This window comes from Malaclemys terrapin, chromosome 5 (genome assembly GCF_027887155.1).
Source record: "Malaclemys terrapin pileata isolate rMalTer1 chromosome 5, rMalTer1.hap1, whole genome shotgun sequence".
Lineage (NCBI taxonomy): Eukaryota > Metazoa > Chordata > Testudines > Emydidae > Malaclemys > Malaclemys terrapin.
Window position 1 is genome coordinate 27,211,943 of NC_071509.1, and position 144,179 is coordinate 27,356,121.

Genomic DNA, 144,179 nt, shown 5'->3' on the forward strand with positions numbered 1-144,179 from the left:
GAACAGGTTTTATAATTGCTGATAGCGCATAGGGCAAGAGTTTTCTGACTGCATACAGAGTATGTATAAACAAATAAACCAGGCTTAATTACTGAATTGGAGCCATGAGATCGGTCATGCAGTCATCCTGAAGCAAGACACAAAAATATAATTCACTTCTGTTAAATAAGGCTTTTATTGCCACCTGGTGGACAATTGCCAGTAACTGATTTGAAAAAAAACACACATGACAATGAGTAAAGATGCATAGACTTGTAAACACAGGGCCAAGTTCATTCTGTGCGAATCTGTGATTTCATTACTGTTACATAAGGGATGAGTTTAGCCCACAATCCATGGAAGAAATTTGCTTGACAATCTAAACCCACAAGGCACAAAGCTATTGATTACATAATGCATTATTGCAAACCCCAAGAACTCAAATCATGAGACTAAAAATATTTTTGGGGGTTCACTTTATTTGCCTTTTAGTTTGAGTATTTAGTATACATTTGGTTCATGATTTCAGGCTTTCCTCTGCAATCATGAGGGCCAAAAGTCCCCCCGGCCCCATAAAAACTCCAGTTCTCACAAGTGCATATCTCCAGGAGCTGGAGCTTTAAGAATAACCTCCAAATATTATGAGACTTGCAATTAAACTCATGAAAGTTGGCAACACTGATGATGGGTGCCTAGGTCTCTTATTCAAAACAGTCCAACATGTTAATTCGTCTATGAATCTACAGCAGTGATTCTCAACCTATTTACTATTGTGGGCTGCATATGTGTTATGTGGGCCGCATCCACACAATATATATACTGCCTGTATGGCCCTGAGGATGTCACATGGGCCGCAGCTGTGTGCTGATTGGGCCACAAACGGCCTGCGAGCCACCGGTTGAGAACCACTGTTCTACAGTAACCAAATCTACTGCAGCAGCCATAGTTTAACATAAACAGGGCCAGTCCTAGATTTTCAAGGTACCCCATCCAGATTCCACTCCCGCTACCCCCATGGCTGCACTCCTCACCTTTACTAAACACAGTGCTTAATTTGTGTTGGACCTGAGCACCTCTCCCAGCACCTCTAAGCATGGCAGTTCATAGCCCCAGCACCTCTGGGTTGCTGCATCAGTTTTGAATGTAAAACATTGCTTGAGCCCTGGCACCTCGTTCATTACAAATTAAGCACTGACTAAACAGCACAACCCTACCCACATCTGCCTCCGGTTTAATTGTTCCGTAGCCCTCCCCTGTCCATTCTGTGAGGATTCTTAGGCCAAAGGGGTGCAGGAGGGTGAGAAAGAGTGAATGCATGCACAAGAAATTTGACTTCTCAGATCATGTTTAAAATCAGGCACAGTTGGAGACAGGAAGAGGAGTTAAGTTCGTAAATTAGCGGCCTGATTCTGCTAAATTTATGCTGAGTGGTATTTATTCACTCAGTCAGATTAATAGATTATAAAGCCAGAAGGAACCATTATGACCATCTAGTCTGACCTCCTGCATAACACAGGCCAAAGAACCTCACCTCGCCTAAATTTCTCCATCAAGCCTGTCGCTTCTGTTTGAGCTAGACCATATCTTTCAGAAAGAGATCAAGTCTGGATTTAAAGACTGAGTGATAGGGAATTCACCACATCCTTAGATAACTTGTTCTGATGGGTTAATTGCCATTGCTGTTTCAAAATGTGAACCTTATTTCTAGTCTGGATTTGTCTAGCTTCAGCTTCCAGATGTTGTATCTTCTCATAACAGAGGCAGGAAGATGGGGAGTTCAGAGGTGCCATTAGAATCTTTGGCCATGCAGTAGTCTGTCTTCAGCTTCTTAATTCACGCTCTGCATTGTTCTCAGTCAATTCTCAGTGCCGCCAGCCACTTGGATATAGCTTTGTAGTTATTTCCACTACATGCATCTGAAGAAGTGGGTATTCACCCACGAAAGCTCATGCTCCTATACGTCTGTTAGTCTATAAGGTGCCACGGGACTCTTTGCTGCCTTTGTAGACTTGTTAATTTCTTGGGTTCTTACTGAAGACGAAAATCTTGCTCGCCTTATATCAGAGGTTAACGAGAATCCAGCTGTGTTCCTCTGGCCTCTTGGCAATGCACTTGATGCAGGACTTCTTAGTGATGGCCACACTAGTACACAAGAGGTTTAGCTGTGTTTCCAGTTGAGCAGTCTGCGTGGTAATGAAGAGTTAAACGCCAAGTAGCTGAATTTGAACCAGGAAGTTGCTTCCAGTTCCTGGAAAGTGAGTGGGAAGTTTTGGGATGGAAGAGCTGGCAAACTCAGCCCCAGAAGATTGTGGGATAGCATTGGCAGACTCTCCAGACCCAAGTCTGGTGACCCGGGCTTCAGCTGCATCCATACTGCAAAATATCCGCATCACAGGACTCAGGCTCTGACCCTCCCTCTAGCAGGGTCCACAGGCCTGAGTCCAGAAGGATTCCTGGCCCAATTCTAATTTCTGTGTGGATGGAAGTGGGGCTTGGTCTTAAAATGGAGTCAGAGATCGGGTCTAGTGTGTTGTGTAGACATACCCTATATCTCTAACAGCATGAGAATTTTTGCCATCATCTACTTAAAAAAACAAAAACAAAAAATCCTGAATGTTACAGAAATAGAAAACTGTCAATCATCATGATCACTTCAGCATTTCCAAGCTGTAAAACAACTTTGGAGGAAACCTGGACAAACTCATGGGTTTGTGTCAATCCTTATAGTTTTCAGATAACAGTAAGAATGAGCTTTGCTTTGTGGATTTTTGGTTTCATTCAGATTATAAATACAAAGTGAATATTAGGATGTGGAGTGTTTTGGCTTACAGAGAATGACCTGATGAAGTTAAATTTACAAGTTTTGCACAAATGGAGACTACTTACCTGTAACTCGAGGTTCTTCAAGATGTGTTGTCCCTATCTGTATTCCAAACATGGTATGCATGCGCTCCATGGTCCTGAGACTGGAGATTTGTAGCAAGTAGTGTCTGTTGGACTGCACCTGCAGCAGGTGCCCTTCTTGTGCTTTGGAATGACGGCATAAAGGATGGCATGGACCTATGTCTCTCCAGTTCCCTCTCTTACCAGGAATCAGAGAAGATCCAAAGCAGAGGGGAAGGAGGGCAGGATAGTCAAATACAAGATGTGTGGTCCATATCTGAAGAACCCCAGGTAACCTCCATTTCTTTTTTGAGTGCTGGTCCCTATGTGTACTCCACAGGTGGGTGATTGGTAAACAGTATTTAAACAAAAGAAGGGTGCAAGATTGCAGCTAGTATAGAGGTCTGTAGTACTGCTGTCCCCATAGCTGCATCTGCAGAAGGGGCCTAAACTTGGGTGTAACTCTTCATAATGGTGGCTGGAACTCCAGGTAGCTGCCTTACAAATGACCTAGGTACCTCTCAAAAAAGATACTGTTGAGGTTGCTTGTGCTCTCAAAAAGAGTGAGCCCCCGCCTTGTCTGGTGGACAAATACATGCCAACTGATTACACAGAATGATGCATCCAGAGATCCACTTAGAGAGTCTCTGGGCAGATGTTTGTCCTTGCAATCGGTCTGCTATAGCAACAAATAGCCTCAATGTTTTCCTAATCAGTTTTGTTCTTTGCAGATAAAAAGCTTAGGCCTGTCTGACGTTGAGGGAATGCAGTCTCTTTTCTTCACTGGAAGCATGAGGTTTTGGGAAGAATATCGGTATGTGAATAGGTTGGTTCATGTGAAACTCAAAAATTACCTTGGGAGGAATGTTTGGGTGAAAATGAAGGGAGGCTTTTTCCCTATGAAATATGGTATACAGCAGGTGAGCCATGAGTGCTCCCAGCTTGCTCACCCGTCTGTCTGATATGATGGCAACAAAGGAGGCAATGTTCATGGAAAGGTATGACATGGAACAACGTGGTCCTCGGTCCAAAGGGTGGTGTGATAAGAACAGAGTACCAGGTTGAGGTACCACTGCAGGGTGGACTACCCGTGGAAAGGTCCTAATGAAACCTTTCAGGAACTGAATCATAGTCAGGTGAGTAAGATAGAATGGGCTTCCATCAGGGGATTAAGGCACTGATTGCTGCCAGATGGACTCACAACAAACTAATAGAAAGTCCTGAGGTCTGGTGATTCTGGTGATAACTGATTATATTGTGTCCAGGTAGAGAAATGCCTCCATTTTGCTAGAGAGCAGAAGAGTTTCCACCAGAAAGTGTTAGCATTGAGGACAGCTTGGACAGCCTCTGAACATGAATGTTCTAGGTCTGATGCCCATCCAAATACCAGGTTGAGATGAAGAGGATCTAGGTTGGGATGTTTGATCCTGCTGTTCTGCTGAGTTAACAAATCTGGAAAGAGAGAGATACTGACAGGAGAATGGGATAACATTTGTAAGAGATCAGAAACCAAAACTGTCTGGGCCAATTTGGTGTAACGAGGATGACCCTGACGTAGTGAATTTTCCACAGAACCTGAGGTAGGAGGAGGATGGGAGAAAAAGTGTACCTCAGATGGTCTGTCTAGGATAACAGAAGGGCATCACACCTAGAGCCTCTGTCTGATGCTGCTCTGGAGCAGGAGAGATTGAATTTCTTGTTTGTTTGGGAAGTGAACAGGTCCCAACATGGTGTTTCCCACTGGGTAAAAATTTTGTTGAAGACAGAATTGTGTATTTCCCATTTGTGGTCTGTGGACAAGTGCCTGCTGATATCGTCTACCAGAGTTCTGAACACTGGTAGGTATGTTGCCAAGAGTGTGATGTGGTTTCTGATGTATCCTGTTCCATAAACTCACTGCCTCTATGCACAGAGGAAGAGATTTTGCTCCGCTCTGTTTTGTCATCATGTCTGATATTATCTGGATGCGATGGAACCAAATAAGGGGGAGGAATGTGTTGCAGACTAGACGACCTGTCATAGAATATCAGGGTTGGAAGAGACATCAGGAGGTCATCTAGTCCAACCCCCTGCTCAAAGGGGGACCAATCCCCAGATAGATTTTTACCCCAGTTCCCTAAATGGCCCCCTCAAGGATTGAACTCACAACCCTGGGTTTAGCAGGCCAATGCTCAAACCACTGAGCTATCCCTTACCTCCTTACCTCCTAGACACTGGTATGCATTTTGGCTTCCCGGGGGACCACGTGATTGTTCATGTGGGCTCCCCACCCTATGAGGGATGCATCCATAATTAGAGTTGCTTCAGAGGTGGGTGGAAGGAAAGGGACTCCTGATCACACCTGTTTCGGTTTTGCCCACTAGAGAGGTTCTGACCTTTTGGGGAATGGTTACCTTGGTATTTATGTTCTCTCTGTCTGGTGAGTAAACAGACCGAAACCAGGTTTGCAGATAATGGAGATAAAGCCTGATGAATGGTGTTATGTATATACGTGAAGCCACATGGACTAGTAGGAAAAGAGATACAAATTGTGATTGTGATACAAAGTCTGAGGGTGAATTGAGTTATCAGGCTGTTCATGGCCTGAAACTTGGCTATAGCAAAGTAGGCTTTCGCTGAGAATGAGTCTAGGGTTGCTCCTATAAAATCTATAGTTTTTGTGGAAGTCAGAATGGACTTTACTTTGTTTACACAAATCTCCAATGATATCAGACGGTGAAGTAAGAATACAGTCACCAACTGGGTCTACTGGCTCAATCTGCCTGTTAGTAGTCAGTCGTCCAGATATGGGAAGACGGTATAGCCATTGCATCTCATCTGGGCCACTACCTCTAAGAAAATCTTTGTGAAGAACCTAGGTGCTGTTGCCAGCCCAAATGGGAATACTCTGAACTGGTAGTGCTCTAGTACTACTACAAATTTGAGAAAATTTGTGTGGGACTGGTGACAATCCACATGAAAGTAAGCATCTTTTACACTGAGAGCCATGAACTACGTGTTCTCTTCTAGGGAAGGAATTATTGCATTATTGCAGGTATCACCCTGCAAAATTTTGCTTTGTGAATAAAGACATTTAGTTGGCGTAGATCCAGAATAGGTCTCCAACCTCCATTTTTCTTGGGAACTATGAAAAATCGGGAGTATAATTAGTTTCCTGGATGTTGGGATGTCACTTGTTCTATGAGCCCTCACTGAAGGAGGGAGTCTACCTCTTGATGAAGGATTTTCTCATAAGAGTGGAACTGGAGGCTGGTTGAGGAAAATATGTTCCTCCCCAGAAAATCAAGGCATTTAATGCCCTTGTCAGTTGAAGTCAACTTGGGATGCTGTCCTAGACCTCTCTGTAGCCTCTTGCACCACTAAGGAGTTGGGGGATGGGTGTGTAAATAAAAACCTTACCCCTTTGGTTGGAACAAAAAAGCATTTTTACAGAGTAGGCGCACAGGAGGAATGGGCATGCCCCACCATCCTGATGGGTTCCAAAATGTCCTAGTTAACTGGGATGGCCACCCTACTAAGGCCAGAGGGTTGCAGGATGTCCAAGAGACTGTGTTGAGTGTCATGGACCTCCTTATGACGGATCTGAAGCTCAGCTGCCACCTTCTGCAAAAGCTCCTGGTACTGCCTGTGGTCATCAGGAGAGAAGGGGATGATGGAGCAATTGCCTCATCTGGTGAGGAGGATGACACACACATTGGGACCAGCAGATCGGGCTCAACTTCCTCCTCTGCAGACTCCGATGGAGGCAGTGTGATTCCTCCATGCATCACAGGTGTCTAGTATATGGAGTCCATGGAGCCCACTAGGGCCAGTTGGAAGGATTGGACAAGGGCGGGGATGTGTGGCCAAGGCTTTGGGTACCAACGGTCCCCTGGGTAGTTGTAACCAGGAGGATGGCAGCTCCAAGACCTCCAGTGTGTTCTGTCTGGACTTGTTTCCCTCAGGGGGAAAGGTTTGTCTGGAACAACAGATTCATCCAGTGAGAAGGTAGATTCCTGTTCTACCGGCAGTGCCACCAGCCCCAGTGGAAGAACGCTCCAGCTTGTGGACATGGTGGGAAAGCATCCTCTCCTCATAGTGGTTTATTCTGGTATTGAAACATCTCTGAGGAGGACTGGCCCAACAGGAGAGGAGACTGATGATAAGGTAAGGCAAAAATGTCCTCTGGTGAGGTAAAGGTTTCAGTCCTTCCCAGAGTTCAGCATTCCCAGAGTCAGGATCAGCTGATTTGGTGCATCCAATGACTTGGTACTCGGAGGATCCTATCTGGAATGTACCAGAACTGTTGAATGGGGGGTCCAACATAGAACTCCCAGTCAGAACCAGCTGATGCTGATCTTTCGGCCTCTGAGATCAAGATGAAGCCAGTACCAGCAGATCCTCTTCCCTTTGCAACTTCCCTTCCTGGACAGAAGATTTATGTGGACTTAATTCCTTAGGATCCATGCGCGAGGACTCACCTGACTTGGACCGACATGGGGAGAGATCATTTTTCTTAGAGGCACATCTGGACAGGGACCTGTCCTTCTGCCTATGATCATGTCCCCCTCCTCTCGTGAGAGGGGTTTCTTATGCATAACTAATATACCTCTGTTCTCGAGCTCGTGCCTCAGCCTGGATCCAATTGGGGTCTCGTGGCCTTCTCTGTGAGATGTTTTCCCAGACACAGCTCTCATTCCTCACAGGTTCAGGGAGGGAAGGAGAAGCAGATGCTGCACTTAGCAGCCATGTGAGCCTCCCCAAGGTAGTGCTGGTGTTTGTTGCTGATTGAGAAGGAACAGGGGCAAGACATATTGTTCTTAAATCGTGGGACTCTGCATATTCCTTCTGCACAAGGAGAAGCTCCACAAGGGTGGGAGGAACTAAACAAACTATACTAGCCATTAAAACACTAAGTCTAAGCTGACTAAAAACTATTTACAATATACATTTACAGATTCTAACACAACAGAGGATTCCGACTTAGGCTATGTGATATTAAGAAGGAACTGGAGAGGCACCAGTGCATGCCACCCTTTATTCCCTTGGTCCAGAGCATGAGGGGAGCAACTGTGCAGGTGCAGACCAACCGACACTACTTGCTACAAGTGTCTAGTCTCAGGCACATGGAGTAAATACGTACTCACGTGTGGAATACGCACGTAGGGGACCAGCATTTGAAGAGCTACTAACTCTTCTGCCACTCAGGCAGAAGTTCTGTGTTTTACATGTGAACCTGATGTAACATTAGGATACAACTTTTTGTATCTTGGCATATTTTCCTGTAACTTATTCCCCTGTGCCCTAGCTTCTAAAAATCAAAATTTAAAAAGGTGGTGGGTTTGAGGGGGAGGGGGAAAGGAAAGAGTGGTGTTGTAAACAGTGTAGACTGTTTGCTTAATAGCACTGTCTTTTAAAGCACATTAGAAGTGTTAAAATATGCTTAAGATGACAGGAGTGATTCGTGACTAGACAGCTGCTGAGAGAGGCATCAATGACCGGGGAGAGAAATTTGAAATGTAAATTACTCAGAGAAAAAAAACTAAATGCCTTTCTTCCTGGGGTTCAGAATTTAAGAATTATTTTAATGACTCCTGAAATGAAATTCAGTTGTTGTGTCCCATGAAGCTGTCAGAATTTCAACCCTCAGACTTGTTTCATAGGGTTTCTCCTTAATAACTTGCCTGATGCGACCACTGTCTCTACTCCTTCTCCCCGGGTAGGAAGAGGTGATTCTAACTGAGAGCTAGTGTTCATCTGTCCATTTGCTGTTTTGTTATCTTAGGAAGTTGTGAGCTGAACTCTGAACCAGGACTTAGTGTTTCATCATGTTTGAGCACAAGCGAGTGCTGTCCTTCATATCAGACTTTAACTGAGGTCCTTCCTGTCTGAGTGGAAGTTAAGATTTGCTCAACAAGAGTAGGGGATAAACCTAGTACCTTAGATTATTAAAATCAGTTCTAATGGTGACTGGCATCCAAACCTTAAAACAATTATCTGACTCTTTTAATGTCAGTTTGAACCTTCTAAGGTCCCAGACAGGTCCTAGCTATTCTGGGGCCCTACGCAGCCCCCTCACAGGATGGGGGGCGCCCAGGCCTCCGGGGGGAGGGCTGGCTTGGAAGGCAGAGGGGAACCACTCCCCAGCACTCACCGGTGGCACGGCTGGGATCCGGTCGCTGCACTTCACACCACCAGTGAGTGCAGGCCCGGCCCTGCTGCAGTCCTCGGGGGCAGGAAGAGGCGGGGCTGGGGTGGAGCAGGGGCGGGGGCTTTGGGGAAGGGGTGGAGTGGGGGCGGGGCTGGGGCAGAGCAGGGGCAGGGGCTTTGGGGAAGGGGTGGAGTGGGGGCAGGGCTGGGGCAGAGCAAGAGTGGGAAGAGGCGGGGCTTGGGCCGAGCAGGGGCGGGGGCCATGGGGAAAGAGGCAAGGCAGGGCAGGAGCTGGAGCAGCACGCAGCTGCGCAGGGCACCAGGAAATTTGGTGCCCCACACAGCTACATACTTTGCGTATGGGTAGGGGCGGCCCTGGTCCCAGATGTGCATCTCTGCCACTAGTAATCCCCTGTTGATAGAATACGGTGGTAAGAAGACTGGCACCTAGTCTACACCAGTACTCCTGTTGCCGGCCCAGAGGGCCCGAGGGGGGGAAACAGGGTTCGTTGCCCGGTGTGTGTCGCACCAATAGACACACCAGGGTGGAGAAGCAAACCAAATTTATTCAAGAGCTCTGAATAGGCACTAGGAAACCAGCATGTCTCAAATCAAGCGCAGCAAATACAAGCAAGTTTCCCATTTTATATTCCAAGCTGTTTGTGTACAAGCCTTTGTTCTGTTCTCCCAACAGCAGTTACAGCAGGCATTACATTGTGGCGTGTTAGAAAAGTTTTCATCCGCATGTTTATCTTTGGCCTTGCAAGCTCTACGTAGTAGGCCTCTCCCTCCCCCTTTCCCCCTCGTTATCACTACTGCTTCTGCTAGTGTGAGCGAAACTTCAGCTGTCTGCTAAAAAAAGCTGACCGTTACATATTCTGCTTCAACATTTAAACATGTAAATGAGGCCCAAATGAGTGAGTTATTAACCTTCGGACTACGGTCCCTCATCTACAATAGAGCTAGTACAGTGTTATCTGAACCAGTTTTAAACATGGTTTAAGAACTCTATTTAGCCTGCCAGAGTTGACATGGCCTAATTCAGGGGCCGGCAACCTTTCAGAAGTGGTGTGCCAAGTCTTCATTTATTCACTCTAATTTAAGGTTTTGCATGCCAGTAATACATTTTAACTTTTTTAGAAGGTCTCTTTCTAAGAGTCTATAATATATAACTCAACTATTGTTGTATGTAAAGTAAATAAGATTTTTAAAATGTTTAAGAAGCTTCATTTAAAATTAAATTAAAATGCAGAGTCTCCAGGACTCGGGCAGTGTGAGTGCCACTGAAAATCAGCTTGTGTGCCGCCTTTGGCACGCGTGCCATAGGTTGCCTACCCTTGGCCTAAATACTAATATAAACAACTAAGCACCCTTTAGAAAGGTTCTGATAACATAGTTTAGACTGCATAAACAGAGGTTTAGTGTAGCAGCCCAATACTAGGACAGGAATCCTTGTAGCTTCCCCAATTTGGTGTTGCAAACTTTACATGCAATGGTATGTAAACATCTTCTAGAATATGCTAGATAGCTGCACGCTGATAGCTCAAAAGCGAGAGTCTTCACCCTGAATTTTTGACTATAATTCACTCTTTTTAACTTTCCCTGACTCTGTTTACAGTATTTCCTTGCTGATTAACACTTAGGGCAGCTCCGCACCCAGACCCAGATATAATAAGAAGGGTGAGTTAAAATAATCACCAAAGAAAGTGGGTTTTTAAATCACCCCTCTTGTTATTCCAGTGCAAATCTTGATGTGGAAAACACTTATTTTGGAATTGAAGTGACTAAAGTTTATTTGTTATTGAGTTTTAGATATAGCAAAATTGACTTTAGCCACTTCTATTCCAAAGTAAGTATCTCCCACCCCAACATACCAAAATCACTAAATTGATTTAGGTAATCAATTTGGTTACATGAGTGCAGATTTGTGTGTAGCCTATCCCTTAGTTGCAATGAGGGTGAGTTATACTTATTGTCTACTTGAAATACATTAACTGAATAGACTTCCACTGAGGTTGGTTTATTCTAGTTTTGTGATTGAAAGGTTATGAAAGGATGTCTGAGCACAAGCTGACCTCCCTTTGATCCCTCTATACTTGCAGGATACATTTTCACATTTAAGATCATTCCCTTCTATCTCAAAGGCATAGAGCTACTTACAAATATTAACTGCAATCACGCTGACTTATCTCTCTGGTTCCAGTCATCTGTTTAATATAGAGTAGAGAAGGTCAGATCTACATTAAAAGAGCCTGAAATAATTTATATCACTATACTGACCCCTGCAGAGCTTAACAAAAAGCAGGCAGATGTGTAGCTCATGAATGCAGATCCTCAGCACTTCATTGTGTGCTTGCATTAACAGGGGCTTTGTAACCTTCAAGGAAAAATTCCCTCACCCCAAGAGAACAAAACTGTCGGCAAATCACAAAACCCCTGTGAATATCAAATACAACACCCTTTCCCCTGTATTTAAACAACATTATGGATGTCTTTTAAAAAAATTAAATACTGAGATGTGATACCATTTAAAGATAGTATTTTTATGCAATAGGTAAAATAATTTTTATCTCCATTCGCTAGGATAGAGATTTAATAAGGAGAGATGGAAATTGACTATTTAGAGACACCAAATTCAATATTAGGTGTCAGTAAGGATTAATGAGTCAGGCTATGGGTCAGAAAACATGAGTCAACGTGTATTAACACACACAAAAATCTATTTGCAGTAGAGTGGAACACAGGTCATTCTAAAATCATTAGTGAATTACATTAAAAGACAGCTACGCTTAAGGCACTTGTACTCTGTTGGCAATTTATTTTCCAAGTGACTCCATTCTCATATTTCAAATCATCCTGTAAAACTCACTTGGTTTGGCTGGCTTTCCAACGCTAACTTTCTCTTCAGCTAACATCATCTACATGTATTCTTGTACTTGACCTTTTGCATTCTAAGCACAACTCCCCAAACAAATCCTGAAGCAAGAAGATATAAAAAATACAAATTATCATTACTCTTCACTGTTGAATTCCTCGGCTCCCTTCCCCTCCTCCTTGTCTATTTTCACTCTGATGTGACTGGGTCTGGCCAGAAAACCAGAATTCCATTTAGCAAGAAATCAGGGTTTTGACATTTGCTTTCATTCTGCATCAGGACACCTAGACTTTTTGAACTTTTTCTCTCTCACGTACCAACCCCCATCCCTAAACAATCTCTCTGTCTCTCTCTATCTCACTAACTCACACCCACACCCATCCACGGTGGTTAACACATTTGCCTAGGATGTGGAAGACCTAGGTTCAAGTCCCTGCCCAACCTGAATTGAGGTGGAAACCACAAAATGAATAGGCAGGTTAGTGCCCTATCAGACTCAATCTAGCCCATTCTGGAAGTGGTCTCTTATTTTGACCAGAAATTCTACCCTGGACCTGAGAAATCTTCCCAATGAAATTTGTGTCAAAACCAAAATGTTGCCATGAAAAGTTTTGGTTTTGACAAATTACTGTTTTCCAGTGAAAAACGCCCAACTAGTTTTCAGGAAATTAGATTGTAAACTTCACAGGACAGGGAGCTGTTCTTTCAAGGGCCAGGCAGACCTATTAGTAACAACAGTGCATACAGTTCCCCATATGCACACACAAAGGGTTGTAATCATAGAACTTTACCCTTGGTTCTTACATAATTAAATCCAGATATTATCCAAAAGACACACTAACATCATTAGAAGTCTAAGCACTACCACTATCTAAAGTTCTCTTAATTATTGTGCAGAAATTAAAGAAAACGGGTAACTAAATCATGGGCAATTAGTAACACATATCAGAAACAACAAGTGATTCAAGTACACAACATAGACTGAATGGCAATGCCAAACTGCAGGATACTGTTTATAATAAATAATTAGTAGGTACTTTCTTTACACCACATTAGGTCATATCATTCCAAGAAATATTGGTTTAAAAAACCTAGCCAAAGTACTTACACTGATAATAGCATAGCAGCAGTGCCTGATGCTTATGCGCGTGGCTAGGCATGTGAGCAGCAGTTATATGAATTTTCTGCTTGTAGAAACACTGTCCCCACAAAGCTAGCAGAATAATTATTTTATAGTTTCCACCTCAAAGTGAAGATGCAGCTGCTGCTCTCTGATTTGGCTTTTTTCTCCTCAGAGGCAGGATCATTTTAGTAGCACCACCTTTCCTATTCAGAAATGCTCCTTTCATGCGGATTGCGTAATTTGTCTCATAGGATTCTTTCCATATTTTAAGGAAACACTATCCCTTTCAAAGCATTCTTCCAGCGAGAGACCCTGCTGTAAAAGACACTGAATAGCACTTGTTATGGCACATTTAGGGTGACAAGATTTTTTAAATGCAAAACCAGAATGCATCACCATAGCGGGGGTGGGGAAGCATACACACACCAATGAGGAAAAGGAAGCATGCAGGATGCTCCCCTTCCTCCACCAGCTTGTCCCTCTCCATTGCTCAACCCCTTTCTCAAAGTCCCTTGAAACCAGAAGTATAGCTATTGGGCCTCAGTGCTGCTACAGTAATTCCTGCTGCCACTGTGACTCTTCCTCCATCTTCTGTTACTGCGAGGCCCAACTGTGTCTGTGTTGAGAGTGTGCTGTTTTTCTCTACTTCCTTACTGAAAATGCTATGCTACTATGTAGTGGGTTATGAGGAGCCTCAAACAGCACTCCATAATTCATAGCCTGACAGCAAGTCTGAATTGAGTCTTTGTGCATTTGGGCAGGGACAGGGTCGCAGAGGGGACTGCAGAAAAGGGGGAAGAGTGTGTCTTCAGCTTGCCCTTTGTGCAATGTGGTGCTCACTCTATGCGCATGCAGCAGTGCTCAAGGCTGTTGTTTCCTCTAAGACAGTGGTTCTCAGCCAGGGGTCCAGGGCCCCTTGGGGATCTGCGAGTAGGTTTCAGGGGGTCTGTCAAAATAAACCAGAGAGCAGGATTGGTGTTGGACTTGGTGGGGCCCAGGAAAGAAAGCCGAAGCCCAACTCTGCCAGGTGGGGCTGAAGCCACAGCCTGAACAACAAAGCTTCGGCAGGGGAACAGCAATGTCATCATTTACTGATGAGAAGATACAGATCTCCTTCACTGCCATAGAACACTGGCAGCAATTCCTCGGATTACTAACGAGGCCTTTTGGTCTTAACTTTCATGCAATCAGTTGTTTTAGGAGTTTTTTTCTGGTTTGACACGTGGCGCTGTGTCAAAATGATGCAGTCTTAAATGGAAATATCTAAATATTTTCCACACAAGCGTGGTACCAAAGCCTAACAAGAAGCAAGGTTATCACATTGGCTAGGGGACATCAGTGCTGAGAGCTATCGTCCCATGCACAAATCCAGAAGCTCCTTATAAAGAATCAACAGTATGCCCTCTAGTTTATAAGATTCTCCAGACACCGAAAAAACTTCAAAAGAAACAAGATTAGTGGAAGTCATTTAAATTTCAAAGGCTTTAATATCTGTAAAGACGTTTTGGCACAAAGCCTGAAAACACACTTAAATGGTTTGTAAACTTGCTTGGCCTGTAACACTTGTTTGACTGCAGCAACCCAGTCTGTGAGGCAGAACCAAAGAGATACAGAAAATGAAAACCACCAGCCAAACACTAATGCCTTTGGACAACCTCCTTCGAGTATATTAATCCCAATAATTTGCCAACATTTTCCATTAATTTACCAACAAACATGACAGTCTGTTGGTGGACTGACCACGTACCATAGTGCAGCTCTGCTTGTCTTAATAGTACCTTTAGCAACAATGCAAGAGCCATCTAGAATAAATGGAATTATACTGTTGAAATAGCTACCAACAATTTTCATTGCACTTTTCTGAATTAGTAAAGATGCCACACACTGAACAATTAAGATGTTACGTAAAATAACTTCCCTTTATTCAAATTAAATTAGCATTTCTTTACTTTGATCTACATTCTACAGATAAAACTTCTGTGCAAAATATTTTATAAAATACTAGAAAAGGCTTTTATTGTAAAAATAAAGTTTCTAGATATACAATTACTTTGCACTACTGACAAATATTGTACAGTATTTGACAATCAGTTTTAATATGTCACATTAAATATAAGAAGTTATATAAACCAATGATCTTACTGATAAGCATTCCATTATTGGTACGTCAGCCTCTTGTGATTGGAACACTATTCTCTTCCTACACCTTACCCTAACAAACCTCAGTACTGGTTTTGCTTACACGCTCTATTCACCTTTGTGCACTTTAATAATGAAACTGGGCCTTGGAACAACTCAAGTTCCATTGCAGGATAGAGCATGCACAGTTAAATGAGAGGTAGTGAGCACTAGCTGGAATACGTGGTCTTAGTCTGGTAAATTAAAACAATTTCCCTAAAAGGTTGTGAATCGGTAACATGAACCCTCATTGATCCAACTCGCTTTCATTCTGCAAGGTCTTCATAGCTAAGCCCCACAGGGTCATACTGGAAAAGAATGGTCCTTCATTACTCCTATATGCAGCAGAAGATGCACGATTGCCCAGGGGGTCACCACAATGACCATCCAAGGTTGTCATTGATGAACGAATCATAGAAATATTATCAGATTGTAGGGGTTCTTCTGCAGGTGATACATCTACCTCTGTGTAAGTGAAAGATGGCTGAGGAGTTTGTTGTGTCTGAGGTTTTGGGAGTTCAGCGGAATCCAGACTCAATTTCTGTTGGATTGTAGACTCATGGTGTTGAATCATTGACCGCAACTTGCAATAAGATCCTGCAGAACTATCAAATTCATTAGCTGAATTTCCAGCTGGACGAACAGGAAATTTAACAGATACTGGTAACAAAGTAACAGACATTTCTTGGGCAAACGAGTCGGAACCCTGAGATTTCTCAAGATCAGAAGTTTCAATTGCCTGAGTAAATTCCTCTAGTGTATTTGGTCCCTCATCACTGGACTTACAGTGCATTTTCTTGTGCCGCCGCAGAACAGCAGAACGAGTGAAGCATTTGTTACAAGTCTCGCAGGTATAGGGCTTTTCTCCTGTATGAGTCCGTACATGTCTGCGTAGGTCACCAGATCCTGCAAAACATTTTCCTGAGAGACAGAAGTAATACTTTTAGATTTTGTTCCTCTCAATATGAGTGTCATGAACATGTTTGATTAGAGGGAATATCAACAGCTAAAACTACAGATCAACTCCTAATGTGTCACATTCTCTGTCTAGAACAGTCTTAGATTTGTTCCTTCTATTTTTAAAACTCAATTATTTGTACTTTTCTTCTTCTTGACCCGACTTGCTCGCCTGTATTTCCATATCCTTCCGTTTTCAGTCTATAGTATCAGAAATACCCACTAGCACTGGAATGCTGTGACAAGCATTAGTAGCAACCACTTTTTTCAGTTTGTCTCTGTCTTTGCTGAACTGAATCCCTTTGATCCCTACAGTAACAGTCTGAGGAACATGGCATGTTGATGACATTTCAAAATGCATTTTTCATAAAAGAACTGCACCACCTCAAATACACCTTACAATAATTCCCTTAGTACAGAGGTACTATTCTCAGATACTACAGGGATAGGTACGGTTATAAAAACTTAGCTGCATGGATAATGTAAACGTAAAACACATTTTGGCTATAGAATAATTTTCAGTGTTGCAATTTTATTATTGCTAGGAGCATTCAGGTACCATGAAAAACTATCAACTTCTTAAGATGCAGTATTTATATATTTTCCGAATAAACAGAAGCCAGAGGTAAAATAACTCTTATAAAACTATAGACAGCAATATAGTAAATGACTTAATTAGGACAAAGATACCAATGTCATAGTGCACCAGGAAAAAAGGGTGTTTCTAATTTCTAAAATTGCTATTTTAATTGTACATAGCGATTCTGAGATTTTCCATTCTTCAAAATAGTACAATTTGATTTTACACGGTTTTTCCATATTAATGATTGTTTTAATGCTGTATTTTATGTGGACCGGTACTATGAAAATAAAATATGTTATTTGAAAGCTTAGGAAATTGCAATTGATCTACTAGACATTCAGTTGACTATATTCTTTTTTTTTGGCATTACACTTTTAAATACAACTGTTTAGATTAATCTCTACTTTTACAAAGCTCAGACTTTTCTGCATAGCCAATAATGCTACACTATCATTGAGTCAGCGGGTGTTGAATTTTTGCATATGGTGGGCCATTTTTGCTCTCAGTCTAGATTTCACACCATCTCTGTGGAAACCAGATGAACTCGCTATCAGAAAAAACTAATCAGAACAATATCAAAAAGGGACAAGTTTAAAGTAAGCCTATTTTAATGTGATGGGAGAAACTGCTTGTTTACACTTTCTCTAATTTGTATCTTCTGTTTCTTTCCTCTGACTGGGTGAAAGGCTTTACAGTAGTTAAGACTCACCTTGTTTCCTCAAGACCCCCATGCCAAGACATACTGCAGTAAGGTGTTTTTATCCTATGTGTTTGCTATCCCTCTGTAATGTTGGTGTTCTTTGAACATTTGAACATGACTGAACTTACACCAAAAGCAACAATAGTCACAGGCAGATAATTAAATACCATTGTAGGATGCTGAGAGGTGCTTGGGGTGTGAGAAATTAGATGATCAATAAAACCTCTGTAAACTCACAAGCAAAGATAAATCGCCATCAAAGACAGCAGCTTTGCAGACTACCTGGAAGTGGGATCCATCCGATAAAATTTGAGAACTAATATTTTCAGCTATGAGATGTTGACCCAGTTATGCTTTATAATTCAAAAGAGCTTCCCTTTACAAATGAAAGTGAAGGACTAAAGGTTGCTTCCAGCTTTCACTAGGATTCAGTGAGATCTCATTTGAATGTTGCAACCAAATGTTTAGGACAAAAGCACTAAGGCTGCTATTTCAACATACTTCTTTTGGAGGGAGCATGTCCTGGTGATAACCAGAAAGTCAATCAAACTTATGAAACAGCTATGATCAATATTGCTGTTGAAAACCAGCCTATAGGGTCTAGAAACAGATTCACCACTTTAAACAACATTCATTCTTCCAGATTCCTTTCTGTATTCTCCATTCAAAATTCACTTGTGATCTCATTTGTGCTCAGCCTAGCACTGTTTTAGGCTTAAAGAAAAAATAACTACTGCATAGGTGATAATACCAGGGCACTTTGTTGAAAAAGTTAACATTTATGCCATCAATAAAGTTAAAGTCCTATGTCTGAGATGGTGTAAATGAGTAATAAACCAAGCTGAAAATTATTTTAACCATCAGCTATGCCAAATAGAAGAGATCCAGGAAAGGATATTTCAATCCAGTTTTACTTTGTCTATTTCCAAGTCATTCAGTGAATAAGGTGAATTTCCACTAGTTTTCAAAAATAAATATGTATGTATTGTAAGCCTTACTTACCACATGCTGAACAGCTGTATGGTCTCTCTCCTGTGTGCCTAATTCTGTGCTTTACTAACTTCCGTTGCATGTTAAATGACTTTCCACACTCATCGCAGGTGAATACTTTATCTGCTGTATGGGTCTTTTTGTGTTCCTTTAAGTTACTAAAGTTACTAAACCCTGGAAGAATGTAACAGACACTAAGATTAAGAAGACTACTCACATTTCAATCATAAACCCTACAGACAGAAAAAATTAATTCTAGCATACCTCTACCACAGATATCACACAAATGAGGTTTTTCTCCAGAGTGAATAATAATGTGACGCTGTACATCACCAGAAGCAGCAAACCTGGAACAGAATTTGGAAACTCAGTTAAAGTGCTTCTACATACCTACTACTCTCCATAGCTGTATATCATATAGGGAGCAGCTGTTATGAATGCTTCATCAACCTAGCAAGTTCTAGAACGGTTAGAAGACTGTAGTTTGAAATATTAAAAACTCCTAACACTAGATGCTATTAAGGGGACATTGTCAGGTTCAAAATATTTTTTAAACAAACATAATGCCTTAAATTTCAAACATCTATTTTTAACAATCAAATTTGCCTTTAATACTATTTCTTTAATTTTTGTATTTTGCTCAGCTTGAACAAAAATAGACAAGCCAGTTACAAGTTTGTGTATTTTCTGTCATGTGCTGAATGCAGCAATATTTGTATTGTAAAGACGTCAATGAAATATTTAAAAAACTCAAATAAAAATAATAAAGACCTATCTATTGATCATAGTTTTTGTACAATTTAACAAAACCCTAATCATTCTGGGTCTAAATCATGACGATGTATAGCTTTAAAGGAAAAAGAACAGAACTGTGCATACTTTATGAGTCAAAGTTTCCAAAAGTTGTGTTAAGTTAAATAGTTTAATTTGACATTGGATATTTTTAATTAATTAAAAAGTTGCCAGTGAACAGAAATCCAAATAAGACCATAAAGACTCACTATTAATTTATGGGCTTATTTGGATTTCTATTAATTGGCAACTTATATATTTATGTATATATATGGCACTAAAAATAAATTTGCATAAAGTAATTTAACCCATCATTCTGCACTTGCTTTTAATAAGCAATTCCTAATGTTAATATCTTGTCATTTACCAATATCCAATAAAGGCAGAAGTACACAAAGAGTGATGGGCAATAAAAGACAATAAAAGCCTATGGTGGTGTAAATCAACACAGTCTACTCATGTTTCTAAACCTTCGCCTGTGGGTTGTTATTAGGGTTAAGAAAGTTTTATTAATACAATCTTAAAGCACTGACATATAACTGTATAGGAGATTAACAATTGTACTAACCTTTTCCCACAGATTTCACAAATATATGGTTTTTCACCAGAGTGCCGACGTAAATGAGTCTGTAGGTTACCTGCCTGAAAAGATGGGAATAAAAGGTTTAAAGAGGCCAGCACTAGCTAGTTGGTGTCTGTAGATGAAGAGGTGTAAAGAACAGAATCCAGAAACTGGCTTTCAGTTCCTAATTTTAAAATGGTTAAGGTTATGCACCATTTGGAGAATGAAGTATTATGCTGATAAAATATTGTTGTCTACACTAATAGCCACCTATCTATCTATGCACCTATAAATTGACAACAGCAAATTGTGAAACAGAAAAAAGAGCAAATTAAAAAAAAAGAAAACAGAAGCCCAGATTCAAACAATCTGGAAACAAGCTACATCTGAAAGACTGATCCTATTAAGTGTAAAAACCTAGAACAACATCCAGGATTACAGTCATGGGGAGATGATTACTTACCAGTAATTAGATTTGTCTTAGTCTCCTTCTCTTCCCTATCCTATAAATAAAACACCACTACATCATGATGTATGACTTCACCTACCAGGAGGCAAAGAAAAATGGTCAGTCATCATCTACATATAATGTACTCAAGTCTGAGTACTTCAAAAGCCACAAATATTTACCCCCCAACAAAAGGAGAAAGTAGGATAAGGAAGAGGAGAAGACTATGAACAAAATGAATTACTGGTAAGTAATTTTTCCTTGTACATCTTCCCTCTCCCCTGTCCTGCAAAAGTAATGCTGGCATATCAAGCAAGACAGATAAGAAGCCCAGAAGCATGAAGCACACTTCTTCCTAATAATTCTTTGGCCTAGGCTTAACCTAAAACTTAGGTCGACCTAACTACATCAGCCAGGGGTGGAAAAAATTCATACCCCTGAGCAACACAGTTAAGCTGACCTAACTCCTGGCATAGAACCATTAGGTCAAGAGAAGACTTTTTGGAGGGATGGATTAACTACAGCAATGGAAAAACCCCTTATATGCTGGAGTGAGTGTCTGCACTGCAATGCTACAGCACCAAACCTGCAGGGCCATAGCTGTGCCGCTGTAGCTGTAGTGTAGACATAGCCTTAGTAGCGAAGATCAGTGATGGCTCTGAATAGGTAATCAACTGAGACTCCAACTGTATATGCAAGACATAGACATGTTGGAGGGAGGAGTCCCAAACATTGTCCAGGAACGTTTTACCTGATCCCACGCTCACATGTTAACACTTGGCAGCCTTTTTGCAATTCTAGAACCGTTAAGGAAAGCAACTGCTTTGGCTTTATTTAAATACAGCTTGAGTAGGAAATGTAAGATACATCTCTCTTATTAAGTGTACAGAGATTCTGGATAATGACCTTTATTCAGTGACCTCCCTTGATAAGGAAAGATCAGAGAAACAGACCACAAGGGACACACTTCTGACTCTCTCCTTGAAATCCTCATAGGCAATGATAGCAACCCTTGACAACCAAAGTTTATGGATATAACGAAAGGTGGTGAAAGGAACTATCAGGGGATGAAACAACAAAGAAAAGAATGAGAGATGAAACTGATTGCAAAGAATCCAGACAGATGAAAAATGACCCTGGACTGCACCCTGAAACAGCTTGCTTTTAACCATTTCAAAGTCTTTCAGAAATAAATCAGATTGACCCTTATACTCTCGGACAAAGAGTCAGAAGGCTGAAATCTATAACAGGAAAGGGAACTAGGACAGGTGTTCTGGAGACTCACAGAGCCTATGAGCAGATCTCTGGAGGTCTGAGAACAATGGGCCAGCTCAACTAAGATAACCTCTCCTTTGTATAACCTGACCGTGTAGAACAGGGGTTTGGGAGGAGGGAGATTCTCCATGCAGAGGCACAACCTAGGAAGCTTGAAGTACACACATCACAGAAAGGGCAGAACCTCTGTCTCTGTTGTACCACAGAGAAAACAGGAATATAGGGATTATCTGCACTTGAAAGTCATTTCAGATTAAGGTAGAGTGTGAATTTAAAGCGCAATAGCTATTCTGGAATAGTTTCCCATTTGGACATTCTTATTCTAGAATAACAGTTTCCACGGGGAGCTATTGCAGAATAGCTATTCTGGTTAATTTCCCTATGCAAATAAATCCATAATCCTTGATCCCGTCCCCTAAGGATGCCAGGACAATGAACTTATTATTAGCAGTTCTGATACCTTTCTTACAGTGTTAACTTGAAGCCTGGAAGAGGAGGATAGAAGTACAGTAGAACACCAGAGTTATGAACAGACCGGTCAACCACACACTTCATTTGGAACCGAAAGTACACAATCAGGCAGCAGCAGAGACCAAAAAAAAAAAAAAGAAAAGAAAAGCAAATACAGTACAGTACTGTATTAAATGTAAACTACTAAAAAAGTAAAGGGAAAGTTTAAAAAAAATTTGACAAGGTAAGGAAACTGTTTCTGTGTTTGTTTCATTTAAATTAAGATGGTTTAAAGCAGCATTTTCTTTCTGCATACCAAAGTTTCAGAGCTGTATTAAGTGAATGTTCAGTTGTAAACTTTTGAAAGAACCATAACGTTTTGTTCAGAGTTACGAACAACCTCCATTTCCGAGGTGTCCATAACTCTGAGGTTCTACTGTATATCATTGTCCTATTACCTTTGGCCTGATCCCTGGGCTCTGCAAAGGAATCATATTGACTGGCTAGGAAGATGATGGATAGGCTGAGGCTGTGCATTTCAGTGAAAGGAAGAGATATTAAAGATAGTGGGATTGGATTTCTAAGCCTGACTGATCCTGGTTGGATTTCACACATTAACTTAGAAGAAGAAAAGGACCATTGATTTGATCCTTTTACAAATCTTTGTGACCAAAACAATCTCAGGCTCAAGTGGCATGTCTTAAGGAGCAGGCACTCACACAAAACGTCCTGAAAGAGACGCTGCCGAAAAAGGTACACAAGAGACCTGCAACGTTATCCTTGATTGCAGAGAAGAGGTGTGGCAAAAAATCATGCAGGAAAACAGCTGGTATACTGGTAGTGAGGGGAAGACACATGCTGAGAGGCAAAGGGGCCCTTTCTTCTCTCCAAAAGTCAAGGTTAGTGTAAAGTAGGTTCCTTTTGCTCATCTTCTTCCTATATCCAATCTCAATTTTTACTACTTTAATCTTCCATTTATTTCTAAGTACAAAAAACAATACTAATCCAGCATCCGCTATGCACTTGGAACTGCCATCGACATCAATGGGAGTCCTGGACAGATGCAAGACTAGGCCAAAAGCACAGCAGATGAAGGCTAGAGAGAACAGTGCTGTAGTCTCCCATGCTTATAGGCTGTGACAGCAAAGAAAACAGAGGAAAGTGGGAGGAACTAGTCATTATAAAGGAAGAAGTCAATTTTCTTTACGCCTTACTTCTTGGTAGGTGGAGTCTTACAACATGTGGTTGTGGTATTCTATTTGCAGAATGGAGAGAGGAGAGAGATATGATAAGAGAACTGATACTTGGAATTTCACTATTTCACCCTTCATTTGCCAATATTCATCAGTACATTAAGCCAAGAACAACAGAATTTTAAACGCTGCTTTTGTAAGTCACAACACTAACATAAGGAAAGAATAGGGAGGGAGGTAAATTCCACTTTATAAACAAGAAACTAGTTGTAGCAATTGGATTGCATTGTGGACTTTATATTTTGCAAACATGCATACCCTGTATTATAATTCGTCTATCAGCACCTTCAGGAGATTAAGATAGGGGAGAAAAACTGTTTAAGAGTCGTTAAAAAGAGAAATTACAGTTTGCAGTACCTTTTATTAACAGATAGAAAATTAAAATAATTCATTAAAAACAAAGTCTGTTACATGAAAAAGTCTTAAGTTTGTCATAGCTGTGATACATACTTTACTGTTTCCTCTCCCCTCCCACAAATCCCCCTTCAATAACTTAAATCAGCCTTGCAAAATGCTACTCCACTTGCCCGAAGCAAGAAATGTTTTATGGTCAAATAAACCAACCTTTTCTTATTCTCATCCACAGGAAGGGCAGCAATACGTTCTTGCACCTAGGCTATACCTAGCTGCTTTTAATGGTTATACCCATTGTGATACTTAGAATTTCAGTCTTCAACAAAAAACAACAACGTTTTCTCTATGGCTAATATGAACTCAAAGCTGTCCAAAATGACTGGACAAGCACAATTGAACACTGAATATAGGGCCGAACCTCACACTTCAATTATTAAATCTATCCCAGTATAAAACATGCACTTGACTGTTTCTCTCTCTTTCCCCCCTCCCGCTCACCCCTCTCTTGTAAAGTATAAGTATTCTGATAAAAATACAGGTCATCTTATGACCAAATAAAAGATGGAATACAGTAAGACTGTGAGTACAGATAATAAATTACAATGAAAAGGTGGAGTCCTAAATTTTCAGAAGTGGTCTCCAATATTGCTGATGCAGTTTTAGGGACAAAACGAACTGCATCCTTTTAACAGCCTACCTGATTGTACCTGTAAGTCAAGTAGTTAGGTGCCTGATGTGTGCAAATGCAAGTGAATTTAACAGTACCTGCAACTTTGCAATTTAAATATTGGAGGTCAAGTTGAGGCGCAGCTAAAATTCAGGGTCGGAGGATCAGGAAAAAAAATCTGACTTATTTCCTAAGTAAATTTAAACTGGATTATTGTGTCAGGCTTTGGAACCATCTGAATTTCAGTTAAAAAGAAATTAAACTGATTGTATTTATGCAATTATCAGCTAATCAATGTTTCGTATTTGGACCTCTGGAGAGGTCTGCATTGCTACGTTTTGGAAGCATGTATAGGAAGACTACAGGGTATGCAACAAATTACATATCTGACCAAGAGGTATTTGCTTTAGAGCAGTGGTTCTCAACCTGTGGCCTAATCAACACAGAGCTGAAGCCTGTGTGACATCCTCAGGCCCAAACAGGTAGCACTGGATGCAGCCCACATAACATATTGTGGGCCACATGTGCGGCCCATGATGGTAAATAGGTTGAGAACCACTGCTTTAGAGTATGTAAAAATAATAATATACAAGACTGACTCCGCTGTTCCTCCACTCAAATTGTATTCCTAGATGAGATACATATATATTTTAGGCCCCACATTGTTATAATTTGGTAGTGAATGTACACTAGATTTTAAATATGCGGAGGACTTTTTTTTTAAAAATCTGCATAACTCAGAACCCAATTGCTGAGAAAAAAAGGATGAAAATTAAAGACAGATTGAGGGAGAGGTGATAGAACTGCTACATAAAAGTAAAAGAAAAAAGACAGAAAACATCTTTAAGAAATCTAAAAAACTGTAATTTGTATTTTCAAAAGCCACCACAGGTGGCTAAATCCTAAATTTAGGATTATAACATTGGACAAGGCCATGTCATTTATATCACCGCAAACAGAACTAAGTTTACTTTTAGAATCAAAACACGGATGCATTTAGTTTAACTGTAAGTATCATAAAATAAAATATTCCCACCTGTGAGAAGTGTTTCCCACAAATGTTACATTCAAAAGGTTTCTCACCTAAAAGGAGAAAAGACAGAACATAGCATATCTAATAGTTTCAACAGAATACAGATGTTCTAAATTGGTATACTTCCCTCTAAAAGATATAATTTAGATACAACTTAAAGCCAAAATTACTTACCAAAGTAATTTAAAGAGAAAATTAAATAGGTATTGTGTTTCTGTCATTTACCTCTTAAAGGAGAATCTCTTTGAAATATAATTTATATTTCACAAACAAATACTAGCAAAAAAAATGGACAGGAATAGAAACATTCTTAACAGTTACACTTTCTTCCTTGCAGGATAGGGGTGAGAATGAGAATTATAAATGCTTGAAGGAAATGTGGTAACTCTGTCAAATTAAGACAAAATTAAAAAGAGCACATCAGTTTTACACTTTTACACACACACACACACACACACACACACACACTCACAAAACCACCCTGACCTATAGACTGAAGCTAATAATTCACAGAGATATTGAATGTGAGGTCTTGTACTCTCCCTTTACAAGATTCTGTTCACTTGACGTATCAGCTCTGATTGGTCAGAGACCCTGGAAGCAATCTACAGCTAGTGACTTCTCACTAAAAATAAACTGTATTTAACTGCCTTTACTTTTGCCATCTAACCCTTCATACTTAGTTATCCTTTATAATAGGATCTGACAACTGACTTGAGCATTTTGGTCAATAAAGAGTTTAGTTATTTCTCAACCAGGTATAAACTGGTATTTCAGTCTTTCTCGATATTTTTTTGTGTAAGAAACTTGACAAATAGGGAAATTTGCCCAATACACTATACTTTTTGATATTATACTGATATTTAGCCACATTCTTCTGTTTTCTAGTCCAGAATCCTCGTTATCAGTTTGAATCAATGTATACTCTTTTCCACCTATTCCCTAAGGACATTTAGCCACTAAACAGTTCTTGCACAGCACAGTTCTCCCTTTTAATGGGTTTCCTAATTTTAGATTATGGGTAATTTTCAAGACTGCATCCATCATTTAGGAGCCTAAATCCCATTTTCAAAGTGACATGGGCCAGATTATTAAAGATATTTAGCTGCCTAAGGATGGACATAAGCATTTAGGGTTACACTTTTAGGTGCCTAGAAAATCACTGTGATTCACAAAGCCTGGGTTAGGTGACTAGGCTCTCTATACAATGAATGGAGATCAGTGCCTCAGAATGGGATTCACAATAGGCAGCATGCTAGGCAGCTCCTCCCCCAAGCTAGCCAATGGGAGATGGCAAGAGGAGGAGTGTGTGCTAAACCCTGCCAGTCTCACAGAAATAGGCACCTAAGACTGGGCTGCTGGGAATAGGGTGACCAGATATCCCAATTTTATAGGGACAGTCCCGATTTTTGGGTCTTTTTCTTATATAGGCTCCTATTACCCCCCACCCCCGTCCCGATTTTTCACATTTGCTGTCTGGTCACCCTAGCTGGGAAGCTCTTCCCTTTGCTTGGGATTCTCAGATGCAAACCCTCTCTTGGGATTAGGTGCTTATAATGTTTTAGCAAGAAGCTCAGAGAGGGGAGGACCACATCCCTCATTATTTTTAGCTCAGTGGACAGAGTACTCACCTGGGATGTAGGAGAGCCTGCTTCAAGTCCCCTCCTCCACCTGAGGAAGAGAAGGGATTTGAACAGAGTTCTGCCACCTTTCAGGTCAGTGCCGTAACCACTGGGCTACAGGATATTCTGATATACAGCCCCCTCAGTCTCAACTGTTGAACCTCTTCCATTGTGGATAAATAATAAAAGCATCATTGAGGGAAAATAGGGGAAAGAGAGAATGAATATGACTATGTATCTTAGTGGTTACAGCATTCACCTGTGAGACCCAGGAACCAGTCCCCCTGTGCCAATGACTTTTTAAAATTATTTTACACAGTTTCAGCAGGAGAACTTGAGGCAGCCACATATCAGAATATCCCATAGACCTGAGAAGTAATAGATCCCCATTTAAATTCCTTCTTCCCCTCAGGTGGGGGGGGGGTCCTCACACCCCAGTGAATACCCTAATCACTGGGCTAAAATTATGAGGGAGGTCCTCCCTCTACCCCACGGCTGTTTTGTGTAAGCTCACCTATAGAGTCCCGATCTAGTAGGTGAGTTCTGAGCACATTTAGCAGATTGGACTCTGCAGGCAAATCCGGGGGATGAATGCCTATCTTCCATTGGTTTGAGACTAGCCATGGGGCTCAGGCATCCAAATGCCTGGAGTGAGGCAATAGCACACATGCTCAAAAGCATAAACACAGGTGTCTATGAAACTCTTAACAGACAAAATTAGACACTGAGCAAGTTTAGGCGCCTCAGGTTTAGATGGCAACTGGGCAGGGGTTTGAAAGTTCCAGTGAGGCCTGATTCTGGGATTCAAGCAACTAAAATGGCAGTCACCCAAGTCCTTTTGTGAATCTCACCCTTTCTGGGATTTTCAGAAGTGCCCAGGAACCTAACTTCCACTGATTTCAATGGGAGTTAGTCATCTTGTCACTTTTGAAAATCCCGCTAAGCACCTAAACATCTTTAAAGGTCCAGCCCTTCAGTACCAGGGAACCGAAGACTCATTGAAAGTCAGAGTACTAAGGCACTTTTGAAACTTTTACCCTATACCTGGTTTCTGAATCATTACTAAAGTGGAAAAATAGTCTGTTAACCTTGTCTATCACTTCCCTAATTTTGCAGAACATCAATCATATTGTCTGTGACCCTGAGAACCCCTCAGTGGCAACTGGCAAAGGGTTCACTGTTCTGTAGCAATAGCCCAGGACAGGCCTGACAAACTCACTACACCCAACAAATTGATTTCATAGTATTTATCCAAAGAGGGTCAAGTGAGGTATCTAATTAAAGTTTATGCCATACTGATCTTCCTAATTGTTGAGAGACGTATGTATGGAGGACACACACACAAGAAAATATATTTTAAAGTTTGAGTCACAGCAGGGTTGACAAGCAGATTTTGATCAGACAAAGGATGTATGTTCACTCATCTGCCTTGGCTCACATGTAAAATAAGCACTGTATGCCAACACAATGGAAGCCAATTTGCATACCACATCAACATGAGGATGTGAATGCAACATGGAGCCAGTGCATCAGGAATGAACCACAGGGGTCATCCTGACTCTGGGGACAAAATAATGCATATTGGGGATATAGAAGGCAAAAGGACCCTTTTTGTCCTTCACAGAGGAAGTTAAAAGGACAGCATGTTTTGCATTTATTAAAGGGAAATCCTAACTATGTTGGTTGGAGATTGTGTGAGCTTGCTTAGAGTGAGATTAACTATGTTAGACAAGAGTATTAGCCTGTTGAAAGTTTAGACTCTAGGAAGCAAAAAAGTTATACTTTTTGTTTTATATGTAACCATTCTGTTTCCATTTGTTATCCTTACTCACTAGCTCTTAATTCTTACCCTTTGATAATAAACTTATTATTTTCATTATAACTATATCTCAGTGTTGTGATGTTATATTTGAGCTGATCTGCAGTTGAAGCAAACAAGCTGATATGTGCACTGTTCCTTAGGGGGTAGCTTACCTGGTAATTTCCGTGAGTGTCAAATGGTTAAGAGCTGGACACTGCAGGGGAATGCTTCAAGTGGATTTGGGGATTGGGGTGCACCTACCGTAAACCTACAAGGCAAAGTAAGGGCTGGGAGAGCCCTGAAGAGATTGTTTGGGTGGCTCACGACTGGTAGTTTCAAGGGAATTGATGTCCAGTTAAGTACAAGCAAATCTTCCGATCACTTTGAATACCCTGCTTCTAACACCCAAAAAAGCTACACTGATTGTTAGCAGAGCTGCTGTATCTGACCTTGGTTGTCAGAAGGGCACTAAGAAACTACCTTTCTCCCTAGATACCCAGACTATAGAGGGATTTGTAGATTAATGTACCAAAACCTAATGCCCTGAGTTGTACACACAAACAAATAGGAAGCAACCCATTACATGGAGCACAGGTGTAGTACGTTCAACAGAATTCACACCACTAAGTAGATTGAGTCATAGAATACACATGACATAGGAATATACTTAATAGGGCAAGCAAACAGAAACTATCAAATTCTCTTCTCTCCACACCCTGGTGAGTGCCCTCTTCCTTTGCCTTCTGTTTAGTATCCTCCTACTGCTTTGGCTACCCACATGTCCTTGCTTTGTCTGTCTCAATTTCCTATTCCTATATCCCATACCCAGCACCCCATTCCACTCCATTAACAGTTAAATGGGACAGAGCATTGAAGAATTACATGATGTACTTCCCACCTCCTCTCCCTCTTTTTAAAATTACATAACAGGAGAATGCTGCACAAGTCGGATGATGCCATCCCACCCAGTAGCTATTTGAATTGACTATGAAAATACAACAGTCTCCAGAAGAATATTACATGGAAGCATAAGCACAATTCTGCTATCTGCTGTTGTATTAGTTTCTTGGGTTATTTTTAAAAACAAGAATTGGAGCAAGGTTTCTGAAAACAACATGGAATTCCTGTGCACAACTTCAAGTCCCACTCATGAATTAGCAGTGTGCAGGACAGCAACACAAGAACAGACAGTCTAATGGGATTGGTCTTGTTACATTTTATATAGTCAAGCTGAAGATGTGTGCAGCTCAAACCTTGTAGTTCAAAATAGTATAGACTAGCCTGACTGGAGTTGGATTGTGTGTGAATACATGGATTTCAAACAGGAGTAGGCCAGTAGCACCATACAGATTGCATATAATGAATCTAAATAACTATGTAAACTTATTATTGCAACCCTGTCCTCCTTGGATCTCCCCCTGTTCAGTGTTCCTCCCTGCAATGTGTCTAAAATGGAAGTGTAAGATGTCAACCAGAGACCATGTTTTATTTGCTCTATAAAGAGCATAGGTCTCGCTGAATAAATAATAGTACACCTCTACCCCGATATAACGCTGTCCTCGGGAGCCAAAAAAATCTTACCGCGTAATAGGTGAGACTGCGTATATCAAACTTGCTTTGATCCACCGGACTGCGCAGCCCCGCCCGCCCAGAGCGCTGCTTTACTGCGTTATATCCAAATTCATGTTATATTGGGTCGCGTTATATTGGGGTAGAGGCGTATATGATATGGAGTGCTGAATTTACAATATACATTTTTCCACAAACAATTTAAAGTGGTTTAGTAGATTGGTATGCAATGTATTTTTTCTGCCCAGAGAAACCTATAAAGAATTAAAATCTAGTCCTTGGGCAACATCATTTTAAAAAAATACTGATGTGCAAGTTGTAACATGAACATCCAGAAAACCTCACAAATACTGAATGAGACCTTTTGGAGGAGACCCTATGATGGAGAAAGTTCAAATTTCTTGCTTCTGGAAAGGCTGCTCACTAACAATTTATGGAAATCTAAATTCCCATTACTAAAGACCATGATTTAGAAAAGAAATGAATGCATGTTAAAACAAGGGCCACATTCTCTTTGACTTTTGTGCAGAAAATGCATATTCACTTGTCAGATGATATTTTATTTGGTGAGATAAACCCTTATGCATTTGTATATTATGTCATTGGCTATTGGAATATAAAGGAAAAGGAGGGCAGAAAACATCCATTAGGTTAGTCCCCACGAAAGACACCATGGTAAATGATGGAAATTAATGGTATTGCCTGAATAGCTAAGCCAGTGGTCACCAACCCGTCGATAGCGATCGACTGGTCGATCCATGCCCCTGCAGCGGGGGGGTGGAGGGAGCAGGGGTCTCCACACACTGCTCCTGCCTGCAAGCACCAGCCCCGCAGCTCCAATTGGCCGGAAATGGGGAACTGCGGGGGCAGTGCATGCAGAGCGGGGCAGCCCGCAGAGCCACGTGCCTTCCCCATGGGCCACAGAGGTGCATTGGCCCCTTCTGGTGTGTGGGGGTGTGGATGTGGGAGGGTGTCTTGGCTCGTGATGGGGAGGAGGTGCCGATGTGCCTAAGTAGGGCTGGGGCAGGCAGGGAGCCTGCCTTAGTCCTGCTGTGCCACTGACTGGGAGCTGCCCAAGATAAGTGCCCCCCCTCCCAGAGCCAGCACCCCAGCCCTGAGCCCCCTCCCAGAGCCAGCACACCATACTGCCTCCTGCACCCCAACCCCCTGCCCTAGGCCTGACCCCCCTCCCTGAGCCAGCACCCCATACCCCCTCCAGGACCACAACACTCTGCCCCAGCCCAGAGCCCCCTCCTGCACCCATACTCCCCCCTCAAGCACACACCCTGCACCATCTCCTGCACCCCAACACTCTGCCCCAGCCTGGCGCTCACTCCTGCATCCAAACTCCCTCCCAGAGCTTGCACCCCTGACCCCTTCCTGCACCCCAACCCCCTGCCCCAGGCTCAGCCTGGAGCCCCCTCCCACACTGCAAACCCCTTGGTCCCTCCCGGACCCCAACCCCCTGCCCTAGCCTGGTGAAAGTGAGTGAGGGTGGGGGTGAGCGAGCAACAGGAGAGAGGGGGATGGAGTGAGAGGGCCGGGGCTTCAGAGAAGGGGAGAGGCAGATCCTGGGTTGCTCTAAAATTCAAGAAGTGATCTTGGGCATAAAAAGGTTGGAGACCACTGAGCTAAGCTATAGTTTTATAAAAGATTTTTTGAATGAATTTACTGTCGTTCTACAACTTTATTTGTTGGGGACATTAAACATTTAGAGTGATGAGTTAAAAAGTTAGAGTGGATTTATTTTTCACTGTGACAAATAGTAAGCTGTGTTTTCTGTTTTTAGAAATCACTCTGCTCGATTTTAAAATGAAATTATCTGAATGAATTTTAGAAGTGTACAGTCAAATTATTCAAACTCTCTCATTTTCTTTACAAAGTACATATGTCTACTAGGACCACAGTATCCACTAGAAATCTTGATAAACACTATAACTATCTACCACAGTGCCTTTGGCACGGTGCAAAGCAGAGGAAAATTTCTTACCTCATATGATTTACAATGGTCTCAATTCAGAGTGAAATACTACAGAAAAAGGTAAGTCTGTTGGAAATTACAGATTCTTTAACTACAAGTTTTCCCTCACCCACATCCATTTGTACTGACTTTTCTCCATACATCTATGCTTTGGTGGGGGTTATACACTTTGGTATTGAGCGCAAAAGGTGTCTCCTTTAAAAGTGAGAAAAAATATGACATTTACATTAAAATATTACAAAGTGTGCTTTTGAAGAAAACCTTAGAAAATTTAGTTGAGAGAAAGGAGAATAAATTAAACCTAAAAGCTTTTCTCTATTCACTTAAAATATTCCTGTAACTGTCCTTTTCCCTACATCGCTTGCCACAGAAAGTACATTTTTGAAAGTGAATCCCTATGTAACAACTGTCTTTGAACCAGGAGGAGGCCTGGATGTCCTTTTTATCTCGTTATTAAATATTTGGTCTGCAAGCAGTAAATAATTGTACCTGTATGAGACCTTTTATGGAGCTCCAAATTGCTTGGATGTTTAAAAGCCTTTCCACATAATTCACAAGTATATTGCCTCTGTGACTGAAGAATCTGTGATTGCTCATCTTGTTCTGAAGGACCTTGAGATCTTTCCATTTCAACAGTTTGTTCAAAACTCTCTGAACTCACAAGATCTTCAGTTTCTTTTCCTTCAACAGCATTAATATTTGTCATCTCCATGGTACTTTCATTTACAGATTCAATTACCCTTGTTATACTGTTGTCATCTCTCTTAGGTTCAGACAATTGTTCTGCAGACTTCTGTGATCTCAGAAAATTCAGTTTTTTAAGGTGTATTGCCTTTTTCAACCGCATCTGTTTGGTAGGCTGCAAGGATGTGCTTTCCAAATCTTGGTCTGGAGCAGAATCATTCAAGGATTGAACCAGAAAGTTCGAGGGTAAGTGGTCAGAGGATTCCAAAATACATTCAGATTGATTGACAGTACAAGAATTGCTCTCTACCGTACTTAGTTCAGTAGATGTATTGAAAGCAAAGGACTGTTCTGTTATTCTCTCATGGTTGGAACATGCATTCTGCTTGTAGAACTGCTTGCTATAAAAGTTGCGCAGTTTATAATAGTAATTTGGCTGTTTAAATGGGAGCTCTGTGCAATTACCATCTAAGGAGTCTTGTGTCTGTTTCTGTACATCACCTGAGGAAGTATGAAGATTAATAGATTGTGATCCGTGGGAATGGTGGTCATCCAACACTTTACTCGCTTGTGCATCTGATGAGCATTCATGCAGTAAGTTAGTACCGTAACTTTCATTCACACAGTTAGTCTCTGTAGCCAAAGTACTTTGCAAGGAGAACACACTATTGCAAGGCATGCTGGCAGGAGACTCTACAGCTGTGGAGGATTTTAAAAAAGTGTGGCAAATGTTCAGCACATTTTGCACTTGCAGACATTGTGCAATATCCAACATAGCTTGTACATTGTCCTGGCTAAGATCAAGGTGTGAAGTGTACATGAAGTCCAAGATCTGGCCTATGCCACCTACATTTTTAATGTCCAAGTGAAAGACATCATTCTTCTGGCCTGGAGAATTCTGAAACAGGGTCCTGATGAAATAAAGCATAACCCTTTATTATATACAAGCACATACACTGCTAGTCTGAAGAGCTTTTTTATAAAATATCTATCAAACACAATATCCTAACCCAATGTGAATCAATAACTCAATATGCAGTATGCAGCTGAGAGACAGTTGCTCTGGTACTTACTGATAAGACTTTTGAAACTGCTCATAATTAGCCTAACTCTGCTTCCTTTGAAGCAAATGGCAGTTTTACTGTTGACATCAACAGGAGCAGCTATGCCACCGCTAAGTGCTTTTGAAAATCTCACCCTACACTTGTAATTTCCTATCTTACGTGCTGTAAATATCAACCTTAATGTTGTGTTAGTGGACTGTTTGTGCAGAAGCGGATAGATTGAGAAGGGGGCTACCCCTTCCCTCCTGGCAAAGGGAATGGGGACCAAGAGAGGAAGCTCTACATTTAATTAATCAAAATGAAAATAAAGATGGGACCCCACAGTTTGGAAAAATCAAGGTGCTCCCCCTTCCAGCAACTAAGCCTTTCCTTCAGGCTCTGCCAGTGAACCTGACTGGGGCTCATCCTTCTTAGAGCTCTGCCTAACAAGTAGGTTTAAGTGGCTGGTAAAATTTTCAAGCTGTGGCCATATCCATAAAATAAAAACACTTTATATGCATACTACCGAAGCCTACTGTAATTCTGTTTTTATTTTATTTGGGCTAGGATGTTGAAAGGATCCTAAAGCAATTGGGCACCTAACTCCCTTAAATTCAAACTTGATGGCCAAAAATCTTTGGGCATGAGTCCAAAATACAGTTTATTATTGACAGTGCTTAAGATACTATAACAGGCGGAGAAGCATTTGAATGTCAATTTTCCTTCCCCTCATAAAGTAACTATAAACTACCTTCTCCCCTCATAAAGTCACTATAAACTATCTTATATATATATTATTGGTAGCACAAGCTTTAGAGATGGTGCGAGAAGAAACAGAGTTAAAAAAAAACAAAAAAAGAACTATTCACTGACAGGCAAGGACAATTTTGTTGCCCAGCATCCCAAGACAAGTGAATAGTAGATGCTGCTTGCTGCAAGGGCTACTGATACACTTTACAAAGTTTCAGATGCACTGACTAGCACATCAAGAGATTTCAGTGTGTGACTCTGTTCCAGATACAGATTCAGAAAAGCTAAAAGAAGAAAACTGTCCTCCTGCTCAGTTTCCTTTTAAGCACCAAGCAGCAAAAGGGGATGATCTGGTTGTCTGACTCATTAAATCTCTCACCTGGCTCTGCTCACCATATTGCAAACCCATACTGCACTTTGGAAGGTGTAAATTAGCTGTTACCACTCAAGAAAGAGATCTTCGAGTCACTGTGGATAGTTCTCTGAAAACATCCATTCAATGTGCAGCGGCAGTCAAAAAAAGCAAACAGAATGTTGGGAATCATTAAGAAAGGGACAGATAATAAGACAGAAAATATATTGCCTCTATATAAATCCATGGTATGCCCACATCTTGAATACTGTGTGCAGATGTGGTCGCCCCATCTCAGAAAAAGATACATTGGAATTGGAAAAGGGCAACAAAAATTATTAGAGGTATGGAACGGCTTCCATATGAGGAGAGATTAATAAGACTGGGACTTTTCAGCTTGGTAAAGAGATGACTAAGGAGGGATATGATTGAGGTCTATAAAATCATGATTGGTGTGGAGAAAGTAAATAAGGAAGCGTTATTTACGCCTTCTCCTAACACAAGAACTAGGGGTCACCAAATGAAATTAATAGACAGCAGGTTTAAAACAAACAAAAGGAAGTATTTCTTCACACAACGCACAATCAACCTGTGGAAATCTTTGCCAGAGGATATTGTGAAGGCCAAAACTATAACAGGGTTCAAAGAAGAACTAGATAAATTCATGAAGGATAGGTTCATGAGTGGCTATTTGCCAGGATGGGCAGGGACGTGTCCCTAGCCTCTGTTTGCCAGAAGCTGGGAATGAGCGACAGGGAATGGATCACTTGATGATTACCTGTTCATTCCCTCCGGGGCACCTGGCATTGGCCACTGTCGGAAGACAGGATAGTGGGCTAGATGGACTTTTGGTCTGACCCAGTATGACTGTTCTTATGAAGGAGCGTGCATTACTATTACTATTTATTTGTACTGCAGTATTGGCAACAGCTCTAACCAGAGACTGGGGGCCCCACTGTGCTAGGCACTGTAAGTATGTAATGAAGAGAGGATCTCAAAACGCTTACCGGCTAAATATGTACAATTACAACATAAATTAGGCAGACCATATTTTCTAATTAGACCAAATGTGAGATATAGATTATCTCTGGACAAATGATCCAAGGACCCCATAATTTTTAATTCCAGCCTGTGATTAGGCATTACTACTTTGTAACTAGCATAAAAATTCTCTCCTCAGAGATTAAGACATCAGTTATATAGTATCCTGTTTATTCAATAAAAATATTTTCCCAACCACATACCTGAAATACTGACTGAAAGCAGCTAATACATTTTTATGTGCTTTGAAGCAGACGCCTTTTACTACCAACATGCAATCACAGAGAAGGCCTTGAATGCGCTGTTCATGTAGCTGCTGGAGAAGATGACAACTATGGCTAGCAACAGTGTCCATGCTAGAATACCAGTTGATTATCTACAATACAATAAGATAAAAATACTCTTGGAATTAAGTTTTAAATTAAATATTGTATTTGCAGAACAAATTTAAAATATTAAAAATTAATGTATTGCTACTATTTTCCCTACCTCGCAAGGGAAACAGAGCTAATGTAGATGTCTAATATATTTGGGCCATTTAAAGATAAATGAAAAAACCTTTGGTGATTAATGGCTTTAGCAGTACAGACACAGAAAGTTTTATTAAAGTCAATATTTTCTATTACAATGAGATTTTGCACAAACATCTAGTAATGGAGATGCCGCAAATAAACTGAACTTTGTAACCATACATTTTCCTTATTCACTTAAATATGTATTAGGCTTTAGCAAGCAGAACACAGAACATCCACAAACTTAACAGCAAGTTGGCATTTTGTATTGGAAAAGCTCAGTTTCTTAATTCTCTAAACACAGAATAGAAAATCCTGGAAAGACCAAACATATTTATATCATGCTCATTGCTAGAGCATTGAGCACATTTCACTTATAGTTCTCAGAGAAGTAAAATATAACAGTATTAGAGAAATTCAGGACTCTCATTTGTACTGGGAGAAAAGTTTACATCATATTTAAAGTCTCTTCAAGCTGTTCACAAGAGTGACCTGGAACAGAAAACATCTAACATTTGTTCCCAAATGAACAACTGTATATAATCTATGCTTTAACTTAATTTTTGCCCACGGGAAAGGAGAGGGAATCTCCCCCTTTCACATCCTTTAAAAGTAGGAGAGGAGAAAGAATCCAATCTTTTAGGGGCTTCTCTTCACTACTGGATCTAGCAGTGAAAATTAATTGGGTCACCCACCAAAAGAAATTTGCATATGCACCACATCCTACAATTAAATTAGTTATCCATCACATTATCAGGACTACTACAGGGCACTATCCTGGGACCATTTTGACACGTCTCCTTTTAATGCATCCTAATTACATGCAGCTTCTTATCTGCTATTACAAGGATGGCCAAACTTACTGACCCTCCAAGCCACATACAATAATCTTCAGAAGTTTGAGAGATGTGCATGCCTGCTGGGGCTCAGGGCTACAGCCCTGCAGCGGAGTGGTGGGACTAGGGTCTTCTGCCCTGCGGGTGGGTGGGGGCGGGGTATGTGTTGGAGCTTCAGCCCCATGGGAAGCACCTCCCAGGGCTCAGGGCTTCAGTCCCACTTCTTCTGAAGCCTCCAGCCCCAGCAGGTGTGCTCCAGGGGGCTGAAGCCTTCAGCCTTGGCAGGCGCCTCCCACAGGACTGAAGCCCCTAAACCCCCCTCCGTGTTGGGCAAAAGCCCCTAGCCCCACCAAAGGGCAGAAACCCAGAGCTCCCCTTCTCCCCCAGTTTGGTAGGCAGAGAAAGGGGGACGGCATGAGGGGCTACGCAAGCAGCATTTTAACTGTAAAAGAGATGCAGTTTGGCCACCCCTGTGATATTAAGAGGTATTATTTCATTGCACCTTTTGTTAAAATTCCTATCAGAGATTCACCAAGTCACTAAAACTTACAAATGGTTCACTGAAAACCCCTTAAGCCTATAATAGTTCTTAAAACCTCTTCCTGCTCCAAAGGATTTTATAGTTTATTAAAGCAATCTGTGACCTTGGTGTGTGTGTGTTTCAAGGACAGTAAGCGCAAGTGCCTCACTCCCCTGGGGGAAGGGAACCCAAAGGTGCTGCAAGCCACTGCCTTATCAGGAATAATTTCAGCAGCACACTAGGCTCTTTATTTTTCTTTTAAATGTTCATTAAAAGTCTCCATGAAGTCTGAACGTGGAAGGAAACAACCTCAGGTGTAACACAGGGGAAGGCAGACAGGGAAAGGGTTTGCTCCAATGTTAGCAGATAAGGAATGTAAGTGGGTCACTATCATCATGTGAATTCCCACTTTAGCACTAGCTATAGGGTTAACATGAGTGTGTAGAAGTGAGGACGGGTCTTGTCTAATGTTAGTGAGTGTGGGGAGGAGGATATACAAGGTTTATGCTAACCCCAACATTACCCCTAGCTACAAGTATACTATAAGGGGAAAGATGTCAGTTGTCTAATGTTAGTGAGTGAGTTAGTAGAGAGATATGCAGTGCTGGTTGTGCTAACCCCCAGGTTAACCCTACTTACTGGGCTAACATGAGTATGGTGGGTGTGGTCTAATGTTGAAGGGTGGAAGAGGGGGGCACGCAGGGGTTATACCAGGGGTAGACAATCTATGGCACGCGAGCTGATTTTCAGTGGCACTCACACTGCCCGGGTCCTGGCCACCAGTCCGGGGGGCTCTGCATTTTAATTAAATTTTAAATGAAGCTTCTTAAACATTTTTAAAATGTTATTTACTTTACATACAACAATAGTTTAGTTATATATTATAGACTTAGAGAAAGAGACCTTCTAAAAACATTAAAATGTATTACTGGCACATGAAACCTTAAATTAGAGTGAATAAATGAAGACTCGGCACACCACTTCTGCAAGGTTGCCGACCCCTGGGTTATACTAAGCTCCACATTAGCCCTCACCACACGTATAACGTGGAGGACGTTTGCCCACCAACATAGACTGAGAACAATATATACACATGCTACATACCCCCAAGTCAGCCCTAGTTACGGATATAACGTGAGGGACAAGTGTAATGTTAGGGACGGAGGAGGGAACATACAGGGGTTATACTAATCCCCAGGTCAGCCCCCTAGTTACAGATATGTGGGGCTGGTTTAATATTGGGGAGTGAGAAAAGGAATACATAGGGGTCATAATACCTCCCCCCCCCCCCAAGTCAGCCCCATTTACAGATATAACGTCGGGGGCTGGCGCAATATTGGAGGGTGCGGGACGGGTTATACTGACCCCAATATTGCCCCCAGCTACAGGTATAACACAGGGGCAGGGGGGACGCTACTCCAGCGTTGACGGGTACGGGCAGAGGCAGACTCCAGACGCTAACTGCCGAATCACTGACCCTGAAGAGTGAGGCCGGCGGGGCCTGGCCCCGGTACCGGAGCAGGGCTCCCAGCACTGGAGGGGGAATCTGCTCCTTTCCCTAGGGGGCCGCTCTAAGGCCTCCTCCCTCCCAACCTTCCTACCGGCTCCGGCGCCTTCTCTCCTCCATCACCGCGGCCACCCCATGCCGGCTTGATCCCGAACGAGCCACTACCCGTCCCGTCCCGGCACTTCCGGTGAAAGCACTTCCGCTTCCCTGCAGAGGGACAGAGGAGAGGACTCGCGGTGGTACGCGAACCGGGGGGGAAGACGGTAGTGAGAACACCGAGGCGCATGTGCAGCAGGGGAAGGGGAACATGGTGACACCATCCGGAGCGCAGGCGCAGTTGGGGCCGAGCCGTACCGCTTGCTCCGCGGCGGCCGGGTGGAGGGAGGCGAGGTGGCAGCGGCAGCACGTGCCGGGTGCGGGATTGGCCGTTGGAGGCTGTGGCGCAGCATTTAAAGTGAGTGGAGGGGGATTTTTCAGGCCTGCGCGGTTCGGAGTGCCGCAGGCTCCTAGGCCGCGGTCTGAGGGGCGCTTCCCGGGCTGGGAAGTAGCTGCGAGCACCGCGTCAGGCCGGGGCCTCTCCCGCATGGAGGCCGGGTGGGGCAGGCCGAGCCCCGCCTGTGAGGGTGTGGAGGGGTCGGTGGCGCCGCGGGAGAGCCCAGGGGAGAGCGGGCAATAATGGCAGGGACTGGGAGACGCGCCTGTTGTCAGCTCGCGGCGCGCTCCGCCGGGGGACCTGCCCCGCGTTCCCGCCGCCGGGCTACATCTGCCGTGACCCATTCCCCCTTCCCCTGCCTGCGCTATGCGATGGATACTGGACGGGCGGTTTATACAGGGCCCCCCCCCCCCCAACCCGTCCTGCCCCAGAGAGCCCCCAAGCCTGAACGAGGGAAACACAGGGGCTAACCCGGCCAGCAGGGAGCAGAGTTACAGTGGCTGATAGACGCTAGCCAGCCGTGGGAGCGCTGCTGGAGCTGCGAGTTGAGCGCAGATAGCATGCGGCGAGGAGGAGATGGGCGGGCGGTAATGTTCAAGAGCAAGGCCTGGCGTAGGCTTGAAACGGGTTGGCCTAACTACCTCGGGGCAAGTCTACACTACAGCGTTACGTAGGCGCAGCAGCGCGTCTGGTGAAGACGCGCTATACCGATGCGGGAGAGGTCTTCCCTCAGCATCATTACGCCTCCATCTCCGCAAGAAGCGGAAGGTACATAGATGGGAAAGTGTCTCCTGCCAAAGTAGCACCGGAGTGGACAGTGTGAAAGTTGCACCGCTGGAGGGGTGGGGTGGAGCTCTTCACACTGCTGAATGATGTAACTTGTATCAATTCAGGCTGTAGTGTAGACCTGCTCTCAAGGTGTGAAAAATTTTGTGCCTGAACGCTGCAGTAGGTCAACCTAACCCCCAGTGTAGAGGCAGCTAGGTCAACAGGCTTCTTCCTTTGATCTAGCTACCACCTGTAAGAGAGGTGAAATAACTACATTGACAAACCCTTTGTGTTGATGTAGGAAGCATCAGTGCCTCAGCACTGTAGCTGTGCTGCTGTGGCATAGACATGGCCTAAGTGAAAGAAATGGGTTCTACAAGGGGATCTGAAGAAGACCAAGGATGACTGGCATGAGATACCCCTTAATAAGAGCCAAATATGGGAGCAGGTTTTAAAAAAGGCGTGAAGGCAAGACTGGGAGGAGAAACAAAAGGAGAACTAAAATGAGAAAAGCGAGATGGAGAGCAAGAGATGGTTATTTAGGCAGAGGGATAAAGCTTTAAATTTTGAGTGAAAAGAGTTTGATCTTTATGCAAAATGTGACCAGGAATCCCTGATAACATCAGGAAGTCAAAAGTGCTAGGAGAAGATTGTTTTTATCAGTACAAAGTTGCATAGAATAGACTCCGTGACGCTCCGCTGTTCAGATTGGAGGAGGTTAAATTAATCCAGGTGAGAGATAATACCATGGTGTCTGAACTAGGATTTTGGCAGCAGAGACAAAAAGGAAGGGCATATTTCAGAAATGTTACAAAGAGAGAACAGCAAGATTTGGCAAGCATTTTAATGTGAGGAGAGAAGGAAAGGCAGGAATCAAAGGTAATCCACGTTTGTGACGTGCAGTTTTCTATTTAAAAACATCAGAATAATTGTTTGAGTTGTATATACAGAGAGATAAGTTTGCAATTAAAAATGAATGTTACATAGAAGCGCAATTAACTTGTGAATCTTGTTCACATTTAAGTCTGTTAGATCCACGTGCACTTAATAATTCACGTTTTTTTAGTTATAACATGAATTGCATAATTTTTTTTGTAGAGTTCGATTTGAAAAAGAAGCAGATGTAAGCACCTTTTGAGAAGAAACTATTTCAATCACTTCACCAAAATGGTAGTTTTTACCTGCAGTGCATGTGGAGAATCTGTGAAGAAAGGGCAAGTTGAAAAACATGTAAACATTTGCAGAAACTGCCAGTGCCTTTCTTGCATGGATTGTGGCAAAGATTTCTGGTACGTCAATGATGTTTGTGTAGTAGAGCTTGACAGATAAACTTGCACACTTAGTAGTGACCATAGAAAAGCTTCCTAGGATATGTTGGAGTTACATTATTTTGTGAGGTATTCAGTTTTTCATTTAAAACCAAAAAAACCCAAACCAACAACTCTAGCTGTAAGGTTGCGCAAATACCCTTTCAAGTGTGAACCAATGTGCTGTCCTGAGTTGGCAGTTGGTAGACCAGTGATTTTCAAACGGCAGGTTGCAACCCAGTACTGAGTCACGGAATGTAAAGCACTGGGTTATGGCAGCTCTGGTCAGCACCACCGACCGGGCCGTTAAAAGTCCCATTGGTGGTGCTGCCCAGCTAAGGCAGACTAGTCCATACCTCTTCTGACACCACGCTGCGCCCGGAAGCGGCCAGCAGCAGGTCCAGCTCCTAGGCGGAGGGGCTCCAAGCACTGCCCCTGCCCTGAGCACAGGCGCTGCACTGGGAGAGGGCGGTGCCTGCAGACAGCCGTGCGGTGCCGCTTGCACGCCTCCACCTAGGAGCTGGACCTGCTGCTGGCCGCTTCCAGGGCGCAGTACAGTCTGCGGTGCCAGGACAGGCAGGAAGCCTGCCTTAGCACCCTGCTGCGCTGCTGACCAGTAGCTGCCCAAGGTAAACCTGAGCCCCCCTTGCCGCAACCCAGATCCCTGTCCTGCACTCCAAACCCCTCATTCCTGGCCCCATCCCGGAGCCAACATCCCCAGCCCTGACCCCCCTCCTGCACACCAAACCCCTCATCCTTGGCTCCAGCCTGCACCCCAATCCTCTACCCCAGCCCTGAGCCCCTCCCACACTCCAAACCCCTCATCCCCAGCTCCGTTGGGTTGCGGGCATCAGCAGTTTTCTTCAACTGGGTTGCCAGAAAAAAAGTTTGAAAACCACTGTGGTAGGCCATTCCAGTGGTTCTACTGTATAGCTTCTCCAAAGTAGTAGCAGAGTGAGAAGATTAATTTCACAGTTGCTCTTCAGAGCCTTAGGTGCTTAGATGCTTCAGAGCATCCATGAAACCGACAAGAAATCATGCTAAAAACATATAAGCAGCAACAGGTTCTAATTGTGAGGTAAGAGGGCCTAAAAATGAAGAGGGCCTAACTTCTCTGCAGGTTGAAGTGGGTTACTTATCATACTATTGCTCCCTCATCTTTGGTATTGTTTATTTGCTTTCCTTTTGTTAGTAACTTAAGTGTTATGGCATGTAGGTGCCTGCCAAAACTTTTCAATCCCTGTTAAATGGTGTAAACATCAAAGTTACCATTGTTACTCTTTGCAGCTATGAATTATAGTACTTTGAGCTTTTGATTATGGCAAAAATGTTGCTGATTGCTGCAGAATCAGTGTGACTGTGGAATACTTTTTGCCAAAATTGTAGCAGCTCTGCCTGTAACTACCCAAATTCTTCAAAAAAGCCCCACTCTACAGTCTACCTTCCCAAATGTAAAAGTAGAAATTAGTTTTATCTAAATTAACAGGCAATAAAATATTGTAGGTACAGACCAGTAGGTTCTCTTAGTGGTGGAATTTGCTTTTCCATTATCCGTTCTATTTTTCAGTTATAAATAACTTGATCCGAAACATGTCCCTAGACAGAACTTGGTAAACAATCTCTAAATCCAGGAACAAGTTTCTTTTAGAAGCGTATCTGGCTTTTCCATTTTAGCACTAGTATCTGCTACAAAATTCAGGCCCCATTCAACTTTGCTGAAGGGGAAGAATGGTCCAGTGGTTAGGGCATTAACCTAGGACTTGAACTGAAGCCAGGTCTCCCTTGCTCCTCCAGACTTCCTATGACAGGTTTCAGAGTATCAGCCGTGTTAGTCTGTATCCGCAAAAAGAACAGGAGTACTTGTGGCACCTTAGCGACTTCGGATGCATCCGAAGAAGTGGGCTGTAGCCCACGAAAGCTTATGCTCTAATAAATTTGTTAGTTGCTAAGGTGCCACAAGTACTCCTGTTCTTTTTGCAGAATTCCTATGTAAACTTGGCCAAGTCACTTAGCCTGTCTCTGTTCGCAGTCTGTAAAACAAGGATAAATAGTACGTCACACCCTCACAAGAGTGTTGTGAGGATTAATACATTAAACATTGTGAGGCACTCAGATACTATGGTAATGGGAGCCATATAGCTACTTTAGATTTGAGCAATGAGTGGTGCTCTATAAATGGCTTTTAAACTGTGCCGAAGAGCTTTTCCACATATGAGCATAGGTAAATGTTACGTATAACAATGTATATATGTAATTATAGATGTATACTACTTTACTTTATATTTATTAAAGACCTAATTCTGCATTCTTTGCAAATCTTAACATCCATTGAAGTCAAGTGATCTTTATCAGGCCCTAGACTGGCAGGAATTCAAGCAGTCCTCAAATATGCATGTACTGTACTTTACTCATGTGAATAGTTCCACTGACTTCAATGGGGCCACTAACACAAGCAGAAGTTTACACATTTGTAAAAGTTCATAGGATTGGAAGATAAATTTGTATTGTACAATTATAACTCAAGTTTCCCTGCTTATGAAGGTTGCCTTGTTTGAGAGACTGACTGTGACCTGTTAATAGTTTTGTTAATTGAAATGGAACATGGTTTACAGATTTTAAGTGTGGCTTGTTCATATTTAAGGGGTGATGATTATAAGAGCCATGTGAAATGTATAAGTGAAGATCAGAAATATGGTGGCAAGGGTTATGAAGCCAAAACTAACAAAGGAGATGTTAAACAACAGGAGTGGATCCAGGTAACACTTTTAAAAATATATATTTAATGTTCTTTCTGATAACTCAACTTTATTTCAGAAAAGCTTGTATTCTAAAAACATAAATATGAATTCATATTGGGAAAATAAATGTACAGATGTTTTATTTTAAATAGCAATACATGTTCTGAAAAATGGCCTGAAGTGAAGAGAAGAGCAGACAAGCCTGACACTCTAACATTAATGCACCTCACCAGCTGAGGCATCAGAAATTCAGGTTCTGTCCTTGCTCCTGTGCTGGATATTGTAAATGTTAACATGCTCTTCTCCTGCAGGGAGTATGTCCATCTATTGTGACCCTGCTTACCTTTTAGGGGGTTGAATTTGATTATTTATCTAGTGGGGTGGTTGCTGTAAGTTGTGGAAAAGGAGAAAAAAGTGACAACCAAAAATTGGTGAGAGGATTCTTGAGGTTTCTAAGAGGGGGTTTTAGAGATCTCTTTATCTCAGCCTTGAGAATGAATGCATGAAGTAGAGAATTGTAAGTATGTATTTATTTATATAAATAATCCCACTGACTCTTTCTTATAAAAAATGTGACAGTATTGTAATCAGTAATACAGGTATTGAACTGGATTTGTAACCTTGTTTCTTCCACCTATATAGCAACATCATTGACAATTGTCACTTGAATTGCTTCAAAAATTATCATCAACAGTAAACTAAGGGCTTGTCTATGCAAACATTTAATTCGCAGCAATGTGAAGTGTGAATCTACTCAACAGTAACCTGCTGTGCACTAAGGGTACGTCTACATTGCACCTGGGAGTATGCTTCCCAGCAGGGGCAGATGAACCTGTGCACTAACTCTACTTGAGCTAGCGTGCTAAAAATAGCAGCATGGCTGCAGCAGCTCAGGCTAGCTACCCAAGTACAGTATCAGGGGGGTAGCCGTGTTAGTCTGAATCTGTAAAAAGCAACAGAGGGTCCTTTGGCACCTTTAAGACTAACAGAAGTATTGGGAGCATAAGCTTTCGTGGGTAAAAACCTCACTTCTTCAGATGCAAGTCTGAAGGTTCTTACCCATGAAAGCTTATGCTCCCAATACTTCTGTTAGTCTTAAAGGTGCCACAGGACCCTCTGTTGCTTTTTACCCAAGTACAGTCACACCTGACCTGCTAGCTATATACTCAGGCGGCTAGCCTGAGCTGCTTCCCTTCCCAGAGTGGCCACACTGCTGTTTTTGTGCTCTGAGGAAGCACACAGCCCTCTACAATGTAGACATCACATAGCCTAAGTATTTGTGTGGACCCTGCTGACATGTACTAACAGTTCCTTAGTATGCTCTGATCTCCCCTGCTTTGCAATAGGAGTAGATCAAAGCACACTAAGAAACTGTGAGCAGGCTCCACACAGGCACTTAGTGTGTGGCAGGCTAGTGCAGGGTACATTCACACCCCAGCTTGTTGCAAACTGTTTGTGTAGACAAGCCTTAAAGCCACTATCCTACAGAGCACTGAAACCAGTATGTAACTTTAAGTATTTAAATAATCCCATTGACTTGAATGGGATTACAGATATCATTGAAGTTATTCGTGTATTTGAGTGAATAGCTAGAACAGGGCCTGAATTTGTATGGATGGTGGTGTGAAGATGGGCACTAGATTATAAAAAGTACGTACTTTTTTTAAGTTACCAAAAAGCAGCATAGTTTCATAGTGCCTCCCCATTTATCTGGTGGTCCTGAGAGATGCACAAAACCTTTGGGGGGGAAAAACCCTTGAGCTGTCCAGTGTCTATTGGTTATGCTTTTTAATTTGGAAACCCACTGTGCAAGTTTGTCAAAGACAACTGCTCCCCTTCTTTTAAAAGACTGTGAAATTCTGGAGTGATTTATGAAGAGACAACCAGCTGGCATTCTCTTCTAGTACAACTCACAGGGTATAACCAAACTTTAGTGTAACAAAGTTCTCCGGTGTTATGCTACTTGTCCTACTTTTAGATATTTTAAATTCGAGATCATCGCTGAGCTGATTTCCCCCACGCCCCCCTTTACCAGTGCATGATCTGAAAACGAAGATAAACTATATAGTGTGTAGATTTAGTATATAAGTAGTGGAATAGCTTACCTTGGCCAGGCTATTTCTGAATTTCATTTTTCAAACTCCGTGCATCAGTTGTGTTTCAGCTTAGCTGTAAAGTGTGTAAATGATTCATATAATCACTTTCTATGATTTTTTTTCCCAGTGAATTTTAAACAAAAACTCAAGAATTGGTGTTTCTCATGCACTTTTTGTAATACTATCGCACTTTCAGAATTCCCTGTATAATCTGTCTAAATATAAAGCTGGCAAATACTAGACTGTACGCTAAATGGTTTGCAGATGTTATGTATTCAAGGTACTCTGTATTTCTGATCTCATCTTGCATCTGACTTCGCTAGTTAACTCTGCTCCTTTGAGAAGTTATTCGGTTTCTTTCTTACAGAAGATTCATGAAGTAATAAAGAAGCCAAACATTAGCCCCAAAGTGAGAAACATCTTGGAGCAAATGCACACCTATGACAATATTCCAAGAAAAAAGGTCAAATTTCAGGTATGATTTTCGAGACAAGTACTGGATTTGAAATTAGGACTAAGGGATTATACGCTCATATGTGCCACTAACTTGTGTTACCTGAGACAAGTTGCTTAACCTGTCTGTACATCTGTATAATTGGCAGGTGGGGGAGAATAACTGTCTGCCTGAGACTTGCTTAATATTTGTAGAGCATTGATCTTTGGATGAAAAGCCTTCTGTTTATGTAGTTTTTTATCTAAATTATTATAAGTCAGACATGTTGGAGAATTTGTTGGGTTTGGAGCCCTGCAAGTGCAAATTCCCCCTCTGTAAGTCTCTCCCCTCAAACTACACACTTTAATATTTCTCCATTTGCTGTTTCTGCCAACTTACACATCCCCAAACACACCTCAAAACATTGAGTGATCTTTCTGCTAGACATTGCTCCTTCCAGAAACCTTCATTGCTGTTCAGGGCTCTAACTTGTATTCCTCCAAATAACACCTTATTGAGCTGCCACTAGACAACTATGCCAGGTTCCACATATTTTATATAGCATCCATAAAGAATAACAGACATGTCTGGGATAAGTGAGCATGTTTTTCCTACTCCATACCTCAGTTTGTGTGGCTGATAATGGACAATACATATATTTGTATAGTGGACCACAAGCTAAATATGAGTCAACAGTGTGATGCCATTGCAAAATAAGCAAACGTGATTCTGGGATGCATTAACAGGTGTGTTGTTAGACTTCTCGTGTCTTGCTTTCTTCCACTCTACTCTGCGCTGGTTAGGCCTCAGCTGGAGTATTGTGTCCAGTTCTGGGCACTGCATTTCAAGAAAGATGTGGAGAAATTGGAGAGGGTCCAGAGAAGAGCAACAAGAATGCTTAAAGGTCTTGAGAACATGACCTATGAAGGAAGGCTGAAAGAATTGGGTTTGTTTAGTTTGGAAAAGAGAAGACTGAGAGGGGACATGATAGCAGTTTTCAGGTATCTAAAACGGTGTCATAAGGAGGTGGGAGAAGACTTGTTCATCTTAGCCTCTAAGGATAGAACAAGAAGCAATGGGCTTAAACTGCAGCAAGGGAGGTTTAGGTTGGACATTAGGAAAAAGTTCCTAACTGTCAGGGTGGTTAAACACTGGAATAAATTGCCTAGGGAGGTTGTGGAATCTCCATCTCTGGAGATATTTAAGAGCAGGTTAGATAAATGTCTATCAGGGATGGTCTAGACAGTATTTGGTCCTGCCATGAGGGCAGGGGACTGGACTCGATGACCTCTCAAGGCCACTCTCGAGGTCCCTTCCAGTGCTAGAGTCTATGAATTCAGGTTCAGGAAACAGAAGCTGTGGTGAAACTACTTGAGCTACCACAGCAGAAGTGAACATTCAAGTAGCTTTCTGAGGAATCAGTGATTTCAGGTGAAGTGAATGGTATTGCCTGGGAACTTGCAACGTAATATACCAAAGCTATAGAGATCAAAAACTTGAACAGTGCGATGTCACTTCAGTAGTCCTTTCCTGGAACAAATGAAATAGTACATTGCAATGAGGAAACCTTTATGGCCACACCATTAAAGCCTTTTTTAAAATCTGCTTCTGCTGATTTTTCAGAATATAAAAGAAATTTGCTGCTGCACTTTCCTCTTCCTGAGACAGCTCCAACAGTTTTCTAAACAGATACATGTGAAACTTATTTGCATTTTAATAATCTGTGACAAACTAAGGAAATGACCTTGGAGTGTGCTCACTTGTCCAATATTTTATATGTCTTCAGTGAGCCTGAATGTTATCCCTCACTTAATAAACAATTACAGGGTTTAAAGGGATGTTAGCACAATTGGCAGTCTCTACTCAGAAGAAGCCTGGAACTAATTCATGACCTGGACAAGAATTTTGTGCAGCTATTGATGTGCTCAGTTAGAGGCATGGATGGCATGTGGCATATTATAATAGATACAAGTAATATGCAAAATAAATTAGAGCAGTAGCACAAAGGGGAGAATGAACCTTTAGCCTGCCGACCACTGTATCAGCTGACTGACTCCTAGATTTCATCAGTACATGGCCATATGGTGTTGGAATTATTAAATAATTTGAAATTATTAATATGGGAAATCACCAAACACCAATTTAACCATAAATTATTTTATTAAATCCAAAGGCCAAATAGTACTTTATGCAGTTGCTCCAAATACGCCTAAAAAGCCTAAGTAACGGGCAGTTTGCTTCATCCAAATAGTAACAAAACATTTATAAGTATTTGATCCAGATACTTACAAATGGGCTAAACCCAGGGGTGCTCAAACCCCATATTGGTTGGCTCCAGCATAGTCAGGCAGGTATTAGCAATGAACCCTTAGTGTTGACTTTTTTTTATACCCTTTAACAAATGTCATTGCCATTTACTGACTTCAGCTAAAAACCAATTGGAGACAATTTACCCATATTTCTAGTTTTAATCCAGATAAGATTTACAACTTTCTTCCCCTCCTTGCTGTCCAACAGTTTTCTCATTGCACCTGGGTTCACACTGGTGTGTGGGTTGGGGAAGGGCCGTGTTGGCTCATTTTAAGATAGATTCTTCGTTTGTTTTGTTTTTAATGATCTGCAGTCACCCCTATCAGTCAGAGGCCGCCTTTTCACTTATCCCATTAGTTATTCTTTAAACCATACGTTCTCCCTACTTTAAGGCCAAAAGGAATATAACTCATTATTTTGAAAGCCTTTCTTCTAACTTGCTAGTCATGGCCTTTCTTTACAACACACACACATTTCCTTAACCAAACTTCAGTTAATTTTAATTCTTTAATTTTATACTTATCCTACATATGGTTAAAAAGTTAAAATTGAATGCCTGTCACTTCTCATTTCTACTATTCTTTTTCTGCACAGAATTGGATGGTGAACAGCTTTAATGTTGACAATAGTGCTCTGCAGGACCAGGTGTGGGATATCTTTTCTGAAGCAACCAGCAACGTAAGTCAAATGAAAGCCACAAAATCTTTCAGTAAGAATACAACAATAGGGCAACAGGGTGGAGAACCTTCAAGACCCCTATTGGAGACACTAAGTACTGTATATTAGGGAAGAGTCATTTCTGGTGTCCAAAGAAAAGATGGAGAGTACGAGACCAAATTTTTTCTAATCTATGGTGCAATGTATTGCTGATACAGCATAGATGGGGTATGCGCAACAACCTCTGAAGATAAGCTATAGGCAGTGATCGCATCATGGTAGTAGGAAGGTATGCGTAACTTCTTATCCCAGATTGCTTTTTCTAATAAGGAACAGAAATTCCACTTTCTGATCATTACTACCCCAATCTGACATCTGTGTCCGATAATATTTTTGCACATCTTTTTTCCATTGTAATGGTAAGTATGTATATTGTTTCATTTACCCACCCACTGGAGTGTTTTATTAACTCATTTTATAAGTGCAACTTTAAAATTGGATTTTTCTATTGAAAAAGAATAGTTTCTATTAAATATAAATGTTATCTAATGCATTTTAAGATTGATTAATTCTGTTCCCAGAGGCACAGCTTCATTAAGATGAATTTAAGGTTAAGAATATCAATAATTTAAGGGTAAAACATCATAGGTATGTTTCAACTGTTCCCCAGTCAAGTGTTCCAAACCTAGGAAATTCAGAGTTAAGGTTACACTTAAGAGATCCAAACATATTAAGAAATGCACCGTTAAGACAACCAAGCAACTCTAACTCTGACCTGTAGTGATGTCATGCAATTACTGTCAGAGTACGATTAAGACATTTTTACTGTTCCCAGTTATTCATATAATTTTTTTTCCCTTTGTGGCCTCACTGCAGGGCAGTAGTAAGTTTGTTACTCAAAGTGTAAATGCTGTAAGTTTGGATAGTATGTGCTCGTGTTTTCATACAAAACGCAATGGTGAATCCATGCTTTAAGTCAGGGGTCAGCAACCTTTCAGATGTGGTGTGCCGAGTCTTCATTTATTCACTCTAATTTAAGGTTTCGTGTGCCAGTAATACATTTTAACGTTTTTATAGGGTCTCTTTCTAGAATATATAACTAAACTATTGTTGCATGTAAAGTAAATAAGGTTTTTAAAATGTTTAAGAAGCTTCACTTAAAATTTAAATTAGAATGCAGAGCCCCCCGGACCGGTGGCCAGGACCCGGGCAATGTGAGTTCCACTGAAAATCCGCTTGTGTGCCGCCTTTGGCACGCGTGCCATAGGTTGCCTACCCCTGCTTTAAGTACAAAATGGAACTCAGTCTTGCTTATGGAGTTGTAACCAGCAACTCTCAACAATTTTTTAAAAGACTTTTATCTCTTTCTTCTCTGATGTTCCCTACTGCTGCTTGCCTGAGCTTCACAGCACTCCCTGGAAATTTTGCTGTTGCGATGAAAAAATTAAGTTTATCATGTTGGAACGTCTAAAATAATGAATAAACTAATATATATTGCAAATGGCCACTTCATTCTTCTAAAAACAAAATTAAGTGAATAACAAATGACCAGCATGCATGTGTTGTAAATTTTATCATTTCAGATGGGGCAGTTAGAGTAAGGCATGTCTTTTAGTCTTCAACTAAGATGCATGATCTCCACCAAGTAATGCTATCCTCAATAATTGATTGTGTGTGTGTGTGTGTTTTTTATTCAGAGCATAACATTTCTCTTCCTCCCCCCCATGAATAATGCAGTAGATCTGGGTGGCATTACCAAATGAAGTATGTGAAAGACATTTTTATTACAATATTATTTTCTTTTAACAAAAGGGGCCAAGCAAAAAAGAACTAGAGAAACCATTGCAGAAAATAGGAAGCCAGCCTGTAAAAAGTGAAGTAAACCCATTGTCTACAGAAAAAAACGAAATGACTGCTGATAAACTTGAGAGGAAAAAGAGTAAAAGAGAGCGAAAAGAAGAAAGACAAAAGAACAAAAAGACAGAGAAAAAAGAAGTGAAATTAGAAAGCAAACGAGAGAACTCAGAAAATAAAAAAGGCAAAAAGCCTAAGAAAGAAAAGGAAGGTACTGAGGATGAAAATGAGGAAACTTCCAAAAGCAATAATGCAGAAAGGAAGAAGAAGAAAAAGCATGAGAGGAATAATACAGCTCAGGTGGAAATAAATGGAAATGGTAATCATAATGAAGAAGAAAAACAAACACATATAAAGAAACAAAAACGTAAACATGCAGAAGGTATATATCTAGCTCACATTCCATGCAGATTTTAGTGAAGACTGTTTTCTTTTTGGCATCATGGAAACTCAGTAACCTGCTTTGGTAGAATCTTTACCACACCTATAATTCATAAGTTTGGGGGGGGGGGGGGTGTTTTGTTTCTTGTTTTGTTTTAATTTCAAAATCAGGAAAAATCTTACAGCAAACTCCAATGCCAAGAATAGAAACTTTTTAGTTATGGGTTTTGTTTTGTTTTGTGTGTGTTAAATTTTTTTTAATATTTCCTCCTCATTTATCTCTTATTTCACACACTCCCCTTCTCTAGAAGAACCTTACACCAGAACAAAAAGAATGAAATATATAAAAACATCTGCAGCCACAGAAACTGAAAAAAGTGAGGATGCAGCCATGGAAACTGAAGAAATTGGGGATGTAGATAAAGGTATCTTCAAACTTAAAATGGAAGTTTAGATGTGTATATTTTAGTAAGATAGTTATTTGCTTATGAAATCAGTCATTAAGTGCTGCTATTCATTTGGGGCAAAACTCTGAGCAAAGGGCTGCCCCAGGAGAAGACTGTGAACCAGATTGTGACTAAGGGCTTGTCTTCACAGTGTTGCATAGCTGGGAGATGCTGTCTGGTCAACTTAGCTTACCCTTCTGGGGGAGCACCATAGTCAACCGGATAGCACTCCGCCATCGATTTAGCGGGTCTTCACTAGACCTGCTAAATCGACACCCGCTGCATCGATTGCAACCGCATCAATCTCCCCGTTGTTGAAGACAAGCCCTCAGTCTGTTTCATACCTTGCTCCATGGGAAGTAATCTCTGCAAACCTGATACCTGGTGCAGACTATTTCCCCGGGTTGGTTTGTTCAGCTTTGCTGGCTACTATCCACAGCACCCACTTCCACCCACCTTCTAGGAATGGGCAACAGCCCCACAGAGGCTGCTCTCTCTTGTGTTCCTACATACTATATGGGTAGCCAGTGCAGGGAAGTAAGAGGGGGTGGCATGTCTTGCACCCGCTTAGTCCTTTGCATGACATGATAGCTGGTCACAAATTGGCCTTATTTCTATTTTTAGCTAGTTGTATTTGGCATCCGGGATATGTATAATTAAGCTTTTATTGAGCCCATGTAATTTTGGGGATATAGTTTTCACATTTAGAAGCAATACTAATTAACTTAGGAAGCCGTTAGTATTATGTGTTAAATTTGCCACCTGTGTTTTTAAAAAAAGGAAGGGGGGGGGGAACCCACCTCAATTTCCTATTTGTGTGTCACATAGGAGCTGAGATAAACTAGATAAAAGTGCTTTGAGAGCTACTGGTGAAAAGCAGGATATAATATTTATTTTAAGGGCTCAGCTTCTCCCTTTCCCAGGATGGTGTATTGTCATTTGTTCTTCCTTCATGCAAAGGTAGCTGAGCTGGTGTGCTAATGCAACAGCACCCACTTTGGTCAGACGGAGCATTGCACAGAATCTGCTTCGTCTGGCAGGGCAGTCAGTTAGCATCTCTTGCTTAAGGCCTGGTTGGCTCTAGAAAATTAAATGGGTTTAACTGTTGCTCAGGGGTGTGAAAAATCCACATCCCTGAGAGAGAGAGAGCTAAGCCAACCTAACCTCCAGTATAGACATCACTAGATCAATGGAAGAATTCTTCTGTCAATCTAGCTGTTGCCTTTTGGGGAGGTGGATTACCTATGCTGATGGGAGAACCCCTCCCATTGGCATAAGTAATGGCTATACTGAAGTGCTGCAGCTGTGCCGCTGTAGCATTTCAAGTGTAGACATGGCCTGAGTTTGTATGGCTAGCCCATTCTGAACTATGAAGGGTGTTAGTTTCAGTCCTGCTTGGGTTTATGGGTTTCCTTCTTTATCCTTGGCAGAGTTTGCTGGTCCCTGTCCTCAGCAGATCTGGAAACTCCTTTTGGCTCTTAAGTCTGAGGGACTGGTAAGGGAACCCAGCCCCACCCACTCTACTGGGTTCCAGCTCAGGCTCCTTAAACCAGGCATGAGGAATCAGGCCTCAGCAACTCCTCCTGCTGTGCTGAACTTCCTACCTCCCTAGGTTCTGTAGGCTTCTACAGCCTGTATATCCGGCCATCCGTTCTCTGGGTGGCTTCACACCAGCTTTCCAGCAGGACTTTCCTTCTCCAGCTTGCTTGCCCCTCTGCTTTCCAGCTCTTTTTTTTTATTCTCACAGCTGCTGTGAGGCTGCCAACCAGCACTGGCTGGTGATTGCTGCATTAGCTTCTTAGTTGCCAGGCCAGCATGGGGTCTGTACACCCCATTACAGTAACTAACCTGAGGAACAACTTGCTTGATCCTTGTGCCAGGGTGGTGATGCTGCTGTGGGTGCAATAATAAGGCAAGGATAAAGGAACTGGACAATGGTTCTGTGATTAGTTTTAGCTAGAACATGTGATGAAAAGATGACTTAGAAATATAGAAGATATGTAATACCATTATGTTTTTAACAATATTATAGGTAAATTCAATTGGAAGGGAACTATCAAAGCTGTTCTGAAGCAAGCCCCAAACAATGAAATTTCAATAAAAAAACTAAGAAAAAAGGTACAGTAGAGTCTTCATTTTTAAAACCCCTTTTAGTTTGTGAAATAGGTAATTTAAAAGAAAACTATCCTACATAGACAGACTTTTATATAGTCATATGCAGTTGAATGTGAACTAGTTAATTAGTAAATTGTATAAAGATTCAAAAATGCGTGATTAAGGAGTTTATCCTGTGACTTTTTTTTAAATTGGAGATTCCCCCAATCCAGCAAAACACCACCTAAGGACATACTTAAGTTTACAGTTTCAGCTTTGAGTTGTAAGTATTAATAGATTTCTTGCTGGATTTTAATTATTCAATATTATTGAATTGAGACATAATGTGTGTGCATTTTAGTGTGGAATGTTTAAGTAAAGAAGTGGAAATAATTCCTGTTAACTTGAACTATTTATTTTTTGTTTGTGTAGGTTTTAGCCCAGTATCATGCAGTAGTTGGTGAACATCATCATAAATCACAAGAGGATCTTCTAGTCCTATTTAATAAGAAAGTGAACAATAATCCCAAATTCAAGGTTTTAAAGGACAAAGTTAAACTCATGAAATAGAAAATGAGTGTTTTCTTAATGATCAAGTTTTACAGTTGCAGACTGTCCAAATTCTCCTATCACGTATGCAAACACAGCTTTCACTGATTCAGTAGACGTTGAGTATGTATCACAGCATAATTTAGCTGTAATTCTATTCCTGGATTCCCTACTCCTTTTCTTCCCTACACTTATATGTACAACTGAAATTTGGGAATGGTTGCATATGTTTTCAGAAATTTTGATTTTTACAGAAAATATATTTTTGGTAGAACTTTTAACAAACAATGGAAAATTTGTTGCCCATTCTATTAAAATCCTTTTCATGTTACTGAATTTATGCAGGTGTGAATTTGCTTATTAAGACCCAGGTTGTATTGCACCTTTGCAGGAAGCAGTACAGCTGCAAACTTGATGATGTATTAATACAACACATACTGAAAATATTTTATGTGCGAAACAAAAATGTTTTGGTCCAAAGCTAATGGTATATGCTGCAGATCATACATGCTAATATTTTAGCATCCTGTTTTGTCATAAAAGGAATAATTGAGATTTGTCTGTGTCAACGTTTAATTTCCTAATGCACACTAAATGAAAATACATACCTTTATACACACAGAGTTAAATCTGTTCAGATTTCATTACCATAAATATTTGGTTAGAAGCCAAGTAAAGCGTGGGTGTTCGTTTTGTTTTTTTTGTTTTGTGAGGGCTATTGCCTCAATTGGAAATTTGACAATAAAATACTGATTTTGCTCACCTCCGTGCCCGCCCACTTGGCTCATCCACTCCCCCCCACATCCCTCCCCGGCTCTCCTACTCACCCCCCGCCGCTCGCTCGCCTCCTCAGCCCCTCCCCCCCCCGCCACTGCCAGCTCACCTGCCTGTCCACCGCCAGCTCGCCTGCTCCCCCGCCTTCAGCTCACCTACCTGCCCACCGCTGGCCTTCTGCCGCTGCCCCCTGCCGCTGGCTCACCCTCACTCCCCAGCCTGCCCGCCCACCAGCCAGCCATTGGCTAGCCCCACCCCGTTGCTTGCCTACTCTAGAGGAATGTGTTCTATTGCTCCCCGAGGAGCAAGGAGTTCATCTGGTAGGTGAGGATACTGTTGAGAGTGGTCCCTGAAGGCAGACGGGGGGAGTGGGGGAGAGGTTTGGAGGAGGTAGCATGACAAACTTGATTGTATAGCTGTGGTGGATGATGATCAGCACCCATTTGTCTGTCTGTTATTGTACTTGGTGCTAAGCGACCAAAGGGAGTGTAGGGGTCGCGAGGTCTTAGGCTCTGTGGTTGGTGGTTCTCAAGCTTGTGCGAACAATACCTCTTGGTCTCAGGCTGGGCTTGACGTGAGGAAGACAGTGAGGGGAGACAAGGGAAGTGAGATCTTCAATTTTTTTTTTTGGTGTTTTCATGAGGTTCATAAGGTGATTGAATTGAGGAGTTCTGTATCTGTGGATGGATGATGGGCAGTGGAATTTGTTTCAGGGCAGGAGTCTCTATGCCCAGTGAGCGGAGGGGAGCTCTAGAGTCTTTTGCTTGAAAAGATGGGATTCATCAAAGAGGAGGTCCTTGATGGTGTTCTGGATCTGGACCTCCCTAGGAAAACCAAAAGCATGAAGTCAGGATTCCCTATGCATCATGATAGCTATGGCCATGGCCCTGGAGGAAGTATCAGCTGTATCTACCACCGACTGTAGGACAGTTCTGGTTATAAGGTTCCCTTCCTCAACGAGTGCCTGGAAGCGGGCACAATCTTCTGGTAGGGCATCAGTGACTTTCTTGAACTTAGTGTAATTCAGGAGGTCATATTTAGCCAATAGGGCTGGATAATTCGCTATCCTGAATTGTAAGTGGAGGAAAAGAAGGCTTTCCTTCCTAAGAGATTGAAGCGTTTCCCATCCTTGTCCTCAGGAGTGGATGGAGGGTGTTGCTGCTTGGTCCACTCTGCAGCAGCCTGAACCACCAGCAAGTTCAGAGCAGGATGGGAGAAGAGGAATTCTGATCCCTTGGTCGGGACATAGTATTGTTTCTCTGCTTCGTTGGTAATTGCAGAACACGTGGCAGGGATATGTCACAGCTCTGGCTGGCTCCAATATGACATTAATTGGAGTGCTACTCTTGCCGATGCCAAGGTGTGTAAGAAATACAGGAGATTATGCTGCGAGTCTTGAATCTATTTCAATGTAATCTGGAGTTCTCCTACAACTCTTCCTAGCAGCTCCTGGAACAGTCTGAAGTCACCTGGTGGGGAGGGGGATGATGTAGTTACCACTCTGGTGAGGAAGAGGGGAGGAAGATGGGAAGGTCGGGACTGGGGTGTGTCTTCATCTGCTATTAGATCCGTGAACCTGCTCGATGGATCCCTTGGAGGGGAAGCAGATGGTGATTCTCTTGTGGATCGGGTGGATTCTGTGTCCAGGGACCCCAATATGGCCAGTAAACTAGATCTGCCAGTTCTAGAAGTGGTACTATCAGAGCTGATGGAACAGAGTCTAGTACCTGCAAAGAGGTCAAGAGACCCCGTACCATAGGCAAATTCCATGGAGGGGCTATGATCTCCCTGGAAGTGGAGGAGCCAGATAGCGGGAAGGGACTCTTGGTTTGGTAAGGCAAAGACCTCTTGAGATTCAGCCACGGATCTGGATCTTCCTGCTGTGAGGGGCACTCTTTCCTCCATCGGCACCGTGCTGAGAACTTCCCCGGTATGGGCAGTTCTTGTGCCTTGTGGGGTGCCAGTGAAGGTGGTACCAGTGGTTCAGTACCCGAGACAGTTGGATCCCATAGTTTCTGGGTCTTCTTCTCATGTCTGTTGTACTTGGAATGTGCTCTGTCCCTGTAGGCTGAGCTAATGCAGGGAGTGTCCATTTTCTTGGATTTAGAGGAAGAATTAGCCTCGTGCTTATTCGCCCCAAACTTCCCAAGTAGGCCCCACCATGAGGTCAGTGGGGTGGTTGCACCGGAATTAGACATAGTAGTGGGAGGTATGTTCCTTGCTGAATCAGACTGAGGTACAGGAGGGGGTACCCTGGCCTGGGTCTGAGTTTGGTCTCATGGCCATCTCCACAAGATACTTGCAGAGATGAAGAACTCTTCCCTTCTTGGATTTGTCTGGGAAATACAGCACCTAGCTGAAGTGTGAGCTTCTCCCAGGCAGTAGAGACGGTATTGATGGTCATCACTGACTGAGAAGGATCGCAAGCATGACGCACAGAGTTTGAAACGCGGGGTCCTTGGCATAGTTCTGGGCATTTTTACCAAGTGATATTACATCTTAGATTACTAAATATTTATTTTTAAATGTATTTTTCACCATATATGCTATGATTATTTATACGTGGCTTGAAACAGTTAAAATAGACTAGTTTGTCTTCATTCAATTTCCCTTTGTTGTTCTCTGGCATTTGCTCAATGTTGAAACTTACCAGAAAGAATTCTTGAAACTTGTTTCTATTGTGACATGAGGCCACAATAGGGAAAAGTTTGAGAATCACTGCAGGGGAGTGTTTATAAAAACATTTTGCTCCCTTGTCTTTTTAAACCAACACAGTCATGAGGTTTCTTGTAACCTTTGATTTTCTTTTTCAAAAAATCTAAATATTGGGCTGCCAGCTTCTCTTTATAACAAGCTAACATGGAGCACTAAGGTAACAGGAAACTACTGTAGTGAGAAGCTCAAATGTCTCCTTATGCTATATCAGTAAGGCTATGTTTTAGTCACGGGAATTTTTAGTAAAAGTCATCAGCAGGTCATGGGCCGTAAACAAAAATTCACGGCCTATGACCTGTCCATGACTTGTACTAAATACCCCTGACTAAATCTTGGGAGGGGGTGCGGTCCAGGGGTGCCACGCGTGCTAGGGAGGGCAGTCCAGGGGACACCGCAGGTACAAGGAGGAGGTGGGGGCATGCAGCCTAGGACCTCCACTGATGCTGGGGGATAACGGGGAGTGATGTGTGGCCTGGAATCCCGGCTGGTGCTGGGCAGGGCTGGCAGGCTCCCTTCCTGGCTCCACATGTCCCCGGAAGCAGCAACATCCCCCTCCCTCAGCTTCTAGGAGGAGGCGCAGTCAGGCAGCTCTGCACTCTCTCTACCCGAGCTCCCATTGGCTGGGAACCACAGCCAATGGAGCTGCAGAGGCAGCGCCTTCAGGGTGAGGCAGCATGCAGAGCTTCCTGGCCACACCTTTGCCTAGGAGCTGGGGGGTGGGGAGGGGAGAGGTCACCGCTTCCAGAGAGCCCCCCCTGAAGTAAGCGCCCTCCAGAGCCCTCACTCCCTCCTGCACCCCCAAGCCCTGAGCCCCCTCCCACACCCAATCTCCTGCTGCTGCTGAGGGAGGGGGCCACAGTGGCCCAAGACTGCCCCAGCAGTGGCCAGTGCAGCTGGCCCAGGGGCTGCCTGAGCTGTTCAGGTGGCCCCCAGACCAGCCACACCGGCTGCTGCAGAAGTAACGGAGATCCCAGAAAGTCATGGAATCTGTGACTTCCATGATAAACTTGCAGCCTTATATATCATATATTGAACAGCACAATCTGTCTTCATTATTAAAGATTATTTTAATTATTACTGTTAGTTTTTGGAAAGGAAAATAATACTATTGAAATTCTAATCTCAAATCCTAGGTATTTCTTTGCAAACAGTTTTTGTTTTGTGTTTTTCCTTTAAATCAAGCAGGGGGAGGGAGTTTGTAAATGAAATATACAGGCATTTAGGTAGGCAGTTTAATTATTGAAAGGAAAAAGCTTCAAAGGATGCACATATATTTCTTCTCAGCACTGAGTTATACTGCAATATTAGTGTAGTTCATTTTTTCCTTCCCCCATTGAAAAATGATCCTCCTACCTGGTCCTGTAATCTGATTGCTTCAGTCTAATATATTCAGACCCTAACATGACGAGTGATTATACCTGATAACCACTGAATACAGAGTCTCAATGCATCATTTCATTCAGACACTTGTTAAGCTGCAACACTCTCCCTTATGAAGGAAATCAGAGAGCAAATATTAACTTAGTGTAAGATAAGCAAAAAAAGGCATATTCTATATATTGAGCTTTACTCACAGGTTACCAGATCTCACAATGTATTCATCATTTATCCCTTTCTTCTCCCAATTAAGCTTTCAAGAAAAACAAGAACAAGTCCTCTAACTTTCTTTTCTGCTCTGTCAGCCAAGGAAAGCATATTATGTTTCTTATTAGTACTTTTACAGGAAGCGTTACTTTATATTGAATTCTAAATTTCACTTGGGCTAGAAGAAGTCTTAGTAGCTTCTTTCTGTGCAATTGAGAAAGTATCTTACTGCTTTTATATGCTGATAGAGTTGAATTGAAGCATCTCAAAAGTGTTTGCTTAAATTAGGTCATTTTAAAATATATTTTTTTCAAGACTAGGTCATGGAGCTTAATAGCTTTTCCAGCAAACATACATTCTCATTTTATTTTACTTTTTGTGTAAAGGTAATGTTATAAATTAAAACAAAACAAAAAACCCTGCAGCATTTGTGCTATAAACGTGCTGTTAGATTATGAACAGAATTATTTTTCCTGTGGTTTCTTTTTATTTAAGTAGACTTTTAACTGATTTGTCCTCAAATATATATTTGTGCTTTCACCCCTCTTTGTCTTATTGACTTTTTTGGTACTAAACCCCTCTATTACTGATCAGCTGATTTCTAAAGGCAGAGGGTTCTCCTCCTAAATTAGAGCTGGTATATAGCTAAACCATTGAATTGCTATGAGCTAAATTCTGCTCATTTGAGCATATGAAACATCACTGATTTCCTGGAGGAGTCCTTGTGGTAGTTTTTAAACTAACTTGGAGACTTTAGATGTGGCTATATTTAAGCCCATATGCCAGTCTTGCTTCAGTGTAGACTTCAAGAAATATAGACGATCATGAAAAATCATATACCTATATACCAGCCAGTTCAAATACATTAGTCTTCTCATACATTTGGGAAAAATATATTATCATTGAAAGTACACCACCACAAGTCCCATATGAGATCTAAATAAATTAGAAGTTTCAATTTAAACCCAACTAAATTTTGAAATAGTTAGGCAACTTGAAAAAGCGAAGTCTTAAACTTACATATCTGTTAAATGCCTTTGATAACCTCAAATGTTCAAAAAATAGCCTATTCTGCCTTGCAAAGCAAATAAAATGAAAGGACATCTGACAAAGACAAAAGGGATAAAAATAATACTTTAAAATACATCCTGCCTTAACTATGAAATTTACATGTTTTCTCATGAGTTACTAAATCGCTAAAATCACTGGATGAAATTCAGCTCTGATGCGGTTTGCCTACACTGGAAAAATGAATTGTGTGTTAAAACATGTTAACGGACATATTGTAATTAACGCACTTTTAAATACACTACTTAGTCATAGTGTAGATAAAGACAGTCCTGCTATGGCTAACCATGACCAGCTAATAAGTTCCAAGCCTTTTATAGCAAACACATTTTTACCGTGTTTCTTTAAAATAACTATACCACTCATTTTTCATAGGTAGACAAGACCTTGGTTGTAACTGATACATGTATCTCGCTCCCAGTGCTGGACCTAAATAGCTAGACATGGCATTCAGGAGATGCGTAGAAGGAAGGCTAAGAGGACCCCTCAGCAGAGGCTATGCAGCCCATTGGCTTCTGGTAAACTTAAGTGGGTTCTTGTAAATTTAAATCTATATAGCCAAAGTTCCCCATAGCCAATGGCTCATTGTGCTGACAGAGTTAAGGTATATCAGTTTCATAGCCAACAATACAAAAGGGAGTGGTGTAGCCAGCTTCACATCCAACTGCCTTTGACTGCCCTAACAAAGGATCAGGTACCCATTTTGAAGCTGGGTGAACTGGAGACTGCAGAAATTAGACTAGACTGTCAACCTAATCAGTGACTGATGCACTGTGGGATGGTAGTGGCAAAACTACTTGCATCATTAGGGTTATTACACCAGTAATCTCCCTTCACATAGATACTGCACCAGTGGAATTGGGTATGGTGAAAGACCAATGGTGGTGAGCTTTGTTTACAGCAAGTCTACTCCAAACAGAGATTTGAATACTCACAAACCAGTGGGAGCAATTTTGTGTGGAAGGGGTGAGGTATGTTAAAGGAGTGCAGAGCTGTCTCTAGGGTACGAGGAATCAGGGTGACCGCACCAGACCCTACTCTTTGGGGGGCCCCATACTTCATGAGAAGGTGGGTGGGGAGGTGAAGCGGGAGGCAGATGGGCAAGCAGGGTGAGGAGGTGAATGGGGAGGCAAGCAGAAGATGGGCAAGGAGCCCCCCCATCAACCTCCCCCTAGCGCCTCCTGCCCGCCAGTGGGCCCCACCGATCAGCACCTCCCCCTCTTTCGCAGCACATACCGCTTGCTGTGGCTCCACTGTTTCGCAGTGTCAGGAGGCACTGAGGGGAAAGGGGAAGGGCGAGGTGGGGAAGGGAAGAGGCAGGGTGGAGGCAGAGCAGGGGTGGGAAGAAGCAGGGTGGGGGTGGGGCCTTTGGGGAAGGGGTGGGAAGAGGTGGGGCAGGGGTATAGTGGGGGTGGGGCCTGGGCAGAGCCAGGGAGAGCACCTCCTGGCAGATTAGAAACTTGGTACCTATGTACCGGGCCCCACCCCACACAGGGACAGCCCTGCAAGAGTGCTATGGGTACCAACCTATGGTCAGTACACGAATTTTCTCTAGCGTACCCCATGGAAAGAAGACATTTGTTTTACATTTGGAGGGGTTTTATGCAACCTGGAGGACAAGTAATGTAACCTTTTCTTAAAAGGATCTGTGTTTCTGCCAAATTTGAATTTGCAGGGTCTGATCTTCAACTATTTTGCACCTTATCATTTACACCTGTGCAAACCATTTTAATTTGAAAGCCGCATTTAACACTCATTTTGTGCTTTCTTTGCAGAGATGTAAACATAAGGTGCAAAGCACTGGAGAATCAGGCCTTGCAAGTTTCTTCAGTGGAAAATGAGAGAGACAATCTCCTATTTGCTAGGGAAAGTTTGCTCCTTGCCACTGGCAAGTAGACTTGTCAACTAGTCTATAAGATAATTCTACTATAGGCCTCTTCAGAGTGCTGGAGATAAATAAACATGGGAACATAACCCTTAAAAATAGACAACATCCCCTCCATAAAGCTATTAAGGGTCTAGTCCTGATGGTTGCTTCTGGCACCTTGCAGTAGTCCTAAGGGTGCTCCTAACACACTACAAACTTGATGAACAGTCTGCCTGAACTTTCTAAACACAGCTCACTCCTATCTTGAATTTTCTGAGGGTTATCAAACTATCTGACCTGATTTTATGTGCTTTGTCTCTCTTTCATCTCAAATATATCATGTTGAGGTAGAACACTTCCCTTGATCCATTTTCTCACAAGTTTCCTGGAAAGAATTGATGTGAGTTTAAAAACAGAAATCCTACCACTTTAGGGATTAGTATGCTTTTATTTTTGGTAAACCAATACTTTGATTACACGCATTCCTAAGCATACTTCTGACTTCACTTGCATAGCAACCAATTTTTCTTACCTTTGGCTAGAGGCAAAAACAACTGAAATATTTTGTCCAGTGGTTAGGGTGACAGCCTGAGGCTCCAGAGACACAAGTTCAGTTCTCTGCTCTACCACAGACTTATTCTGTGATGGGAAAGTCACTTAGGGCTAGATTCACAAAAGTAGTTAAATCTGGGATGTAGGCACCTAATCCCAGTTTTGGGCTCCAGTGCAAGCCACAAAACTTCTCCCAAACTCTTAGGTGCCCACACTCACTGTGCACCTAATTTTAGGGTAAAAGTTCCCTAGGCACCTATTTTTCTTCCTCTGCGCATACATCACTGTAGGTGTCCAGATTCCTATTTTCAACCTAAGCCCCAGAGCAATTCATGAACTAGGATTGTTCCTGTGATTTTCTAGGAGCCTAAAAGTTAGGCATTGCAACGCTCAGCTTCACACCACCTAAATCCCTTTGTGAATCTAGCCCTTAGTCTCTCTGTACCTCAGTTCCCCATCTGTAAAAAATGGGGGGGGGGGGGAATAGAACTTCCTACCACAGAGGGATGCTGTGAAGATAAATTCATTAAAAGTTACTATAATGAGGGTCATATAAGAACGTGAGATGGGTGGAAACACTGTTTAGGGAGGAAGTGGCTTTAACTTAGTCTTTTGTAAAACTGGGAACATAAAATATCATGTGTCATTTGATACAGAAGAGTTGCTATTGTATACAGCTATGCTAGCATAATCCATCATATGTATTGCAAATATAAGGTGGCAGGTTCCTAGCCATTTATTTACTATCACCTTCATCCTTACTGGTGATTTAATGCTGTGCCCGTGAGTGCAGACAATCTATTTAGGATGTTGGGGGGAGAAAAAGTCTAGGCTGTGATTTTATACTATGTCAGAGATGAACTGTGCACTAAGCAGACAAATTTATTGGTGGCTTCAAAAAATGCCTGCCTTATTTCTGCTAAGAACAGAAGCATATTTGGGCCATGTCTACACTACCAATTTGTGTCAACAAAAGTGATGTCCACACACAAAAGTGATGTCAACACCCAAAAGTTGACATAATAAAAATCTCTATTTCATATTCGCACTTGCTCCCTCTGTCAGCAGATCTTATCCACAGTGTGGGCACCATCATCAAACTGTGTGAGCAGTGCACTGTGGGTACCTATCCCACAGTCCTTCTGTTGGTAGGTGTGGTGGGATGACAGAGTGGATAGTGGCACATCTTGGGACAGTGCTAAATGTCTCATGATGCATTACTTTGTGTCCCAGCGCTCCATTGGTTTCCAGCTTTCTTTCACGACATTTTTGCAATGGCCCTTCTTTGCTGTGCACCCCGGCATCTTTATGAGAGAGGATGGATTCTACACTGCTTTCCTATGCTCTGTTAACTGTCATGAAGACATCGCAGTTAATTGTGAAGTTCCTAACTGAAAACTTGTAGGCACCCGACATTCTGTGTGATTTGGATAGGAGCAACTTTAGATTGCTTTTGGCATTCACAAAGCAGGTGCATAGGGTAGACCGTCACTTTTGGGCTTGTGAAACAAGCACTGAATGGTGGGATTGTATCGTCGTGCAGGTGTAGGATGACGAGCAGTGGCTACAGAACTTTTGGATGTGGAAAGCCGCCTTCCTGGAACTGTGTGTGAAGCTTGCCCCAGCACTGCGGCACAAGGACACCAGATTGAGAGCTGCCCTCTTGGTAGAAAAGCGTGTGGCAATTGCGGTGTGGAAGCTGGCAACTCCAGACTGCTACCATTCGGTCACAAATCAATTTGCAGTGAGGAAGTCGACCATTGGAGCTGCGTTAATGCAAGTGTGCAGGGCAATAAATCGCATCCTGCTATGAAGGACCCATGACTCTGGGAAATGTGTGTGAAATAGTGGACAGCTTTGCAGAAATGGGTTTCCCTAACTGGAGGTGTGATAGATGGCACAAATATTCCAATTTTGGCACCAGACCACCTTCTGACGGAGTACATCAATAGGAAGGGGTACTTCTCCATGGTGTTGCGGGTGCTTGTGGATCACCGTGGGCATTTCACTGAGAAGTTGCATAACACACCATCTTCAGGAACACTGGCCTGTACAGAAAGCTGAAAGCAGGGACTTCCTTTCCTAACCAGAAGATTAGAGTGGAGGGGTGTTGAAATGCCCATAGTGATCCCGGGCGGCCCTGCGTACCACTTACAGCCGTGGCTCATGAAACCTTACACGGGACACCTGGACAGCTGTAAGGAGTGGTTCAACAACAGGCTCAGTAGGTGCTGGATGACAGTTGAATGTGCCTTTGGCAGTATAAAGGCATGCTTGCAATGCATTTATGGCAGGTTGGACCTCACTGAGGATAATATTCCTATGGTCATAGCTGCATGCTGTATGTTGCATAATCTCTGTGAAGCTGAGGGTGAAAGGTTTGCTCAGGGGTGGAGTGCTGAGGCAGACCGGTTGGCAGATACCAGGGCTGTCAAAGGAGCCCAGAGGGGGTTATTTGAATCAGGGAGGCTTTGAGGCAGCACGTTGACAATGATCACTAGTAATATATCTCTGTCGGAGTTGCTTCAATGTTACATTACATGTAGCTTTCCTAGGGGGCAATGGTGACACTTGGGGCCTTATATTCCTGTAATAAAGTGATTAAAATGCCTGTGCATGTATTTGCAGTGCCTGCAATCTCTCCTTGTAGAAAAAAAATAAAGATATTTACCATTATAAAAATTTGCTTTTATTGCACAAGAAATAGCACACACAAACACACACATGCTTGGCGGGAAAGGAAGAACCAGGGAAGGGCAGACTTTCACAGCTGGTGTAGGTCCAGCTATCATTGTGAAAGTTGTCAGAGGAGATGGAGTGAAGAGGAAACTGAGAAATCTGGAAGGTGGGAAGGAATGTGTGGGCGGAGTTTGGGGGGAGGGCATGGAAAAGAGTTCTGAATGTGCTGTAGTGGAGGTCAGGCACTGATCTGCTCAGTTTGCAGAATTACTAAGGACTTCAGCATCTGTGTTTGCTCCTCCATTACTTCAGTCATTTGCTCAGTAGCATCCTTAACAAATGCGTGATTCTCTTTTCTGTCCTGCCGTTCGACTTCCCAGCACTCCTTTCATTCCCTTTTCTCTGCATTGGAGCACTGCAGTACCTCGCGGAACATGTCCTCTTTGCTGTGTCTTGGGCGCTTTCTTATCTGGTGGAGACGCTTGGCCGGAGTGTGTGGGGTGTTGCTGAAGGCCACATCTGGTGAAGCACAGGAGACAATGCACAGAAGCAGGATTGTTAAATTCACACACAGCATTGAAACATTTCTTTTAAACACACCTTTTGCAACATTGCCGTCACTGTCTCACTCATCCTAGCCAGGCACACATCTCTGCGAACACCAAAGCATGGTGAGTGTTGGGGGGGGGGGTGCACCACATGGGGAAAAGAGCACACACTCTTCGTGGTGCAGCATTCTAGGGAACAAATTCCAAAATTCTCCAACACTTTTCCATAGATGGGGGTAATTTTAGCAGACATCTCACTGCTAAGGGTAAGCAGGGAAATGAGGATATATCTACTCCATTCTTGTGGCTTCCGCCCTGCTCCCTATGCTACTCACCTATGTGCCACTTTGGTCCCTGCACAAGTGATTGCCGAATGGCACGGGAAAGTTTCCTACAATGGGTGAAGGAACAAAGCTGCTCTGCCACTGATCCTTCGGTAGAGGATTACCGAGTACCTCCAGGAAACTTTCCTGGCGATGTCTCTGGAGGATTCCCCATGAGATCTCGGCATGCATCAACACCCCATTCAGGGCCGGCTCTAACTTCTTTGCCACCCCAGGCAAAAAAGAAGAGCGCTGCCCCGCCATACCCCCCCCCCCGCGAGCGCCGCGCAGCTGAACCCCCCCCCCCCAGCGCCGCACAGCCAAAATCCCCGTCCCCCCAGCACCACGTGCCCAAAGCCCCGCCCCCGAGCAGCACGCAAGCCCCCACCTCCCCTAGCGCTGCACTGCCCGAAGCCCTGCCCCCTCCAAGCGCTGCGCCGCACCAGCCCCCCATCCGAGCACTGTGCCAACCTCCACCCCCCCCATCTGAGCACCGCGCTGCCCGAAGCCCCACCCCCCCGAGCGCCGCACCGCGGAAACAAAAAAGCCCTCCAGCGCTGCCCCTGTGAACCAAAAAAAAATAAAAATAAAAACCCGAGTGCTGCCCCAAGGTGCTGCCCCAAGCATGTGCTTGGTGGGCTGGTGCCTGGAGCTGGCCCTGATCCCATTCCACCATATTGATTACCTACACAGGGAAATGTCCAGCTCACAGAAACACAGCCAACCTCCCACATTTCTATGCCTGGAACCCACCACTGCACTACACAAGCCACAGCCATTTACCAGGAGTCTCATCTCCTGCTTCTTGCTTGCTGGAGAGCAACTGCTGAGACTGGCTAGACACCTGTGGAGTAGAGAACAATTCCTGGCTGCCAGGCTGCCACTGGGTGACCCTGTGAAGAGCTGCACATTCTCATCCAACTCCACCTCTTCATCAAAAACTTTGTCCTCTGAGTTAGGTCCTCTTTCTGCCAACTCTGTGCCCTCTGAAGTATCCACAGGGCTGCTGATGGAGATGGGGTCACCACTGAGGATAACATCCAGCTCCTTATAGAACTGGCAGGCCTTAGGCAAAGCACCTGAGTGACAGTTTGCCTCCCTCACCTTACAGTACACCTGGCCCCCTCCAGGATTGAACTCACAATGCTGGCTTTAGCAGGCTAATGCTCAAACCACTGAGCTATGCCTGCCTGCCTCCCTCCCTCCCTTGCAAAGTACCTTGGGATCTTCATCTTCTTCCTGGATAGTGAAGAGATAGGCAGAAATACACTTGGGATTGTTCTTTCCCCACCTGCTTAGGATGTAAAGAATAGCATTATTGGCAAGAAGAAAAGGGAAACTGATATCTCTATTCTATATAGGTTTTTATACCGCGCTTATTGTGGTATCTGAGTGCCTTCCAGTAGTGCATTAAGTGATGTGACTACACATCTGTCACATGTTGTTTGTTCTCTCATCCTCTCCCCCAGAAGAAGTATATACAGTGGAGTGTCTTGTTTTAGCAGTTTATTTTTATACAAATATGTACCTATTGCAGTGTGTTTATATGAGAGAAAGCAAGGTTAAAAAAATGTGCCTTGCACTTGGTGCATAAAGTGGTGAGATTTGTGAAGGTCCTTAATTTCCGTGGGAGTTTATTCCACTGTCTTGGACTGTCCGCAGAGAAAGTTTTTTGTCCTGCACAGACGAGATTTACTCTTATTGTTGAGAGTTCCACTGTGCCAGAGAAGCACAGTTTGTTGACCCCAGTCTTTGTCCTTAAGTTTTAGACAATCTGTTAGATATCCTGGGCCCCAGGCAATGGAGCACTTTGAAGATAAGTACTGAGATCTTGAACTTGATTTGAGATTCTATGGCCAGTGTAAAGAGGAAAGGACAGGTCTTGGTATGTTCATGGTAGCCTGTGTTGCTAAGGAGACATGCTTCAACATACTGTACTAGTTAGAGTTCCCTGAGTGCAGAAAGCTTCATGTCCAGCTATATTGTATCACTGTCACCCAGCCAAGAAGTGATGAATGCATGAATAACTGAGGCCAGGTCATCTGAATAAGCCAGGATGGGACAGAGTTGGTAGAAAGCCTTATCATAATTGAGAGTGAGAAGGGAACAGAGGTTCATAAACTGCCCTGTTGGAAGAACAATTCATTGGACAATTTTTCACTGTCAGCTCTTCCTCTTTTGGCCTTCAATATTTTTGGAAAAGAAAATATCCAAAGAGCAAGCCAAATCTATACTCCAGTATCTGCCCCTACCTGCAGTTTTACATTTCTAACTTTCCCTTTCTCTTTGACATCAGGACATCCCCGCATTTTATTAAGCTAAGGCCTGGTTTACATTTAAAATTTAGGTCAATATAACTACGTTACTCAGAGGTGTGAAAAATCCGTATCTCTGAGTGACGTATCTATAGTGACCTAACTCCTGATGTAGGTGCAACTAGGCTGCCAGAAGAATGCCTCTCCTGATGCAGTCTGTCTACACTGTGGGGTTATGCTGGCATAGCTATCGTTTTGTAGCTAAGCTAGTACAGTATAGGCTTTGCAGTGTACACATGGCCTATGCATGTCAATAAATTAAATTCTCATCTTTCCTCTAAAGCCCTCTCTTCTGATCCTGACAGCATGCAGGAGAAATCTGTTTTAAAGCATTTAAATCACTGTGAAATTAGTAACAACATGAGTGAAAAATAGTGCTGCAATTTCAATGTACTGCACATGGTATTCAGAGCTTCACAATAGATTTTCCTTCTATTCTTCCCAGTGACATGTTCTAATGCTAGCTCTTAAAATGTGGATATTAATGTTATGCTAAGGGCTGCATTAAAATGCCCTTCATTCAAGATCAACGTAAGAAACAATTAAGCTCCATTATGGAATAGATAGCTGAAACAATAGGAGCCCCCAAAACACAAAGGCCATGCGGAGCTGGTCATACACTGATCTATGTGGAGGGAGGGGTTTTACTGGTTATTGTTTGTTGGAGCTGAGCATGGGAGAGAGGGTGAGAGTGTAGACACATGCATAAACACCACTACAGAAGAAAGAAGGCAGCAAGGTAGCACCAGACACAACCACAGAAGCATATGTAGCAGGACACTGAGAAAAAGTTGAGAGAATTTTTGGGCTAAGTGCTGGCTGGAAAGGGGCTTGGAACTGTGAGCAAACAAAAGGTCTCCTGTTGTTTGATTCCAACTGTATTCTGGGAGGGAGGACATTGTATATTCTTTGTAAATAAAGAGGATTGCATCAAAGAAATATCTGACTCCACACCAATTTCTCCTCATAACAGAAACCATCCTCAAGACTCCAAAAACTGGCTAACCCCTGAGGTCAAAAAGAAGAACATTAATATATTATTGACAAAAAATGAAGGGCACTTATAGGGTTGATTTCTGCCCCTCTGTTACCCTTTGATTCTTGGTGATGAATAAATGAGACAGTCTTTCAGGGAGGGAGCAAAAGGCTCATGGGTGTGCACCATACTCACACATTTAAAGAGCAGGTTAGACAAACACCTGTCAGGGATGATCTAGCTAATACTTAGTCCTGCCATGAGTGCGAGGGACTGGACTAGATGACCTGTTGAAGTCCCTTTCAGTCCTATGATTCTATGTAAGGGGATTAATGGTTTGGGTTTTGGTGGGAGAAAATTCTCCTCCTGACTCCTCTTTCTTAGCAGGCAAAGTAAGTGCTCTGCAGCCAATATCTACTTCAAAATTATCCTGCCTCAGACTCATAAATCACTTGCTAGTGCAAAGGCTTTTATAAATTTTCAGAGGCACGCCATTGAACTCCAGGCTTTTACTGATTTACAGAAACTCTCCCTCTTTTCACTTTATTTCATTAGAAAAACTGTTGGTTATTTCAATTTCCTTCTCTTACACCATAAAGTACACACCTGCTTTTTTCTCGCTGTTGCAGTTCCCAGCTCATAGTTTCTAGCTTTGCTTTGTTTACATTGTTGACCATTGGAGAGGCAACAGATTTTGGGAGTTTGCAGTGGGGTAAATTTCCTCTAGGAAGAGAAATGGGTGACAGAGTCTGGGTATTTTCTAGTGTTCATTGTTTATTGTTTATTTACAAAAACAAGTCCTACTTACTATGAACAAAAGGTAACAACTGCAGAAACTGCACACAGACAAAAAAGTGCCTTGACTGTACTTTTCATTCACATTGTAATCATGGTGTCTAATCCACACCTAACTCTGTGTCTTTCTTTTGCACATTTTTTTTTTTTGTACATTTCAGATTGTTTCCTGAAATGGGCACACACAAACAGGGGCAATTACCCCTGAGCATTCAAAAATCAGAAAACAGACCAAGAAGAAATGTTTGAAATCAAATCTCATGATTAAGCTAAAGTTGAGATATTTGAGTCTGTGTGATTTTTGAATGTATAGGGTTGGCAATACTACTGTGCAAATAAGAAAACAATACAATGGACAAAAAGAGTCTCAATAACCGTGTGTAGATATAGATAAATTTATTAACAGAACTATATGATGGGATCGCCTGCAACAGCAGGGCCTGGACTTGATGACCCAGGAAGTCCCTGCCAGCCCTGCATCCTTTGTTCCTAATTCACTTGTAGGAACCCCAGCTAAAATACCAGTGAATTCAGCTCTGTTGCCGAGGAACAGCTCCTTCTTCTCTCCCTCTTGATCTTTGTCTTTTTTATGTTTAGCACAAAAAACATTCAGTTCCTTTCTCCTTCTTGTGCCCTTGACTGCTTTTGTCCATCATGTCAGTAGCCTATAAAAGCATGACCAAACAGGATGTCAAAGCAGTGACTGATGAACTGTGGGATGATAGGAAAAGAGTTATTTGCAATGTTGAGGTTATTGCACCCGAGCTTGCTTTCTTGTTATCCTGGTCCACAGCAAAATGTCTCCAGCCAAACAGAAGCAGCAAAAGTGTGAATTTTAGTCCCTCCTCAACCTCATTTACCTCAGTTAGAAGAAAATTTCAATTTCTGTTCTGTCTACATTGTATTGTTTAACCAAATTTGTAACCAGTTAACAAAATGGCTTACATCCACACAACAGGATTAACTCACAATTAGAAACTACATGCAGGGTTGTAGCTGTGTTGGTCCCAGGATATTAGAGAGACAAGGTGGGTAAGGTGGTATCTTTTATTGGCCACTCTGAGTATATTTCCGAAACCTGAAGAAGAGCTCTGTGTAAGCTCAAAAGCTTGTCTCCCTCACTAACAGAAGTTAGTCCCACCTTGTCTCTCCAATTAATAACTGTGACAGTTAAGTGTTAATCAGTCTTGCCAGTTGCCAGGGGCGGCAGGTTTGTATAATTTTTGGTGGTGCCCAGAATGGGTCCAAGTCCTGCCCATCCCCCACACTTGCCTAAGGCTCTGGGAGGGAGTTTGGGTGCAGGAGGTGGTTTGGGGTGCAGGCTCTGGGAGGAAGTTTGGGTGTGGGAGGGGTGTGGGCTCTGGGATGGAGTTTGGGTGCTGGGTGTAGGCTCTGGGCTGGGGCAGTGGGTTGGGGTGCGGGAGGAGGTGCGGGGCATGGGGCTGGGCCAGGAATGAGGAGTTTAGGGTGCAGCAGGCAGGCTGCCCCGGGGCTGGAGCAGGGGGCCAGCCCCTCCCCGGCACGACACTCACTCAAGCCCTCCAGGCTGCTTGCTCAGGAAGTCCAGCCAGGATAAACCCCCACTCCGGAGTCGACTCGGAGTCACCTGCTGGGGTGGGGGAGGGAGGGGGGCTGCCATGCACCTCCTCCCTCTGCAGGCACAGCAGCCACCTCAGCCTACCCCTGGCACTGCTCCCTTGTAGCCGGCAGCGGACAGCGAGGGAGCGGCAGGGCAGCCACCTGCTGCCCAAGGCAGGCAGGGACGCTTGGGGGAGGGGCACGTGGGGGCAGCAGGCAGGGCCGGGGGATGCTCTGGGGGAGGACCGCGGGGGCGGGAGGCGGAGTCAGGGGAGAGACCCGGCCCTGAACTTTGGTGGAGCTGTGCCCCCTGGGCCCTGAATTTGCTGGAGCCTGGGCACCATGGACCCATACAACTCACCGCCCCTGCTAGTTGCCTATATTGCCACACGGTTGTTTTCCTGTCGGAGAAAAACAGAGTTCTCACTATTTGTTTAGGTATAGCAAGTCAGATGCTTTATTAACTCTCACAATTGCGCAGAGGGAGAGAGCTAAGCAGGTCTCTCAACAGGTAAACAATTACAGCAAGCATTTATACCTTTTGTTACAGACAATAATGAGCAACAGTTGCATTTTGTTTATACATAGGCCATTTTGATATTTCATTTCCTCACTTGTTTTGACTCTTGTCAACATACAATATTTTCTATACTTTATCTACACAAGGTCTTCTACACCTTATCTATACCAGGTCATAATGACTTCTTACACAGTTCTTTCTCACCCGCCTCACACATTCTTCGCTTCTACAAATCTCGCGTTATCAGGGTTACAGTTAGCCTGACTCTTGCTAACGAACTGTCATGTATTGCATCCCCTTCCTGTCAGTTCTTTCTCTGCTTCCACAACCTCCCGTTTTGTACTACTAGTACAACAAACATTTTTAAATCTCTATTTGCATTAAATCTCGGAATTCAGATTCTACATTAGATGCTTCAACTTTAGGGGTTTTGATTGGATGTAATGACAATGCATGATGAGCATGGACATGAAAGGTATTATTATTATTACGTTCTTTACAACAACAATAACATACTCTTGCACAACACAAGCAATAACATTCTCATAGCGATAATATGATGGGGTTATTGTACAATTTTAGTCATATAACACAATACATCATACTTAGTACATAAGGTGGATACTCTATAAGCTGTCTGAAAGGCATACTTTTTAACTTGATACAATATTTTGAAGCATGTGAATTTGCCCTTGTACTTCAGAGATTTTTTGAACTTCTGGTAACAGTGAAAGCAAATTTTGAAATCGATTAGGTACTAAACTAGTCTAATTAAAGGGTATTTGGAACCTAAGGACTACTTGCAAAATTCTATCTGCAGGCCAGTAAATAATATGATTGCCTGCAGTGGTAATGAGATTAAAATGTATGTCTTGCAATGTGGTGGGTTTAACATACACACAGCTATTATTAGCTTAAAAAATAAGTGTCTTGTTAGGGTAGTTCCTTGTCCCCTACCCTCCCAGCAAACGTAGTCATGAAGAGTAACAACTTTTTCTGGCTTCAGTTTACGGATACACTGAAGCTGTGGGGGTTGTAACGGCCAAAATGTCCATCGACTTCTTAACTCCATTTAAATGTCAGATGTAATCCCAGGAGCACTGACTAAAAATCGATTGGGCATACCAGGAGGTCTAATTTTCCAGATGTCTTGGTGAATTATTTAATTTTACATGCATTTTTTTTATGGACTTGGCAGGATTCGGTATGTGGGAGCCCACACTTCCTGAACCGGTCTATATGCTTGGAAGGAGCACTGAGAGCGTCCACACTTTCACTCAGAAAGTTTCCAAGTATGTCTTTATGGCTACAGATCAGATGGTACTTTTGATGTGTCTGTAAGGGCAGTGGGCCAAGCCTGGTGCTTTAGATTATTCTGAATGGCCATTAGCTGGTCATTCAAGAAATCCTGAATTTTTGAGCATGCTAGATTCCACTGCAATGCCTTTCCAGCCTAAGTGATATTTAATACCATTTTTGTTAGCAACTGTATTAGACTTTAGATTTAGACATCACATTTTTTTGATTTATTTAAACACTTTTTGTATTCCAAGTTGAATAAAAACAAGTATCTGCTTTTTTGATTTAACCCTTCTATTTAATTTTGAACTAGACTGTCTTATGAAAATATTAAACCCAACAATTCTGGCCACAAGACAAACACTACAAGACAGGACAAAGAACACAAAAATAATTCTTATTGTACTAGTAAATGCATGGTACATTGAATGCTGTTCAGCTGGCATCCGTTTTCTCTGATGATCTGAAAGACAAAAGAACAGAGGTCTACCCCTTCTGGGTAGTCAGTCATTGCTTAAAATATTTCTTTTATATACACACATACTCTTGTTGATTTTAGACAAAACAGAGGAATTACTTCATATTTCTTTGTATTTGTTTCATAGGCAGCCCAGGTTTCAGTGGCTTCTACTTTATTAGTTAGAAAATTGCATTAATACAGATGCTTTCTGGCTTGCTTCCAGATCTAAAGCTATCCACAGCTTAAAAATTTTTACTTAAGAAGTTACAATTAACTTTTTTAGACTTTTGATTGCCTTTTACTTTTAACTTTTGCTTTCAAACACCCAGTGATCTGAAAAAGACAACACTATTTATATTGGTAGGTTTGCATTTCTTTTACTTCTGCTACAATATACACTGCACATGTTCTGGGGAAAATGCACATCCTTTCTACAATTCAATTTCTACAACACTAGCCACATCAATTTCTACACAAGGTGTAACTGTTTCTTTTGTGCTTACAAAATCTCTATGCACCCCTAGTAAAGTGACAGCTCGACCACACAGAGCCAGGGGCACTGTCCTTCTCTCTCTTTTTACTAGATCTTTTATTTGCTATTTTGTTATTCAAAAACAAATTTAAATTTTTTATCTTTCCTGAACACTGGGTAAAAGCCATTTACTTAACATATAATTCAAAGGGCTATTTTTAGAGGGTTTTACCAGAGACCCACCCATCTGCCTGCTGATACTCTAACAGAGAATTACACAGAGAACAGAGGGAATTATGGCCTAATAGGATCCTATTACAGGAATTTCTACTAATACTGACCGCTACAGGGGACGGGACAGAAGGATCCCAATTCAACCTCAGAGCTTCATTGCACGCGATGGCTTCCACTCTGAGGAATTACAAATGAGAGGCTCAGTTCCGTCCACACACCTAACACCTAAATGTATAAGACAGAAATTCATTAACCGGAGTCTCCATTAACTGTCACCAAAATATCGGGTCCACCTAGCTGAGAGCCAATAACAGCCAGACAGGGATAAGGAAGAGTTGCTTTATTCAGCAGAAGAAAGGAGAGCCTTGCACCTTGGTACAAAGACTCTGTCTTACACACATTTTACTATTTCAATTATTATCTTGGGGATTTGAAATCCCCATGCTTATAATTACTTACTCCTTTCTTTCCACTATGCCCTTAAAGTTTCTAACCTGTTCTCTAATCTCTCTATCTATTGCCTGCTCGCTTGGGCCCGATCTTGCTTTTCTTGCTGAACCGTCCCTTCTATGGGCACCAGCTTTTTCACTACCAATTTAGATAGGAGGGTGGGCTTCTCAACTAGCCCCCACCCTTCTTGGTCTCTTCTCTTAAACATTCTTACTCACAAGGCTACTCGAGTCTTCTCTCGTGAGGCTTGCCACTTGGGCAAAACGCATGACCCATTGGCATTTAACTATTCAATTTTCTCTTGTGGCAAACACACTGCTCTTACAGCATATGCAAACACAAATGGTTAAATTCTGACAAGTCCCTGAAGGACCGGTACTTGCTTAGCCAGTGCTTTCTTTTCTGCCTGGAAGTCTTGTTTCAAGGCTTGCAACTTGCCCTGGGCGTAGGTTTGAGTTGCTGCCTGGTTCATGATCTATTCTTTTAATTGCTTAATTCTAGTTATTAAGTACACAACTCTTCTCTTTTTTTTAACTTTTCTATTGCCCAGTCGTAGCAAGACTGGGGTAGATCCACCTGATACCCTTCCCGGTCAACCGGGGTGGAAAGAGGAATGCTAAATCCCTCTCCGGTTCTCAGCCTTACTGCGGCTGAGAGTAGGCACACTTTCATACTCACACACGTACGTCCAGACTGGCCAGGTCTGTGTATAACGTTCAGAGAAGGTGCTGTGCAATCTCCAACTTGCTTCTTCTCTTGGGAGGGCAGTTTTTTTACACCCTGAGGTCTTCTGGGGCGTCTTTTCAGTGATTCCAGTCCAGGCCGGCTGCCTGTGGCTTTTTTAGCTTCCTCAAACCACGCCAGCTCCAGGGTCGCAAAGGCAGACTGTTGGATCTCACTGGACAGTTAAGCTTTGCAAATGTAATTTTAGCACTGTAACTTGTATTGCCTTTGGTTTGACTATGTCTATATTTTTTCACAGTCAGCTGGGGCCGAAAGCAGTTTTTCTTTGTACTTAGCCTGGTCTGCATTGATTCTTGACCTTGAACACAGATTAACTTTCTTTTTATCTCTGGACCAAGCTGAATTTCAAATTAACCTGTTTCTTTCCTCAATAGACAGATTGCTCCCATTGTGTGTCAGAGGCTTTTTGGTGATTAAAAGCTCTTCTGAGATGTATGATCTTATTTAGATTGAAGGTACCTTTTAGTGGGCATTGTTTAGATGAATTTTCACGCGTGTAATGATTTCAGTTCTCTAAATACTTGCAGGTTTTAGTACCATAATGTACGTACATGAAATAAGCTGGGGTACCCTTAGTGGGTGAGAGGGAATCCTTAGACTGTCTCCTACCCATTTTCCAATCACACACACAGGGAGGAGGATGCCCTGTCCGCGCTAGCGGCACATAAACTAAGGATCTCTTCCTACAGGGTATTCACACAGGAGAGACTAACGAGGATGGCCACGACCCTCCTACACCTCCCTTCAGCAAAGAGCTTCGGCTAGTCTCAGAGAGATGGCGCCGCTTACCCTGTTGCATCCAGTGAGATGATCAGACTGTCAGTGGCTCACACGGAGAGGAAAAGGGGAGGGAAGATGGGTTCACACACTCCTAGACCCAGGTAGCCTCCTCGCCAGACGATGCCAGGCCGAGTTAGCCCACCGTGGGTCGGATCTCCTAAAAGATCCTCTAGTTACCGGGCTTGCGTTAGAGTAGTTCTGGTCACGAGCCAAAAGACTTCGCAGAGTACTCTGGGCGTCTTCCGGTAACACTCAATTCACACTGGTGTACACACACACACACACACACACACACACACACACACACACCAAGGCCTTATTCCAGGTACTATTCCCAAGTACCTTGATGCATCACTCGAGGCGGTAACAACCCCTCAACACAGGTGCAAACCCTATACACCTAGCATATGCATACAGGGGGCGGCAAACAATTTCCTTATTACGCCGCTCAGCATCTGACTTTGCTGCACAGTCAATAAGTTCGGATTGCGTGAGCCTAACGGGGCAGACGGCCCCACGGACAGTCCTCCTCCGACACCCCAATAGAGATTTCAAAAGGTCTCTTACCTCTACTGTGGCGCCATGGGGTTCGAAGGGGAACGATCCGTAGCAGCTGCCAGTGCCTCAGTGGGCGTTGCCATCCCGGACGAGCCCCCAAATTGTTGGAGAAAAACAGAGTTCTCACTATTTGTTTGGTATAGCAAGTCAGATGCTTTATTAACTCTCACAATTGCGCAGAGGGAGAGAGTTAAGCAGGTCTCTCAACAGGTAAACAATTACAGCAAGCATTTATACCTTTTGTTACAGACAATAATGAGCAACAGTTGCATTTTGTTTATACATAGGCCATTTTGATATTTCATTTCCTCACTTGTTTTGACTCTTGCCAACATACAATATTTTCTATACCTTATCTACACAAGGTCTTCTACACCTTATCTATACCAGGTCATAATGACTTCTTACACAGTTCTTTCTCACCCGCCTCACACATTCTTCGCTTCTACAAATCTCGCGTTATCAGGGTTACAGTTAGCCTGACTCTTGCTAATGAACGGTCATGTATTGCATCCCCTTCCTGTCAGTTCTTTCTCTGCTTCCACATTCCTCTAGTCATACCATAACACAGTTGTTCTCTAGTGCAGACAACGCCCTGAACCATGTTTGTGTAACAAAGTTGGCTGATCATTCTGCTTCCCAACTCTTTTAGCAATAGGATATCTCCAAGTGCATTGCCTTGCTATTTTTGGTATGACTCTGTGTGCATTGTCCTCTGAAACAGTAGAATTTTGACAGTAGACACTAATGCACAAAATGATTCAGCAAAATGGTAGATGTGGAATATAAACACAATTGACACAAGATTGTACTGTGGGAAAAGCTGCTCGGTAGACACAATTTAGCTGTGTTTGTTGTAACCAGAGCAGGTGTGGGTGTTGCAACCTAATTACAAAAACATCTTAGCCCAAAAGATGTAGTCAATTGTTTTGCAAAGTATAGTCCTATCAAATTTAGGAGCGGAAATCCTATGCACAGGTCTTTTACTTTGCTGCCTGACGTAGTAGAGACTCTTAAATCTTGCTTTGCTGAACCAATTTGGCCGTCTTAATAAAACAAAACAAAGTAAGCAAGCAAAATCCCCTACAATCCTCTAGAGTAACTGCTGCAACCACTGCAGTTTCTCTATGATAGTGGTTTGGACTATTACTGTAAAATACTGTAGTATTTTTCTGTAAAGGTACTATTGTACCTACTTGTCCCACTCTAGAGCAATGATTTAAATGAGTTATTTTGAACAAATATGTGAGTGATTATTTCTGGGAGAGTGTGTGTGGGGGGGGAATCCTTCCTCTGTTCAGCAATATTTTTCACAGATTTCACAATTTCCCCCTGGGCTCCACTACTCAGCAAAGCTTCTCTTTAAAAAAAATCCCACATGCAAAACCAATTACAGTATACAGTTTTCTTCAAAAAGTCTATGTAAGTAGTTTTGCCTTTCAAACATTAAGGAAATGAATGTTACAAGGAATAACGAGGCAGAGGATGTGCAGTGACCTGCACAGCAGAGAAGATCTCATATAGGGATGACACATTGGACCTAAAAGTGCCCTCTAAATTCTACTGCCATCCTTCATTCACACTCTTAAGGATCTCTTGGAGCAAGAGAAAACCAGGCAATCCAGGTCAGATGCAATACAAAACAAAAGTATCCATAGCCCATTTATTCCTGCCTTATTGAGTGGACAGATCTTTCCCCACACATCCCACTAGCCCTTGGAGACTTGGGGTGTCTTCACTGCAGAGTTAACTGGAGTTGACTACACTCAAGTTAGGCTAACTGGAGAGAAGTATCTCAAGAAAGGGTGGCCACACTGTGAAATAACACTCGACTTCTGTATCCAGACTAGTGCTGCATTCACTAAAGTTTCCAGGGACATATTCCATGCTTTACTGTGCTGAAGTAAGCTGAACCACTTGATTTCTTTCCCAGTGAATTGTGGGAAAAATTATTTGTCCTTTCTGAGCATACGGGGGAATTGTGGGAAGGCACTGGAGGACTAGCAACACTTGAATGGAGCCGGCCTATGTCCGCACTCGAGAATGGAGCTGATAAATTGTGGTAACCCAAACTTTAGCCTACACTTCCTGACAGGCCAAACAACTCAAGTTTAAAGTTTAACCCACATGCTCATTTTCAAAAGTAGATGCAAAACCACCATATTCCTCCCTCTCTTTCATACATAAAAGAAACAAACATAGTCAAAAAAAAGTCTTAACATTACTCTGAAAGCTGCCCCCAGATGTACTACAATGTATATGGAGGTGGGGGGAAATTCAAGCATAATAGTCCCACAGAGGAAAACATTTGCAGTGTTGTTATAATCCCTCTGAAAGTAAGAATAGTTTGTTGAAACCGTAAATAGAAATATTGCAGAAAGTATTTAGGAGAGAAATAGCATGTGGATTTAGTGAGAGATCATAATGTCTCCTCACATTATATTCTTACTGTTGGTGATGGCAAAAATGAGGGCAAAAATCATCCCTTTACGGTAGCCAGGGATTCTTCTGCAGAGCAATGTAAAGTGTTGAAACTATCTTTCATCAAGGAGAGAGTCAGGAATTTCAGACTAAAGCAATGTTGTTGGATAAACTACATGCTCCATAATTTGCACTGACAACTTTTGGAGCAGAGGATGTAGTATCTATGTAGATCAGATGACATTTTTATACAATGCCTCTCTTTTAAATTTTCTGTCTTATACTTCCAAAGGTGCCCGGTTCACCTTTTAACTGCCTTTACACTACCTCTCTTCCCATCTCTCCCCTCATGCAGTTCAAATGCGTGCATGCTTATAGCACATTCTTTGTATCGAATACACTATTATATGTATTATTTTCCTCTTAAAGGGTCAGCTCAGGGTTGCACTGTAATTTAATACACACATGAGAATTCTCACTTGAATTCAACAGTTTGTATATGTATAATGTTCAAGTTAGATCAGGTTTTAACCTCTGGTTATACTTCAGCAGATTTGCATTAAGCTGCTGACTCCAAGTGCTTTCCAATCTTTGGTGATGTTTTATATTGAATAATGCATATAAAATAATTTAAAAACAAAACCAGGCTAGACAAAGCCAATTAAGATTTAGTACTATTAAATGGCTTCTTCCTAATCTCTGAGAGTTAGATTGTGTTTTTAATTTGCCCTCTGTAAGGCATGGCACATAGCTGTACCACCCCAGGAAAGCAATTCTGCATCTCTTTTTTGCATGCTATCCCCTTGCTTCTGAGGGGTTATAATCTACTACAGAACCCTACCCTATAGTGTAGTAATGTAAACAAATTTTTTATTTTTCTAAATTTGATTTAAAAAAATACGTTTGGTGGAAATTTTCCAGTTCTTCGACAAAACAAAACAAAACAAAAAACCCCTTGGTTTTTAATAAAACAAAATGTTTTTGTTTTTTGAGAAACTAAGATTTTGACTCATGGATTTTGAAAACTGAAAAATGTTCAGCTTTTGGTATTTAATTAAATAAAAACAGACATTTTTAAACAAAACTGTTGGACAACCCCTAGTTGTTACCTATCACCCCGTACTGGAACCCATATGGGATATCATCAAACAACTACAACCCATACTCAGTGGGGACCCCATCCTGAAAGAAATCTTTCTTGAACCCCTACTTCTGGCCTTCAAACAATCCCCCAACCTCTCCAGGCTCATCATCAGAAGAAAGCTCCCCACAGACCAGAGCACACCAACTCAAATTGGCACCAGGTCCTGCAAGAACAACGGATGCAAAACCGGCAAACATATCTCCACTTCAACAATGATCAACTCTCCCCACAACACACCTTTTAAGATCCATTGATCATAGAATCATAGAATATCAGGGTTGGAAGGGACCTCAGGAGGTCATCTAGTCCAACCCCCTGCTCAAAGCAGGACCAATTCCCAACTAAATCATCCCAGCCAGGGCTTTGTCAAGCCGGGCCTTAAAAACCTCTAAGGAAGGAGATTCCACCACCTCCCTAGGTAATGCATTCCAGTGCTTCACCACCGTCCTAGTGAAATAGTGCTTCCTAATATCCAACCTAGACCTCCCCCACTGCAACTTGAGACCATTGCTCCTTGTCCTGTCATCTTCCACCACTGAGAACAGCCGAGCTCCATCCTCTTTGGAACCCCCCCTCAGGTAGTTGAAAGCAGCTATCAAATCCCCCCTCATTCTTCTCTTCTGCAGACTAAACAATCCCAGTTCCCTCAGCCTCTCCTCATAAGTCATCTGCTCCAGACCCCTAATCATTTTGTTGCCCTCCGCTGGACTCTTTCCAATTTTTCCACATCCTTCTTGTAGTGTGGGGCCCAAAACTGGACACAGTACTCCAGATGAGGCCTCACCAATGTCGAATAAAGGGGAACGATCACATTCCTCGATCTGCTGGCAATGCCCCTACTTATACAGCCCAAAATGCCGTTAGCCTTCTTGGCAACAAGAGCACACTGTTGACTCATATCCAGCTTCTCGTCCACTGTGACCCCTAGGTCATTTTCTGCAGAACTGCTACCTAGCCATTCGGTCCCTAGTCTGTAGCTGTGCATGGGATTCTTCCGTCCTAAGTGCAGGACTCTGCACTTGTCCTTGTTGAATCTCATCAGGTTTTTTTTGGCCCAATCTTCTAATATGTCTAGGTCTCTCTGTATCCGATCCCTACCCTCTAGTGTATCTACCACGCCTCACAGTTTAGTGTCATCTGCAAACTTGCTGAGAGTGCAGTCCACACCATCCTCCAGATCATTAATAAAGACATTAAACAAAACCAGCCCCAGGACCGACCCCTGGGGCACTCCGCTTGAAACCAGCTGCCAACTAGACATGGAGCCATTGATCACTACCCGTTGAGCCCGACAATCTAGCCAGCTTTCCATTCACCTTACAGTCCATTCATCCAGCCCTTTAACTTGGGGCTTACTTCTTTAACTTGGCGGCAAGAATACTGTGGCAGACCATATCAAAAGCTTTGCTAAAGTCAAGGAATAACACATCCACTGCTTTCCCCTCATCCACAGAGCCAGTTATCTCATCATAGAAGGCAATTAGGTTAGTCAGGCACGACTTCCCCTTGGTGAATCCATGCTGACTGTTCCTGATCACTTTCCTCTCCTCTAAGTGTTTCATAATTGATTTCTTGAGGACCTGCTCCATGATTTTTCCAGGGACTGAGGTGAGGCTGACTGGCCTGTAGTTCCCCGGATCCTCCTTCTTCCCTTTTTTAAAGATGGGTACTACATTAGCCTTTTTCCAGTCATCTGGGACCTCCCTCGATCGCCATGAATTTTCAAAAATAATGGCTAATGGCTCTGCAATCTCACCCGCCAACTCCTTTAGCACCCTCAGATGCAGCGCATCTGGCCCCATGGACTTGTGCACGTCCAGTTTTTCTAAATAGTCCCGAACCACTTCTTTCTCCACAGAGGGCTGGTCACCTTCTCCCCATGCTGTACTGCCCAGTGCAGCAATCTGGGAGCTGACCTTGTGCGTGAAGACAGAGGCAAAAAAATCATTGAGTACATTAGCTTTTTCCACATCCTCGGTCACTAGGTTGCCTTCCTCATTCAGTAAGGGGCCCACACTTTCCTTGACTTTCTTCTTGTTGCTAACATACCTGAAGAAACCCTTCTTGTTACTCTTAACATCTCTTGCTAGCTGCAACTCCAAGTGTGATTTGGCCTTCCTGATTTCACTCCTGCATGCCTGAGCAATATTTTTATACTCCTCCCTGGTCATTTGTCCAATCTTCCACATCTTGTAAGCTTCTTTTTTGCATTTAAGATCAGCAAGGATTTCACTGTTTATCCAAGCTGGTCGCCTGCTATATTTACTATTCTTTCTACACATCGGGATGGTTTGTTGCTGGAACCGCAATAAGGATTCTTTAAAATACAGCCAGCTCTCCTGGACCCCTTTGCCCTTCATGTTATTCTCCTACGGGATCCTGCCCATCTGTTTCCTGAGGGAGTCAAAGTCAAAGCTTTTCTGAAGTCCAAGGTCCGTATTCCGCTGCTCTCCTTTCTTCCTTGTGTCAGGATCCTGAACTCGACCATCTCATGGTCACTGCCTCCCAGGTTCCCATCCACTTTGCTTCTCCTACTAATTCTTCCCTGTTTGTGAGCAGCAGGTCAAGAAAAGCTCTGTTCCTAGTTGGTTCCTCCAGCACTCGCACCAGGAAATTGTCCCTTACACTTTCCCAAAACTTCCTGGATTGACTGTGCACCGCTGTATTGCTCTCCCAGCAGATATCAGGGTGATTAAAGTCTCCCATGAGAACCAGGGCCTGCGATCTAGCAACTTCTGCTAGTTGCCAGAAGAAAGCCTCATCCCCCTGGTCTGGTGGTCTATAGCAGACTCCGACCACGACATCACCCTTGTTGCTCACACTTCTCAACTTTATCCAGGTTTTTCTGCAGTTTCATACCGGAGCTCTGAGCAGTCATACTCCTCTCTTACATACAACGCAACCTTTTCTGCCCTGCCTGTCCTTCCTGAACAGTTTATATCCATCCATGACAGTACTCCAGTCATGTGAGTTATCCCACCAAGTCTCTGTTATTCCAATCGCATCATAGTTCCCTGACTGTGCCAGGACTTCCAGTTCTCCCTGCTTGTTTCCCAGGCTTCTTGCATTTGTGTATAGGCACTTAAGATAACTCATCGATCGTCCCTCTTTCTCAGCATGAGACAGGAGTCCTCCCCTCTTGCGCTGTTCTGCTTGTGCTTCCTCCCAGGATCCCATTTCCCCACTTACCTCAGGGCTTTGGTCTCCTTCCCCCAATGAACCTAGTTTAAAGCCCTCCTCACTAGGTTAGCCAGCCTGCTGGTGAAGATGCTCTTCCCTCTCTTCGTTAGGTGGAGCCCGTCTGTGCCTAGCACTCCTCTTTCTTGGAACACCATCCCACGGTCAAAGAATCCAAAGTCTTCTCTCCGACACCACCTGCGTAGCCATTCGTTGACTTCCACGATTCGATGGTCTCTACCCAGGCCTTTTCCTTGCACAGGGAGGATGGACGAGAACACCACTTGTGCCTCAAACTCCTTTATCCTTCTTCCTAGAGCCACGTAGTCTGCAGTGATCCGCTCAAGGTCATTCTTGGCAGTATCATTGGTGTCCATGTGGAGAGCAGGAAGGAGTAGCGATCCGAGGGCTTGATGAGTCTCGGCAGTCTCTCCGTCACATCGTGTATCCTAGCTCCTGGCAAGCAGCAGACCTCTCAGTTTTCCCGGTCGGGGCGGCAGATAGATGACTCAGTTCCCCTGAGGAGGGAGTCCCCGACCACCACCACCCTCCTCCTCCTCTTGGGAGTGGTGGTCGTGGAACCCCCATCCCTAGGACAGTGCATCTTTTGCCTGCCAATCGGTGGAGTCTCCTTCTGCTCCCTTCCCTCAGATGGGTCATCTAGTCCACTCTCTGCATTAGTACCTGGAGAGAGAACATGGAAACGATTGCTCACCTGTATCTCCATTGCTGGTACATGGACGCTCCTCTTTCTGCTTCTGGAGGTCACATGCTGCCAAACTTCTTCACCATCCTTCTGTCCCTGCTGCGCCTGCTCTGAATCTTCAGAACATTGTGGCCGTAGAAGCATCTCCTGTCGTCTGTCCAGGAAATCTTCATTTTCCCTTATGCAACGCAGAGTCGATACTCGTTTCTCCAGACCTCGAACCATCTCTTCCAATATGGAGACCAGCTTGCACTTTGTACAGACAAAGTCGCTTCTGTCCTGTGGAAGAAAGACAAACATGGCACAACCTGTGCAGGTTACAATAGCTGATTGCTCACCTTCCATATCACCTTCCTCTTAAGAGCTTCCTCAGCTGTTGCAGGAACTACTCAGAGAAACCTGCAGATGAAAGCCTCAGTGAGCTCTCCCCAGGCAAACTCCCTCTGTTAGCCTCTGCTGTTCGCTGCTTAGCTGGTTCGCTGCTGACTGCCCTTATATACCAGTCAGGCCCACTCAAGGCCCACCTGGAACAAAGCACTCCCAATTCACACTTTTCAAACAAACAAGCAAGCAATCAAGCACACGGTCAAACTGACAAACTGATCCTACACACAATAAGTGGTATACCTCATCCAGGGCACCAAATGGCTCTATAACTATGTGAGTGAAACCAGGCAATCACTATGCTCTCAAATGAACTCACATAGGAAAATAAAATAAAATAAAAATAAAAAAAAAACACCCTATCACCTGTAGGTAAACACTTTTCACAAAGCGATCACTCTATATCTGACCTATCAGTCCTCATCCTCAGAGGAACACTTTCAAAAGATGAACCTGAATGTTTAAATTCATTACTCAGATAGACACCAAAAACTATTGACTGGACAGAGACACTGAATTTATGGCTTATTACAACAATTTGTAACCCACAACCCCCTTTTTTTTTGTCCTGTGACTGCAGAGGTATTAACAGACCACTCTACATTGAACAGTCCCTAACAATATGTGCTAACTACTTATACTGAACAATCTGTTCCATCTTGCATTTTATAGTTACTCTGGGAGTACCTTTCCCAGACTTGAAGAAGAGGTCTGTGTGGCTTGAAAACTTGTCTCTCTCACCAACGGAAGGTTCTCCAATAAAAGATATTACCTCACCCACCTTGTCTCTCTAACCTTTTCTATAGACATGGCTACCTGTCCTGACTATAATAATAATAAACCTGAGTAACACACATTAATAATGAACATTTGTGATTCTATTAACCCATTTTTTCTGAAAATTTACCATATAGTAACTGGAGTTTTCCTTTTACAGGAAATACATGCTGCATTTCTTGTGCACTCAAAATTCCCATTAAAGTGAATGGGAGCTTTATGTTTACAGAGAATATAGGTTTGGTCTCATCATGGAAGTTATTTTTGTCCCTTAAGTTGAAAATATCCCATCCAATTGACTATGTTCAAAGCCACATCGTTGGAGGTTTCAAATGTTTTGCTTTTTCAACACATCAAGCAATAGTTGTACAATACATATTTTAGGCCTGTTTGTACAATACATATTTTAGGCCTGATCCCATATTTTTTCCAGCACCTTGATTTCCCATTACCAGACTAATTGGCTGTGTTGCAAAACTACAGTGTTGTAAGAGGTTTAGGCCTGTTTCAAGTTAATCAAAATCATGAAAAACTTGGGAACAAGTAGTAATATTTGAAGACAGTGGTATTTTTGCATCAATTTACAAAAATCTGTCCACAGTCAATAATAAATAGAATTTGTGATGCAATTTGATACTTACCAAAACTAAAAAGCTGCAAAACATGACAGAAGTGTGCCAATATCTAAAATTAATAAAGTTGTAATTATGAAAAGCAACACATATATATAGTAATACCATTCAGAATTTAGAAATTCCTGGATATGACATTTCATTTTTATTAAATATTTGGTGAATTAGATACTTTGATGAAAGAATGTATACACTTATTTAATTAAAACAGGCCTTTTAATTATCATAGAATGTCTTAAGGATGTTAAGAAAATCAGTAGTTATGACATTTTGAAGAATGACTAGGAGTTTAGTGTTAGAATAATTGCACAGTGCTGTAAGCAGTTCAGAAAACAGGGGATTGTTTAATGATTTAATTAAAAACAAACAACGATTTTATTGAGCTGACAGAGACTAGTATGATCTGCTTCCATAACAAACAAACAGAGTGTGTTGAAGCATAAATCTTCAAAGCAGCATTAAGAAAACTATTCAATTTTCATTCCTTATATAGTTCAGCTCTTAAATTTGGGAGCTGTTGACAAATGTTTTATTTTATTGTCTACATTTTTGCTATTATAACTTGTTAATTAGGTATAGACCAGGACTTTTCAAACTGGGGGTCACAAGGTTATTACATGGGAGGTCATGAGCTGTCAGCCTCCACCCCCAAACTCCGCTTCACCTCCAGCATTTATAATAGTGTTAAATATTTAAAAAGTGTTTTTAATATGTAAGGGGGGGGCACACTCATAGGCTTACTGTGTGAAAGGGGTCACTAATTCAAAAGTTTGAGAACCACTGGCATAGACAGTGCTGTAAGTTTAAGAGCATGGTTCCCTAACAAAGATTCTCCTCGAGTGAGGGTGGGGAAGTATCCTCACCTACACATTCCATGTGTATATTTTCTTTGTAAAACACATTTACTTGCCAGGCACTACCCTCCTCCTGGCCTCTAGGGGAAGGGAAGGGCAGTAGCCCCATAGATTTCACATCACTAGGTATCTGGGAGGAAATGAAGATCCCTGCCAGAGCTGAGACTCCGAGAGAGTAGGAAAAGAGAAGTTAGTCAAGATGAGATGGATGACCCCCTTGCCTAACTTCAGTTCTGCCTTGTCTTTAGCTGTCTTTTAGTTAAGAAGGCTGGGCCAGCAGTCTTCTGAACCTCTCTCTTCTCTCAACTTCAGCCGTGGCTGATTGGCTCCTCTCTTTACCTGGGTCATCAGGTGACAACTAGCAGGCAGAATGTCCCATTCCACATCTGAGGGGTGCTGGGGCAGCAAAGTAGACCTATTCTCACAACCTTTATGGAAAAGTCAATGGGAGTTTTACATACATAAAGTCTGCAGGACTGGTTCTTCATTGTCTACATATGCAATATACTATATACAAGGTTTATACCACCCATGCAATACTTTCTTTCTTGCTCAATATTTTAAAATATACATTTCATTATTGTCAGACAGACTTACTAATAGTCGAGGTTGGAAGTGGAGCCTGATTGGGAATTCCACGGCTGAGTTATCTGATTATTATAATAATATTTTAGTGGCATGGTTATTGGGTAGTTATGATGCAACATTTGATTTACTTTTGATGCAGATGTGAAATTGTTGACAGCAAATATGTATATCCATTTTTATATTACAGCATCGGAATTTATGTGAGTGGGGTCAGGTGAAGGTGTTATTTGTGTTTATATCTCAGTTTCATTAAACTGCAGTGGGTTCTACTATCATACAGCAATCAGACTGACTCAATGACAAGTTCTGTTCTATCTGTTCCCTGCAGTCCTTGTCAGAATCCATTCTAGTATGCTCCAGATTTGAACGATTAGACAATCTTACAAGTATATCCTTTCTTCAGAGGTACCAGTGTTCCAAATTATTTGGTAAATGTGTCACACAATCGTTATATGCCAAAAAAAAAACCAGTTACTCACCTTTGTAATTGTTGTCCTTCAAGATGTGTTGCTCATACCCATTCCAATTAGGTGTGCACGCGCCCCGTGCACGATCGTCGGAGAATTTTCTACCCTAGCAACACCCGGTGGGTCGGCTGTGGAGCCCCCTGGAGTGGCACCTTCATGGCACTGGATATATACCCCAGCCGACCCAGCGCCCCCTCAGTTCCTTCTTGCCGGCTACTCCGACAGTGGGGAAGGAGGGTGAGCTTGGAGAGAACCAGGTTAAGATCCCATGCTGGAACGGGTTGACATTGCTGTGGGTATAGCCAGTCTAAGCCCTTGAGGAATCTGACAACCATCGGGTTAGAGAAGACCGAGGGAGCGTGTTGTCCTGGGTGGAATGCCGATATAGCGGCCAGGTGAACCCTGACTGAAGATATCGCCAAGCCCTGCTGTTTTAGGGATAGGAGATATGCAAGTATAAGTGGAATAGATGCCTGCAAGGGGGGCGTGGCCCGCTGCTCGCACCAACAGGAGAAACGTTTCCACTTGGCTAAGTAAGTGGTCCGTGTAGAGGGCTTTCTACTTCCCAGTAGAATCTGTTGCACCGGATGTGAGCATCGTAGCTCTGTCCGATTCAGCCATGGAGCATCCACGCTGTAAAGTGGAGCGATTGCAGGTCGGGGTGACAGAGTCGGCTGTGGTCCTGAGAGATCAAGTCTGCACACAAGGGAAGCGTGATCGGAGTTTGTACCGATAGCTCCAGAAGCGTGGTGTACCAGTGGTGTCTTGGCCAAGCTGGAGCGACTAGAATCATATGTGCCTTGTCTCTGCATAGCTTGAGCAGTACCCTGTGGACCAGTGGAAATGGAGGGAAAGCATAGAACAGCTGGTCTCTCCATGATAGGAGGAAAGCGTCTGACAGGGAGCCTGTGATCACCCTTGGATGGAGCAGAACACATGGCACTTCCTGTTGGCTCGTGAGGCGAACAGGTCGACCTGGGGAAATCCCCACCTCTGGAAGATGGAATGGATGATATCCGGGTGAATCGACCACTCGTGTGTCTGGAAGGATCTGCTGAGACGGTCCGCTAGAGTGTTCTGGACTCCAGGGAGGAACAATGCCATGAGGTGTATTGAGTGGGCAATGCAGAACTCCCACAGGCGAATGGCCTCTTGGCATAGGAGAGACGACCGGGCTACTCCTTGCTTGTTGATGTAGAACAGGGCCGCGGTGTTGTCTGTGAGGACTGACACGCAACGGCCATGTAGGAGACCGAGAAATGCCTGACAGGCTAGGCGCACCGCCATCAGCTCTCGAACATTGATATGCAGAGCTAGTTGGGATGCGGTCCACAGGCCCTGGGTATGCTGCTCCCCGAGGTGAGCGCCCCAACCTAGAGATGAAGCGTCCGTGACTAGGTGCAGGGAGGGTTGTGGGGCGTGAAACAGCACTCTTGCGCAAACCACCTTGTGATCCAGCCACCAGGTGAGAGAGGTCAAGACCGAGTTCAGAACCATGACCACCATGTTCAGGTTGTCCCGATAAGGACGGTACACTGATGATACTCAGGCCTGAAGTGGGCAAAGCCGAAGTCTGGCATGCCTGGTTACGTAAGTGCAAGAGGCCGTGTGTCCCAACAGGCCGAGGCACGTCCTTATTGTGGTGATCGGGAAGACCTGGAGTCCGTGGATAATGTTTGTGATGGTGTGAAACCGAGTGTCTGGCAGAAGAGCTCGGGCGAGTCTGGAGTCTAAGACTGTCTAAACTCTATTCTCTGGGTTGGCTCCAGAGTGGACTTTTTTTTGTTGAGTAAAATGCCTAACTCGTGGAATGTTTGTAGTATTATCTGGACGTGAATTTGAACTTGCTCCCTGGTGCGGCCGCGCACCAACCAGTTGTCTAGATACAGGAACACCTGTATCCTTTGTCGACAAAGGTATGATGCCATGACAGCCATACATTTGGTGAACTCTCTCGGAGCCGCGGACAAGCTGAAGGGAAGGACGGCAAATTGGTAGTGCACATTGTCTACTACAAATTGAAGGACGCGCCTGTGTGGGGAGGTAGATTGCTATATAAAAATATGCATCCTTCATGTCGAGGGCGGCGTACCTGTCTCCGGGATCCAGGGAAGGGATGATGGTCCCCAAGGAGACCATGCGGAACTTCAACTTTACTATGAATTTGTTGAGTCCGCGTAAATCTAAAATGGGTCGCAGACCCCCTTTTGCTTTGGGGATCAGGAAGTAGCGGGAGTAAAACCCCCTGCCCCTTAACTCCGGCGGAACCTCCTCTATGGCCCCCATAGAGAGGAGCCCAAAAACCTCCTGTATAAGGAGATGCTCGTGAGAAGGGTCCCTGAAGAGGGATGGGGTGGGGGGCTGGGAGGGGGGAACGAAGAAAACTGGAGAGCGTATCCCCTCTCCACTGTGCGTAGGACCCAACGGTCTGAGGTTATAAGGGACCACGCACGGTGGAAACGGGAGAGGTGATCCCGAAAGAAAGGGAATGGAACCTGGGTAGTGGCTGGCACGCCATCTTCGAGCGCACCTTCAAAAATTTTGCCTAGGTCCTGAAGGTGGTCTAGGAGGGCCTTGGTTCTGACCGGGTTGGGGGCCGGTTGACCTCCGTCTACCACCTCGCCCCCGCCTTCTGGGGAAGTCCTGTCTTGGATGAGGAGGAGGAGGGTAGAACCTTTGTGGCTGGGGCCTAAAGGGCCTGTGCTGGGGTCCTGGGACATGCAGCCCTAGGGAGCGCATGATGGTTCTGGAGTCCTTGAGCCTCTGCAACCGAGAGTCCGTCTTGTCCGAGAACAACCCCTGGCCCTCGAACGGCAGATCTTGCAGGGTCTGCTGCAGTTCTGGCGGTAACCCCGATACCTGGAGCCAGGAGACGCGTCTCATGGCTATCCCAGACGCTAGTGTCCTGGCGGCAGGGTCCGCTATGTCTAGGGAGGCCTGCAAGGAGGTCCTAGCCACCTTTTTACCTTCCTCCACTAGGGCCCTGAACTCTTCTCTCGAGTCCTGGGGGACCAACTCTTTGAATTTACCCATGGAATTCCATGAGTTGTAATTGTACCGACTCAAGAGCGCCTGTTGGTTTGCAGCTCTGAGCTGCAGATCCCCCACTGAGTAAACCTTACGGCCAAACAAATCGAAGCGTTTGGCGTCCTTCGATTTGGGCGCTGCCGCCTGCTGACCAGGACGCTCTCTTGCGTTCACTGAGGAGACTACTAGTGAACACAGCGGAGGGTGTGTATAGAGGTACTCATGGTCTTTAGAGGGGACAAAGTACTTCCTCTCTACACCTCTGGCAGTGGGAGGGATGGAGGCCAGGGTTTGCCATATGGCATTAGCGTTAGCCTGGATCGTACGAATAATGGGCAATGCCACCCAGGATGGGGCATCAGCTGAGAGGATGCTCACCACCGGGTCCTCCACCTCCACTATCTCCTCAGCATGTAGGTCCATGTTCCGTGCCACCCTACGCAACAAGTCTTGGTGGGCACGGAGGTCTATTGGAGGTGGGCCTGAGACTGTTGTACCCGCCACCGCCTCATCTGGGGAGGATGAGGAGGACGCCTCAGGGGGTAAAGGATCCAGATGAGGGTCCGGCTCTAAGGGTCCCTGATGTGCAGGATCCCCTGCACCAGGGTCTGAGGCCTGCGTGGGTGTCAGCACTGGAACCTCCATACCCCCTGGGGGAGGACGGGAGATAGTGGCCTCAGGTACCCTGGGCTCAGAGTGTGCCGAGCGAGAGGCCGCTGGTGGAGCCCCTTGAGCTTGGTGATATGCCCATGGGGTCCAGAAAGACCAATGTGCAGGGTCCTGTCTAGGGTCCTCTGCCCCTTCCTGCCAATGACCCAAGTCATCTGCAGCCTGACCCTGAGCAGGGTATGCTGATCGGGAAGCCCCTTCCAACGAGCGAGACTCCGATCTTGAGGGCCAGGATGGTGCCGAACATGATTGCAGGGGCTCGTCCTGGTACGGTGCCGGTCCACAGGCGAGCGGTCTCTGCGCGGTGCCGGTGAGCGGTACCGAGATCGAGAACGGTGCCGATGGCCATGCTGGTACCGGGATCCAGATCTGGATCACGAAGACGAAGACCGTCTGTAGATGCGGTGCCGGGAGCGGCCTCGCAAACGGGAGCGGTGCTCATACTGGTGCCGGGAACTGCATCTGGACTCCGACCGGTACTGATGCTCAGGTCGATGGCGAGAAGTAGACCGGTGCCGGGAGGAAGATCTGGGCCGCGAGTACGACCGGCACCGAGATGAAGATCGGTGCCGGGACTGTGAGCGGCATTCGGACCTGCTCCGAGACCGGGATTGGTGCCGCGAGTCCACGCTCGGAGATGGAAGGCATATCAGGGCAGGCTTGCCCCTGGATTGCACTGTGTGAAGGGGAAGCGGTGCCACGGGCTGAAACGGCGCCGGCTCCGTGAGGGCGATAAGGTCTTTCGCCGTTGCAAAAGTCTCCGGCGTAGAAGGGAGACAGGGTTCAACCACAGGACGAGGCGGTGAGCCAGTCTGCACTGGACTCAACGGCCCTACACCCGGTGCCGGAGTCAACGGTGTTGGCGATGCCTGCCCCCTCTGGCGCTCCAAAGCCGGAAACGGCTCTACCACCGGTGCGGGGGGAGCCGGTGCCTGTTGGATGGCAGTGTCCTGGGTCTTGTGGGGTCTTTTATGTCCCGGAGACAGGGAACGGCGCCGAGGGGTTTGCGGCGGACGCGGTGACAAGTGAGAACTGTGCCGTGGGGCCTTATCCGTGTCTGCTCGCGGTGCAGTACCGGAGGGTGCTGCTGAGGCGCTGCGCACCGAGGCACTCGATGCTGGAACTTGGCGCATTGAAGGGAGATCTGGGCTAAGTGCCGCCTCCATAAGGAGTTGCTTAAGTCTAAAGTCTCGCTCCTTTTTGGTCCTGGGCCTGAAAGCCTTGCAGATCTTACACTTGTCCGTCTGGTGAGACTCCCCTAAACACTTCAGACAAGAGTCGTGAGGGTCTCCCGTTGGCATAGGCTTAGCACAGGTCGCGCACAGCTTAAAGCCAGGAGCCTTGGGCATGAGCCCGGCTGCGCGCTGGGGTGAAAAGGGGGGATAATAGCCCCCTTAATCCCCGCTAACTATTTATAACTACTCTACAACTATTAACAACAAACTACTAATCTAAAAGTATATAACCAACAACTATCTACAAGAATGAACAAGTAAAGCGAGGGAGAGTGGAGAACAGCTATGCTGCGCTCCACAGTTCCAACGGGCGGTAAGAAGGAACTGAGGGGCGCTGGGTCAGCTGGGGTATATATCCAGTGTCATGAAGGCGCCACTCCAGGGGGCTCCACAGCCAACCCACCGGGTGTTGCTAGGGTAGAAAATTCTCCGACGATCGTGCACGCAGCGCGCGCACACCTAATTGGAATCGATATGAGCAAGCACTCGAAGAAGAACTGTCAACATCAAAACTAATCTCATTTTGTCTAATTACACAGTGACTGTGCCTAACTGCTTGCTTCTCTTTGGGTTTGAGGGAGATCAGATGGAAAAGGAAATATTATAGAAACCAGAATTGATTTTTCCTCCTTTTAGCTGGTGAAACTACTGAAATAAATGAGTTAACCTGTCATAAAACTGGAGTAACACAGTAATGAATTATGCTGTAAAAGACTTCTTAGTTCACTAAGGATCTTTTTGAAAGATTCCACTGACTTCAATGGGCTTTGGATCAGGCTCTTCTTACCCCGCCAGTTCACGGTTGTTCCATAAAGTATGATATACTTTCCAGTACTCTGTCAAGTTCAGTTTTAAATAACTCTAGCAATTGGCTTCCACTCCAATTTTAAAATTACTCTACTATGAGAAGTAGTGCAGTAATTAAGTATATTGTTATGTAACTATAGCAAACAATTCCATCTTTTCTATTTTCTAATTTTCCACCGAATGATGAATGAATGTCTACAAAATTGGGGGGGCAGGAGGGGGGAAGGTTATATACATTTCTCACAGCAAATGTGCATGGTGAATAAAAGCTGAACCACCCCACCCTTCAATATTTCTTCATATTTATAGTGTTTGTTTTTTTAATCAATGGCTCTATGCAAAATATTCAGACATGGTACCTTTTAAAGGTAAAACATGCTGTAATCTATACTTCCAGATATATACATAATGAAACCAGATCTCTTTAAGAATTTTCTCTCATCACATTTGTCTCATTGCCCATGTAAATAGAGTACTCTCTACCCTCTATGCAATAATTTAAAATGTAATACATTTAAACAAACATTTACTATCCATCTTATTGTCCCTGGATTTCAGGTTATGGTCCACAACACAATACAGAAATTACTTATTTTCTTCAATCCAGCAACAGTTTGTTACCGAGATCCTAACTCATACAGTTTCACTAAAGTATTTCTGCACAAATTCAATCACCACTAATGTTTGTTTATTTATTTATTTAGGAAGCTTTAATAAGTTTACAAAATTTTGTCATGTAAATATCAGAAACATAACACTTATTACATGTTAGCTTTTGTTTAAAGAGACAGGAATATAGTAATCAGATCTTTCTGTTTCAGAGGATACTATCATATTACAGAGTGAGCGTCATTACAACACCTATAGTATATCATTACTAGACATTTTATTAAATTGAGTGAAATCTCTATATATACACACATATTTAACCGACCAGGCATGTCTATCAAATATTAATATTCAAAACAACTGGATAGGTGTACTGATTTTTTTGAAGGTGAATGTACTTTTTTTGAGTATTGAATAAAAGGTAACCAAATATCTAGTATCTATTTGTCCTACGTCTATTTTGCTGGATACATCATTGGTATGTTAATTTTTTTCCATAACCAAAACTCCCCCCCCCCTTTTTTTTTTTTTAAACCATGAGCTATTTTTCTTTTTCCAATGAGAGGCTACCAATAGCTGACCAGCTACTAAAGATTAATTCCTCATTTCCTCCTGGGTGATCATTCACCACTAAAGTTTTACGAACATTTAACCTTAATAGATGCTACACTTGACAGTTACAGATATTGGGCTTTCCTGCAGTCTTTACTTAAGCAAAACTTCCATTGACTTTACTGATTCAGATGTCAGTATAACATCAGTAATCAAAGAGATCATGAAACAGAATTATCCTTTCTAATTAATTATCAATTAATAATTACTATTAGATGCATGTTTGTTGCCATATAAAAAGCTACAAAAATATGACTACTTAATTAATTGTATTTATTCAATTAACATATCATTAAATATACTATTAGATGAAAATGTAACAGAGACATCTTATAAATACCAAAGATAGATGGACTAGATAAATAAATTTTGAGCCCTAATATTTACCTTGTCCACATGCTCGAGTAACAAAGAAAGCAACTATACAGTAAGCTTATTAGAAACCCTGTGGGGTGTGTTTATTGAAACATGCTTATGTGAATTTATCGAAAGTAGTTATATGACAGATTCATCTACTGAGAGTTGAAACAAAGGCAATCTATTGTACTGTTTTATTAGTTTTTTTTTAAACTTTTCTTTTTATCTTCTGTTTTAGTACTAAGAACCTGGTTATTAAATTCAATTATAGGCTTCTCCCACAATATTACAGGATACCCAGAGTTCTCATAACTCCCAAGCCCTTATATTTGACTTCTGTCTTGTCTATACCTTTGTTCTATCTTTGTTCTAAGTGGATGCAACTGCACAACAAGGTTTGCAAAAGCCTTTGTATGTGTGAAGAACAGGGCTGAATTTAGACTGTTTTACAGAAATAATTTTATCATAAATGCATGTATTACACTTTTATACTTTTGAAGTTGGGACTACAGTATATTTGGAAAAAAGATATGTAGCTAGGGCTTTAGATCCTAAAGCATCAGGCCCTAAGTAAGATCTACAGGATCCAGCCCACAGTGAATCACCACATTCTGTGATAATGGTTTCTTTTCTCCTTTTTGTATCTCTATTAATGTAACATTTGTCTAGTCATCCTTCTGAGGGGCAATATCTGCTGTGTAAAATGATCCTGGGAAAGTACAGTTTGCAAAGTATTCCTCTGAAGTCTTGCCAAAGAACCATAATGTATAAAAATAACACAATTCTTCTTATTTATTTGTATTACAAATAAATATGGGACCAACTTCACTGTGCAATATGCACAGCCCCTGTCTTGAAGACATAACAATCTAAGGCCTTGTCTACACTACGAGAGTAGTTCGAATTTACTTGCATCGAATTTTTGGAATCGATATTGCAAAGTCGAACGTCTGTGTCCACACTAAGGACAGTAATTCGACTTTGTGAGTCCACACTAACGGTGAAAGCGTCGACATTCGAAGCGGTGCAATGTGGTCAGCTATCCCACAGTTCCCGCAGTCCCCTCTGCCCATTGGAATTCTGGGTGTAGCCGGCAATGCCTTCTGGGTAAGAAAATGTGTCGAGGGTGCTTTTGGGTAACTGTCGTCATCCGTCCATCACTCCCGCCCTCCCTCCCTGAAAGCGCCGGCGGGAAATCAGTTCGCGCACTTTTCCAGTCATTGACAGCGCAGATGCCACAGCACTGCGAGCATGGAGCACGCTGCGACCATCGCTGCAGTTGTGGCCGCTCTCAACGCCTCGCAGCTTATCATACAGGTTTCCCTGAGGCAGATGCAGAAAAGTCAGGCGAGGAGGCTACGTTACCGCGGTGATGTCCTGAAGTCTGAGAGTAGCACAGACCTCTCAGAAAGCAGGGGACCCAGCGCCGAGGACATCACGATGGCAATGGGTCATGTTGATGCCGTGGAACGGCGATTCTGGGCACGGGAAACAAGCACTGAGTGGTGGGACCGCATAGTGCTGCAGGTCTGGGATGAATCCCAGTGGCTGCGAAACTTTCGCATGCGGAAGGGAACTTTCCTGGAACTTTGTGAGTTGCTGTCCCCTGCCCTGAAGCGCAATGACACCCGGTTGCGAGCTGCACTGAGTGTACAGAAGCGAGTGGCCATAGCCCTCTGGAAGCTTGCAACGCCAGACAGCTACCGGTCAGTCGCGAACCAGTTTGGGGTGGGCAAATCTACCGTGGGGGTTGTTGTGATGCAAGTAGCCAAGGCAATCGTTGATGTACTGCTGCCAAAGGTAGTGACCCTGGGAAACGTGGAGGCGATCATAGATGGCTTCGCAGCGATGGGATTCCCAAACTGCGGTGGGGCCATAGATGGAACTCACATCCCTATCCTGGCACCGGACCACCAGGCCACCCAGTACATTAACCGAAAGGGCTATTTTTCCATGGTGCTGCAAGCACTGGTGGACCACAGGGGACGTTTTACCAACATCTACGTGGGATGGCCGGGCAAGGTTCATGACGCTCGTGTTTTTAGGAACTCTGGTCTGTTTAGACGGCTGCAACAAGGTATTTACTTCCCGGACCACAAAATAACTGTTGGGGATGTGGAGATGCCTATAGTCATCCTCGGGGACCCAGCCTACCCGCTAATGCCCTGGCTCATGAAGCCCTATACTGGCGCCCTGGACACTGAAAAAGAACTCTTCAACTACCGGCTGAGCAAGTGCAGAATGGTGGTGGAGTGTGCTTTTGGCCGTCTCAAGGGGAGATGGAGAAGCTTACTGACTCGCTGTGATCTCAGCGAAACCAATATCCCCATTGTTATAGCAGCTTGCTGTGTGCTCCACAATCTCTGTGAGAGCAAGGGGGAGCCCTTTATGGCGGGGTGGGAGGTTGAGGAAAATAGCCTGGCTGCTGATTACGCACAGCCAGACAGCCGGGCGATTAGAAGAGAACAGCGGGAAGCGCTGTGCATCCGGGAGGCTTTGAAAGCTAGGTTCCTGAGTGAGCAGGGTAACCTGTGACTTTTAAGTTTGTGTACAGAGAAGCTGAACCTGCCCCCGTTTCTTTACCCAGTTAATGTTGACTAACCTCTCCAGTTACATACCCCCTTCACCCCCTTCCAACACACGTTTCGAAATAAAAATAGTTCTACTTTGTTAATGCACACCGTTTTCTTTAATACTGTTTTCGCGGGAATTTTTTAAAACTGGGACGCAGACTGTGGTGCGGAGCGGGTGTAGTGTAGTGACGCGAATGAAGCTTCTAAACTCAAGGATTGACAGGCTCCGCTGCGGTGGGATGGTTGTTTCAACGGAGCCTGTCACCCCTCCTGATCGGGACTGTGTGTATGGGGGGACTATGTGACTTTGTGGCAGGGGGAGGACGGTTACAGATCCCCTGCTGCGTGGCTCTGTGATCCTGCATAAGGACCGCCGCTTAAGATCTGTAACTGCCCTCCCCCGCCACAAAGTCACAGAGCAACACACCCCCCACCACATAACATGAAAACAACCTCCCAGACTAACCAGGGTAACTAGTCACTGCATCACTGCACTGTGTATGTGCCCTGCTGCTGTGCCTGCCCCCGCCTATGTACCCTGCCAAAGGTGACTGTCCTGTCCAATTACCAACCCCCTTTCCCCTCCTCCTCCAAAAGAACATGATTGAAACAGTAGTTAACAGAAACATATTTTTTATTATCAACTACACATGGAAGTGGGAGGTGAAACTTGGACGGGGGCTTGTGTCAGGCGGGAAGGAAAGAACTTTTCAAGTTTTGGGGAATGAGAGCCTTCTGCTACTAGAGCTCTCTGCAGGGGTGGAGTGAGAGTTAGCAGGGACTCTGCCGCCTCTCCTTCTTTGCACTTTGGGTGAGATGGGTATGGGACTTGGTGGCGGGGGAGGGCGGTTAGAGATGGACTGCAGCGGGGCTCTGTCCTCCTGCCTCCGTTCCTGCAGAACATCCACAAGGCGCCGGAGCGTGTCTGTTTGCTCCCTCAGTAGTCCAAGCAGCGTTTGAGTCGCCTGCTGGTCTTCCTGCCGCCACCTCTCCTCCCGATCCATGTTTGCTTGCTGCATTTGGGTCAATTTCTCCCGCCACTGGGTCTGCTGTGCTGCCTGGGCTTGGGAACAGGCCATAAGTTCAGAGAACATGTCCTCCCGTGTCCTCTTCTTCCTATGCCTAATCTTCGCTAGCCTCTGGGAGTGTGATGCCAGGCTACGTTGTGAGACAGTCGCAGATGTGGCTGTGGGAATGGGAAAAAGGGAGTGAATTCCTCAGAAAGATAAATGTAGTTGTGAACAAAGAACATAGTCTTTCTCTGTGAACAAGACCATGCACAGCACCTATCACATGCGCACTCAGCACAAGGTCGAATTCTCGGCCTTCGCATTCAGTGCCTGGGGTCTTCCACAGCACATTTGAGAAGCGGGGCAGCACAACGGAATTTCTGTTGCAGGTAGACATGGTAAGCCGTAGACTTGTGGCAGTTTAAAACTTTTATATTACCACTGGCCTCATTTCACATTTAAAGCAATGTCAGTCCCTGCTGCCAGCAATCCGGCAAGCGGGAACTCTGCCCCTGTCCCACCCCCTCGCGGCTGTCCCCAGGAACGATCCCTTTCGGCAGCCCCTCTCCCGCCTCCACCGCGTGGCTGCAAACCAGCGGTTACAGTTCTGTAAAGGAACGAGCAAGCAGTCCCAACACTAACATTCCCCTACCTAATTCAAAGCAGGTCACCATGGGCGACATCACCCTGATGAGGATCTCTGACAGCGAGAGAGAGAGAATGCTCCGGGAAAGCCTCCAAAGACCAGGGCCGTATGCCGCCCTGCTGTGCAGAGCAATGATTCCCGAGTACTTGATAGTCTCGTGGCGCGGCAACGTCTCGTACTTCGGAGGACCCAATAAGGCCGCTCTCCCCAGGAACCTCATGCAACGGCTTTCCAATTACCTCCAGGAGAGCTTCATCGAGATGTCCCGGGAGGATTACTGCTCTATCCCTGCACATATAGACCGCATTTTACTCTAGCTGCAGTAGCAGGGACTAAACAGTAGAGCGGCTTGGGCAGGACAATCACGGAAAACCGGACATTGCTAGATTTTTTTTCAAAACTTGCACTGCCCATGACTGAACCATTAAGTGCCTAGGGCAAAGTAATCATGAACAACCCATTCTTTTAATTGTTAATATTCCTGTTCTGTTAAAAATAAATGTTTAGATGTTTACAACACTTACTGGCTGATCCTTCCCCAGATTCTGTGTCCGGGGTAACGGCTGGGGACGCTTCGTAGGGGATCTCTGTAAGGGTGATGAAGAGATCCTGGCTGTCGGGGAAATCAGCGTTGTGAGCGCTGCCGACTGCCTCGCCCTCCTCATCTCCTTCCTCATCTTCCCCGTCCACTAACATGTCCGAGGAACCGGCCGTGGACAATATCCCATCCTCAGAGTCCACGGTCAGTGGTGGGGTAGTGGTGGCGGCCGCACCGAGGATGGAATGCAGTGCCTCGTAGAAACGGGATGTCTGGGGATGGGATCCGGAGCGTCCGTTTGCCTCTTTGGTCTTCTGGTAGCCTTGTCTCAGCTCCTTGATTTTCACGCGGCACTGCGTTGCATCCCGGCTGTATCCTCTCTCTGACATGTCTTTTGAGATCTTCTCATAGATCTTTGCATTCCGTTTCTTGGAGCGCAGCTCAGAAAGCACGGACTCATCGCCCCACACAGCGATGAGATCCAAGACTTCCCGATCAGTCCATGCTGGGGCCCTCTTTCTATTCACAGACTGCACGGCCATCACTGCTGGAGAGCTCTGCATCGTTGCCAGTGCTGCTGTGATCGCCACGGTGTCCAGACAGGAAATGAGATTCAAACTGGCCAGACAGGAAAAGGAATTCAAATTCAAATTTTCCCGGGGCTTTTCCTGTGTGGCTGGTCAGAGCATCCGAGCTCGTACTGCTGTCCAGAGCGTCAACAGAGTGGTGCACTGTGGGATAGCTCCCGGAGCTATTAGCGTCGATTTCCATCCACACCTAGCCTAATTCGACATGGCCATGTCGAATTTAGCGCTACTCCCCTCGTCGGGGAGGAGTACAGAAGTCGAATTAAAGAGACCTCTATGTCGAACTAAATAGCATCGCAGTGTGGACGGGTGCAGGGTTAATTCGATGTAATGGCGCTAACTTCGACATAAACGCCTAGTGTAGACCAGGCCTAAGCATGCAATTGGTGAAGTCCTGAGCCCACCGATGTCAAGGGCAAAACTCCCACTGACTTCAACAGAGTTGGGATTTCACAACACTCTCTCTCTCTCTAAATCTCAAGGTGGGATTTTCAAAGGAGCCTATGGGAATTAGGGGCCCAAAATCCCATTAAAAAAAAAAAACAATGGAATTCCATCCCCTAAATCCTTTAGGCTACTTTGAAAATATAATAAACCTTAAGAATTAGAGTCCAATAACATGGCTTAAATTCACCTATTATCATAACTCATCAAAATAAATATATATTTGTAGGGCCAATTCCTAAATCGCCATTTTGTTTTACCAGGGTTGTTGTTTGGCCTCCATGTTGGTACCCCTTCTTGTTTGTGAAGATGGTGCCCTTTTTCAAACTAAGGTGGGAACTAATCATGTAACAGGTGTAATCTGCCCAGAAACAGGAAGTTATATAAGGACTAAGTGCACAGCACTCCAGACTGTCTGCCCCCATGGCGGCCCAGTACCTAGTAAGTGAACCAAGCTGAGACGTCAAGTCAAGATCAGAAGCAGCGTTCCCTCTAAGATGTGTGCCTGCATGGCCGCACAATAGTGTTTATCTTGGTAGATTCAGTCAAATAAACTTTTGTCAGAATGTCAGGGCTTCATTATGTTTTTGATAGGAATAAATAAAAAAATAATTTGAATTTTGCTCCATGTACACTGGACTGGTGCTGACACGTCTCTTCGTGCTGAGAAACCAGGACAGAGGAGGACACGTAGTCATGGGGCAGTTGCAATGTGGCATGCAGTTGCTACTCTCTTGATTTTCACCCAGTTTTCGGTAAGATTGTTAGAATTTATACTTGTAATATACGTGTGTTTTGCTGATAAAAGTACATTTATGCAATAACCTTATAGGATTTTCGGTTCAATTTAACAATGTTGCGGATCAATTTAACGATTAACTGTTCCAAGTTGTTTCTCTCACATCAAACATATAAACAAATACTATTGGTAAAGTCTTGCCTACCGTAATTGAGTAAAATGTCAGAGTTTAATGTAGATGTAGTGGGGCGGCTGCCCCACTCCCTGAGATTATGGGCTGCGGCAGGCCAGTGGGCCTGCGCAGACACACAGCCAATGAGAGAAGGGCTTAGTGGGAGTCAATCAGGGCCCAGGTTGGAGACAGCCAATCAGGGCCAGGCTCAGCCCTATAAAAGACTGCATAGGGAGAGAGCAGTCAGGCTGTCCCAGGCCTTCAAGAGGGGAAGGTCTATCTCCAAACTGGGAGACTAGCACCGCGGACAGCGCAGTGCTGGCCAGGCTCAGGGAGCAGAGGGGAGCTCTAGCCTGAGGCCTGCCAGGCTGTAGGCCCTGAGTGGAAGGGCCTAGCGGGTGCAAGGGGCCGTAGGGGAAGCGGCCCAGGGAAGCGGACAGACGAGGGGAGAGTAGGAGGACAGCGAGGCTGCCGCCAGAGGGTCCCTGGGTCGGGACCCAGAGTAGAGGGCGGGCCTGGGTTCCCCCCTATCCCCTTGCAGTACATCTAGCCATTGGCCGTAGGGAGCGGCCAGTACAGACCACGCCAGATCCCTGATGGGAGGGATTAGACTTTGGGGTGTGTGGTTGACTACAGTGGCTGGACAAGGAGACTGCTGATTGAAGCCCCCCCTCTCCTGGAAGGGGGTGTGGAAAGACAGAGGGGCACTGCCGGAGGGCAGTGGTCCCGAAGAGGACGCCGCGAGTTGGTGAGCGACGTGGGCTCAGATACGCCAACCGAGGGCGAGACAACGGTCGGGACACCACCAGGAGGGGCGCTCCACTGGACTGAGCTAATTCCCGGAACAACCAGTAGGAGGCGCCACGGTGGTGAGTCCCAACCCCGTTACAGTAGAATTTTAAAAATTATTATTGATTTTAATTATTTTTGTGGCGATTCTATTTATTAACAAAAGCATATCCTTTTAACAGACATGTTTAAAAGAAGGCAAACAACATCACCCATCAAAGGGGCAAATCCTAAGAAGAAATGCTGCCTCATGTTCAGAGGAGAGTGGCTGGATGAAATAATGGAAACAGAATCTCAACAATCTAGAGGTAAGATTCATGTACAACTGAAGAAAATATTCCAATTGGGCTGATGTGGGCTTGATCTGCAAAATCTGTGCTAGAGCTAGAATATCCAGTGATTTCTCTACAGGCAAGAAATGTGAAGATGGATGGAAGTTGGACTACATGAAGAGGCATTTATTAAGCAAAGGTCATGAATCTGCTGCACATATTCTTAGAAGCATAAATTCTCACCCATTGGGATTTGACTTGTGAAGTATTCTATTAGAAACCACTAGTGACAGACAGAAGAGACTGATGTTCAAAGCCAGAAGAAATAAAATTTCTCATAGACAATGTTCTGCTTGCAGTACAAATGAACAGCTCCATGAACTCTGTGCAAAATATAAATGATCACATGGCAAAGTATCTGCATGAACCAACGAGATGGCGTAGCAAAAACTACGCTTTAGAGTTTTTGGAATCGATCAATAGTGTTGTCCTCACAAAAATCATGTCAGAGATTCGCCTGTCTTCCTATCATACACTTATTATTGAAGAAAGCACAGATATTTCTGTTAAGTTCAGAGATGCAGCATCTCCAGTGTTTGGTGGATTTCCACATTCTCAATAAGCTGGACATGATGAAAAAGGTGATGTTCATGTCTGATGGTGCTTCTGTCATGCTAGGAAAAAACAATGGTGTTGCCACATAACTCAAGGAGTGCAATCCACATTTAATAGAACAACACTGTGTGGCCCATTGAGAAAATCTGGGGTTAGTCGATGTGTGGAACAAAGTACCAATGATGAAGAAAACTGAGACACTTTTGAAGACCATCTATACAGTCTTCTGCAGATCCACAGTCCAAAGAGGACAATTTGAGGAAATGGCAAATGTCACAGAAAATGAGACTATCATTTAAACCTCTAAATGAAGTGAGGTGGCTATCTAGACATTTCGTGGAAAGTGCTTTGATGCACAATTAAGAGACCCTTCTTAGATACTTTGAACGTGAAATCTCATATAATGGCCCGACAGCAAAGTACTGCCTAAAGAAGCTTTTTGACACTAATTACCGTATCACTCTACCTGCATTAAATGATGTTTTATATGAATTAGCAGAACTGACCAAATGCTTTCAGAAGAGCTCTTTAACAGTTGAAGCTGTACAGTTAGCAAAGGCCCAGATCCACAAGATGAGAGGATGCTATCTAGGAGAAACAAACAGTCTCTTGGAGCAACAGTGTGAAAAATCTAATTGCATCAAGCACAAGAGATGAACAATTCAGCAGTTAATCTATTCTAAGTTTCATCTCTCTACTGTGTGATCATCTGAATAAAAGGTTTCTAGAAAAGGAACTAAATGAATAGGCAGCTTTTGATTTTGCCTCATTTTCATCACAGCAAATCAGTTATGAATTTGGCATTGAAAACATTAGCAAGCTAGTTGACCAATACAGAAAAATTTTGGACCTTAGTCAAGTGAAGTCATCTGCCCAAAACACCATGGAAAAAAAGGAGTCCATTGTGAACGAGTATAATGTTTACAAATACATAATTGCAGAGAAACATGAAGCAAAGTTGATAATAAATTTCCAGAAAATGGTGACTTTCAGTCTACAAAATGCAGAATAATACAGTGTAGTTTCACAACTGGTGGATATATGTGCAACCTTTCAAGTTTCCAGTGCTGACCATGAGCGTGGCTTTAGCCATATGAATAATATCAGAACTAAATCATGAAACAGCTTGAAATAAAATCACCTGGATATGCCAATGAGGTTCAAATTTCACACTTCAAGTGATGAAGAAGTAAACCTTGACACTGTATATAAACACTGGAAGAAAAAATGTTCATAGCCAGCAGCAAGTGTCTGCCCCATCGTCTAATTTGATAACTACTGGTCTGGGGTCTCATTCCAGTGACAAGTGATCTCCTAAATCAAGAAAATAAAATAATTTCGTTCAGGTGTCACCAAAAAAAAAAAGGAACACACACACACACACACACACACACACACACAAAGATAAAAAACTGTTTTCATGTCAAGCCAAGAGATATCTTTAATTTCAAGCATAAAGTGTAAACTTTATTTTATTTCATGCATCAATACTAATGATAAAATATGTTTCCTATATCAAGAAAATGGATAATTTTGTTTCATGCCTCAAAAGGAATAGATACCTGTAAGATTCTAAAAGGCAACTGAAATTTTTGCAATGTTTATTTAATATGAAATCAAATAAAAATAAAATTAACATCTTAAGCATTGCACCTTATTAATTATCCCTTGTTTTAATATTCTCTCTTCTTCCTCCATACCTATGGTAACTTTTTAAAAATATATGTTATATCTAGGTTTTTTGTTTCTTCTGGTGGTGCACATCTGCACATTACCTCCATTTTGGTGCACATAACAAAATTCATTCTGCACATAAAATGGAAAAAAATTAGAGGGGACATTGACCAGAAGAGAAGACCAGAAAACCTACTTACCTGTTGTTCCTGATCGCTCCCGATTTCCTGCGCTGTTCCCGTGCATTCCCGAGTTCCTGTGTTGTGTTCCTGAGTCCTTGCGTGATACTGTCTCGTTCCTTGTTCGTCAATGACATGCTGATGTATTAATTTTCTTGATTTATTGTATACCTACCAACCACCTGTATTGTTTGGAGTCCTTGGCTTCAATCTTATTTGTCTGTTAACATCTGAGTGCTTTATTGCTTGTTCACTGTTATTGGTTGTGGGGTCCTTTGTTTAATAAACCTTGTTCTGTTTGTACCTTTATATTTGCCTCCTAGTACTTTAAGAGTCATTATTACTTTTGGTGATAGATATGGGGGGAGGGGGAAGAGGGGATGGGGACTCTGTACTGGAAGGGAGTTTAAGGGCAAATACTAGCTCCCTATGTTATTGACCCGCTAGAGGGTTTGTGTTGTAATAGTGACCTGCCTAGCTGGTTAACATATTCACCTTATCTTTTCACGTAATTAAACATATTTATAGCTCAACTGATAAAAGATGTCCTCCATTTACACAGAATTGCCATTTCTATGTGAAATATATGAAATAAATATTCAAAACACAAGTTTTTAAACTGTCCATATATAAAGTAAAGAACAAAAAATTAAAAATGCTATGTTGGATTATTTCTTCTGCAATTTAATTTTTAAGATGGTAAAGGTCCAAGAACCAGTTCCTATGATTCATTCTGCTAAAATCTGACCAAGCCACTGTACTTTGTTCCAGAAATTAAAGTAAAGAAAAAACTAAATGGAAACCATTAGACTGATTAAATGCTACAGCATGAGACAGCCAAAAGAACCTACAGAGAGTCCCCCATTTTAAATTATTTCGATATTATGGGCCTCAATTCTGAAGCTGGATCCAATTACCTTTGACTTCACTGGTGCTCTGTGTGGTACTAAGACCTGCTTGTGTGGGTTCAATTACTGGATTGGGGCCATAGCCATAATTGGTTATGGGTGAATGCATAAAATTGTCTCTCCCTAGAAAACATGCACAAATTGTATCTCTCTTCCTGAAGCAATTCATGTAGGAAGTAGCTTTTATTTGTAAGACGTGAGAAATGACCTAGGAAACAAAAAGTAAAGAACCTGAATGAAATGGAAAGGCATTTTTACTGGACCTGCGTGAATGATTTGTAATTAATAATTTATCCAACTAACTCAAATTTGTTTTCTAATCACAAAATATTCAAAAAAGATTGAGATTTTCTCTTGTTTACTCATTATTGGAAATCATTCAGAATTTTTTTTTTTTTTTTAGTACAACAAAAGGATTGGTTGCAAAGCATCTTCCTAGAGCACTGAGTACTTTACATTTATTATTTGAATTATGGTGTTTAGTTCGATCAGATTAGCAATATCATATGGTAGTGCTTCTGTTCCTTGCAGCTCCCACATGAGCATTTTCACCTTCAGTTTTGCAAAATCAGGCCTAAGTGATTTGCCTCATTGGAAGTCTGTGGTAGAACTGGTATGTAACACAGATAAGACCCAAAACTCTTAATTTCCAGTCCTGTACTCCAACCACTAGAAAAAAGCTTTCTCTTCTATGTGAGCATAATTGGAAGTCTAATGCTAATAAGACCCTTTTCTTGATAGAATGGATATAGTGGGAGATTATACCCACTGAGACCCTAATTCAGCAAACTACTTAAACATATGCCTAACTTTAAGCACCTGAATAATGTCTTCAACAGAAAAAATGAGGGAGCACATCACTGGGATTAAGGCACTATCCTAAGAGGTGGGAGACAGGATATGAAAAGGGGTCTTTTTCCTCCATCAGGCAGAGGAGGAAATTGAACCCAGATCTCCCACATCCTGAGTAAGTACTCTAACCACTAGGTTAAAAATTATAAGGGAAGTGGCACCATCACCATGAGTCAGATTTTGAATGGGCCCTGATCTGATAGGTGCCTATCAAATCAGGCCCCACATAGGCAAGATAGATGGGGGAATGCCTGTATTCTCCTGGTTTGCAGATGATGTAGGGCAGTGGCAGAGTTAGAGTTGTTATGGTGCGGTGCGTGGTTGCTGGTGAGAATATGCTTAAGGTTGGCGGGTTGTCTGTGGGCGAGGACTGGCCTGCCTCCCAAGGTCTGTGAAAATGAGGGATCATTGTCCAGGATGGGTTGTAGATCACTGATGATGCGTTGGAGAGGTTTAAGCTGAGGACTGTAGGTGATGGCCAGTGGAGTTCTGTTTTCTTTTTTGGGCCTGTCTTGTAGCAGGAGGCTTCTGGGTACACGTCTGGCTCTGTTTATTTGTTTCTCTATTTCCTTGTGTGGGTATCGTAGTTTTGAGAATGCTTGGTGAAGATCTTGTAGGTGTTGGTCTCTGTCTGAGGGGTTGGAGCAGATGCGGTTGTACCTCAGCGCTTGGCTGTAGACGATGGATCGTGTGGTGTGTCCGGGGTGGAAGCTGGAGGCATGAAGGTAGGCGTAGCAGTCGGTGGGTTTTCGGTATAGAGTGGTGTTAACGTGCCCATCACTTATTTGTACTGTGGTGTCTAGGAAGTGGACCTCCCGTGTAGATTGGTCCAGGCTGAGGTGGACGGTGGGGTGGAAGCTGTTGAAATCATGCTGGAATTCTACCAGGGTCTCCTTCCCATGGTTCCAGATGATGAAGATGTCATCAATGTAGCGTAGATAGAGAAGGGGCGTGAGTGGACGGGAGCTGAGGAAGCGTTGTTCCAGGTCAGCCATAAAAATGTTGGCATATTGTGGGGACATGCGGGTGCCCATGGCTGTGCCACTGGTCTTGAGGTATATATTGTCACCAAATTTGAAATAATTGTGCATGAGGATAAAGTCACAGAGCTCAGCAACAAGTTGTGCTGTGTCATCATCAGGGATACTGTTCCTGACAGCTTGTATTCCATCTGTGTGTGGAATGTTTGTGTAGAGAGCCTCTACATCCATGGTGGCTAGGATGGTGTTTTCTGGGAGGTCACCAATGCATTGTAGACAACCCGCCAACCTTAATCATATTCTCACCAGCAACCACGCACCGCATCATAACTCTAACTCAGGAACCAACCCATGCAACAAACCTCGATGCCAACTCTGCCCACATATCTACATCAGCAACACCATCACAGGACCTAACCAGATCAGCTACAATATCACCGCTCATTCACCTGCATGTCCACCAATGTTATATATGCCATCATGTGCCAGCAATGCCCCTCTGCTATGTACATTGGCCAAACTGGACAGTCACTACGCAAGAGGATAAATGGACACAAGTCAGATATCAGGAATGGCAATATACAAAAACCTGTAGGAGAACACTTCAACCTCCCTGGCCACACAATAGCAGATGTAAAGGTAGCCATCTTGAAGCAAAAAAACTTCAGGATCAGACTCCAAAGAGAAACTGCTGAGTTCCAGTTCATTTGCAAATTTGACACCATCAGATCAGGATTAAACAGAGATTGTGAATCGCTATCCAACTACAGAAGCAGTTTCTCCTCCCTTGGTGTTCACACCTGAACTGATAGCAGAGCACCTCACCCTCCCTGATTGAACTAACCTCGTTATCTCCATACTGATTTATACCTGCCTCTGGAAATTTCCATTACTTGCATCTGATGAAGTGGGCATTCACCCATGAAAGCTTATGCTCCAATACTTCTGTTAGTCTTAAAGGTGCCACAGGACCCTCTGTTGCTTTTTACAGATTCAGACTAACACGGCTACCCCTCTGTTATATGAGTTAGTGGTCCCACTCTAGACCCTGAAGGACAGATGTCACACTAGCACTACAATTAGCACATTATCAATATTCTCTGCAGGAAGACCAAAAGCTGAATGGGCCTGCAGACTGATCTATTTTCAAGCCCTACAAATCATAGTATCTGGTGTATAGCTTAGCCTGATGCCTCCAAACAACAGTAAAGACACATTGGAGAGGAATACTGTTCTGTGCATAGAGGATTTCAGTGCTCTTGACTTTAGCAAAGCTTTTGCTAGCAAGGTCTCCCACAGTATTCTTGCCAGCAAGTTAAAGAAGTATGGGCTGGATGAATGGACTATAAGGTGAATAGAAAGCTGGCTAGATCGTTGGGCTCAACGGGTAGTGATCAATGGCTCCATGTCTAGTTGGAAGCTGGCATCAAGCGGAGTGCCCCAGGGTCGGTCCTGGGGCCGGTTTTGTTCAATATCTTCATTAATGATCTGGCGGATGGTGTGGACTGCACTCTCAGCAAGTTTGCAGATGACACTAAACTGGGAGGAGTGGTAGATACGCTGGAGGTTAGGGATAGGATACAGAGGGACCTAGACAAATTAGAGGACTGGGCCAAAAGAAACCTGATGAGGTTCAACAAGGACAAGTGCAGAGTCCTGCACTTAGGACAGAAGAATCCCATGCACCGCTACAGACTAGGGACCGAATGGCTAGGCAGTGGTTCTGCAGAAAAGGACCTAGGGGTTACAGTCCAAGAAGCTGGATATGAGTCAACAGTGTGCCCTTGTTGCCAAGAAGGCTAACGGCATTTTGGGCTGTATAAGTAGGGGCATTGGCAGCAGATCGAGGAACATGATCATTCCCCTCTATTCGACATTGGTGAGGCCTCATCTGGAGTACTGTGTCCAGTTTTGGGCCCCACACTACAAGAAGGATGTGGAAAAATTGGAAAGAGTCCAGTGGAGGGCAACAAAAATGATTAGGGGGCTGGAACACATGATTTATGAGGAGAGGCTGAGGGAACTGGGATTGTTTAGTCTGCAGAAGAAAAGAATGAGGGGGGATTTGATAGCTGCTTTCAACTACCTGAAAGGGGGTTCCAAAGAGGATGGATCTAGACTGTTCTCAGTGGTACCAGATGACAGAACAAGGAGTAATGGTCTCAAGTTGCAGTGGGAGAGGTTTAGGTTAGATATTAGGAAAAACTTTTTCACTAGGAGGGTGGTGAAGCACTGGAATGGGTTACCTAGGGAAGTGGTGGAATCTCCTTCCTTAGAGGTTTTTAAGGTCAGGCTTGACAAAGCCCTGGCTGGGATGATTTATTTGGGAATTGGTCCTGCTTTGAGCAGGGGGTTGGACTAGATGACCTCCTGAGGTCCCTTCCAACCCTGATAATCTATGATTCTATGGGACTCTGGACAAAACTTGTAATAGCTACATAAAAGCAATTTTAAAAACTTCTGTAGTTTAACTATGATAGAGCAGAGATATTGATTAAGTGGATTAATTTCTTATGAATATGAATGAAGAACCATGTAGAACAGCACTGCTCACAATACTTTAAAATATATTTACCAAAAAAAAAAAAAACATGACCCAAAATGAATAGACTCTAAGACAAGGAAGTGAACCCCTGGCGTACTATGAAAGGTAGATATAAACTTGAAGTGAAATTGTAAAATATATTAGACCAGTGAAAATACAAATGTATATTCATCTATTTGACAGAGACAGAAAGCCAAAGGGAGGATATTTCATGTATACAGGAATAGACCTCAACCTTACTGTTCTCAGTTACATAATTTCCTCCAAAATTGTTCTAGTCCACATGCTCAGACACAAACACTGTAACAACCTGTTGAACACAAGTAAGGTTCCCTTTTAGGCATCAAGATGGTGACCAACAACTGGCTTGTTCTGGTTATGATCGACCAGGAAACATGGGACATTTAGTACAATTTAAAACATTTTCACCTAAAGATTATTCTCTTTCCACTCCTTGGGAAAAATATACTTAATAAAATGGGTCTTTCCCAGAAAATAAACACTCCACACATAAATATCAGAGAAACACTTCTATTCTTATTACTCAGTTACTGAAAATGTTTTTGGTTTATACATCCTATGATGTCTTCAGTCATCCCTGAAATTATAAAGTGTTTTGCCTTTATCTTCTTTGCCAAAGTTCAGGTAAATGCACTTGTTTTGTTTTGTCAAGTTTCAACCAACATTTCTATTTCTGGCTCTCCATAACTCTTTAGCAATTGTCTTTTAGAATAGTTCTCAAAGTGATTAGTTAATTTGCAACAGATGATGTTTACTCTGTAATGAGTATACCGTAGCACAGTATTTTTCTTATTAAAAATCCTTTGTGCCCTTTTTAACCTATAAAAGGTTAAAGCAAACAAGTACGGTATATATCAAAACTTTCACTGGCAGGTTCATATAATGATCCAGCCATAAATTAAAACTTTACTTCTCCAACAGATTCTTCTAGGTTAAGGAAAACAGCAACCCTCTCCCACTGCTAAACATCACCCTGGTGAGGCTGCCCCTCTGAATGCATTCTGTATATGTCCAAGGCTTTAGGATGGTTACAGAACACACTATATATAAAATGAAAATATGTTTGGGGACTACCAGATGAGTCTCCTCTCCTGGTTGTATTTGTCAGGTAGGTGAGCTCTTGTAGGTAAAGACGTGCTTGTACGATATTAGAGCAAAAATATATATAAAAAGTATACAAAGCCATCATATACAAATCTGATTTGTATTTTGTGATAATATATAGGGCAATCTTATTTTCTGAAAAGAAACAACAAACTGCTGTAAACTGGAAAAAGAGTGAACATTTACTGACGTACCGTGCTATATTTAAACCTTCTTTGGAAAGAAACTGAAAAACTGCAAGTAGGCCTGAAATATTTCTATAGTACCTGTCTTACCTATGCAGATTCTCCTGTGTAGGTATAAGAAGTGACTGACTTATCCCGGACACACATGCTTTGAGCAAGTCTGACACAGTGAAGGGTTGGAGGAAGCTCTAAATTCCACCACCAAACCGAAGAGAGATGACTAGCATACCTCAGAAGCAGATTACCCACACTCTGGGCACTGCTAAATCATCCCTTGCCAGAGATGACTCCTTGGTGGCACTCAAAAATACTTCCCAAGAGATTTGCATTGTATTTGAATGTACCGTGCACACCATCTATCCTTCCCAAGGGCTCAAAGTGAGACAAGATACATTGCCACCAAATTACTGGTTTCCCTGTGTCCTGCACCCATGCTACAGGTCAATGCCACGCACCCAGCCAAGGGACTCTTCTGAGGTTGAAATAGGTGTAGCGGTTGTCGCATCGGGGCAGGGCGCAGGCACCCACCTGCCCCAGTGACTGGGGCAAAGACATTGTGGACACCAGAGCTACAGGCTTGGTCATCCCCAAGCCTAGGATTGCCAACTTTATAATTGCACAAAACCAAACACCCTTGCCCCGCCCCTTCTCTAAGCCCCCCCCCCCCCACTCACTCCAGCCCCCACCTCAGTCACTCGCTCTTTCCCACCCTCATTCATTTTCACTAGGCTGAGGCAGGGGGTGAGGGCTCCAGGGTGGGGGCAGAAATGAGGGATTCAGAGTGCGGGAGGGGGCTCCAGGCTGGGGGAAGGAGGTTTGGGGTGCAGGCTCCAGGAGTTTGGGTGTGGGAGGGGGCTCAGAGCTGGGGAAGGAAGTTGGGGTGCGGGAGGGTGTGTGGGCTCCAGGAGGGGGCTCAGGGCTGGGATAGAGGATTGGGGTCCAGGCTCAGGGAGGGAGTTTGGGTGTGGGTGGAGGTCTCACCTGGGGCAGGGGTGTGGGCTCCGGGAGGGAGCTGAGGCAGGTGGTTGCGGTGCAGGGTCTGGGAGGGAGTTTGGGTGTGGATGGGGATGTTGGTGTCACTAGGCATAACCCTAAGTAACTCGGGAGGGTGGAAGGCCACTAAGTGTCAATGAAGCCTTCCTGCACTAGGCCTATATGAACCAAACTTCTTCCATGTTTAAACTCTAATCAACCTTAAAAGCCAGGTGCAATTGGAATATGTAAACATCCAGTTATCTGTGTGCAACCCCCTGCTCACACCGGTATCAAGCAGTAATAATGAGGCCTGCATGTTTCTGGCTGAAGGGAAAAAGGACAGGATAACGGTTTAAAGAAGTTACTAACAAGCTAGGCTTATAGCTGCCAAGAATGACTTAACTGCTTAAATGTAATCGTTATTTGCTTAGTAACTGTTACCAGGGAAGGGAGGGGTAGAGGGGGAGGAAGGGAGGAGAAGGGGGGGGGTGAGGCTTAACTGCAAAATGTATAAAAGAAGAAAAACTGTTTCTGTTAGTGTGCTTGATTTGAGACTTGCCAGTCTCCTTGCACTGCTTTGGGATCCCAAATAAACTTTGTTTGTTTCTCCATCCCTGGTCTGTTTATTGGCGCGAAGCACACCGGGCAACGAACCCCACTGTTGCTGTCCTCGGGCACTCTGTGCCGGCAACAGGGGCTCTGACCTGGGGCAGCAGGTTGGGGTGCAGGCTCCTGGAGGGGGTTCATGGGTTGGGGTGCAGGTTGGGGTTCCAAACTGGGGCAGAGGATTGGGGTGCAGACTCCAGCCAGGCTGCGCTTACCTCAGATGGCTCCCAGTCAGCGGCACAGCAGGACTAAGGCAGGTTCCCTGCCTGCCCTGGCTCCACTACTCTTGGAAGCGACCTGGACGTCCGGTCCCTGGCGGAGGGGCCAGGCAGCTCTGCACTGTTCCTAGCCAATGAGAGCTGTGGAGCCAGTGCTGGGGGCAGCACAGGGAGCTTCCCTGATCATCCCAGTCCCTGCACCTAGGGGCCAGAGGGAAATACTGGCCACTTGCAGGAGCTGCGCCAAGCGAAGGAGCCTGCCTTAGCTATGGTTACCATATTTTGAGTGTCCAAAAAGAGGACACTCCACAGGGCCCCGGCCCCGCCCCAACCCCACCCCCTCCCCTGCTTCCCGCGAACATTTGATTCGTGGGAAGCCTGAAGCAGGCAGCAGGTAAGCTGGGGGAGGTGGGGGGAGGAGGCGCGGCCCAGTCTGCCCCCCCCAACCGAGTGGCTCCCTCCGGCAGCCGGCCCCGGCCCCAGCATCTCCAGCCTGGCTCGGCTTGGGCCCTTGGGTGCCGGCCCCCGGCCCAGCACCGCCGGCCCTGCACCGCCGGCCCCGGCCCAGCAGCTCCGGCCCCTCCCTATTTTCCCAGACAGGTTCGGCTTTTTGGGATTCCCCCCCCGGACAGGGATTTGAGGCCCAAAAAGCCGGACATGTCCGGGAAAATCTGGACGTATGGTAACCCTACCTTAGCCCCACTGTACCACCAACTGGACTTTTAGCAGCCCAGGCAGGGGTGCTGACCAGAGCTGCCAGGGTCCCTTTTTAACCAGCCGTTCTGATAAAAAAACAGCCACCTGTCAACTCCACCCAAGCCAGCACCACGTTTAGTCCCCAAAAGTGAGGGACGCCACCCGTGGGGCTCTTGGTTTTTAGAACAAGCTACTACAAAAGCTCAGTTATTTTTAATTAAAAAAAACCAAGAAAACAAGGGACAAAAATAGACAGCAATACAACAAACCCTAACACGCGCGCCGCTCAGGACAACGGCTACAACGGCTTAGCCCCATCACGCTTCTATTTATAGCTCCCTCTCAGCCCGCCCTACCTGCGCTTCCTCCTGGCGTCACTTCCGGAGCAGTCCAAAATGGCGGCTGGCGTGGGTGACAGGGACCCGCTGCTACGGCTGAGACGCCACCTGAGGGAGGAGGTAGAGCCCCAGGCACTGCTGCTACAGCCTCCCCCTGGTAGGTGATTCCTGGAGCCTGTGGGGACCCCCCCCTTTAGCGCGGGGCGGTGCGTGACCGCTGCCTGGGTGCAGTACGGCGCCTCCCCCTCTCCCCTCGACCTTGGGAGAAGAGGGCAGGCCAGGGCCCGCGCGCCCCGTCCCAAGTAGCTTCGAGCGGGAGCAGCGGTGTCTGCTGCGGGCGGGCAGGCGGGGGGCGGAGGGAGGCTCCCCTCTGGAATCCGGTACGTGCAGGGAGGTGGCCAGTGCCGACCATCCACCGGCTCTTCTTAGAGCCTGCTGTGCCTGCCGGGCCTGCCTGGAGAAGCCAAAGGAGACAGGCGGGGAGAAAGAGCTTCAGGGCTGATGGGGGGGATGGGAGACGGTCACTCTGGGGCTGCCGGTGGCTGAGGTAGATGTATGGTCTAGGGGAGAAATTGCATCAGTTCTAGGAGTATTACCCTGGAGGCAGTATCTTCTAAGCCTGCTCTATACTTACATTTTAAGGGTTTAAGTGTGTCGTTTAGAGGTTTTTAATTGAAGTAGTTAACACCAGTAAAACCCTGGTGTGGCCACTATTATACCAGTATAAATGTGGCTCATGCCAGTGCAGTTGTTACCCTTCCCATAGGGGAATAAATGATTGCAGCATACCCTGCTCTAACACTCTACACTGTCTCATGTGGACAAGCCCCTTGTGTGAGTTCCAATAGCTGGCCCTGTCTGTCAGGGTATATGTTCTCTGCCCCTTATGCCAGCCTGACCCCCTCCCCCAACAGAGACATCAGCTGAGGAGAGCTTATCAGTACTTGTTAATTTTTAGGGGTGTCAGACAACAGGTTGCAGTGATTTGTTTATTATGAAGCTATTAAAATGTTAATAAGAGAAGGGAGGGTAGGGGGAAGAACTGTACAAAAAGGGGAGGAAGAAGAAAATCAGAGGTCTCACACCCTTGTTGTATAGCAGGGGTTCCCAGATTGGTTTGTAGTTTGTTCAGGGTAAGTCCCTGGTGGGCTGCAAGATGCTTTGTTTACCTGAGCGTCCGCAGGTATGGCCGCTCGCAGCTCCCAGTGGCTGCGGTTCGCTGTTCCTGGTCAATGGGAGCTGCGGCCACTGGGAGTTGCGAGCGGCCATACCTGTGGATGCTCAGGTAAACAAAGCATCTTGCAGCCGCCAGGGGCTTACCCTGAACAAGCTGCGAACCAAGTTTGGGAACCCCTGTTGTAGAGGATCTCAGGAATACAAGAATAAGATCTCAAAGCAGTTTTTGTAGGCACCATAAAGGCCCTCGAACTGTGGACCAAAGGGGTTGAGACAAAGGGAGGTTCCAAAGTGGTAAGTTTGCTAAATCTATTACTACTAAATTTGCCTAATTATTATGCAAATCACAGAAAAATGTAAAGTGAAGTAATATATATTACCATGGCAAGGGTGTTACTGACTGTTTAGTACTAGGGAACAGAGAAAGGCAAATCCAAAGAGCAGTTACAAATAATGTACTTGTCATAATAAAGGAGGCTTAAAATATGTGAAATATTCAAATATGCAAATATTTCCACAGGTATTCCCATCAATTTAGTTTAGTTAATTCTAACAGTGTATGTGTTTTGTTTAATGAGTTGGTCTTTCAACATCGCAGTTAAAAGAACATACACCCTTGCCTTCAAAACTGCATGCTCCTTTGCCCTCATTGATTCTGTCTGCTCTAAAATTTGTAAGGCGCTCAGATCTTACAGTGAGAATTCTAGAAAAATCTACATTTCTATGTAATCACTTTTTTACAGTAACTTAAGTACAGTTAATATCCTCTGCATATCAAGCTGCCTCCTGAAATTGAAACTTGGCATGTGACATTGGTAGGAAGCAGGGCCGGTGCCAGGATATTTTGCGCCCTACAGTATATTTACAGTCCAAAATTTAAAAAGACATTCACAACCAGTGTCTTAACAATATTTCCTATCACTGTGATGTGTAGACTACCAGTACCTTTCAAAACACCTAAACAAATGCAAGATGGGTGAGCAGCTAGGGCAAGTATTTCATAGGCTTCTACATGTCCTTGTGCAGAAGAGCTCTTTTGCAGTTGGGCAAGACCCTGGCCTCAATGAATTTGTCCCAAGTGGTTATACAGAGTATTTATAATAGCTCAGTGTCTGTCAACATAAGCTAGCCTTCAAGTTTTGGTAAATCAGGTATTCTAACCATTTAGAATTTCAGACCCAGTTCAAGGAGATGGCTTGGAGTTCCCACCTACTAAGTCTAAGTGCAGTATTCAAAAGTTATAAGCCTGTTATATTAATTTAGGACTATATGGGCCCAAAGAGTTAAATGTATTCATATCACCCTGAAACTGTCCAACACTAAACAAGATTCTGGGTTTGGTATCCCTTAGCCTGCTTAGAACCATGGCACTATTAAAAATCTATTACCCTTTAATGAAAGTACGGCGAAGATAGTCAAAGCATTTAAAATGTAGAGTATTAAGAAGGGGTTCATTTTAACAACCTTTTTTCCCTTTCCATTTAGCAGAGCTCTCTCTCACTCCCAATTTTTTTTTTTTTTTTGACAGTCTCCCTCCTGGTATTACAAATGGTCATAACTGTCCTTTTTGGGGAAAAGAGGTTAGTTGAGATGGGCTGGAGCTGCTGCTGCTAAACTCTAATCGTGTTTCCTAAAAGGCAAAACAAGACAGACACACACACACACACACTCTTACAGCAGTGGTGCAAAATATGCAGCCTTGACTAGCTAAGACATATGTTTTAAACAGAAGAAAAGAGGAGAGGGTACAAAAGAGAAGAAATAAAGCAATGCGTGCATGCACATATGAGAGACAGACATCACCCCTCCTCCCCAAGAGGTGGTAGGATTTAGTTGAAGCAGGTAGGTGTGGAGATGTCTTGTGTCCCTCTCTCTGGCCCAGAATGGTCAGAACATCTCTCAGGATTAGGATAAAGATCTGGTGTCCCAGGAAATGGTGGTAGTGGCAGCAATGATGGGGAAGCTCACTCCTTCCTCTTCTCTTGTTTTTCAGCCAGCCAGCATTTCCCTCAAAGTTGCTTTTTGAGGCCCTCAAAAGGGAGTGATGTGTGAAATACTAACCAGATAAGCCTAATTTTCAACACACCAATTTCAGTCCATTGATTTCTGGTCCCACACATGTTTGTCAGGTATCATCTTAACACAGTCCTTGAGTTATATCAGTAGGCTTCTTTGTTTGGACTAATTTCATCTGCTCCCCCAACATTTGTTATAGGTTATTACAGGGGTCGGCAACTTTTCGGAAGTGGTGTGCCGAGTCTTCGTTTATTCACTCTAATTTAAGGTTTCACGTGCCAGCAATACATTTTAATGTTTTTAGAAGGTCTCTTTCTATAAGTCTCTAATATATAACTAAGCTATTGTTGTATGTAAAGTAAATAAGGTTTTTAAAATGTCTAAGACGCTTCATTTAAAATTGAATTAAAATGCACAGCCCCTCAGACCAGTGGCCAGGACCCAGGCAGTGTGAGTGCCACTGAAAATCAGCTCGTGCCGCCTTTGGCACCCGTGCCCTAGGTTGCCTACCCCTGGGTTATTGTAACACTTTATAAACTTTCACTTACTTTACAGTTGAGCTCATAATTAAGGTAAAATTCATAGGGCCCAATTATTACAACATACCTGCTTCACAAATCGACATGTTAATGGTGTTAGAGAACACAGTAATCACATTGTTTAAGCAATTAGGTATTGAAAATGAATCAGTCATCTGACTGGAAGCTTTTAATAAAGTTTATATACAGAATAGCTTTGTAAAATTACGTGTGCTGCATATGTTTTATTAATGCAAACATACAATTTAAGATTGAAAGTAACCAATTTATGTACTTGATGTATACAATGACAGAACTACTATACCTGAGGCATCATGATAAACAAAATACATCTCAAATTTACATATATACACATGCAGAAACTGTAGGAATTTTTTAAACAAGAAAAGTTGAAAACCCTGAGCCTCTGGAAAGTCTCCCTTTTATTATTTGAGAATATTTCTCGCTCTCATTAGATATGAAAGGTTAGAATTAAAAGAGACTTACTCAAGGATCAACTTATTGTACCAGCTAGTTCAAATAATACAAATATAATTTTAATTTGATGGGTCACTTATGTTGCATGCTTTGAGTCAGGGCCGGTGCAAGGATATTATACACCCTAGGCGAAACTTCCACCTTGCGCCCCCCCCGTCCTCCTCCCCTCCCCCTGGAGCATCGCTTATTATAAAATTTCAAAAATGAACACTGCATAATGTGGCATTGTTCATTAGAATAATACACGTTTGGCTTGAAAATTTATTAATTTCATTTAGTCTACATATCTATCTGCCATGAGGCTGCATCAACTGAAAATAGGAATAAAATTTCATTTTTTTTCCCCATCAGTTCTTTTTCTTGTTCTCTATCCTTTACTTTTAATAGTGAATACATGTCACTTACTATGAGTCACTATTTGAATTTCATCAAATGTTTGACGTAAACATTAAGAGCTCAAGATGACTTTTCCTTAAAATTAAGCAATGTTGATTGTAATCAGAAATACACCCTTTTTAGTCATGTATACTTCCTTCCTTCTTTCATATCAAAATCTACTACATTTTATTCTACCTTTAGAATATCCAATTGTTGTTGTTAATAAAATTTATAAAATTAGAATGGCGGATACTCTGTCATACAACAACAACTGACCATATCAATATGACAGATTTCAACAACCTACACACGCATATTCACACATGATAAACATATACACCTCTAACCCGATATAACGCTGTCCTCGGGAGCCAAAAAATCTTACCGCGTTATAGGTGAAAACACGTTCTATTGGACTTGCTTTGATCTGCCAGAGTGCACAGCCCCACCCCTCTGGAGCGCTGCTTTACCGCGTTATCTCGAATTCATGTTATATCGGGTCACGTTATATAGGGGTAGAGGTGTACACTCAAATACTTAATACACAGTTGACACAAAGTATTAGCGAAATGATGCTGCAGCAATTGCCAGAGTCTTAGGCCTTGGCTACACTTGCAGATGTACAGTGCTGTGAGTTAAACCTGACTTCGTGCAGCTGAGTAGGGAAAGCGCTGCAGTCTGTCCACACTGACAGCTGCCCAGCGCACTGTCGTGGCCACATTTGCAGCACTATTGGGAGCGGTGCCTTATGGGCAGCTATCCCACAGAGCACCTTTTCCCATTCTGGCGCCGTGGGTTGTGGGAAGGGGGCGTGGGTGCGGGGAATTCTGGGTCCTGTCCCAATGCCCCGTGATGCATCACTTTGCATCCCAGAAATCCCTTTGTTTCCGTCCACCTTTGGCGCATCTTTCAACTGTTTCTGTGCAGCACGATCTGTCTGCGGGAAATGGAGTCCGAACTGCTGAGGCGTATGCTGACGAGTCTCGACAGCATGTCATGTTTGGCTGTCAAACTATTCCTTAAGATCCAAAGTGACAGTGAGAGTGAGGGTGAGGAGTCTGACGATGCTATCGAGCCGCGTAATGCGTACGACACGAAATTGCTTGTGGCATTCACGGACGTGCTCAGCACCGTGGAACGCCGCTTTTGGGCTCGGGGAAACAAGCACCGAGTGGTGGGCTCACATAGTCATGGAAGTCTGGGATGACGAGCAGTGGCTGCAGAACTTTCGGATGAGAAAAGCCACTTTCATGGGACTGTGTGAGGAGCTTGCCCCCACCCTGCGGCGCAGGGACATGAGATTGAGAGCTGCCCTGCCAGTGGAGAAGCGGGTGGCTATTGCAATCTGGAAGCTGGCAACTCCAGACAGCTACTGGTCGGTCGCAAACCAGTTTGGAGTGAGAAAGTTGAACGTTGGAATCGTGTTGATGCAAGTTTGCAAGGCCATTAATTGCATCCTACTCAGAAGAACCGTGACTCTGGGTAACGTGCAGGAAAGAGTGGATGGCTTTGCACAAATGGGGTTCCCTAACTGTGGACGGGCGATAGATAGGACGCACATTCCTATTCTGGCACCACCCCACCTAGGATCCGAGTACGTTAATTGGAAGGGGTATTTCTCTATGGTTCTCCAGGCGCTTGTGGATCACCATGGGTGTTTCATTGACATTAACACAGGCTGGCCCGGAAAGGTGCATGATGCATGCATCTTTCGGAACACTTGGCTGTTCAAGAAGATGCAGGCCGGGACTTTTTTCCCAGAGCAGAAGATCACGGTAGGGGAAGTTGAAAAGCCATTGTGATCCTTGGAGATCCCACTTACCCGTTAATGCCGTGGCTCATGAAACCCTACACAGGGACCCTTGACAGCAGCAAGGAACGGTTCAATTACAGGCTGAGCCGGTGCCGAATGACCGTGGAGTGTGCCTTTGGCCGTTTAAATGGCCACTGGCGATCTCTGTATGGGAAGCTGGACTTGGCCGAAAACAGCATCCTCACGGTTATATCCGCGTGCTGTGCCCTCCATAATATTTGTGAAGGGAAGGGTGAAAGCTTCACTCAGGCATGGATCTCCGAGGTTCAACACCTGGATGCTGAATTTGTACAGCCAGAGAGCAGGGCTATTACAGGGGCCCAGTGCGGGGCTGCAAGGATTAGGGATGCCTGAGGGAGCAATTTGAGGCTGAAAACTAGTAGTGATATCTGGTGCCGTGCACGGAAGTGAAGTGCAGTAGTTCTTCCGATCTTTAGGAATCAGTGTTTGCTAAGCAGACTTGCAGTGCCTGTTTATTTCCTGGGCTAAGGAGTGTTTTTTACTTTTATGCAATAATAAAGAATGTTTTCAAAGCCAAAAAATCCATTTATTGAAAAGAAACAAGGGGGTGGAGTGGGGAACAGTACAATCACAGATTTGTGTATGTCCTGTCTGGTGTGCTGTGCAGTGAGTGCTGCACTTCAGGACAGCTATACTGCATGGTGATGGGGTTTGAGTGCAGAGGGTAAGGGTCGTGGTTTTCAGGGCTGGGTGGTGAAGATACTGGTGTTGGAGGCAGTGGGTGGCGTGAAGAACACGGAAGTTGGAGAAAGTGGGTCGGAGGTGACAGCGGGGCACAACGGAAAGAGTTTTGGGACAAGGGCTGTGGGTGGGGGGGGGGTGACATTTGCGGTACTGCTCCTCTTTGAGCATGGCTACCAGCTCCTGGATAGCATCTGCTTGTCGTTCCAGGATGCTTATGAGCCTATCAGTGCTTTGCTGCTGGTGCGCTGCATTTTCCTGGCGGATCCTGCTTTCTCTCTTCCTCCAGTTTTGTGCTTTCTCATTCTCTTTAATAGATTGCTGCATCACTTCTTGCAGCATGTCTTCTTTGCTTTTTCACGGTCTCTTCCTGAGTCTTTGCAGTCTCTGAGCAGGTGATAAGAGGGATGGCTGAGGTCTCAAGGTTGATGCAGCTGTATAGGCAAAACACAACATTTAACAGGGGCAGCGTTGTTTATACCAGACAGTAATGATTTCCCCCCGTACTTAAGGAGTAGAAAACACACATGGTCTACACAATAGCATAATTTTCCTGTCCGAAACGGAGCACACATCCCACGGGAGCCTCAAAATGGTGAGTAAGGGGGACTGATTGTTTCAGGGCTGCACTGTCCTCTGGGTTTCTGTGCCTTGGGGAGAGCCAACAGCTTCAGGGGCACCTACACTGAACACTGTCCCAACATTTTCCACAGGAGTTTGTCCTGGACGATATCTCGCTGCTGAGGGTGACCTGGGAAGCAAGGGAGGGTCTTCTACTGCAATGCAGCTTCTGTCCTGGCCCATATGCAGCTTGCCTATGTGCAGCAACACTGGCGCTGCAGCGGCAGCGCGATACTCGCTATTCCTCTCGGAGAGGTGGAGTACATGCAGCGCTGCAACCACGGAGATACAATGCTGCAAATGCTTTGCCAGTGTGGACGGGGAGTGAGTTACAGCGCTGGGGGAGCCTTTACAGCGCTGTATCTCGCAAGTATAGCCAAGGCCTTAGATCTGAAACAACTCAACAAAAATAGTTCGACTCAGTCGACAACCTCCAAAAACTAGTAAACTTAGCATCATAAACAGCCTGTCAAACCGGGTAATGCCTACGCGTGATGAGAAAAATGACGACATTGCCACTTTGTACCGTAGTGAAGCAGTACGCTTGTGCCTGCGACGCAGAGCTGGCATAGGTAGGGTTACCATATTTGGATAAGTTTCAGAGTAACAGCCGTGTTAGTCTGTATCCGCAAAAAGAAGAACAGGAGTACTTGTGGCACCTTAGAGACTAACAAATTTATTAGAGCATAAGCTTTCGTGGACTACAGCCCACTTCTTCGGATGCATATAGAATGGAACATATAATGAGGAGATATATATACACACATACAGAGAGCATAAACAGGTGGGAGTTGTCTTACTAACTCTGAGAGGCCAATTAATTAAGAGAAAAAAAAAAAAAAAAAAACTTTTGAAGTGATAATCAAGCTAGCCGAGTACAGACAGTGTGATAAGAAGTGTGAGAGTACTTACAAGGGGAGATAGTCAACGTTTGTAATGGCTCAGCCATTCCCAGTCCTTTGAATAAGGACTGGGAATGGCTGAGCCATTACAAACGTTGACTATCTCCCCTTGTAAGTACTCTCACACTTCTTATCACACTGTCTGTACTCGGCTAGCTTGATTATCACTTCAAAAGTTTTTTTTTTTTTTTTTTTCTCTTAATTAATTGGCCTCTCAGAGTTAGTAAGACAACTCCCACCTGTTTATGCTCTCTGTATATGTGTGTATATATATCTCCTCATTATATGTTCCATTCTATATGCATCCGAAGAAGTGGGCTGTAGTCCACGAAAGCTTATGCTCTAATAAATTTGTTAGTCTCTAAGGTGCCACAAGTACTCCTGTTCATATTTGGATACAATGTGATTGTCAGAGAGGGAGGATTTGGCCCTGAAACAATAACTGTATTAAGATGCTGCCTGTGGAAAAAGTTTGAGAAACCTTGACTTAAATTTCTTTGGGCCCATGATATAATATTCAGTATTGCCAACCTCAAACATTCAGAACTCATGAGTTGGGCCCCCACAAAATCACTCGATATCTGACCTATTAGTCCTTATCCTCAAAGGAAAGCTGCAAAACACTTTTCAAAAGATGAGCCTGGGAGCTTGAATTCAAAACGTTGCTGGACATTAAAAATTATGATCTTCATAAAGATACTGGATTTATGGTTAATTACAACAACTTGCAACCCACTAATCTCTTCTTTTGTCCTGGGATTACAAGGGAGTTAATGGGCTAATTCACCTTGAATGGTCCCCTTGAATATGTGCTAATTACTTGTGCTAAACTATCTGTTAGATCTAGTGTTTAGCTGTGACACTGTTAGTACCTTTTCAGACCTGAAGAAGAACTCTGTGTAGCTCGAAAACTTGTCCCTCTCACTAACAGAAGTTGCTCCAATAAAAGAGATCACCTCATCCACTTTGTCTCTTTTAAATAATGGGACAGCACAAGGGATTGTATAAAATCATGTGTTCCTGTAGCTAAACCCCATCACGCTGGTCCTTTTCAAGTGTACATAGTAATAAGTTCAATAACAGATTTGCAGACCTTTGACAGCTCTACTTAAAAATGACCTGACAACTTTCCAACTACTGCTGAAAAATGCTTTTTTGAAATGTTCTTTATAAAATAGGCCCCTCCCATATGATTTCATATTGTAAAGTTTGTCTTTCAGTAAATATTAGTTTAAACTTAAACTTTTGTTTGTTTTTGCATAATATGTGTTTCTTACTTTACTAATCACTTCCTTATGTGGGAAGTATGAAACCAACAGTCATGGCGTGATTTTCCTAGTTTTGTGGCTGTGTTTTTATAATCCGTTGAATTACTTTTTAAAATGTTAGCTACATTAATTTCTTTGTATGCTGTGGCTTTCTGAACAGTTTGAAGAGCAGGATACATCATTGCAGCTGGAATTGTTTTCTTGATTTAAACACTGCAAATAAAAACAAGTTGGGGCATATTTTTGAAAGTTAGGTTAATGCAAATATCAAGTATTTAATCATGTAACTTTTTAAATAGATATCCCAGATTAATCTATACAGGGAAATACAACTGGAAAGTCCAGGGGTCTTTTTGAGCTGTGGAGGCTTAACCCATGTGACATGAGGGAAAGGGGACCCCAAGTGGCTGCAACTTACAACTCCCAGGTTCAGGTCATCGGCCCTAGGGGTCAGGACCATGAAGGTTTCCTGCCAAGCCAGCCAGACGACGATGGTCAGGAACATTTCCCGGGAACCCCACTCTGCCTGGTGGCCACGGTCCACAGCAGCACCCCTCCTAGTCCTGCGCCGCCTCCCGCTGCTGCTCCTAGGGCAGGAGCCAACGCCGGGCTCCGGCGATCTGCGGGGTACAGAGGTGGTGGGTGGCATCCGAGCGCGCAGCTGCCTCCTCCCTGGGCTCCAACTTTCCCGACTCCCTGAACCGCGGGGCCCGAAGCAACTTCTCCCCCACCCTCCGCGCAGCAGCAGCTGGAGGGGGGGGGCGGGAAGTGCCCGGCCGGGAACGCACAGGCTGGAGAGCGTCTGGAGCTGGGAAAGTTGGAGCCCGGGGAAGAGCCGGCTGCACGCTTGGACACCGTCTGTCGCCTCTGTCCTCCGCAGATTGCTGCGGGGGGGGGGCAGGGCAGTTGCAACGGCTCACACACCTGGGAGTGGCAGAACCTGAGTGCGGTCAGTGGGGAGCCGGGGGGTGCGCCTGCCCTGGCTGCGGCCCAGTGCCCCCTCCCGCCCCCGGGCTCCTGGAGCGGATGCATGCTGGCGGCGGCGCCCCCTGTGGGCCTCCGGGCTACCCCCTCGCCGCGCTCGGGCTCTGCAGATCCCGGGAGTGTGAGCCGCTGCCCCTCCTGGAGCAGGCTCAGAGCCCTGCACCCCGGCGGCGGCTCACATGCCTGGGAGCCGCAGAGCCCGAGCACGACGAGGGGGGAGCCAGGGGCACCTGGGTCCATCGCCCATGTGCATCTTCTGCAGCCTGCAGGAGCCGCTCACTGCTGACGCTCTGGCTCTCTGGTGCCTCCGGAAGGTGGCTCCTCCCTGCCGAGCCAGGACACTGCTTTTTGGCGCCCCCAACCACTTGGCGCCCTAGGCGACCGCTTAGTTCGCCTAGTGGTTGCACCGGCTCTGGTAGGAAGATCTATGGGGAAATTCAGCTTGCAAACATCAGAGTTAATGAAAATGGATGCAAAGTAATTAGTGTATGGAACACTGATTTTACCTTTCCATGTGTGTCTTTCATATCAAACAAATATTTTCTTTCACTATAATAGGTGATTCTTAAGTGGTTAAATAACCTTTTCAGCAATGTAAACAGCTGTTAATGTTTCTGTCAAGATGCACAAACAGAGCATATGCTGATTATTTACTTTTTTATCAAAAGGCACCTTGCTTAGTTTTTGTTTTTATTTCAGGAAATGTGCAGAACCTTTTTAGAATGCTTCCTTTTTAATTCAAAATAAAGTTTTATAGTGAATACGTTAATCTCTAAAGAAGAATGAATTAGAAGGATTAAGTGTCCTATTTAATTTTAATAAAACGATACTCCATTTACTGGTGGTTATAACAGAGTAATCATGGTTTTATTTACAGAAGAATCTACAAATGTGGAGAAAAAAGAGAAGCCTCTTCCCAGACTTAATGTTCACTCTGCATTCTGGATTTTGGCATCAATTGCTGTGACATACTATGTTGAATTTTTTAAAACTATTAAAGAGACCATTCAAGCAGATAGGTAAGGGATCCTCTTCTTAAAAAGAAAAGTTCTGTGTACGTCTTCAACATTATTACTGTAGATTTCATCTTTGTGGTCAATTAAAAAGTTAATTTTTTCATACAAGCTTTACAAGATTCTTCTTGCACTTTAACACAGGACCCTGTAATCGAATTATAGTACATTATTTTGCTATAGTGCATGGGATCGGAATTTAGAACTTGCTCTGTCTTTTGGTCCTATATTGGGTAGCATGTTGGTTACATTTTTGGAAAGGACATATTGTGTCTTCCTTTGGCTCTGTAGAAACTCTTCTGCCTGTTTTTGGAAAATTTATTTGAGATTGAAAGACGTTAACACCTTTTAATCAAGGATGGTTTACTGTACCCTTGAGAGTGAGGGAAAGGGAATTAAAATGTAAAAATGAGGGGATAATACCTGGATTTAAGATAGATGCCAAAGGCTAAAAAGGTAATATTTATTTTCATGGCTATTTGTCCTACGGCGTTAATGTACAGAGCTAATGTATTTGTGGGGGGTTAAGTTGAAACCATTAACTCAAAACATCCATTGGTTTTAAAGGAGCAAATTGAGGATTGGGTCTTTTAAGTATTTTATAAGGCCTCAGTTGTGCAAACACTTACACGTGCTTAAACTTTACTACTATGAATAATCCATTGAGTTCAGTTGGACTGCCCTTAGTAATAAAGTGAATATTTGCAGGATTGGTGCAGACTGCATACTCGTCAATAGAAATACCAGTTTTACAGTTAAATTGGAGTAAAGATTTTTAGACCCTGTGCGGATACAAAATTTGTATCTGCATCCTATCTGTAAACGTGGTCCATGGATGTCTGCATCCACCAATGTGGATATCCACGGATATAAAATGGATATCTACAGATTTGCAGGGCTCTAAAGATTTGAGCTGATTTGAAATATGGGTGACACAAGTTAGGAACTAATCTTGTTGAGAGGTTTTGGGATATTGGAGAAATTCTTACCTGATATTATGTGGGCTAAGCTGTAAATTCCATATATTGCACATATAGCAGACACAGTCAATTATTAATTTGTAGCAAATAGTTTTCCTTCATCATGTGTGTGTCTTACTAGGTTATCAGTTTTGAATGTTGCTGATATTTTCTGGGCTCTTTATGAATATTGCTCTCATGGTGAGGAGAGGTGGTAAGCTATTTTTTATTGAAGTAGCTGCTTACAGTGGCTTAATCTTTTGCCAAAGATTAGTCTACAAACATTGTGAATTTTAGATAGTTTTATGTTTCAGGCAACCAGATAATTGTTACTAATAAGAATTTCCAATTTATCATTGATTAGCACTCACTTAACTTGTCTCATCCATGTATACACATATGAACAGATTTAAAATCCATAAAACAGAGAAATTTACAGAGCAGAGCTGTAAAGTACCACTATGATACTATAAAAACGTAATTAAATGTAATATGAACTTGTTTTTCTGATGTGTATAATTTTTAAATTTAAAGAAAAAATATGTTTAGGATCAGATCAATAACTTTCTTCCTAAATAGATTTCAGAGTAGCAGCCGTGTTAGTCTGTATCCGCAAAAAGAACAGGAGTACTTGTGGCACCTTAGAGACTAACAAATTTATTAGAGCATAAGCTTTCGTGGGCTACAGCCCACTTCTTCGGATGCACAAGTACTAAATAGAGTAGAAAGACTTAACTAGGTTATAGGAATGCACTAACACTTTTGCACTGTTTTCAATTGGGCTGGTGCGTGATGAGCATTTTTGAAAATCTGTCCCCAGATGTGGTTAAGAGTCCAATTCTGTGCTGAGCTGTTCTCAGTCTCCCATGATTTGAGAGCGTTTAGCTCCTTGCAGAATAAGGTCCCAAGTGTCCCCATGTCTCTACCAGTGCACATCTAAGAGCTTTGCTACAATATTTCAGAGCAGGTGATCTCTTGGACAAAGACAGTTGCTCTGCTGTCTGTTGTGGTTTAGTAATGTCAACTGCGGTGATATAAATTCACTTCATTTGTGAAGCTGAGCATATTTGAACTCTATTTGGCATATTTCACCAGAAAATAATTTTAAAAATTGGCACCTATAGTCCATAATTTGTTAGCTTTCTAAGTTCCATACCGTTGAGTTCCATACACTGTTATGCCTGGATTTGAAATAATTTTTCCTTATGGGTTTTTTTTAGCCAGTATATTAAACTGTTTGACTCTATTAGAATCCTGTAATGAGTTTGTAGATGTGAAAGTTTATTAAAACATTTAACTAACTTTCAGCGTGAGAATGATCTGAGAAAATACTCTGTTTTAGCAATTGAAAACAAGGTAATACTGTGTATTTAAAAAAAAACTTTTTTCCAAGGGTTGCAGAACTAAGTGGAGTTAAACTTTTAGTTAATTCAGGAAGGCTTCTGTTTGATAATGTTCAATGAAAAGCTCAGAACTTCACTTTATATAAGAACTACACAATAAATTGTCATATAAAATACAAATGTAATGGTTATCCTCTGGCTTGGGAATGTGGCCAGATCTAAACTAAATACTTTTGCCAGTATAGCAATATCGGTATGGGGGGGGGGGTGTGGTATTTAAAGGGGTTGTGTGTGTTTTTTTGTTTTTGTTTTTGTGTTTGTTTCTGATTCATAAATATATCAGCAAAAGTCAAGAATAGATCCAGTTATACTGGCATAAAAATGCTTTTGGTAGTATAGTTTTTCACTCTGACGATTGGTGTAAGCTATATCAGCAAAAGCTCTTTTTTTGCAGGTGTAAACTGGATTGGTCCATATAGCTAAATCTAGTCTAGTGTAGACCTGGCATGAGCCTAACTATTTAGGACTCTCTTAATCTGTTGACAACGCTTGACTAACAAAAAGAATTGTTCCAGTACATTTATACACTGCAGAGTAGATCTTCACTAATTCCCCCTAATTACTGAGACTCACTGAAAGTAACTGAATTTTGTGAATTATTGTGATACAGTATTCTTGCTGTTATCATGTATCATAAGATATATGCTTAAGTAATTTCTTTGTTTTATACAGATGTATTGTATTTTGTGAAAGTAATGTTTTCTTAGTAACATCAGCATTTACTACAACACAATAATCTATGAAGTAAGGAGCTACTGTGAATTAGTGATGGATGATAACACGCAAACTGAAATTTTGCTGTATTTAATTTGTTTATTTCTTTGCAGTTGGTGCATTGTTCTCGGCAGCTGTTTGTTGGTTGCAAGCTTAGCTATTGCTTTTTACTGCATAATATATCTAGAATGGTATTGTGGAATTGAGGATTATGATGCCCAGTATCCAGTACTGATACCTGTCACAACTGCCACTTTTATTGCAGCAGCAGTTTGGTAAGTTAAAGTGCTGCAGAAATACATAAAACTTTTGCAAAACCTGAAGAGGGATTACCAGTGACAACGCCAACAGCCTCTCGAATTTAGAAGCACTAGTGGACACTGATAGAATGGTCACTTCTGTAGATTTTGGTCAAGTCCAGTAATGTTGCTCACATCCTGAATTAGTTCTATTTAGCATAAAGTCCTTATTTCCATTAATATTCTTGGAGACCATGGATCAGATTCTGCCACCCTTATTCCTGTTTACTAGGACCTTGTTTCATGAGTAGTCTCCTGTAAATCAAAGGGCCTTTATATATGGTAATTTTTTTTTTTTTTTAAGTAAAGGTGGTAGACCTGGCCTTGTCTCTCAAAATCTTAAAACAAAATGTCTTGTATCAGAAATACAACAGAGTACATTGTTGAGAAAATAGTAAAAAATGCCAGATCAAGGTGGTAAACCTATGAAGAGAATAAACCACTACTGAAACAAAAATTTTAGACATCATACTTTCATCATTTTTTGGTTACATTTTCCTTTTATTGAAAAAGTGAATTCCTAATTGTAGGAAAGCTGTGATTGCAGACTGGAACTGAGGCCAGTAATGGTCGAAATTGTATATTAAGTCCATTTCTAGGTGTATTGGGTCTTCTATTTTTTCCAAGTGTTAAGAAGATAGAAAAGTCCTTCGCTGGTTTTGTTAAATTAAAGATGATTGTTAAAAATAAAGCTGAGAAGATAGGACAAAACTAAATACTCTATGTACAACTTCTTTTTCAAGGTGGAAACTACCTCAAATTGCTTTATAGCAGACTGGTGGTCAGTACAGATAGCTTTTATCAAACTTGCAGAACACTGCTTAAATAAAAAAAATTTCAATATATACTCTGAACTGTGGCTTTTTTGGAAAGCTTATTTTTCAAGCATTTATAACTTGGCTTTTACTGAAATGCTACAGCCTGACACCTTGCTTTATATAATGCTAAAGTCTTATTCCCAGTCTATAACAATTGTGCATGGATGCAGAAAAAGAAATCTGCAAAACAAGAAGTTTGTGTATTCCTTGCTTTCCAATTCAGTTTAAAAAAGATGGAGCCAATTTGGAAAGTTTCACTACTGCATGAGTTTTCAGACCGTGCCAATAGGTGACCTTATGACACATTTGTTGCAAAACTTGAGAACAAAAGGAAGGGTAAAAGAAGAAAAATGGTCACACTTGGCTTAGAATTTCTGTTTTTGTTGCTGAAGTCAAATTTTATTCTCAGGTTGTACAAGGATATCTTGGAGTTCTCTTGTCAGTTAATTCATGATCAAGGCTGCTTAGCTGGACGATCTAAAAGCTTTTCATAACTGCCAGCCCTGAACACTATTTGAAAATCAAATTGCTCATCTTATTTCCTACATAAACACAGACAATTAAAAGTTCTTTATGCTGATGCTCTCTCTTCCATGGCTGTAATATTTGTTGTATAGGACAAAAATTAATAGCTGTTTTGTTGGGAGGGTTTCTAGTAAACCAAGGAATTGTGTCACAGGTGTGTAATAACGTGGTGCCACTTCTGTAGAGTTGTTTTTCACACCATAACAAAATTGATTGTGTAGAAGGAGAGACTTTTTTACAATACTGTTTTCAAATAAATTTGATCTTTCAAGATTGGGGTGTAGAGTCCTTAATCTTACTTCTGGTACAATATGCCAAATATGTGCAGGATATAGTACCTGACATTAAAATTACTAAAAAAAAATTAAACTTCTTGTTTTTATTTCCAGTTTCAACATTGCCTTATGGCCTGTATGGTCATTTCTCACCCCTCTGTTGCTGTTCACTCAGTTTATGGGTGTTGTGATGCTTGTGTCCCTGCTGGGATGAGTCACCTAAGGTAACACATTTTTAAATATCTATGTACATCCACAAACTTGTCTTTTGAACTATACTAACTTTCATTTGATAAACCAATTGCACTCTAACAAAAATGCAAGAAACAGAATTCTAACATATTTAGTCGATATATCTTGTCTGTAAATTAGTCCTTATGCAAAATATCCAGTTTTAACATGCTATAAACTAATCCCTTCTCCCCGCTTCATTCCTGAATTGTTTTTCAACTTTCAGGAATGAGCCAGGGTTGGAATTTGTCACAGCTGTGTTGGTGCTAGTGGGGTAGAATGTTGGGTAGGTGGTATATCAGTGTGTCCTGTGGTGCTTTGGCCATAGCAAAGGAAAGAAATGGACTGTGGAATAGGATTAAGTGCCTTGTCAGGGAGATGGATCGCTGATTGACTGAGAGTGAGTGAACGCTGTGCTGGCATTTTAGCTGGCTGAAAGGAGGAGTGGCAGCTACAGGTAGAGATGGGGACTAAAAGCAGGGATTGCAAAGCATGCTCTCTATAGAGCATTGGAGTGAGGTGGGACTATTGCTAACCTCTGGAAAAATTAAGTTCCCAATATGCCATTAACATAGTCTTAAAATTAATACATATATTTGGCAAATATGTAAGAAAACAAAGTCCCTAACTAAAATGTTACCTCATGGGAAAAACTTGGCCCAAAATCTACTAAAATTCCCAGTGATCCCTGTAAATGCGGTATTAGGGCACTAGTGACTTGAGAAGAACATTGCAGTATTTTTTCTTTTCCCTCAAGCAACATGTGCACCTCACTTTCAAGGACAAGGGAAACTTTTAGGTTTCCTCCTTCATTTCTCCCACATACTTGTGTATCTTATTTTCCATATTGCACATGCTCTGGTAACTGAGGGGAGTTTTTCCACCCTTACCTAAAACATTGTCAGTCTGGATTGTAAGCAATAGAGACCAATGAATTTAGACATCAGGAACTTTTGGCCAAGTGGCTGAAACTTTATTAAATCAGAACAGGATTACTTCTGGGGGCAATCTGTCCTAGTAGCAAAGGAAAAAGGAGAAAACTATTGACACCCATTTGTTACCATTTCTCCCCTTTTTGATGCTCAAATCCAGAGCATTCCATTCCTAGGTCTTATCCTGCCCACTTAAACAATAGCCTTTCTTTTTCTCAAGCCATTCTGGATTGCAGACACCACTAAGCCTCATGTGGTGGCTCATGCTTTCTACAAGTGAACCACCTTTTCTAAGGGAAAAGAATTTCCCCTTGCAGATTTGAGACAACCACCCCAGTAACTACCCTCCTGAAAAGGGGATCTGACAGGCTATACAACCCAAAATTGTGATCCTCTGAAAGTAAAGTAAAGCAAACAAACAAAAAATCCAAGCTGCACAACACAAACCACATATATTCCTGTCAGTTCAGCAAACCGTTTATGCCAGCTGGTGGAACCAAGAAAGAGGCCCTCTTCCATTTAGCCTGGTTCTTTATTAACTGCCCTGTGCAACAGACATCTGGACTATCAAATGATAGCTCCTCTCCTAGAGAAGCTGGTTCGCTGGCTGACTGTTACAGGGCAGCCTAGTTTGTTAGCCTGTCCTCTGCCCCCTCGCCCCTGTAAACCCACTTTAGGAAGGCCAGCATGCTTTTATGTGAACACAGCGATGATGAATGTAATGTACTCTTTCAGTCTCGGTCTCTAACTCTAAAGCTATCACATCTGAGATAACTAATAATTCTGACAATATGTAATGCTGGTTTTGCTTTGTTTGCACAAAAGAAATAAAATAATATAACCCTTACTTTTCTTTGAGTTTCTAGGTATCAAGAAATCTGCCTTTGCAAGGAGGTAACTAACTTGGTTCGCTACACTGTGTGCAAACTTTAAATACTATGGGTTCCTTGTGAACCTCTGCTGAAAAACATGGCAATATTGTATTTCAAAACTTTAATATCACAGAGTCTGATTCACATTTACAAAAGCAAATCAATTCAACATTCATGCCAGTTCATCTGTCACTAGCCATGTTATTGTTGGAATTTGTAGGGGGAAAAGGGGTGCATGTGCTGCAGTGCTCAGAAGCTACTAGATTGAGTTAAAGAACTGATCAAATTAAGGTGTCACTAAAGAGTCACAGTAGGGTCTGTTAGTAGCAGATGTCTGGAATGGGAAGTTAGTTGGATAACATCTCTTCTGAATAGTTGACATTGACAAGAACTTTCAACTTGAACAGCACAAGTGAATTCAGAACGTAACCTCTGAATTGTGTACTGAATTTAATGATGCAGACTCATCAAATCATAGTGCAGTATAAGTGTGTGTGCAGAGCCTAATTTGAAATTGACTGAAAACTGTTGCCCCTCCAATATTTTTTAAGTTTTGTTTCCATAAGCTTTGTATGTAAAGAGCTCACTGTTTCAAATGATAAGGCAACAGTTTCCTTTTAAACTAAATTACCGTGCTCTGTCATACCTTTTAAAATTGATAATTCTGAGAATCTCTGCTTAAACTCAAAAGTTGTGTAGTATCTCAGACAATAGCTTGTCAGTTGTTTGACTTTTATCAAAAAAGTATAAATGCAGTAATGTAGAACCCTATTTTAGTGACCCAAAACTTATGACCCTACTAAATATTTCTTGACAAAGTTTATGTATAGTATTACAAAGGTAGGTAACAAGCGAGGGATGTATTCTTAAATGCATTTTGTTTAAAAATAATAATCAGTTGACTTGGAACCACTTGAGATTTTGATTTAAATGATTTGCCACTTAATACAATTAAACCTTATTCATTCCACTTGAATTCTAAAAGTAATCCTACAATAGATGGCAATTCTAACCCAGGCTTATACCCAAAGAGATGAGCTTCTGGCTGTCTATCAGTTCAATTTTTGTTTGTGTATCTTCTGCTAAGTTATTGGTATTTGGAATCCGTGAATCAGGCTCAGTCTAGATTGACAATGTTTATAAACTTCTGGTATGCCATATTTGATCTTTAAAGAAATATTCTGTTCTATTGGCTGTTACTGTACCTCCGTTAAAATTTTGGGGCCAGATCATCTGCAATAGCAAAGAAGCCACATGCAGGTATGGGAGGAGGCCTTTAAAGATGGTGTAAACCTCACCTTTGCACACCCTTGATCCTGGTACCATTGTTAGCCACTTTAGTATCCCTGGCATAAATTAGAGCATCTCAAATGAATGGGTGCTACTAGAGGTTCCCCCTTTGCTGGTGTGACCCTCCCGTGGCTGAATGGCCAGATTCTGCCAGCAGTGTGCAGCCATGCTGCAACAGAAAATATGTCCTATGTCTAGAAAAATTGATCCATAAAGTACTAATACATATTTGTGTTTCTTTGCCAATTCAGACATGTACATTTAAGATCTTTCCTAGAGAAAGTAAGTTATGAAAAGGACAAGTGCGACTTATTCCCTTGATGTTTGTTTGCTTCTCTGATACAAGATTTGGGGAATTAAATTGCACTGTATTCACCATTCCTCCTCGCTGTCTGCTGTTAAATTATTTTTGTGTATTACATGGAAGAGTGCCTATTAACCAGATTTCCCTTTCCTTTCTTAACAAGAAGGAAATCTACTGTAAATGTAAAGGTAACTAATATAAATTTAAAGGCAACTAGTCATGCAACAGTGGGAATGTAAACTGTTTGTACTGTTTATAATGCTAAATTTACTCGTTTTCGGAGGCTGTTGACTGAGTCCAACTATTTTTGTTGAGTTGTTTCAGATTTAAGACTGGCAATTGCTGCTGCATCATTTCGCTAATACTTTGTCAATTGTGTGTGTATGTTAAGTATTTGAGTGTACACCTCTACCCCTATATAACGCGACCTGATATAACACAAATTTGGATATAACGCAGTAAAGCAGTGCTCCGGGCGGGCGGGGCTGCGCACTCTGGGAATGAAAGCAAGTTCGATTAACGTGGTTTCACCTATAACGCAGTGAGATTTTTTTTTTTGGCTCCCGAGGACAGCGTTATATCGGGTTAGAGGTGTATGTTTATCATGTGCGAATATGCGTGTGTAGGTTATTGAAATTTGTCATATTGATATAGTCATAGAACAGACTATCTGCCATTCTAATTTTATAAATGTTGTTAATAACAATAATTGGATATTCTAAAGGCAGAATAAAATGTAGTAGATTTTGATAGGAAGGAAGGAAGGAAGTATCCGTGACTAAAAAGGGTGTATTTCCGATTACAATCAACATTGTGCTCTTAATCAATGTTTACGTCAAACATTTGATGAAATTCAAATAGTGACTCATAGTTAGTAAGTGACATGTATTCTGTATCCTTTACTTTTAATAGTGAACAAGAAAAAGAACTGATGGGGAAAAAAAAATGAAATTTTATTCCTATTTTCAGTTGATGTAGCCTCATGGCAGATAGATATGTAGACTAAATAATGAAATTAATAATTTTCAAGCCAAACGTGTATTAATTCTAATGAACAATGCCACATTATGCAGTGTTCATTTTTTGAAAGTTTATAATAAGCGATGCTCTGGGGGGAGGAGGATGGGGGGGGGGGGGGCGGTGCAAGGTGGAAGTTTTGCCTAGGGCGCAAAATATCCTTGCACCGGCCCTGACTGAAAGCATGCAACGTAAGTGACCCATCAAATTAAAATTATATTTGTATTATTTGAACTAGCTGGTACAATAAGTTGATCCTTGAGTAAGTCTCTTAATTCTAACCTTTCATATCTAATGAGAGCGAGAAATATTCTCAAATAATAAAAGGGAGACTTTCCAGAGGCTCGGGGTTTTCAACTTTTCTTGTTTAAAAAATTCCTACAGTTTCTGCATGTGTATATATGTAAATTTGAGATGTATTTTGTTTATCATGATGCCTCAGGTATAGTAGTTCTGTCATTGTATACATCAAGTACATAAATTGGTTACTTTCAATCTTAAATTGTATGTTTGCATTAATAAAACACTATGCAGCACACGTAATTTTACAAAGCTGTTCTGTCTGGAAGCTTTTAATAAAGTTTATGTACAGATGACTGATTCATTTTCAATACCTAATTGCTTAAACAATCTGATTACTGTGTTCTCTAACGCCATTAACACTTTGGATAAATACTCTAGTGAGTCATTGGGCCAAAAGAAAGTGACTGACCCCAAAGCCTGCTGGTTATGACACTCACTTGGAACATGCATGAACTAGTCTAGGGGTGGGCAAACTATGATCCGCGGGCCGCATCCAGCCTGCGAGCCATTTTAAGCCGGCCCGCAAGCTCCTGCTGGGGAGCAGGGTCGGGGGCTGCACCATGTGGCTCCTGGAAGCTGCAGCATGGCCCTCCTCCGGTGCTCCATTGGGGTGCAGGCTCGGGGGCTGCACCATGCAGCTCCCGGAAGCGTGGCATGGCCTGGCTCCAGTGCTCCAGCAGGGAAACAGGGTTGGGGTCCACTCCACGTGGCTTCCGGAACCCACGGCATGGCCCCCTTCTGGCTCCTGTGTGCTCCCATGGCCCCCTCCGGCGCTCCAATGGGAGCTGCAGGGGTGCTGCCTGCGGATGGGGCAGCATACAGAACTACCTGGCTGCGCCGCCGCGTAAGAGCTGGAGAAGGGACATGCCGCTGCTTCAGGGAGCCCCTTGAGGTTAGCACCATTGGAAGCCTGCACCCCTGAGCCTCTCCCCATGCCCCACCTCCCTGCCCCAGCCCTGATCCCCCTCCTGCCCTCCAAATAGCTCTGGGCTGGGATTGAGGACTCTCCTGCACCCCAAACCTCTCATCCCCAGCCCCATCCTAGAGCCCACACCCCCAGCCAAAGCCTGCACCCCTCCCACACCCTGAACTCCTCATTTTGGACCCACCCCAGAGCCCACATCCCCAACCAGAACCCTCACTCCTTCCCACACCCCAACCCCAATTTTGTGAGCATTCATGGCCCACCATACAATTTCTATTCCCAGACGTGGCCTTCGGGCCAAAAAGTTTGCCCACCCCTGATCTAGTCCCTCTACTCCAACGAACTGTTCATTAGTTACACACACAACAGCTTCAACAGGCAAGACAGAAACCCACATCAGAACACCCTCTAGCCCAGTGCTTCAAGCACATTTGTGAGAGGTAAGGATTTAAACAGGCATCTTTCTCCAGACCAGGCAGAGGGGGGAAATTGAACCCAAGTCTTCCACATCCCACTTGAGTTTTCTAAAACTGGGCTAAAAGTTAAGGAAGACCCCCACTTCTTGCAACCCCCCAAGCCTAGACATCTAGTTCTAATATGTTCACAGCAGTAGATCCCAAGCAGAGGGAGGTGCCTACGTCCAGCCTGGGTGTGAGGCTGGGGACACATCCTGGCCTCCATCTCCCCATGGCTGGCTTAGGCAGTTCCCCACCTAGCATGCTGGATTTTATAGATCCTGTTCCCAGGTACCTATCTAGCCCCATGCATCATAGAGGGAGCGGAGCCTCTCAACACCTAAATTCCTGGGAAGATATAATCTGCTTAGGCACTGCAGCCTAAGAGCCTAATTTTCAATTATTTCAATGGGAGACAGACACCTAACCTGCTTAGGCACTTTTGAAAGTCACATTAGGCACCTCTCCACATCTTTAGGTGCCTAAATGCCTTTGAAAATCTGTCCCCATGTCATTCAAGTTTTCAGAATTAGCAGACCACCTCTTCTCCCAGCTGGTTTTTATTCATATACTGGAAGAGGAAAACAAGCTTCCCTGCTTCTTCACCTCCCAACTGGTTTCTCAGTTTGAAATAACTAGTCTAAATGAAGAAAATACTCTCTGCCCCTACTAGCTAAACTGAAACCAAATTAAGATAGACAAAAGCTTTTCTGTATAGCAGAAACTGAAAATACTTGAGAAAAATGTAAATATTAGCATTCCCTCCATCATAAAGGATGAAAATATATCTACTTAATGTAGTAATTACATTTTGTGACCTTTATAAAGCTTGTGTTGACATTGAAAATTAAGATGTTTTCGTCCTGATTGTTTCTAGTTTTAAAAGAAATCAGCACCCTTTAACTCAGTGGGTCTCAAACTTTTTTACGGGTGACCCCTTTCACATTGCAAGCCTCTGAGTGTGAGCCCCCTAATAAACTAAACACACTTTTTAATATATCTAACACCATTATAAATGCTGGAGGCAAGCAGAGTTTGGGGTGGAGGTTGACAGCTTGCAACGCCTCATGTAATGACCTCACGACCCCCAGTTTGAGAACTCCTGCTTTAACTCATTAAAGTTTGAGGACTTACTGATGAAGTTATTGTTAAAATAATTTTTTATTTTAACCTCAACACAGGTTGTCAATTTCAGGTTTAAAATGTTTAAGAAAAATTTATTTAAGTATTTAATAAATATACCCTGCATGTTAGGCAGAAAACACCACCTTTTTCTCCACACCCTTCAATGTTATACCAACTGACTCTGTCCAGCTGTAGTCTATTTTAGAGACAGAGGCTTGTCTACACTATAAATGCTTTGTGAGTACAGCATTCTTCAGAACTGAAATTGAGTACATTCCACAATTCAAGAATGGTGATAAATTCTGAGGAGAACCAGCAGAATGATTGAAGGATTAGAAAATAGACCTTATAGTGAAACTCAGGAAGCTCAGTCTATTTAGCTTAAGAAACAGAAGACTAAGGGGTGATTCAAACAGTCTATAAGTACCTACATGAAGAACAAATATTTGAATATTTGCTCTAATTTAGCAGCCAAAAGATACAAGATCCAATGGCTGGAAGTTGAAGACAAATTCAGACTGGAAATAAGGCACAGTGAGGATAATTAGATATTGGAACAGTTTACCAAAGGCCACAGTGGATTCTCCATCACCGGCAACTTTAAAAAAAAATAAAAAAAAATCTGATCTTGATTAAAAAAAAAAAAGATATACTTTAAAGGAATTGTCCTCAGGAAGTTCTATGGCCTGTATTATACAGGAGGTCAGACTGGATTCCTTTCTGGCCTTGGAACCTATTAGCTTGTCATCAAAGTAACATTTACACAACTGTGAATCTGAAAAAAAAAACATGCCTGCTGGCAGCAGAATTTAGCTTCTAAAATGTTTATTTACAGTCCAAAACTTACTAAGACATTCACAGCCAGTGTCTTAACAATATTTCCTATCACTGTGATGTGTAGACTATCAGTACCTATCAAAACACCTATACAAATGCAAGATGGGTGAGTAGCTAGGACAAGTATTTCATAGGCTTCTACATGTCCATGTGCAGAAGAGCTCTTTTGCAGTTGGACAAGACCCTGGCCTCAATGAATTTGTCCCAAGTGGTTATACAGAGTATTTATAATAGCTCAGTGTCTGTCAACATAAGCTAGCAATCAAGTTTTGGTAAATCAGGTATTCTAACCATTTAGAATTCCAGACCCAGTTCAAGGAGGCAGTCGAGCATATGCCTTGCTGTAACCTGCTCCTCATCATGATTTGGGTGTAAAACAAGTCATGGAGGGAGTGACCTCAAACTTGAGGTATAAGTTCTGTTTTGACCGTCCAGCCCAGGAGGCTGCAGGTTAGTGAACGCTTCATAAAATTTAACTCCAATGAAGTTTGGGTCATTTCTGAAAACAGTGGATCAGTACATTTACTGTCCTCTGCCATCAAGGATGGCTTGGAGTGTCCTCCTACTAAGTCTAAGTGCAGTATTCAAAAGTTATAAGCCCGCTATATTAATTTAGGACTATATGGGCCCAAAGAGTTAAATGTGTTCATATAACCCTGAAACTGTCCAATACTAAACAAGATTCAGGGCTTGGTATCCCTTAGCCTGCTTAGAACCATGGCACTATTAAAAATCTATTACCCTTTAATGAAAGTACAGCGAAGATAGTCAAAGCATTTAAAATGTAGAGTATTAAGAAGGGGTTCATTTTAACAACCTTTTTTTCCCTTTCCCTTTAGCAGGAGAGAGCTTTTAGAAAGATCTCTCTCACACCCTTTTTTTTTTTTTTGGACAGTCTCCCTCCTGGTATTACAGATGGCCATAACTGTCCTTTTTGGGGAAAAGAGGTCAGTTGAGATGGGCTGGAGCTGCTGCTGCTAAACTCTAATCGTGTTTCCTAAAAGGCAAAACACACACACACGAATGAGCAAAGATAGAAAATGTAGGTTCGGTCTCTAACTTTCACATGCAACCTCACTGCTGGAAAAATGCAGGCACAAAACAGGGTCTTATTAGCCACTTTGAGACCTGGCAAACTTATACCAGCATAGGCTATTTAGATGCTGCCTTTCTGGTCACAGACTTACAGCAGTGGTGCAAAATATGCAGCCTTGACCAGCTAAGACTGGTGTTTTAGACAGAAGAAAAGTGGAGAGGGTACAAAAGAGAAGAAACAAAGCAATGCGTGCATGCACATATGAGACAGAGACATCACCCCTCCTCCCCCGCAAGTGGTGGTAGGATTTAGCTGGAGCAGGTAGGTGTGGAGATGTCTTGTGTCCCTCTCTTTGGCCCAGAATGGTCAGAACATCTCTCAGGATTAGGATAAAGATCTGGTGTCCTAGGAAATGGTGGTAGTGGCAGCAAAGATAGGGAAGCTCATTCCTTCCTCTTCTCTTGTTTTTCAGCCAGCCAGCATTTCCCTCAAAGTTGCTTTTTGAGGCCCTCAAAAGGGAGTGATGCGCGAAATGCTAACCAGATAGGCCTAATTTTCAACACATCAATTTCAGTCCATTGATTTCTGGTCCCACACTCGTTTGTCGAGTATGATCTTAACACAGTCCTTGAGTTATATCAGTAGACCTCTTTGTTTGGACTAATTTCATCTGCTCCCCCAACATTTGTTATAGGTTATTATAACACTTTATGAACTTTCACTTATTTTACAGTTGCGCTCATAATTAGGGTAAATTCATAGGGCCCGGGAGCCGCGTGGAGTGGACCCCAACCCTGTTTCCCTGCTGGAGCACTGGAGCCAGGCCATGCCACGCTTCCGGGAGCTGCATGGTGCAGCCCCCGAGCCTGCACCCCAATGGAGCACCGGAGGAGGGCCATGCTGCAGCTTCCAGGAGCCACATGGTGCAGCCCCCGACCCTGCTCCCCAGCAGGAGCTCGCGGGCCAGCTTAAAATGGCTCGCGGGCTGGATGCGGCCCGCGGATCATAGTTTGCCCACCCCTAGACTAGATC

General features: G+C 43.3%; 4 protein-coding genes across 9 annotated transcripts; 2 read left to right on the forward strand and 2 right to left on the reverse strand.

Moving 5' to 3' along the window:
* Nucleotides 1–11,920: 11,920 nt before the first annotated feature.
* ZBTB49 (zinc finger and BTB domain containing 49) lies at nt 11,921–39,619 on the reverse strand. Of its 5 annotated transcripts, XM_054030800.1 has the most exons (9): nt 39,308–39,524; nt 36,278–36,450; nt 32,694–33,799; nt 25,235–25,281; nt 19,758–19,831; nt 18,662–18,744; nt 18,410–18,571; nt 15,954–16,088; nt 11,921–11,967 (listed from the first exon to the last, which is right to left on the reverse strand). In XM_054030800.1, coding segments are annotated over exons 2-9 (1,761 nt in total). In that variant the 5' UTR covers nt 36,430–36,450; nt 39,308–39,524; the 3' UTR covers nt 11,921–11,965. The 5 variants fall into 5 exon arrangements, with proteins under 5 accessions (XP_053886775.1, XP_053886772.1, XP_053886771.1 ...); XM_054030797.1 differs by lacking the exons at nt 11,921–11,967; nt 39,308–39,524 and adding an exon at nt 39,544–39,619 and having other exon boundaries at nt 14,454–16,088; XM_054030796.1 differs by lacking the exon at nt 11,921–11,967 and having other exon boundaries at nt 14,454–16,088; nt 39,308–39,523.
* A 91-nt stretch (nt 39,620–39,710) lies between these two features.
* Nucleotides 39,711–56,279, forward strand: LYAR (Ly1 antibody reactive). 2 transcript variants are annotated; one of them, XM_054030657.1, is made up of 10 exons: nt 39,711–39,903; nt 41,749–41,939; nt 44,599–44,713; nt 47,159–47,266; nt 50,129–50,212; nt 52,004–52,427; nt 52,735–52,851; nt 54,303–54,367; nt 54,905–54,990; nt 55,399–55,490. In XM_054030657.1, the coding sequence occupies exons 2-9, from the start codon at nt 41,818–41,820 to the stop codon at nt 54,941–54,943; spliced, it is 1,074 nt and encodes a 357-aa protein (XP_053886632.1). In that variant the 5' UTR covers nt 39,711–39,903; nt 41,749–41,817; the 3' UTR covers nt 54,944–54,990; nt 55,399–55,490. The 2 variants fall into 2 exon arrangements, with proteins under 2 accessions (XP_053886632.1, XP_053886631.1); XM_054030656.1 differs by lacking the exon at nt 54,303–54,367 and having other exon boundaries at nt 39,718–39,903; nt 55,399–56,279.
* Nucleotides 56,280–100,467: 44,188 nt separating this feature from the next.
* LOC128838442 (uncharacterized) lies at nt 100,468–102,310 on the reverse strand. Its single transcript, XM_054030625.1, has 2 exons — nt 102,026–102,310; nt 100,468–101,031 (listed from the first exon to the last, which is right to left on the reverse strand). The coding sequence occupies exons 1-2, from the start codon at nt 102,195–102,197 to the stop codon at nt 100,556–100,558; spliced, it is 648 nt and encodes a 215-aa protein (XP_053886600.1). The 5' UTR covers nt 102,198–102,310; the 3' UTR covers nt 100,468–100,555.
* A 14,667-nt stretch (nt 102,311–116,977) lies between these two features.
* On the forward strand, nt 116,978–139,062 carry TMEM128 (transmembrane protein 128). Its single transcript, XM_054029526.1, has 5 exons — nt 116,978–117,095; nt 128,692–128,833; nt 132,017–132,178; nt 133,935–134,044; nt 135,850–139,062. The coding sequence occupies exons 1-4, from the start codon at nt 116,996–116,998 to the stop codon at nt 134,032–134,034; spliced, it is 504 nt and encodes a 167-aa protein (XP_053885501.1). The 5' UTR covers nt 116,978–116,995; the 3' UTR covers nt 134,035–134,044; nt 135,850–139,062.
* The last annotated feature ends 5,117 nt before the right edge of the window (nt 139,063–144,179 follow it).

Bases quoted from the DNA above. Each gene is read 5' to 3' on its own strand.
- ZBTB49 (XM_054030797.1), bottom strand. From the start codon at position 36,429: ATGGACACTGTTGCTAGCCATAGTTGTCATCTTCTCCAGCAGCTACAT. The intron at 33,800-36,277 runs GTATGTGGTTGG...TTATTTCATCAG, and splicing joins GCTTTCAGTCAGTATTTCAG to GACCCTGTTTCAGAATTCTC. The intron at 18,572-18,661 runs GTATGCTAGAAT...ACATTCTTCCAG, and splicing joins GTGTGATATCTGTGGTAGAG to GGTTTAGTAACTTTAGTAAC.
- LYAR (XM_054030656.1), top strand. From the start codon at position 41,818: ATGGTAGTTTTTACCTGCAGTGCATGTGGAGAATCTGTGAAGAAAGGG. The intron at 47,267-50,128 runs GTATGATTTTCG...TTTTCTGCACAG, and splicing joins GAAAAAAGGTCAAATTTCAG to AATTGGATGGTGAACAGCTT. The intron at 54,991-55,398 runs GTACAGTAGAGT...TTGTTTGTGTAG, and splicing joins TAAAAAAACTAAGAAAAAAG to GTTTTAGCCCAGTATCATGC.
- LOC128838442 (XM_054030625.1), bottom strand. From the start codon at position 102,197: ATGTTAGTGGACGGGGAAGATGAGGAAGGAGATGAGGAGGGCGAGGCA. The intron at 101,032-102,025 runs GTAAGTGTTGTA...CCATTCCCACAG, and splicing joins ATCTGGGGAAGGATCAGCCA to CCACATCTGCGACTGTCTCA.
- TMEM128 (XM_054029526.1), top strand. From the start codon at position 116,996: ATGGCGGCTGGCGTGGGTGACAGGGACCCGCTGCTACGGCTGAGACGC. The intron at 128,834-132,016 runs GTAAGGGATCCT...ATTTCTTTGCAG, and splicing joins GAGACCATTCAAGCAGATAG to TTGGTGCATTGTTCTCGGCA. The intron at 132,179-133,934 runs GTAAGTTAAAGT...TTTTATTTCCAG, and splicing joins TTTATTGCAGCAGCAGTTTG to TTTCAACATTGCCTTATGGC.